General features: G+C 40.4%; 1 protein-coding gene across 2 annotated transcripts; it reads right to left on the bottom strand.

Annotated features, from left to right (window-relative positions):
* Positions 1-15,615: 15,615 nt before the first annotated feature.
* On the bottom strand, positions 15,616-93,886 carry LOC124613003 (trans-Golgi network integral membrane protein TGN38-like). Of its 2 annotated transcripts, none has more exons than XM_047141556.1 (4): positions 93,303-93,886; positions 72,237-73,292; positions 66,856-66,989; positions 15,616-16,120 (listed from the first exon to the last, which is right to left on the bottom strand). In XM_047141556.1, the coding sequence occupies exons 1-4, from the start codon at positions 93,745-93,747 to the stop codon at positions 15,980-15,982; spliced, it is 1,776 nt and encodes a 591-aa protein (XP_046997512.1). In that variant the 5' UTR covers positions 93,748-93,886; the 3' UTR covers positions 15,616-15,979. The 2 variants fall into 2 exon arrangements, with proteins under 2 accessions (XP_046997512.1, XP_046997511.1); XM_047141555.1 differs by having other exon boundaries at positions 72,150-73,292.
* Positions 93,887-144,179: the final 50,293 nt, after the last annotated feature.

Here is a 144,179-nt window from a genome sequence, read left to right on the forward strand (position 1 = left end):
AGCACCTAATTGTTTTATCATTATGAGCTTTTTCAGCCCATTTGATAATTCTCCTGTATGTGTTTTTGTAATTTTTATAGTATACCTTGAACACTTTGGATTTGCCACTGTCCAGTTTGCCAAGTCTGTGCAGCAGCCTCATCTTTTCTGATGAAGTTTTAATACCTTTTGTGACCCAAGCACTCTGTTTTTTGTAAGTGATAGTCTTTGTTTTCTCTGGGAAATGGCAATTAAAGTAATATTCAAATATCTGCAGAAAATTCTCATATTTTTCATTTGTTGTTGAGGAAGGAAATACACTTTGCCAGTCCTCTTTCTCTAAGTACAAAGTTGTTTATTTTGCTATCACTATAACTTCTACATTTAATAACTGTTTCTCCTGTTGGGAGTACATTGAGTGGTGGATTAAAATATATTGTTAGTGCACTGTGATCTGAAAAACCAACATCTATAATTTTTACAGTGCAATCAGTGTTAGTAGCAACCTGATCAAAGACAGCTGTTTAATCTCGTAGGACATATAACTTTCATATTTAAGTTGAATGACATCATTAAATTTACTAATTGGGACTTTCGAGCAGATTCTTCAAGGAAATCAATATTGAGATCACCACATATTATTATATTTTTTGAGTTGCTGTGACAAGCTATTTCTAGCAATAGTGCGAAGTTTCTGAGAAAGACTGAAATGTTACCACTAGCTGACCTATATACACACATTATATACATATTTAGGTCGGCAAGTACTACCCCAGCTATTTCAATGTCTTTGCCTAAGGAATACACTTCACAGGGATGGAAAGGTTCACAGCTAATGATATTTGTTATGTATATATAAGTTCCACCACCTTCGTAATTTTTCCTAGAGTAGTGGTGAACTAATCTGAAGTTTTGAATATACTGATAAGGTAATTCTGATTCTTTTAGCCAGTGTCCACTAACACACAGTATGTGCATGTCTGACAAAACATTAGTATCACTTATAAGAATTTCAAGTTCACTTACTTTATTTCTCAGTCCTTGTACATTGTGACAGTATATGTTAAGGTTGTCACATTATTCTATGTGAGGAAGATTTATGTCTGCTGTGTCCTCTTGCGAAAGATGTGACTTGACCATAAAAAATCTTCGTTATTAGCTGACACTTTTTGTTTTTCTTGAAGATCTTCTCAGAGATCTTGAGATCTTGCTGCTTGAAGCTGTACTCCCAGAAGAAACATGACTCTCCAATGACGAATATGATGCAGTGGGAGTATGTTGTGATCTCGTAGACTTTCCTTGTTGAGCTGCTGTTTGAATAGTGGTATCCAAATTTTGACTGTGTAATAATTCACCGCTAGTTTCTTGTGATTTTGTAGGTGAAGTTTTCCTATCTCTTTCTTCATTAATTGCAAGGGAATTTTTTGATGCAGTTGTTTCTTTTTGTTCCAACAGTACACTTTCATTAGGCATGGGTGCTTTTAGTGCGATTGGTGGTGTGGTGTTTCCATATATTTTGGACGTCTCTGTTAACGATGCGTTAGCAAGTACATGTTTTCCTCGGCGGTTTCTGTGCATTCCATGGCAAGTAAAGAAGCTTCTTTCTTCGGAGCTAATGTCTAAGAACTTGACATGTTTGAATGCTTTACAGATTTTCCGAAACTTTCTGTTTGTGAAATGTAAATACGGTAAATGTAGGGTAAATTAGAGTGTCAGTGGTGTCTGTTGCAGGATTCTAGTGCGTCATTTATTTATGAGGTATCGTATTTTGAAAAGTTTCTACATTGACCCTTGTCTGTGCCACTCAGCCTGTGTAGTTGCTAGGTACGATGATGTTATGTTTGCTTACAGTGTGCTCATGTATTTCTTGAGTGCATTGCGACTTGCTAGTCAGTCAGTGTACAACAGTCCAAACAGTAGGTCATAAGTGGATGATGGGATTACCAATGCAGAAAGAGCTGACATGCTCATAGTGTATGGAGAATGCAAGAAGCATGCAATTTGTTCTTGTATGGTGTAAGTGGCACACATCCCAACAGACATCAATCATCTTGACAGTTATTTACCAACCTCTTCAATCAATTATTTTCAAGTGGTAGTGTAACACCTAGACACTGCAACAGAAGGAAACAAGTGACTGATGTTGCGGTTGAAAAGTACTACAGCATGTCCTCATGAATTGTTTCTAAATTGTTGGATTAGATGCAGAGGGCCTGATCCTTGGCCAACCCATTCCTCGGATTTGATGCCTGTAGACTTTTTTCCGTGAGGAAAGATCCTAAGGTCATACCAACTACACTTGCTAATATACAGTTATGTATTACTGCAACCTGCTCAGATATCTCCATTGGAATAATAACACATGTGCAGCTGTCACTGGATAACAGATTGGAAGTACGTATTACGTTGCCGGTGGTCAATTTGAAGACAATGTGCGATGGTGAATTGTCTCGTTACTGGCGTAACTAGTGTATGCTCCTGTGTTGCCGTTTAGTGTGTGCTTTTTTTTTTCTTTTGATCAGTCTTCTGGCTGGTTTGATGTGCCCTGCCACGAATTTCTCTCCTGTGCCAACCTCATCGTCTCAAAGTAACACTTGCAACCCATGTCTTCAATTATTTGCTGGATGTCGTCCAATCTGTCTTCCTCTACAGTTTTTGCCCTCTAAAAGCTCCCTCTAGTACCATGGAAGTCATTCCCTGATGTCTTGACAGATGTCCTGTCCTGTCATTGTGTCCCTTCTCCTTGTCAGTGCTTTCCACATATTCCTTCCCTCTTGGATTCTGCACAGGACCTCCTCATTCCTTACCTTACCAGTCCACGTAATTTTCACCATTCGTCTGTAGCACCAAATCTCTAATGCTTCGATTCTCTTCTGTTCTGCTTTTCCCTCAGTCCATATTTCACTACCACACAATACTGTGCTCCGATCGTACATTCTTCCTAAAATTAAGGCCTTTGTTTGATACTAGTAGACTTCTCTTGACCAGGAATGCCTTTTTTGCCACTGCTAGTCTGGTTTTGATGTCTTCCTCGCTTTGTCCATCATTGGTTATTTTGCTGCCTAGGTAGTATAATTCCCGAACTTTATCTACTTAGTGACCATCAATCCTGACGATAAGTTTCTCACTGCTCTCATTTGTGCTACTTTTCATTACTTTCATCTATCTTCGATTTACTCTCCGTTGATATTCTGTACTCCCATTCAGCATATAATGTAATTCTTCTTCACTTTCACCCAGGATAGCAATGTCATCAATTAATTGTCTCATTGATGTCCTTTCACCTTGAATTTTAATCCCACTCCTGAACCTCTCTTATTTACATCATTGCCTCATCGATGTACAGATTGAACAGTAGGGGTGAAAGACTACATCCCTGTCTTATATTCTTTTTAATCCGAACACTTCATTCTTGGCTGTACCCTCTTATTATTATTATTCCCTCTTGGCTCTTGTACATATTGTATATTACCTATCTCTCCCTGCAGGTTACCCCTTCTTTTCTTAGAATTTTGAGCATCCTGCATCATTTTACATTGTTGAACGCTTTTTCCAGGTCAACAGATTCTATGAACAAGTCTCAATTTTTCTTTAGTCTTGCTTCCATTACTAACTGCAATGTCAGCATTGCCACTCTAGTGTCTTTACCATTCCTAAAGCCAAACTGATCATCGTCAAACACATCCTCAATGTTCTTTCCCATTCTCCTGTATATTATTCTTGTCAGCAACTTGGGTGCATGAACTGTTAAGATGATTATGTGATAATTCTCGCACTTTTCAGCTTTAGTAGTCTTTAGAACTGTGTGCATGATACTTTTCCAAAAGTCAGATGGTATATTGCCAGACTCCTACATTCTACACACCAATGTGAATAGTCGTTTTTGTTGCCACTTCCCCCCATTCTTTTAGGAATTCTGATGGAATGTTAGCTATCCCCTTTGCCTTATTTGATCTTAAGTCCTCCAAAGCTCTTTAAAATTCTGATTCTAATACTGGATATTCTCTCCTCTAAATCGAGTCCTGTTTCTTCTTCTATTACATCAGTCAAATCGTCCACCTCATAGAGGCCTTAAATGTACTCTTTCCACCTATCTACTCTCTCCTCTATATTTAACAGAGGAATTCCCATTGCACTCTTCACATTAACGCCCTTGCTTTTAATTTCACTGAAGATTGTTTCGATTTTCCTATGCTCTTAGTCAGTCCTTCCGACAATCATTTCTTTTTTGATTTCTTCACATTTTTCTTGCGCCTACTTCATATTAATTTCCCTGTAATTCCTATTTATTTCATTCCGCAGTGGCTTGTATTTCCGTATTCCTGAACTTTCTATAACATTCGTGTTCTTCCTTCTTTCATCAGTCAATGAAAGTATTTCTTCTGTTACACATGGTTCCTTCGCACTTACCTTCTTTGTACCTATGTTTTTCTTTCCCACTTCTGTGGTTGCCCTTTTTAAAGATGTCAATTCCTCTTCAACTGTTTTGCCTCCTGAGCTATTCCTTATTGCCGTATCTTTAGCCTTCGGAACTTCAAATGTGTCTTGTCATTCCTTAGTACTTCCATACCCCATTTGTTTGTGTACTGATTCTTCCTGACTTGTCTCTTGAACTTCAGCCTGCTATTCATCACTACTACATTATGATCCACATCTGTATCTCTCCTGGGTGCCCCTTACATATCAGTATCTGATTTCGGAATCTCCATCTGACAATGATGTAATACAACTGAAATCTTCCCATGTGACCCAGCCTTTTCACGTACACCTCCTCCTTTCGTAATTCTCGAACAGAGTATTTGTTATTACTAGCTGAAATTTATGACAGAACTCTGCTAGTCTTTCTCCTCTCTCATTCCTTGTCCCAATCTGGTATTCTCCTGTAACCATTTCTTCTACTCCTTCCCCTGCAACTGCATGACTACTAAATTTTCATCTCGCTTTACGTACTTTATTACCCTTTCAGTATCCTCACATACTTTCTCTATCTCTTGATCTTCAGCTTTTGACTTCGGTATACCTGAACTATTGTCGTCTATTCTGGTAAGTACAACCTTATCACTGAACTGTTCACAGTAACACACTCTCTGCCCTACCTTCCTATTCATAATGGATCCTACTCCCGTTCCACCATTTGCTGCTGTTGTTGATATTACCCTATACTCCTCTGACCAGAAATCCTTGTCTTCTTTCCATTTCACTTCACTGACCCCTACTGTATCTATATTGAGCCTTTGCATTTCCCTTTTCAGATTTTCTAGCTTCCCTACCACATTCAAGCTTCTGACGTTCCACGCCCCGACTCGTACGTTATCCTTTTGTTGGTTATTCAATCTTTTTCTCATGGTCACCTCCCCCTTGGCAGTCCCATCCCAGAGATCTGAATGGGGGACTATTCTGGAATCTTTTGCCAAAGGAGATCTCCAAGACACTTTTTCAATTACAGGCCACATGTCCTGTGGGTACACATTACGTGTCTTTAATGCAGTGGTCCCCATTGCCTTCTGCATCCTCATACTGTTAATCATTGCTGATTCTTCTGCCTTTCGGGGCAGTTTCCCATCCAAAGGACAAGAGAGTGCCCTGAACCTGTGTCCGCTCCTCTGGCCTCTTTGACAAGGCCGTTGGCAGACAGAGAGTTGCTCCTTATGCCGGAAGTCTTCGGCCGCCAATGTTGATTATTAATCAAAATTTAAGCGGGGGTGACTTTTGAACCCAGGACCAAGGATGTTTTGATTACTAGAAGTGTCAATGTGGGAACTTTTAAAAATACTATTACCTTTAAACGATTTGCACTACAATCCTGCAACAAACGCCACTGGCATTCTAGTTTGTTAATGTCAAGAGCCATTGTTCCATTTATAAAAGTTTGCAATTGCACAAAAAATACATTTTCGAAGTATTATTACAACTTGTTGATTGGCTAACAATACAAGCCACTGACCATCAATCTACTCTGTGAAAACCACACAACAATAGCACTTCCCATTTCCACAATATTTGCTCTGTAAATAGGAATAATAATAGTAAGTCAAACAATGGGAAATCCAGGATGGAATGTAACAATCCAGAGAAGGGAAGTTGCTATTGACCATATAGAGGAGACGCGCGAGCGCGCGCGCGCGCGCGCGCACGCGCACGCGCACGCGCACGCGCACGCGCACGCGCACGCGCACGCGCACGCGCACGCGCACGCGCACGCGCACGCGCACACGCACACGCACGCGCACACGCACACGCACACACACACACGTACGTACATCTGCAGTCTCAGAGAGCTGAAACTACACTACTACTGCTGACAAAGGCCTTAATGGCTGAAAGCTATGATTGTGTGAATCTTTTTATCGTGCCTATCGCGACTCAGCATCTCCGCTATATTGTTACAATAATAACAGTAATACAGATTAAAATATATACAGGGTGATTCAAAAATGCATGTAAATATTTCAAGGGTGTATTTGTGAGGTAAATATAAGACAAAAATGTTCTATACAATTTTTTCCATACTTGGCTTATTACAGAGTTGTGAACAAAACAGGATAATACATTCAATACAACGTAAGGTATATAATTCCCAGAGTTCACAGTTTAATTACAGTGCATTTGGACTAACAACGCAAACTGATAAATAAACGTGACGTAACAAACTGAAACAATTCCTCGCGAAAACTGTATTAATTTAGGTCCTGTTGATTGAACTACAGCAATGCGCAATAACTAAGGAAAATTGAAGCATTTTACAGACTGTACTGTACTGTACTGTATTTGCACAAATCTTAATGCAATGCATGTTCAAAATGCTGTCCCTGAACTTGCAGACAGACCCGTGCTCGTCACATCAATGATCTCTGCACATTACACAGTCCGTTCAACTCTCCACGAATAATTTCACAACCACCTTCAATTCTTTGTTGTAGCACTTCTCTGTTCGGTACTGCAGAAGAATACACCAATGTCTTTAGTCGGCCCCATAAATAAAAGTCTAAAGGGTTCAGGTCAGGTGATCTGGCTGGCCAAGCAATTGGTCCTCCGCGACCTATCCATCGATGTGGATACGCAGAATTGAGGTACGCCCTTACGTTGCGGCTGTAATGGGCGGGAGCACCATCGTGCATAAACCACATGGTGGCTCGTGTTGCAAGAGGGACATCCTGTAACAATCCAGGCAATTCTCCCTCCAAAAATTCGCAGTACGCGTGCCCATTCAGCCTTGGAGGCAGAACATGAGGTCCGAGTAAGTAATTCCCCACAATACCACACCAAATGTTTATGGAGAATTGATGTTGATATCCACGCACAATTCTCGCGCCAGGATTCTCGACAGCCCACTGGTGCATATTATGCGAATTGATTACACCCGCACGAGTAAACATGGCCTCATCTGTGAATAATATCCGCCGAATGAACATTGGATCATTCAAATGACGCTCTTGTAACCACTGGCAGAATTGCTGACGGCGAGGATAGTCTTCAGGTGTCAATTCGTGCACTTTTTGCAGGTGAAATGGATGCAACTGTTGTCTCCGAAGCAGCCGCCATACGGTAGATTGTGGAAGTCGTACAGCTGCACTAATTTGTCTCGTACTGATAGATGGATCTTCGTCTACCAGGTCCAAAACATGTTCCTCGACGTTCACTGCATGCTCAAGTGGTCGACCTGAATGTGGCCCAGGACGAATGCCATACTCCCGCATACGTCTGTCCACAGATACAAACGTCTGATGACTTGGTAACCGTCTTCCTGGAAACAGCTCACTGTACCTTCGTCTTGCTGCAAGTGCATTTCCATCTGCTGCACCATACACAAGGTGCATATCAGCATACTCACTGTTTGAGTACATCATGTGCACGAAACCTTTAGCCTTCCGACGATGAATGAACGACAGGACGTACTTTTCCGTTACCAACAACATCAGCGCCATCTTCCGTACAGTAGGAGTAAACATCACGTGCAAACAAAAACAAACACTATTCATGCAGTTTCGAATCAACTGTTGGGAGATACGTATGTGAATTACGTACCAGAATATGGCATCCTGCTGCTTGCACTGCCGTCGTTTTGATACGGACATGACTTTCGTATTTAACGATAACTCTGGAATTAAACGTTTATGGAAAAACATTTATAGAACATTTTTGTCTTATATTTACCTCACAAATACACCCTTAAAATATTTACATGCATTTTTGAATCACCCTGTATAATAAAATGCAGACACAAAGAAAATATAGGAAAAGTATACACACAAAGGTTGACATTACAAAACAATGCCATAAAGATCAGGAGAGTACAGTTTAATAGAGCAGCTACAAAAAAGAGCACACTTTGTTGTGATATAACCTTTTTTAGAAAATCACAATAGAAGGCCATTTATTATACATACCAGTATTTAACATTAAATAAATATGTTTCTCACATACATTTACTGACAGTAATTGAAGTACTTCATCAGAAATACAATTCCCATCAACCCTTAGAATAGAAAATTCGTCAGAGGCTGAAATGTTTGTTCTGTTAGACACACTGAAAATTGCACTACAGTTCTAGCTGGCTACAAGAGCCTTATTTGTTATTTTGTTGAAGTGCACTGAAGGTAATGTGCCTCATTGTGCTGATTTACCCAAGAAAACTTGATTTCATTCCAGGCCCAAACAGCCTCACAGGCGGATGTTCCACGTAAGGGGTTATACTGAGTCTGATCATTCAATGAAGAATCTGGAGCTCTCTTTCTACAACTGTACATCTCCTACTTTTCCACTAAATATAATTTCATTCCTTTACATGCACTGTGTAGCACCAGCATTCCCTGTATAATACCTCGCACCGTGTGTTCCTCCTTAATAACATGTGCACCGAAGGCCATCTTATTTTGGGTGTATGTGTCATCTTTAATGCAGACATTGAACGAAGTACCAATTTTGTCAATATAATAGTAGTGAGAGCCATTAGAATTTATCCTATATACTACTGAATTACTAAAATTGTCCTGTTTTGTGACTACTGCTGTCTTTACATATCTATTTTTTTCCCAAGTGAACGAAGTAAGAACTTTTGTATTTTTGTATTCTAACATGATAGAATCCAAGGTTTTCATGAGTTTTGAAAAAATTCTGAGAAATTGGTGAAATAATGTTGTGAATACCAATTTTTGGAGCTGTACCATGATAAATTCCAACAACTGTGATCAAGCAAATTTTTGAGATTCTTTCTTGCATGGCCTACGTGCCAAGCCAGCCTGTCCTACAGGACAAAAGCAGTTCTTTCTAGTAAAAGCTGCTGACAGAGTACATTTTCATCTGTCTACTGAATGCACTAACATTTCATGTCACCAGCTAGTGAAGAGGGTGGTGTGAGACAAGTGTTATGTGGCTGCTACAAGATGCGTCATGGGGAGCACAGGACAGTGAAGTTGTTCTCTTCGTTTCTAACTTTCAGACTGAGCAGACAACTTCATGCCATCTGCATCTGTGTCTGTTCTCTCCGACTGCCCACTGGCCAATTCAAATATGAACCACCTTTCTCTCACCTTCCTAGTCTTGTTATTTTCTTTACTCTCACACTGGCAGACACCCCCACATTCTGGCCTGAATGAGCTCTCATGCACCCTGTACTGGTGGAATATAGTCAGAAGTTAATTTTATTTCTTCTTTGTATATCCATAATTAAAACGGACAACCTGGAATGTCAGCTAGTATAATATATGTTAAAAAATGACTTAATTCCTCCAGTTGTATTACGGTGCTGGTTTTATTGGCAACTAGTTTCGATGTTGTTACATCATCATCTTCAGGCCCATACTTGTTGACAGTAACCATATGTGTCCAACACATACTACTACTGGCGAAGAGTTCTCGGGCCACCCGGCTGGAAGCATACATTCACACATACTACTACCGTTAGACAGTAGTACTAATACTACTACTGGTAGACATATACGGTTACTATCAACAAGTATGGGCCTGAAGATGATGATGTAACAACATTAAAACTAGTTGCCAATAAAACCAACACCTTAATACAGCTGGGGAATTACGTCATTTTTTAACATAATTTTATTTCTCTCTTTCAGTTCAAACCCTCTCTACCATCCCTAACACAGGCAACATCCACAGAGGTGTGATCTGAACACAACTTTACATATGCCCTAGCCCCACGGATGAAGAGACTGAAACAATGTACAATGAAATAAATAAATTATTCAGATCATTGGAGACAAACATGTAAATGGAGCCTGGAAGACGAAAAGCTACATAATATAATTTTGCACAGAGCACAATTTAGCCATTCCTTATACAAGGTGGGGCAATAAAAGTGGCCCAGAGAACAGAGTTCCAGGGTACAAAGAAACAAAGCAGAAAAAGGAAATACAGTACTAACCTGACAATACCAGATGTTGAAAGTGACCACCATATCTCTTCACGCTTTTGGCTCCTAGTCAGCATGTTGCTGAAGGCAGATTGAACTTGGACAGCTGGAATTGCTGCAATGTCATCTGAAATCATCAGTCTTGATGACTGTGAGGTTTGTTGCTATACACCTTCGACTCCAGGGCTCCCACACAAAGTAATCGTACACTGATGGATCAAGTGATTTGGGTGGCCAGTTAGGGCCACGACCAGGCTGACCTCTGCTAACAGCTCTGTCAGTTTGGAGATCATGTAAATGTGCTATAAGTTTCGGCTGGCTGTATGGGTAGTTGCTCCATCCTGTTGGAAGCAACTGTGTGTCTTTTCCTCCTCAGTTAATGCTGCCACTCATCCAGGCCACTTTTATTTGCCGCCGACGGAGAAATGAATGCAATACAGTGGAAAGCAAAAGGGGGGGGGGGGAGTATATGAAAAGCTGGTAGGTATGATACTAGAATGAGATTTTCACTCTGCAGCGGAGTGTGCGCTGATATGAAACTTCCTGGCAGATTAAAACTGAGATTGGAACGTAGGAGACGAGGTACTGGCAGAAGTAAAGCTGTGAGTACCGGGCGTGAGTCGTGCTTCGGTAGCTCAGTTGGTAGAGCACTTGCGCGCGGAAGGCAAAGGTCCCGAGTTCGAGTCTCGGTCGGGCACACAGTTTTAATCTGCCAGGAAGTTTCAGGTATGATACTGTATAAATAATTTTACACCACCCTGAAAGAAACCCGACACCTGTAATATGATACTGTACAAATAATTTGACAGCACACTGAAAGGAACACAACACCTGTAATAGACACCCCTTCAGAATTATTGAGATACTTGGGAGAACGTAACATGACAAAACTATTCCACCTAGTATGCAAGATGTGAGATGCAAGAAATATCCTCAGACTTCATGAAGCATGTGCTGACATGTGTGAATAATACTGTACTACCAGTTTAATAAGTCATAGATGCATGATACTGATTGTTTACTGAATAATTTTTAAACAAACAGATCAATACATGGAGTCACTACTAAAAATAAGAATAAACTATGTGAAGATTGAGTTACTCTGTTTCATTATTCTGGAACATATGTTCTAAACAGCATGCCAGGCACTGTTCAGTTACTGATTAAGTTCAGTTCATAAGGAGCCTGAAACATTAATTGGTTGCCAACTCCTCCTACTCCAATGACTGTTTTTATATAAAACCAACTGCACAGTTCAACACAGTAATGTGACTGCCATAAATACATATTGTGAACTGTTTACCACTGCACAATGTGTGGTTGCAATAGCCTAAGAATGAGCTTACACACTTCCATGTGTAAACATTTAAGTGCATATGAGAAATATAAAGGACCATTTCATCTGGGATCCGTGGAAGAAACATTAAGACATCCCCCCCCTCTCTCTTTCCCATAAATATGTATTACATATCCTTGTTTCATCACAGGTTCTACACTGTTGAGGAGCTATGAATCTATGAAATGAAGAGTATATATTTATATTTCAACTGCTCTTTTGACTATTGGAAAAGAGAGGCAATAGGCCAAATGATCTTATTCTTGTTGATGTAATGGGCCACAATTTTGCTTTAACGGGCAGATTACAACCTTGTGGCAAATACTTTTTTTCAATGAAGAAAAACTGATTTCATCTGTTATTAGCACATTCAACAAACCAACTGATGTTTTACTAGGCTATGACAATTAGGAACAGTGTATTTCCTTTAATACCATAGAGAAAATTATGAAATTTCATTTTCAGTTTAGCCACTCATGCTGTAGGGCCCAATGGGAGATGTTCAGCTTTTCACCTGTTGAAGTTGTTGTTGTTGTTGTGGTCTTCAGTCCTGAGACTGGTTTGATGCAGCTCTCCATGCTACTCTATCCTGTGCAAGCTTTTTCATCTCCCAGTACCTACTGCAACCTACATCCTTCTGAATCTGTTTAGTGTATTCATCTCTTGGTCTCCCTCTACGATTTTTACCCTCCACGCTGCCCTCCAATACTAAATTGGTGATCCCTTGATGCCTCAGAACATGTCCTACCAACCGATCCCTTCTTCTGGTCAAGTTGTGCCACAAACTTCTCTTCTCCCCAATCCTATTCAATACTTCCTCATTAGTTATGTGATCTACCCATCTAATCTTCAGCATTCTTCTGTAGCACCACATTTCGAAAGCTTCTATTCTCTTCTTGTCCAAACTATTTATCGTCCATGTTTCACTTCCATACATGGCTACACTCCATACGAATACTTTCAGAAATGACTTCCTGACACTTATATCAATACTGGATGTTAACAAATTTCTCTTCTTCAGAAACGCTTTCCTTGCCATTGCCAGCCTACATTTTATATCCTCTCTACTTCGACCATCATCAGTTATTTTGCTCCCCAAATAGCAAAACTCCTTTACTACTTTAAGTGCCTCATTTCCTAGTCTAATTCCCGCAGCATCACCCGACTTAATTAGACTACATTCCATTATCCTTGTTTTGCTTTTGTTGATGTTCATCTTATATCCTCCTTTCAAGACACTGTCCATTCCATTCAACTGCTCTTCCAAGTCCTTTGCTGTCTCTGACAGAATTACAATGTCATCGGCGAACCTCAAAGTTTTTATTTCTTCTCCATGAATTTTAATACCTACTCCGAATTTTTCTTTTGTTTCCTTTACTGATTGCTCAATATACAGATTGAACAACATCGGGGAGAGGCTACAACCCTGTCTTACTCCCTTCCCAACCACTGCTTCCCTTTCATGTCCCTCGACTCTTATAACTGCCATCTGGTTTCTGTACAAATTGTAAATAGCCTTTCGCTCCCTGTATTTTACCCCTGCCACCTTTAGAATTTGAAAGAGAGTATTCCAGTCAACATTGTCAAAAGCTTTCTCTAAGTCTACAAATGCTAGAAACGTAGGTTTGCCTTTCCTTAATCTTTCTTCTAAGATAAGTCGCAAGGTCAGTATTGCCTCACGTGTTCCAGTGTTTCTACGGAATCCAAACTGATCTTCCCCGAGGTTGGCTTCTACTAGTTTTTCCATTCGTCTGTAAAGAATTCGTGTTAGTATTTTGCAGCTGTGACTTATTAAGCTGATGGTTCGGTAATTTTCACATCTGTCAACACCTGCTTTCTTTGGGATTGGAATTATTATATTCTTCTTGAAGTCTGAGGGTATTTCGCCTGTTTCATACATCTTGCTCACCAGATGGTAGAGTTTTGTCAGGACTGGCTCTCCCACGGCCGTCAGTAGTTCCAATGGAATATTGTCTACTCCGGGGGCCTTGTTGCGACTCAGGTCTTTCAGTGCTCCGTCAAACTCTTCACGCAGTATCGTATCTCCCATTTCATCTTCATCTACATCCTCCTCCATTTCCATAATATTGTCCTCAAGTACATCGCCCTTGTATAGACCCTCTATATACTCCTTCCACCTTTCTGCTTTCCCTTCTTTGCTTAGAACTGGGTTTCCATCTGAGCTCTTGATATTCATACAAGTCGTTCTCTTATCTCCAAAGGTCTCTTTAATTTTCCTGTAGGCGGTATCTATCTTACCCCTAGTGAGATAGGCCTCCACATCCTTACATTTGTCCTCTAGCCATCCCTGCTTAGCCATTTTGCACTTCCTGTCGATCTCATTTTTGAGACGTTTGTATTCCTTTTTGCCTGTTTCACTTACTGCATTCTTATATTTTCTCCTTTCATCAATTAAATTCAATATTTCTTCTGTTACCCAAGGATTTCTACTAGCCCTCATCTTTTTACCTACTTGATCCTCCGCTGCCTTTACTACTTCATCCCTCAAAGCTACCCATTCTTCTTCTACTGTATTTATTTCCCCCATTCCTGTCAATTGCTCCCTTATGCTCTCCCTGAATCTCTGTACAACCTCTGGTTCTTTTAGTTTATCCAGGTCCCATCTCCATAAATTCCCACCTTTTTGCAGTTTCTTCAGTTTTAATCTACAGGTCATAACCAATAGATTGTGGTCAGAGTCCACATCTGCCCCTGGAAATGTCTTACAATTTAAAACCTGGTTCCTAAATCTCTGTCTTACCATTATATAATCTATCTGATACCTTTTAGTATCTCCAGGGTTCTTCCATGTATACAACCTTCTTTCATGATTCTTAAACCAAGTGTTAGTTATGATTATGTTGTGCTCTGTGCAAAATTCTACCAGGCGGCTTCCTCTTTCATTTCTGTCCCCCAATCCATATTCACCTACTATGTTTCCTTCTCTCCCTTTTCCTACACTCGAATTCCAGTCACCCATGACTATTAAATTTTCGTCTCCCTTCACAGTTAAGTATTCACAAATGTCACATTCAGAATGGAAAGATACAACAGATGATTAAGCAGTACAAGACTTCAAGGAGAAGTGCATTTCCTATTTCATCGGTGAACAAAACACTGAATAAAATAATTTTGATTTATTTGTGATAGAGCAAATTCAAAAACTTCTAACTGGTCCTAATAACAGTTGCAGTAAAGCCTTTTGGAATGCAAAAATACTGATGATGGATATGGAGGGAGATGAAGAGTACTGGAAATGGAGTATGTCAACAAGGAAGACAGAAGAATGAAGAAAGAAAGTAACAGAGCTTGTTATTACTTTACGAACAAAATAAATGCACAGAAAAGAACCAGATTCCATATTTCTTTTTCTTGTTGTGTATATTTTGATTTTTTAATCTGTACTAATGAAAACTACTGCAGATCACTGTAATGCATGTAATCAGCCACAGTGGACAGTTTTCCAGTTTTTGTATTTCTTCAACTGACACACAAAGCAAGAAGTTACAATGAACATGTTTATGACTGGTGCAAAATATAGTTATTTGTCTGTTCAGGAAGTTTAAATAGGAATAACCCACATTTTTAAACAAAAAACTATGTTCCACAATGATCCACTCTATAGTTTTTACAGATCTATGTTCAGTATTTACTATACAAAACCAACTTGAGTCTTTGTTGCAATTGTCATTACACTGACTCTACTTAAAAAACCAAGTTTCATGCTATTAAAGTAGACTGTGGCAATAAGAGTAAAAATAACAAATTTAGTGAAAATACTTGAGATATATCTTTACTTAGTGTCAAATGCTCTTCTTGTCTCTACAGAAAATACACTGACACACACACACACACACACACACACACACACACACACACACACACACACACACACACACACACACACTCTGACGATACAATATAATAAACATTCAGTTATTCAAATTTATTTGTTTAGCCTTGAGAGGGTGACATACACAATTTGCAACAAAATTCCATGTTTCAGTAGCTGTCAAAATATCTCTTGCCGCACTCCACCACCTTTATTACTTGGTCAGTTAAAAAACTTTCATGTAGAAAACAGTTGACACACACACACACACACACACACACACACACACACACACACACACACTGCTCAAGTCCAACAATGCCTTTAAGGATCACTTGAATATTTCCTTTTAGGATTCTAGAAGTTCCTCTTATTCATAAGATCACAGAAATGCACTGTCATCTTCGGTTGCTTGCCTGTTCTTTCACAGCAACATAATTACAAATAAAATGGGCAGGAACATTCAATATATAACTTGTGTGACTGAGGCACTCTTTGACGATGAGATAGCTTCTTCCAAGTTGCTGTCCAGTTTTCGATATCCTGACGTATTAGGTCGTCTCCTGCCACGCCTGGAACGTCCTTCCAGTGCAAGAGCCAATATCTGCAACAATGGGCACATTGCACACAGCCTTCCTTTGTACCATTATACAACATATAAAAATATCTACCTTTTAAAATACTGTTTACCATACTGTGTGAAAATGCTTCAGAAAAAGTGGTAGCACTCATTTTAGGGCACTGACAGAGTTTTACTATGGCACTAAGCTACTTGCTTGATGGAGCCCATTTATGAAAGGTAAAGACATTGTAGAGACAGTTCTGGCGTTACACTTGATAATGGAAGCAAGGCTTAGGACAAATGAAGACATAATCACATTTCGATCTAGAAAAAGGATTTGACAGTGTAAAATGGTGCAGAATGTTCAAAATTACAAGAAAATATGTATAACTTATGTGGAATGACAAGATGTACAAGCACCAAGAGGGAACAATAAAAATGGAAGACCAAGGATAAAGTACTTGGATTAAACATGGTATAAGGAAGGGGTTTAATCTTCCACCTTACGTTCTATCTATACACTGAAGAAGCAATGACAGAAATAAATGAGAGGTTCAAGAGTGGGATTACACTTCAAGGTGAAAGACTACCAATGATAAGATTTGCTGATGACATTGTTATCCTCAGTGGAAGTGAAGCAGAATCACACGATCTGCTGAATTGAATGAACAGTCTTTGAGTACAGAATATGGGTTGAGATTAAACTGGAAAAGGATGAAAGTAATGAGAAGCAGCAGAAATGAGATTAGGGGTTACTCTAACATCAATCTAATCACAAAGTAGAAAAAGTTGAGATATTCTGGACCTTTGGAATCAAAATAACACACAATCAAGAAAGAAAAGCCAACTAGTACAGGCAAAGAGGGCATCCCTTGCCAAAAGAAGTTTACTAGTGTCGAACACTGGTCTCAACATGACGAGGAAATTTCTGAGACTGTACATCTGGAACACAGCTTTGTATGGTAGTGGATCATGGATTGTGTAGTGAAAGACTGGAACAGAAAAACTGGAACAGAAAGGAAACAAAGCACTTCAGATGTTGCACTACAGAAGATGTTGAAAATGGGTGTACTGAGAAGCAAGCATTCCAGGTTAAAGTGAACCTAATGTGTGATTTTTGAAAACTGACTTTCGTAATAACAAATGCTACTTATAAATAACTTAAATACTGAAAACAATCAATTTTTGACAAAATAATTTAACTGGATAGATAAAAAATCTACTCACCAAGTGGCAGCAGAGCACACACATAAAATATAGTTGTAATTAGGCAAGCTTTCGGGGTTCCTTCTTCAGGCAGAAGGGTTGAAGGGGAAGGAAGAAGGGTGAAGGAAAAGGACTGGAGAGGTCAAGGAAAAGGGGTAGAATTTGGAAGAGTCACCCAGAACCTCAGCTCAGGGGAGACTTACTGGATGGGATGAGAAGGAAAGACTTATTATTTGGGATTGCATCGGATGAGATTTGAAAACCTGAGAGTTTAAAGGTGGAAGACAGGGTAATATGCACGGCATAGATTGCTGTTTTAACAACATGCAGGAATTAATCAGAGTTGTCTTACCTGTCTATTCTCCACCGACCTGCTCCCACTTCTGTTACATACAATTAGCTTTACACTCTTATTAACTCATGCTTGATGTTCAAGCAGTAATCTTTGCCTTGCATATTACCCTGCCTTCCACCCTTAAGCTCTCAGGTTTTCAAATCTCACCCAATGTAGTCCCCAACAATCAGTCTTTTTTTCCCCTGACCAGCAGTTTTGGGCAACTCTCTCAAAATCTAGCCCTTTTCCTAGACCTCTCCAGTCTTTTTCCCTTCACCACTCTTCCATCCCCTTCAACCCTTCTGCCTGAAGAAGGAGCCACTGGCTCCGAAAGCTTCCCTAATTACACCCATCTTTTACGTATGTGCTCTACTGCCTTTTGGTGAATACATGTTTTTATCTATCCAATTAAATTATAGCTTAAACACTGGATTTCTTCCAAATAAGATTTGTTTTTCAAAATATGTAGTATTTTTATTTCTAGAAAATTTCTTTTTGGTCAGGCTTCAACAAAATACATAACAGTAAATTTGCCATAGTAATGTTGTCTGGCCCATACTCAAATTAACTGTAACAATACTTATTTTACTGCAACAGGAAATTGGATAAGATTATTGAGAACATTATTACATTTACTGTGAATGTAAGGAAATGAATGATTATGATAATTTTAATCTTTTATAAGTATGATGTGAAAATAACATCTGTTTTAAAAAATGAGAAAAGTTTCTGTAAATTCCTAACTTAAAATGGCAGGATATTGTATTTTTATGAAAGTTAGACTAAATGTGTGGTATTTAAGAACCTACACCACAATTCTAATAAATATTTAATAATTATCTGATAATTTGCTGTAATGGGTGTTGCATATTTTTTGTACTGGGTACTAAATGATTTTGTACTGAGAATTACATAGCACCTATATGGGCTTCCGGGTTTCCAGATGAAATATTACATAACCTAAAAAAAAAATTACACTGAATTACATGAAAATGATAATTTAAATAGTTTAAATTTTAATTCGAATTTTAATAATTGAAGGAGTCTCCAATAGTAACTGTTAAGTCTTGCCAGGAAAAGTTGAAATCTGACTCAGTGAAGTGGACGCAACATTTAGAAAAACAAAAAGAATGTAACAAAGCTAGGAGACTGAAAGTGAAGGAAAAAGTGGATAAAAACAAACATCTTGAAGAAGAGAATACAAATAAGATTTGAGAAAGAGTAAGATTGCATAGGGAGAAAAAGAAAGGTGTAGTTGCAACTACAGATGCTTCTGACTCACCTACTGAGACTTATCAATGTGCTCAGTCTTTTGGAAGAGCAGTAAATAAAGCAAAAACGTATTTGCCAATCAGTCCCCATAAGAAGATAACTGCTCTTAAACAACTGGCAGGTGACATTATTGGACCTGCGATTCCTTCAGCCCCTAAGAAAATCAGGTGATCATCAACTCTAACAAATGAAGTCAAATTAGAGATTCAAGAGTTGTTCTGCAGTGACAAAATTAATTGGCTGGCACCTGGCTGATAGGATGTCAAGTCTGACAAAAATCTTTTATCTGGGGAAGATCCCACATACTGAAGAGATATATGGTCATGTATATGAGGGGAAGCATATGAAGAATTTAAAGCTTCTCATCCAGAAGTAATCACTGGCATGTCAGCATCCTTTTCTTTAGGTCCTCAACATGTTATTTCAGTGATAAAACTCCTCATTGTGTTTATGTTTGCATACACCACAGCACTTTCATTAATTTCATAGAGGCTCTTTCAAAACACATATTAGGCTTCCCAAAGACCCTTAAACAACTAATATTAGCTTTAACATCCAATTTAGATGATGACAAATGTATGATAGGGGTCTGGAATGTTCCAATATTAACCTCCACATTCAAAAATTAATATATATATATATATATATATATATATATATATATATATATATATATATAATGGAAGGAAACATTCCACGTGGGAAAAATTATATATAAAAACAAAGATGAGGTGACTTACCGAACAAAAGCGCTGGCAGGTCGATAGACACACAAACAAACACAAACATACACACAAAATTCAAGCTTTCGCAACAAACTGTTGCCTCATCAGGAAAGAGGGAAGGAGAGGGGAAGACGAAAGGAAGTGGGTTTTAAGGGAGAGGGTAAGGAGTCATTCCAATCCCGGGAGCGGAAAGACTTACCTTAGGGGGAAAAAAGGACAGGTATACACTCGCACACACGCACATATCCATCCACACATACAGACACAAGCAGACATATTTCAAAATATGTGTGGATGGATATGTGCGTGTGTGCGAGTGTATACCTGTCCTTTTTTCCCCCTAAGGTAAGTCTTTCCGCTCCCGGGATTGGAATGACTCCTTACCCTCTCCCTTAAAACCCACTTCCTTTCGTCTTCCCCTCTCCTTCCCTCTTTCCTGATGAGGCAACAGTTTGTTGCGAAAGCTTGAATTTTGTGTGTATGTTTGTGTTTGTTTGTGTGTCTATCGACCTGCCAGCGCTTTTGTTCGGTAAGTCACCTCATCTTTGTTTTTTTTATATATATATATATATATATATATATATATATATATATATATATATATATATATATATATATTATCAGCTGGCAACAATGGGATGTTGACGTTGGTGAGTGCCATAAAGCGAATGACACTGATGGAACATATGAATTAGTGAGATATTAACTTGTGGAAAAAAATACACATTTTGAAACTGAGTATGTGAAGAAAGCCCAAGCTGCATATTTTGATAGACAGAGGGAAGACTTACTTGAAGAAGAAGAAAAAAAAAAAAAAAAAAGAGCAGTATTTCAGGTTGACTTTACAGAAAATTATTCAATGATATCACAACACAAAATTTGGTCTGCTCATTGGAATAATAATCAAATTTCCATTTTCACTTCAGTGGAATATTTCTAGCTTACATTAAGAATCATGTGAAGGACATCGAAAGTTTACATAATGACAAAGAGAAAGTTCTTCAAAAAGAGTTGGCATTTACGGAAAGATGGAATCATGTGTATCCCATACCACAAATACAGGGGTAACATGACTTCAGGCTGTATAACCAGAATCATTGTTGATATCTAAAGCATTTCAGTCAGAAGTAAAGACAGTTGGTATTTGTTCCGTAAAGACAGTTGGTACTTGTTCTCTGGAAGTTGAGCAACGAAGTGCTAGTACAAGGCTTTACTACAAGCAGGTCTACTAGATTGTGAAGAAGAGTTGAGCAAAGTATAGGAGGAGGATGTGAATGCAGGACTGTTTTAGTTCAAGTTGCTGCTGAAAGTAGCAAACAGAAAATATTTACAGAATCTAAAACAATTTGTTGGTGTATGCCAAAGTGCTGTGGATAAAGAAAGTGATGCGAAAAAATGTTTGTGCAATCTTGTGAAAGTAGTAAAATTATTTAAATGAAAAGAAAGTGATGTTTCTCATGTAAAATTAACAAATATAATGGCTAAATTACTTATGACACATATTACAGTGGAAGGAGGGAGAGTTTTTATGAAGGTGGCAAAAATATTGATGTTACAGAAAAATATGTTTAATATAAATGTATTGCACTCAGACCCTTGAAAAAGGTAACTTTGATTCTTCTAGACCACTGAATTAATAATGTTAATATTAAAAAATTGACAGAGTTTAGAATGTAAATAAGTCTACAATTCATAATAATGTAGTAGTATGCGATACTCATTATAACCTGCGTAACACCTGATACATCATATATATATATATAATGGAAGGAAACATTCCACGTGGGAAAAATTATATATCTATCGACCTGCCAGCGCTTTTGTTCGGTAAGTCACCTCATCTTTGTTTTTTTATATATATATATATATATATATATATATATATATATATATATATATTTGATGATTATTGAAATTACTTACTCTGCAATAGTGGGAAAAAATCTTTTTGTTCTTTACTTGTACCTCAGAATTTTATCAAGATTGAAGTTCAAATCTCTCAGAATTTTTAGTCTTTACCCGGTTTTAGAAATCCATTTGAAGTAACACCCGTTACACTACTCTCTCACAAATCCTAAACTTATGCACTTTCCTCAACAAAAATCAATCTACTTGCTCATGCAATTCCTATCAATCATCTTATTTTAAATGTGAAAATTTTCATCTTTTATTGCTTGCAAATGTAACACCTGTTACAATGGAATGCCCGTAAAATAAGGAATGTGGAGGTTCTTTACAGAAATACTGAGTGGAGGAACTTATGGAGAACACTGCCAATAAGATGGAGCATGAGGATAGGGTATATGTGAAGACATCAGAGAACAACTTCCACAATACTATGGGGAGCTGTAGAGTGGAAAAATTGTAGTGGAAGACCGGATTTGAATGATTTGAATATGTCCAATGACTAATTGAGGACACAATGTGCAAGTACAACTCTTGAGATGAAGAATTTGATACAGGAGAAGAATTAGTTGTGGACTGCATCCAACCAGTCAGAATACTGAGTTTTATATGTATGAAAAATGTGTTTCAAATATCTAAGACAAATATATATAGTTGGCTCATGTAGCCAGTACACTGAAACAGATAAGCTACTACACACTGGCTCACCCATATTGCATCTGCTTTCAATCCCACACATAACCGTTTTCACTTGAAACCAAGCATTGGTCTGCAGAGCTCACTTCACGAATAAGGAGACAATTTATATAATAATGTTACTGTATCGCCTCTGAAGTCATTTTGGACATCAGTGAATTATCTTGTCACATCCTTTAGAGGTTGCATAGCCTTTATGTATCAAGGCAATAAGATCTAGCTTGTGACACTTTAAAAACCACAGATTATGTGTAACACAGGCCTTTACCTTATGTAGACATAAGACTACATTACAATACTTTGGAAACAATGCCTATCTGAAGTTAACTTAACAATGGAAGTGTTCTTCACATATCATCCAGCCACACTGTACATGTACTACTTTTGTTCCATTAATTCTGCAGACATACTGCTCCTATAACCACTACACACTGTACCCAGCTTCTAATACTACACAACAATTCATCACATTCTAGACTGAAAATTAATAAAAATAGTAGGAAAAAAGTCTCAGCAGTATAAAGTTTGTATGTTATTTTGTTTTTGAGGTCTTCTCAAATGGATGAGTCAGGGCATGTAAGATACAAGATGGTACCCACTGAGGAGAAAGTGTTAGTGCAGTTATGATATGTTAACTTTTTGTGCATCTTTACTCGAAAATTAAGACGGCATGGATATCACAAACCAACACCAGTCGCTAAGATAAAAAAATAATATGGGCAGTTTCTGGACAACAGTCTGTTTATAAATGCATGGAGGACAGTGTATTTACAATGAACAGGTAGCTGACGACTAAAAAATTCTGAATCCACATTCTATCCGCATGCCCTACAGGAAATTCCACTGCCTACAACTACCACGAATGCTCATCTCAAAGACCTGTCGGAGATGTATGCACGCAACATGAAAATCCTCCAGAAACTGCTGCCAATAGATCAGTCACAGGGATGTAATTCTAAGTATCAAATCTCAAAGCACATTGTTTCGGAAAAAAGAGCAACACTGTTCTTAACATTAAATAACATTTGATGGACAAAACTTTTAAACTAGCAGCTCATAACATTCATTTGATATTCAGGAACACCTGTGAGATCAACCCCACAATAATGTCTGCTGTAGACTGATGTGCAAATGATCAATGAGTCATTTTTCATCTTGAAGCAGACTATCAGAACTTTAGTTTGCCTGGACAGGCTGAATTAATTTTCATTTTCACAGCTTACATGCCCAAAGCAAACAATATACTTTCAGTTAGTTGCTGCCCCTCTCTCATCACGAGAAATGTAGGGTACTCTTGATGAAACTTTCATGGGACAGTAGATCGATACTGGTGAAACAATACCATGGTGCACATGTTCTGGAGATTGCACACTTAGGTTCCTTGTGGCAATATGTCAGTGCACACTTCACAGCAGAGTAACTTTTATACGCAATTTAATGAGCTCAAAAATTTAAAAGTGCTATGTTTGTTGTTGATGTTACATATGCAGTCTGCACGTCCATTACTTTATTAGTTTGGAATCTGAGGCATGAGAAGCGAGAGATCCTGTATCATACCACAATACAGCACTTTTACTGGAACTAAAAGTCTGCATGTTACTCTAAACCAAATTCAAATCTTTAACAATTGCCACATTTTCAAGAATGTCACCATTTTGAGGCAACTAAGGCATTTTAGTGTAACAATCTAAGCCTAAGAACTCTTCTTATGCAAAAACAAGATGTATCTAAAGCAGGGCTTAACAACTAGCCGGTTTTGAGCGCGAGTACTCGCGTCTGCTCAGGCACGTGCTCGCGAGCAGGTGCAAGGTCGGGAAGTAGGGTGGGAGGGAAGGGAGGGGAAATGCGCGCACACGTTTGAATAGGGCCGCAGCGTGCCTATTGAATTCGCTCCAACTGTGTAACGTTTTAAGTACTACGATCAGCTGTAACAGTCACTATGCTGTTTAAGAATCATGTCAAGTCACCGTTGTGTAACCCCAACCATGCTTTCGCAGTTCAACCCCCATTGGGAGGAACCGTATCTGTTTACAGAAAAAGATGGTGTTGCAAAATGTTTAGTATGTCACAAAACGCTGAATTCTTTTAGGAAATTTAATTTGCAGCGACATTATATGTCGTACCACGCGAAAGACTACGGAAGTGGAAAATGTGATGGACCAGATCGTGCACAGGAAGCTATTAAACTTAAAAGGAAGCTATCCGAAGAAGATCTGGACGACGAAGAAAAATCAACTGAGGCAGCTCTCAGTTACAAAATTGCTTTGCTTTTAGCAAAATCCCTGCGCCCCTTCACTGATGGCGATTTAATAAAAGAATGTTTGGTAGTTGCAGCGGAACATTTGTGTCCATTTTAATTTGAACAGTTTCAGATTGTGACATTATCTAACATGACCATTATGCGTCGCATACAGGACATGGCAGACGATGTCCAGAGCCAAGTTGGAAATATCTGTAAAGATTTTATGGCGTATTCTCTAGCTCTGGACGAAGGTGTTGATATCACTAGAACAGTGCAGCTTGCCATATTTATTAGAGGTGTTAATAGAGATCTTCAGGTGAGGGAGGAGCTCCTCGATGTAGTAGCCATGAAGAACACTACAACCGGAGGTGATATTTTAAGTAGGGTGTTGAAAGTGTTGAAAATATAGGATTGTCGTGAAATTCTTTAGTTTCAGTGTCTACAGACGGTGCACCAGCGATGACAGGGAAAAAAAAATCAGGTTTCGTTGCGCTGTTGAATGAGAAAATGCAAAAACTGACCGTGCCGAATGAAATAAGGGGAGTTCACTGTGTGATCCACCAGGAAAACTTATGTGCAAAGAGTATCACTCTAAAAAATGTGATGTGTGTTGTTGTTCGTACAACCAATTATATAAAGAAGTATGGGCTACAACAGGCAATTTAAAAGCTTTCTTCAGTATGTAGAAAGCCAGTATGGTAGCCTGCCTTATTACAGCGAGGTCCGCTGGCTTAGTCGTGGCGAATTATTAAATCGATTTTTTTGCCTACTACATGAGATAAATATGTTCATGGAAATAAATAACATGTGTGTTCCTGAATTGAAAGAGCCTTCATGGAAATGTGATCTCGCATTCTTAGCAGATTTAGCTAGCCATCTGAATGCTTTGAACATTTCACTACAAGGTAAAGATCTGCTAATTACTCATTTCATAGATCGAATACGAGCTTTTAAAATGAAATTGATACTTTGGGTGAGTCAGCTGTAAACAAGAAATCTAGCTCATTTTCCTAAATTATCATCCATGCAAGATGTTCCCAAAGACTGCGAACGTTATTCACATAGTTTAGTTGCCCTTAAGGAAGAATTTGATCAACGCTTTCAAGATCTGACAGCACTAGACGGTGATTTTGATCTGTTCTTCTCTCCATATTCAGCGAATATTGAAGAGATTCGTCCTGAGCTGCAACTAGAAATTATTGACCTGCAGTGTGACAGAATACAGAGACAAATTTCAGAACAAGAAAAACATTTTGGAATTCTACAGACACTTCCCTCAGGATAGATTTCCTCGTTTGCACAAACAGGCGGCTACTATAATATCAATGTTCGGTTCCACGTATGTTTGTGAACAACTGTTCTCTGCAATGAAATGTAACAAGACGCACCTGAGACACGCATTGTCTGATCGAAATTTAAACTGCACGCTGCGCCTACAATGCACAAGAACAATTACTCCGAACATAGACACAATTGTAAAGGGCAAAAAGTACAAGATAACCGAGAATCCCACACTTCAGTGATACCTTTTATTGTGTAAGAGTTCAAAAATTAATACGAATGTAGAGGCATACACTAAGCTAATAAAATTATGTGGCACGTATACATTCTCCTTTATTTGTTTCATTTGTCGCAGTAATAATTCGTGAGTGATATCCCTGCAGGTGGCCGCGGATTTACATCGACTGGCGGCAGCTGTTGTGTGCCCCACGTGACTCTCCCTACTCTCCGCTCTGGTCCGGTAGTGGGGGTAGCGTGCTCGCACTGCTCCGTGCTCGCGCCTTGCTGCTCACAGCTTGCTCCGCGAGCACGTATGTTGTGAAGCCCTGACCTGAAGGAACCACCTCCAAGTTTCATAATGGTTAACACACACTATATTATCATTGTTACCTGAGACACAACTGTGATGACAAACTACTTGAGCTGTCTCGTCAGGGTACTTTTACACGATGGTACGTGTACCCTACTGAGAGTATTCTTTCACAAAATTCCACATGTATGTACGTGTATTTAACTGAACCAGATTTAACCATGGTACTGAAACACACTTGAGACCCAATGTTGAATGTATGCAAACATTGATTAATGCTAAAAAATACTGTGACCCTAGCATTGAATCTTAAGGTGGAGAATTTGCATATCGTCATTAAAAGATATGAAATGTGATAATAAAAACAAGCTTTGAATGAACTCCTTAGTTTATTACGACAGACAGCTTTAAAATGGAAATGGAAAGTTGAGAGTGCAGCCTGTGGATGGTCTGTGTGTTCAGCACCAAACCATGTGATGCAGTTACATCTTAGTAAGTAACTGACTGCTCCTTTCTTCCTGCCAAGAAAACTTTACCCATTCTGCATCATATCTACTTGTGTTTGAAAGGCAAGCAACTCAACTGCAATACATGTGAGTTCCACACTATTGAGAGTCAATATGTTTGGTATGAAGGCAGATTTCTAACTGCGCACTTTCTCAACATAAACATTAGACAATATTATTGTTAATTTTTTGGCCTCACACTTCCCCGCAATATATTGACACACTTTTTTTTTGTGCCAGAGAGATGGATCCCATAAGGGAGCCTCATTACCAGTAGATGCTGAAGGAGATATCTTCTCTGGCCAAATGCAGAAAGTGGTTCCCAAAAAGGTACTATGAAAACCACGGGAAAGGAGGGTGGTGGGAGATCCGATTTGGGGAAGGTTTGTTTGTTTGTGTGTGTGTGTGTGTGGGGTGGGGGGGCAACAATGGTCATGATGTTAACATAATTGATCAATTTCTTCCATATCTCAGTATACGACAGAGGTCAATAGATTTTAATTCCTGGATCTTCTGTTCTTTCTTCATAACTGAGCAAACTAGTGAATGTAAAGGGTAATGTTCTGCACAACTGACACACAAAGATGGATGATATTCACATGGACTGTCTTTGTGAAGTGATTACATACAGTTGCCATATTTTGGGTCCAATGTGCAGTGGGATAACATATGCCAAAAGTGTAAACATCTGGAGCACTTCACAGGCAGTGGGACATGTTTCACATCACAACTGTACACCATGACCTTAACCTTCTCCAAGTGGACATTCTCCTCAAACTCTAATATAAAGGCACATGTATCAGTGTGATTATGCTTGGTCCCTTTTAGTACACGTCTCATAAAATATACTCTTCACCGCTGGAAATTGGTCAGGGGTTCCTTATCTGTTTGGTGCATAAAATCTTTGTGGAAGATGATTCCTTGGACCATGTTCAAAGCCTTGTGTGGTGCAATGGTCAATGTATGCCATCATCTAGGTGATAAAATGCCTGAAGAGCTGTCCACTGGACAGTAGAGGAATTAATTGCATTTTCATCAGTGACTCAACTTTCTCAAATCTCTCTTTTTTTTGGGGGGGGGGGGGGGGGGGGAGGTTTCATAGCAATAAAATTATGCCCATCAGTCTAAAGTACAGACCAGGTACTGGGTGAAGTATTTTGCTCCCAGACATCTGGTTTGACCCTCTTCCCACTGCATAACCAGGGAAGGAAATGCTCTAGGCCGTGATGGCACTGCAAAATGGCTTGATAGTAAGTGACTGCCTTTGACAGTGTATCGAAAAACAGTTTTGCCGCGCTTTAGCAATGGTGCTTGTTTACTTTTAGCCAACAGCGAAGATGAACTTGCTGAGCTACTAACAAGAATAAAGGACATTAGTGTAGCATATGGATTAGACATTAACCTCAGCAAGTCTAAATTCGAGAAGAACAGATCCAGCTCACAGGTCGATTAAATGAACTGGAAGTGGTGCATTCCATCTTCTACCTTGGGTCAACCATCTGCAACACGGGAAGTTGTGAAGATGAGATAAGAAGACTGATCACGCTAGGGCAAGTGGCTATGAAGCAGCTCACCAAGATCTGGCAGAGCAGAGCAATAACAAATAGCACAAAGATCTGGCTAGTTGAAACACTCGTGTTTTCTGTATTCTTTTGTTGTTGCAAAACATGGACACTCAAGGCTAGAGACAAACAGCACATTGATGCATTTGAGCTTTGGTGCTGGCGTAGGATGCTACGCATAAAACGGACCGAAAGAAGAACAAATGTGTCCATTATTGAACTCCTCTATAGCTCGAGACACATTTCTTTTCAAGTCACTGAAAAAATGCTCCAGTTCTTTGGCCATATTATGAGAAGAGATGGAGCAAATCTAGAGAAAATAATCTTGCAGGGAAAGATTGAGGGCATGAGACCAAGAGGAAGAGGAGTGAGCAGCTGGATGGATCAAATCAAGATGATCTCCTGTCTACCTCTTCAGCAGGCACTAAGAGAAGCTGGCAAGCGTCTGGGATGGAGACGCTTGGTTCATGGGGTCACGACACTCAGCAATGAGCACAACAACTTATTATTATTGTTTACTTCACTTTCTCAGACGTTAAGTCCGGTTAAAAATGGAGTGACGCGGATCTTGATCAAGCGTCACTTCCTTTTAACTGTACGGTATGTGTTATATTGCATTTAGGAACTTTCGGGTAATTGAACATGTATCAATAATTACGGATTTCTGTAGTTGTATATATACGTTTGGATGTAGCTGTATTGCATTGATGTACTGGTGGATATTGTGTGGTATGGCTCCTGTAGTTGATAGTATAATTGGTATGATGTCAACTTTATCCTGATGCCACATGTCTTTGACTTCGTCAGCCAGTTGGATGTATTTTTCAATTTTTTCTCCTGTTTTCTTTTGTATATTTGTTGTATTGGGTATGGATATTTCGATTAGTTGTGTTAATTTCTTCTTTTTATTGGTGAGTATGATGTCAGGTTTGTTATGTGGCGTTGTTTTATCTGTTATAATGGTTCTGTTCCAGTATAATTTGTATTTATCATTCTCCAGTACATTTTGTGGTGTATACTTGTATGTAGGAACGTGTTGTTTTAAAAGTTTATGTTGTAAGGCAAGCTGTTGATGTATTATTTTTGCGACATTGTCATGTCTTCTGGGGTATTCTGTATTTGCTAGTATTGTACATCCGCTTGTGATGTGATCTACTGTTTCTATTTGTTGTTTACAAAGTCTGCATTTATCCGTTGTGGTATTGGGATCTTTAATAATATGCTTGCTGTAATACCTGGTGTTTATTGTTTGATCCTGTATTGCAATCATGAATCCTTCTGTCTCACTGTATATATTGCCTTTTCTTAGCCATGTGTTGGATGCGTCTTGATCGATGTGTGGCTGTGTTAGATGATACGGGTGCTTGCCATGAAGTGTTTTCTTTTTCCAATTTACTTTCTTCGTATCTGTTGATGTTATGTGATCTAAAGGGTTGTAGAAGTGGTTATGAAATTGCAGTGGTGTAGCCGATGTATTTATATGAGTGATTGCCTTGTGTATTTTGCTAGTTTCTGCTCGTTCTAGAAAGAATTTTCTTAAATTGTCTACCTGTCCATAATGTAGGTTTTTATGTTGATAAATCCCCTTCCTCCTTCCTTTCTGCTTAATGTGAATCTTTCTGTTGCTGAATGTATCTGATGTATTCTATATTTGTGGCATTGTGATCGTGTAAGTGTATTGAGTGCTTCTAGGTCTGTGTTACTCCATTTCACTACTCCAAATGAGTAGGTCAATATTGGTATGGCATAAGTATTTATAGCTTTTGTCTTGTTTCTTGCTGTCAATTCTGTTTTCAGTATTTTTGTTAGTCTTTGTCTATATTTTTCTTTTAGTTCTTCTTTAATATTTGTATTATCTATTCCTATTTTTTGTCTGTATCCTAGATATTTATAGGCATCCGTTTTTTCCATCGCTTCTATGCAGTCGCTGTGGTTATCCAATATGTAATCTTCTTGTTTAGTGTGTTTTCCCTTGACTATGCTATTTTTCTTACATTTGTCTGTTCCAAAAGCCATACTTATATCATTGCTGAATCCTTCTGTTATCTTTAGTAATTGGTTGAGTTGTTGATTTGTTGCTGCCAGTAGTTTTAGATCATCCATGTATAGCAAATGTGTGATTTTGTGTGGGTATGTTCCAGTAATATTGTATCCATAATTTGTATTATTTAGCATGTTGGATAGTGGGTCCAGAGCAAGGCAGAACCAGAAAGGACTTAATGAGTCTCCTTGGTATATTCCACGCTTAATCTGTATTGGCTGTGATGTGATATTATTTGAATTTGTTTGGATATTAAGTGTGGTTTTCCAATTTTTCATTACTATGTTTAGGAACTGTATCAATTTAGGATCTACTTTGTATATTTCCAATATTTGTAGTAACCATGAGTGGGGTACACTATCAAAAGCTTTTTGGTAATCAATGTATGCGTAGTGTAGCGACCTTTGTTTAGTTTTAGCTTGATATGTCACCTCTGCATCTATTATCAGTTGCTCTTTACATCCTCGTGCTCCTTTGCAACAGCCTTTTTGTTCTTCATTTATAATTTTGTTCTGTGTTGTATGTGTCATTAATTTCTGTTTAATGACTGAAGTTAATATTTTGTATATTGTTGGTAGGCATGTTATGGGGCGATATTTAGCTGGGTTCGCTGTGTCTGCTTGATCTTTAGGTTTCAGATATGTTATTCCGTGTGTAAGTGTATAAGGTAATGTGTATGGGTCTGCAATGTAACTGTTAAATAACTTAGTTAGATGTGAATGTGTTGAGGTGAACTTCTTTAACCAGAAATTTGCTATTTTATCATTTCCAGGGGCTTTCCAATTGTGAGTAGAATTAATTGCTTGGGTGACTTCATGTTGCAAAATTATCACTTCAGGCATTTGTGGTATCATCTTGTATGTGTCTGTTTCTGCTTGTATCCATCGTGCATGCCTGTTATGTTGTACCGGGTTTGACCATATGTTGCTCCAGAAGTGTTCCATGTCTGTTATGTTTGGTGGGTTGTTTATTTTAATGTGTGTGTTATCTATTGTCTGGTAAAATTTCTTTTGGTTTGTGTTGAATGTTTGGTTTTGTTTCCTTCTATTTTCACTTTTTTTGTATCTTCTGAGTCGTTTGGCTAATGCTTGTAATTTCTGCTTCTTTTCGTCTAATTGCTCTGTCGCTTCTTGTTGTGAGATTTTACCTAACCTTTTTCAGTTTTTTTTCCGAGATTTCATTTCTTATAAATTGTGTTAGCTGTCCGATGTCTTTTCTCAGTTTTTCTATTTTGATCTGTAGCCTGTGTTGCCATGCTGGTTTTGTGGGTTTCTTCTGTGTGTTGGTTGGTTCTGATCTCTGCCTAGTGTGTATATTTAGTGTAGTGAGTGCTCCTATATAAACCAGTAGTTGTAACTCTTCCATAGTTGCGTTTTCATTTATTTTGTTGTGTATGATTGTGTTGATAGTTTTTATTGTTGTTTCGACTTGTGGGTTATTTGGTGGTCTATGCAAGAATGGTCTAATGTCTGTATTTGTGTCTTTGTATTCTATATATGTTAGCTGAAATTTTTCTTCTATATCTAACATCTGTGTCACTTCGTGTTCTATTTGTGCTTGTTCTGGTGACTGTCTTAAGATTTCGTTTTCCTCTGATTGTTTAACTGGTGCGTGTTGTTCTTTGTTTGTTTGCTCTGGGATGTTTGAGTCCATTACTGTATTTTCTTCTTCTTCTGATTGCACATTATTTTGTTCCAGTATTTGTTGTACTTGTTGTTTGATGTTTTCTAATTCTGACTGGGGTATCCTGTTATTTTTTATTATTACACGGATCTGATCAGCTAGTCGTTGTTCTGTTAAAAATTTTAATTCTGGGTATCTGGTAATAAATGTTGTGTATACTTGTGATCTGTATCCAGTTGTGTTGGTTCCTAGGTTTGTTGCTTGGTAATAACAGAACATGAGGTGTCGATTAACTTCATCTGACCATCTCATCCTCTGTCTTTGTTTTCCTTCTAGGGTGGTTGCAGGAAACATATCCTGCAAAACACCTCTATTTGGATTTAAATCATTTTCCAGTTGGCTAGCAGTGTCGTTACCATTGTGGGCGGGCATAGGGTTCAAGCGTCGTCCCCGACCATGACGGCACTTGTCCGAGGCTTCTTTAGTTCTGTCCTGAACCAACTAATCACACTAAAAGGGGGAGTTAGCCCTATTAGTGGTTTGTTCTTTTCGTCGCCTGGCAGAACATACCGGAGGCCTATTCTTTTCCCGGGCCTCCACGGGGATTATTATTGTTATTATTATTATTATTATTACTATTTCCTTCACTTTCCTAGACGTTAAGTCCGGTTAAAAATGGAGTGACGCGGACCTTGATCAAGCGTCACTTCCTTTTAACTGTACGGTATGTGTTATATTGCATTTAGGAACTTTCGGGTAATTGAACATGTATCAATAATTACGGATTTCTGTAGTTGTATATATACGTTTGGATGTAGCTGTATTGCATTGATGTACTGGTGGATATTGTGTGGTATGGCTCCTGTAGTTGATAGTATAATTGGTATGATGTCAACTTTATCCTGATGCCACATGTCTTTGACTTCGTCAGCCAGTTGGATGTATTTTTCAATTTTTTCTCCTGTTTTCTTTTGTATATTTGTTGTATTGGGTATGGATATTTCGATTAGTTGTGTTAATTTCTTCTTTTTATTGGTGAGTATGATGTCAGGTTTGTTATGTGGTGTTGTTTTATCTGTTATAATGGTTCTGTTCCAGTATAATTTGTATTCATCATTCTCCAGTACATTTTGTGGTGTATACTTGTATGTAGGAACGTGTTGTTTTAAAAGTTTATGTTGTAAAGCAAGCGTCACTTCCTTTTAACTGTATTATTATTATTATTATTATTATTATTATTATTATTAGCAATAGTATATCCTACTTCATTATTTTTTTCTTGATTTTTGTGTATTTTTATCTTTTTTACAGGTTAGCACATAATTTAGTCTACTGGTAACATTCTGATGTATATATTTAGCACCTCCTATGCATGAGCTCCAGCTACTTAACAGATTAAGGGAGGGGGAAAAAATCAAGCAGTTGGATAAATATACAATGAACATTAAAAATATGATATTTTGCTTCCAAAAACACCATTAATAATTCTTAAAAAACTGAAGCTTCTTGCTGAAGATATTGTTGGAGAGCACCAGGGAGCTTTACAAGCTGGAGGATAACTGTGGATCAAACTCTCACCACAAGACAAACCTAGGAGAAGTGCTGGGAATTGAGCCATCAGTTACAGGTGAGATTTGTAGAGTTTTCAAAGGCTTACGATTGTGTACATACATTGAGTATGGACATCACCTTGAGGGAGTTTCGCAACCCAAGAAGTTTATTAATATGGTGAAGGTGTGAAGACAAAAGCCTAAGTGAGATACAGGGGGGATCTATTGAAGGAATCCAGCATCAGAACAGGTGTGGGACAAAGTGGTGCCATTTTACGGTTGCTTCTTAATTTGATTGTGCAGAATGTAATTCGGGAAATGGAAAGTGAAGGCAAAGGGGTGAAGTTAAATGAAGGAATGCAGTTACTGAAATACATAGATGACTTTGCAGCCACAGAAGAGTCAGAAAAAGAAATGGCAGAAACTGTAGGATAATCAGTAACAAATGCCAATAACACTGGCCTGAGGATTAACTTGGAGAAGACTGAAATGGTAGAGGTATCAAGGAAAGTCCCTAATAGTGTCACATTCCAGGTTGGAATATGAATAACAGCCAGAGTGGAGAAAAGTTTAAATACTTGCGCAACTAGTTCAACAGGCATAATAACCTAAATATAGAACGTAATTAATGTATTGTCAATAGATGTAAACCTTATTTTAATCTGAAGCAGATAATGACATAAAAAATATGAAAGTTAAGACCAAATTTAATGCCTATAATGCAGAGATAGTACCAACGTTCGTATGTGGGACAGAAGCCTTGCATATCACAAAAAAGATGAGAGAATTTGTAGAGTTTTGAATAGAAAATCACGAGAAAGATCTTTGGATCAATATGTGAAGAGAACACCTGGAGACTTGGCAAGAACCAGGAACTGTAGTACCATATGAAAAAGCTGATCATCATACAGAAAATGTGGAGAATAAGCCGGACGGGGCACATTGCCAGGAGGCCGGACATTTGCCGGGCCAAGGCCACACTTATGGTAAAATCTGATGACATTTGTTGAAGACCTAGGAAGTGATGGTAGGATGACCTGCAGAGGTGCCTTCGGCAACTGTGTGTCTATGAAAACTGTATCTAAAGTGCACAACATCAGCATTTATTTGAATGCAGGTGCACGAACTTCAGGGACCAAGGCCAGTGTTATGTATATATCTAACATTTAACTATGCATCAGGGTAACTGCACACCAAGATTTCATGTACTACATCATGTGTGAAACCCATCAAAAATTATTTTGTCATACATCTAAGACACAAAATGGGTGCTCTGCACAATATGACAAGCAGGGTGAAGTCAAGACAGTATGTACACTGCTCTACTAATGTACACTGCTGTACTAAAGTTTGGAACACTATCATAAAATGTAGTCTATAATGCTACAGGTCTTACTGACCTAGGAACTCCATGCATTATCCAGTTAAAGCAAATATAGTGGACGGTATTTACTATTGGCATGCTTTGTGGCTGTTTCCCAGTCATGTAAACATACCAATGCTGCAGTGGCACACCATGAGCAGTCCAGCATCAACAGCAGCTTCATTCAGTTTGTGTTCAGTACTGCACTAACATGCCATGTAGTGGCACACAACACTTTGATAGTGTCAGGTTATACGTAGCATGATATTGTTGATCACTTACATGTCACTCAATGTGGTGTGGAGAAAGTACAGAGAGATGGGAAATGTGAACGATAGACCTCACTGTGGTTGTCCTCGTATGGCAACACCAATGCATGATTGTTTCCTGAAACTGTTGGCTTGCAGGTGCCCCCACATCAATTGCCAGAAACATTGGAAATGACTTCTCCCAGGCAACAGGGATTCATATCTTAGACCGAACTGTAAGTAGAAGATTGCATCATGGTGGTCTTCATCCCACAAGACCAATGAGAAGTTTTGCACTGAACCAATGGAACCAAAACAATCGAAGGATCTGGACTCTTGCACATCAACACCAGATCATTGCAGAATGAGTAATGTCTGAGTCCAGGATTGATTTGCGACCAGACACTAGACGTGTTAAGAGTTTGGAGAAGTGCTACATGACATGAGGAACACTGATATGTTCAGGAAGTCCATCCTTTACAACTGGAAGGGTAATGTTCTAGGTGACAATAATGATGGTACAGCAGACCCCTAATTCCAACCTATGGCAATTTGACTGGTCCCCGATATCTCCAAGAGGTCCTACAAATGATTGCAAGACTATACAGATGTGAAATCAGTGACAGCTTCATCCTAGTCGATGACAATGCAAGACTATATCGTACTCTAGCAGCGTCTAAGTATCTTCAAAGATGCAGCAACCAAATGCATTGGCCAACAAAATCCTCAGACACGAATGCAACTAAGCATGCATGGTATGCATTGCAGGTGCCCACTGCACAGTGTTTGAAGCCACCGTGCCCACTGCACAGTGTTTGAAGCCACCTGACTATCTTCAGGGCCTCACTGAAGCTGCCATTGAGGAGGAGGACCTCATACCCCAAGATAATCTTGATGGTCTCATCCAGACCATGCCTCGCAGAATGGAAGAACTCCTCTGTGTGCGGGAGAACATCATCACTACTAAAGACTGATAATCATCATCATGAGAGAGATATTTTCACTGCTTTTGCTGTTAAGATGTACACTTAGAAGAAAGCCTACTTTGTTTAGTAATTATTTTTGGTAACTAACCAAACTCGTTTTTGTGTTCAGAGGGAATTGTTGACTTTGTTAATATGGTATTGTACAAACCTCAATGGCCGTGCTATAAGAAGTCGGTTGTGAACTCTATGACATTCCAAACTTTAATTGAGGTTTGTATTACAAGAACAATAATTACATCAACAAGGCAATATTTAGGGAATTCAACACACTACAGGTAGTGAATTCTTTCTCGCAAACACGAGACGAGCACCTGTCTATCATGTTATCTACCCAAGGCCACAACATTAATCTTGAGCAGATACAAAAGCAATAGTGAACTGTCAATTTAGACACTTTTAGCATATTACCTTGCCTGCACGTACACACACCTGATGACAAAAATTAGCTTCAAGTTAAATACTTGTTCACAATCTGAAGACATGTTTACAACCATGCAACTCGTGCCTAGTCCTCGTGTGCCTGGGCTTGTCCCAAATGCATGTAGATGCATGCATGTTGGTGCATGCCTCTTTTTCAATGGTGCATATGAGTGATTTCATTCACATCCAGAGGGAGCCACGCACACTACTCCAGTAATCCAGCTGCAGCTGCAGGCTAAATGCACCTGTCTGGCAGGCCAGTAGGCAGTGTGTTTTAATTAGGGCCTGCCACTTGTGCTAACAATGTGTAACGAGCAAGCATAAATGTGTCCTCTAAGGGTAGACCAAGAACTACCTAATGTTACTTACTCTGAGGAGCAGAAAATTTGCTAGATTATTAATATTTACAATGAACAGGTTAAGAATATGCAGTCACATTTATTTCATTTATCTTGCTAAACATATAATCATTGATATGAATATAATAGGGAAACATCCCACGCGGGAAAAATATATTTAAAAACAAAGATGATGTGACTTACCACACGAAAGCGCTGGCAGGTCGATAGAAACACAAACAGACACATACATACACACAAAATTCTAGCTTTCGCAACCAATGGTTGCTTCGTCAGGAAAGAGGGAAGGAGAGGGAAAGACGAAAGGATGTGGGTTTTAAGGGAGAGGGTAAGGAGTCATTCCAATCCCGGGAGCGGACAGACTTACCTTAGGGGGGAAAAAAAGGACAGGTATACACTCGCACACACACACACACATATCCATCCGCACATACACAGGCACAAGCAGACATTTGTAAAGGCAAAGAGTTTTACAAATGTCTGCTTGTGTGTGTGTGTGTGTGTGTGTGTGTGTGTGTGTGTGTGTGTGCGCGAGCGCGCGCGCGAGTGTATACCTGTCCTTTTCCCCCCTAAGGTAAGTCTTTCCGCTCCCGGGATTGGAATGACTCCTTACCCTCTCCCTTAAAACCCACATCCTTTCGTCTTTCCCCCTCCTTCCCTCTTTCCTGACGAAGCAACCATTGGTTGCGAAAGCTAGAATTTTGTGTGTATGTATGTGTCTGTTTGTGTTTCTATCGACCTGCCAGCGCTTTCGTATGGTAAGTCACATCATCTTTGTTTTTAAATAAACATATAATCATAATGATGAAATCTAATCGTGACGAAACTTTATATTAATAAAAGAAGTTCCTCACAAAATCAACAAGCTTGTGCAGTCCTTCAATTTACATAATGAAAATATGTTCATGTTTTCATTCTGGAGCTCACAGATTGAAGCATCACAATGTGTCTGCAACGTCTCGAAATTTTGTTGTTGCTTTGATGATATAGATTTGCTGTCTAAGCTGAATGTGTTGGGAGTTGATATTTGTGAACAATGCTGTATATTGATCTACAACAGGCTGTTCCAGCTCATCAGCTCCGCTGTGAGCCGCAAAGCGCTCCCTGCTCCAGGGAACCGTGTCGCTCGCTGTGACCATTCAAGTGGACCGGCACGTGGTATGGCTGGCTGAGGCAGGCGGCAAGGCAACGCAAGGCAAGCATTTTGACGTGTCAGCTGCGTCCTACAAGATCTACGACCTCATACTCCTAGCTGCTAAGACGTGGTGACATGCTACACCAGGAAATACAATGTTCAGGAAATAAATAAGAAACAACTGTTTTACAAGAAATTGCATAGTAAATTTATTGGGCCTCTGTAGCTGGACATTTTCTTTTAATTACAAAATCGGAAATATCAGGCGTAAAAGTGTTTGCAGCATCTTTTCATTGCTGAGAAAAGCTGCTCACAACAATACGTAGATCCAAACACGCACATGATCTGAGCGTCATTATTGTGAGGCTTGGGAAATGATTTTTAGTGTAATGAACAATACCGTCGTGACAAATCCAACGTGTTGTAGTACCTCTCTTTCAACAAAGTTGAATTTTGCAAATCAATAATCTCCAATTGAAGTGACGATGACAAGTCATCGGGGGAAACTGAAGAAGGAGTGCTGAACACCTTAAGTTCCATTGCCAAACTAGTGAGGCCTCGGAATCGTGTTTCAAATGACGTGATGAGCTGCTTTAACTTTGCTTGGTAATCACTGAAAGTAGTACCTTCAGGTAGTTTTAAAGAAGCAAGACGATTGAAGAACATTAAATGTCCATTACTCATCTGCCTCTCAAATAAACGTAACTTTTCCATGAACGCTTTGATCTGGTCGTGCATGTCAATGATTAGCTGCCCTTTGCCCTGCAATGACAGATTTAAATTATTCAGATGCATAGTTATGTCAGCTAGGAACGCCAGGTCCGATATCCATTTTATATCTTTCAGACAATGAATTTCTTCCCCTTTCATTTCAAGAAAAAGGGATATTTCCTCGTGAATGGCAAAGAAAACATCAAGAACTTTTCTCCGACTCAGCCAATGAACTGTACTGTGGTAAGGTTTATACCCATACTCCGTTTCCATATCTTTCAGAAGTCCTTTGAACTGGCGATGATTCATACCGTGACGCCACACAAAATTCACACACTTTCCGACATCTTTCATTATGCCATCTAGCTCTACTGTTTCAGCACACATTGCCTCTTGGTGAATAAAACAATGAAGAGTCAAAATGTATTTCCCGAATTCGTCCCTGAGTTTATTTTTCAAACGAGAAGCAAAACCTTGGTGACGTCCGATCATTTGTGGGTCACCGTCTGCCGCTACAGAATGGAGCTTATCCCACAGCAAATTCATATCGTCCACTGATTCACAAACAGCTTCAAAAATGTCACATCCTGTTGCAGTGTAATCGAGTGGTACCACATCCAAGAGTTCTTCAGTTACTTGAGGCACTGCAGTCTGGAACCGAGCGACCGCTACGGTCGCAGGTTCGAATCCTGCCTCGGGCATGGATGTGTGTGATGTCCTTAGGTTAGTTAGGTTTAATTAGTTCTAAGTTCTAGGCGACTGATGACCTCCGAAGTTACGTCGCATAGTGCTCAGAGCCATTTGAACCAAGCCATTTTTTCAGTTACTTGTAGCTCCATGTCGACACCACGCACAAAGACTGGAAGCTGAGCACAGTCCGATATGTCGGTGCTTTTGTCAAGCCGTAGCGAAAATGAAACAAAGCTCTCCGCCTTTTTCCTGACCTGTCTCTCTAAATCCGCTGCCATGTCCAGGACTCGACGAGATATTGTTTGCTTCGACAGGCAAACCCCTTCAATTGTCTGCATCTTCATTGGAAACAAACATTCTGCAACTGCTACCATGCACGATTTTACGAGTGTTCCCACCGAAAACGGCTTGCGACTAGTCGCAATGATGTGAGCAACCCCGTAGCTTGCTCAAATAGCAGATCCAATAGTGTTTTCTCCGCTCTCATTCACCTGAAAATTATAAACGCATTACAGAACACGAACTATGTTGCATGTTTTGATACCCTCCGTATTACGAAACCATTTTTAAATTTACGTCTCCTGGTATGTCGTTCTTAGGCCTGGCTACCAGTTCTCTGCGTGCAACGCCTTCTACCTGATCGTAGTGCGCTGCGTGAAGACGCGTATAATGTCGTTGTATATGGTACCTCTTCGCAGAATTAAATACTTTATGACATACAAGACACTGCGGACGACCATCCCTCTCAATGAACAGAAAGGTATCCTCCAATAGAGGTACAGGGCTCCCACGGCTAGTCATAGCTGTCATTGAACACGGATTATTGCGTCAGTTGCGGCTGCATGCAGCCGGGGGGCAGTGAGTTCACTTTCCCCCTCCACGCGGGCTCCGAGCTGCCGCAGTGAGCGCTCCAGTTCCATGGAGCTCGGTTGAAACAGCTTGATCTACAACATACAGAGACTGGCTGGCAGCTAGAGAAGAAATACCAGATATCAGATTTCACGTTTCTGATGTTGTTGTTGTGGTCTTCAGTCCTGAGACTGGTTTGATGCAGCTCTCCATGCTACTCTATCCTGTGCAAGCTTCTTCATCTCCCAGTACCTACGGCAACCTACATCCTTCTGAATCTGTTTAGAGTATTCATCTCTTCGTCTCCCTCTACGATTTTTACCCTCCACGCTGCCCTCAAATGCTAAACTGGTGATCCCTTGCCTCAGACCATGTCCTACCAAGCGATCCCTTCCTCTAGTCAAGTTGTGCCACAAACTCCTCTTCTCCCCAATCCTATTCAGTACCACCTCATTAGTTATGTGATCTACCCATCTAATCTTCACATTTCGAAAGCTTCTATTCTCTTCTTGTCCAAACTAGTTATCGTCCATGTTTCACTTCCATACAGGGCTACGCTCCACACAAATACTTTCAGAAACGACTTCTTGACACTTAAATCAATACTCGATGTTAACAAATTTCTCTTCTTCATAAACGCTTTCCTTGCCATTGCCAGTCTACATTTTATATCCTCTCTACATCGACCATCATCAGTTATTTTGCTCCCCAAATAGCAAAACTCCTTTACTACTTTAAGTGTCTCATTTCCTATTCTAATTCCCTCAGCATCACCTGACTTAATTCGACTACATTCCATTATCCTCGTTTTGCTTTTGTTGATGTTCGCCTTATACCCTCCTTTCATGACACTGTCCATTCCGTTCAACTGCTCTTCCAAGTCCTTTGCTGTCTCTGACAGAATTACTATGTCATCGGCGAACCTCAACATTTTTATTTCTCCTCCATGGATTTTAATACCTACTCCGAATTTTTCTTTTGTTTCCTTCACTGCTTGCTCAATATACAGATTGAATAACATTGGGGATAGGCTACAACCCTGTCTCACTCCCTTCCCAACCACTGCTTCCCTTTCATGCCCCTCGACTCTTGTATCTGCCATCTGGTTTCTGTACAAATTGTAAATAGTCTTTTGCTCCCTGTATTTTACCCCTGCCACCTTCAGAATTTGAAAGAGGGTATTCCAGTCAACATTGTCAAAAGCTTTCTCTAAGTCTACAAATGCTAGAAATGTAGGTTTGCCTTTCCTTAATCTAGCTTCTAAGATAAGTCGTAGGGTCAGTATTGCCTCACGTGTTCCAATATTTCTACGGAATCCAAACTGATCTTCCCCGAGGTCAGCTTCTACCAGTTTTTCCATTCGCCTGTAAAGAATACGCGTTAGTATTTTGCATCTGTGACTTATTAAACTGATTGTTCGGTATTTTTCACATCTGTCAGCACCTGCTTTCTTTGGGATCGGAATTATTATATTCTTCTTGTAGTCTGAGGGTATTTCGCCTGTCTCTTACATCTTGCTCACCAGATGGTAGAGTTTTGTCAGGACTGGCTCTCCCAAGGCCGTCAGTAGTTCTAATGGAATGTTGTCTACTCCAGGGGCCTTGTTTCAACTCAGGTCTTTCAGTGCTCTGTCAAACTCTTCACACAGTATCGTATCTCCCATTTCATCTTCATCTACATCCTCTTCCATTTCCATAATATTGTCCTCAAGTACTCCATTTGCAAATTGTAAAGTACTATATGGGTGTGTATTTCTGCTAGAAATTTTAGTGTTTTTTAATAACTCTCGCTGATGCAAGCTGTTTATGAATCAAAATGACTTGTGAAGAGACCAGAATGTCTTTAACAGAATCTCTCTTTTTAAACACGTGATCATCTGAGGCACATACAAAGGCTTTTTATTTTGCTCTTATTGCAGTGGTTTATTCCAGGTTGTTTTTATTTGTGAGGAACTGTAGACAGTTATTCACCTGCACTATGTCTTTATGCTCCATGGAATTAGCCGTGTCTTTATAATCCACGGAATTAACCAGCCAAAAAAACTAAATGCAAGATAATAAAGGATGTCCATCATTAAAGTTCCAGTTTCAAAATGCTGTAAAAAGAGAACCACTGCCAGGATGACATGAATTTGAATGGCATATTATTGACACAGGAAAACCATCAAGGTGGGGTGGGGGGGGGGGGGGGGCATGACTAACAGATGGTGCTGTAAGCATCAGAATATGCACACTAACAGATGGGCAGCATATGGCTGTTCTTTAGCTTGCGTCTTAGATGCCCAACATGACTGTCTCTATGAAGGATCACATGCTGCTGGTAAAGGTCTTTTACAAGAACGGTGACTGTGTGCCAGTAGCTCTGCAGAAGTTCAGGACACTCAAGGGTATGAAAGAAGGCACTCGTATTGTGTCTGCTAAGGGTCAGGAGAAAATGATTAAAAAATTTGAAAAGACAGGTACTTTTAAAATGCAATGTGCCAGAGGGAGGAAGGCAGTTGATCCGATATCTGTTGAAGATGCGGTCACAGCACTGCCAGAGGGGTTGAGCGGTGGTATCCAAACATGCAGTGCAAGGGGAATTGCCCAAATGTTCAACATGTCTGCGAGCACAGTGCACAAAATCCTATGGAACATCCTGGATTCCTATCCGTACAAAATCACCCATGTTCAGAAGTTGCTTCCTGCTGACCTACCTGCAAGACAAACATTTGCTCTAGAATTCCTGTTCACATGGAAGTGGACATTGAATAGTCATGGAATATTCTGTGGACTGACAAAGCCCATTTCCATTTCCAACTGCAGAATATGAGAAACAGAAAAAATACATGCACGCTAACTGGTACCACTTCATTCTGCAAAGGTGACACTGCAGTGCAGGTTGGTGGCATTTTTACTGTAAGGCCGTATTTTTTCGAGTATAGTAGCCCAGTGCGTCCTGTTACCTGTACAATTACTGGTAAATTTTATGGGAGTCTTTTGCACACCAACAACATTCCAACCATTTGACAGCATGGATTTGTGGGTAGGATTATTTTTATACAAGATGGCACATCTCAGCACATTGTACAGTCAGTGAAGTGGCTGCTGTGGAGGCATTTCGGAAATGTTAGAATCATCTTATCCGACCATTATTTCCCTTCATCCTACAATCCAGATCACCTGATCTTAATCCATGTGACTTCTGGTTGTGGGGTTATCTGAAAGATGCTGTGTTCGGTGTTCCAATTACGAATGCAGCTGAAGTGAAGGCATGCATCATGCAGAAAATTCTGAATGTGACCTCCGATACAATCCAATCTGTTGTGAAACATGCTGTTTATCGATTACAACTTATGGCAGGACACGATGGACAGCATATGCAAAATCTTGCACCAGCATCACAACAATTAGGAACTGACAGAATTTTGCTTTTTTATGTGGCCTTTGGCTTCAGGACAATAAAAAACGATTTTACCCACCTGATGTGGTACACAGCATTGTCATGATGGATGTGCTTACTTAACTAATGGTGCCACAACTGTTGACTACCAAACCTGTGCAGTCACGCACACTGAACAGCATGGATGGTGTAACGCACAAATCAAATCATAGCCGTTGTATTGTGAATCATTTGTCAATTGTAGCTGACCCCATTTACAGTAAGACACTTACAGCGCCACCTATTGGTAAAATTTCTGTTTCTCATCAACATCCACCCAACAAAATGCTTTTAAAATTTGATGTCATTCTGAGCAGTGATTCTCTTTTTACAGTGTTTTGAAACTGGAACTTTCATTATGGACAACCTGTACTGTTTAAATGCTTGCATGCAAAAAAAAAAAAAAAAAAAAAAAAAAAAAAAAAAAAAAAAAAAAAAAAAAAAAAAAACCATCTTTTAATCATGAGACACAGCGAAACAAGCACCAAATAGAGATAATTGTGGAAGGGCTCATGAATGTTGCATGTGTCTCTCCGTCTGGGATATGGAGACACTTTCACACGGTAGCCTGTGCACATGATTCGGAAGCATGCATGACTTTGCACTAGTGCATGCATCTCCTTGCCCCTTTGTGCAATGGCCACATGCAAACAGTGCACATGGAAAGTTGCACAGCTGGAAAAGCACCTTCAGAGATATAAAAAGTGGCCAGTCATTAACTACAGTAAGAGTAGTTAATTAGCTCAAAGTCAGAATATGTCAGAAAATATGCACAGATATCAAACAAATTCAGAGATGCACTGCTAAGACCATAACAGATAAGTATAGCTCATATGAAAGTATAAGGGAGATGTATGGGGAGCTTAAAATCCTTTAGCTTTAGACAGAATCCTGTTTGGTGAATTTAAGGTGCTGGTTTTTAGAGGAGACCATGCAGCAGTTCTGCAGCCACCGTTATATATAACATTAATTCTGAAAGTAGAGACTGTGTTTTTCCTACAGAAATTTTTATGTTATATAATTAAATGAAACTTTTCTATGCAGTCACCGTTCATATCATTTTAGCTGCTTTTCTGTGTACTCAGTTGCCACAAAGTCGTTGAAACACAGACTGAGGGCTTCTTAAAGACCACCATCACTTCCCAGTAGGAGCTAAGCCTGGACTGCATGGCAGATGTTGAAACATTTCCCACTGAGACTGATAAACCAATTCCTGTGTCACTCGCATTGCATGTGGACATGCATCTTGAAGGAGGATGACTCTACTGGTTAACATTACTCATCACTTGTTTATAAGGGTGCGGCGAAGTGATTTAAGTATCTGACAGTAGGCTGCTGCATTTATGGTCTCAACTTTAAGCATGTAGGCGATAAGCAGGACACCCTTATGATCCCAAAACACTTTAGCCAAAATCTTTCTGGTGCTCAAAATTTGTTTTCCTTTGACTGTTTTTGTTGAGGAGTGTGAATAATGCCATTCCATTGACTAGAGCTTTATTTCTGTTGTGAAGTATGTCAGACAAGTCCAATAACTGGTGACAATATAATTAAAAAATCCATTGCCATACTTTTCATAGTGACTGAAAAATGTCAATGTAGCTGCCATTTGTTTAGTTTTGTGTTCATTTGACAAAATTTGAGGAACCCACACATTTTTATAGCCCATATATGCACTAACAATCTCGTACAACACACTTCTTGAAATGTCTGGAAAGGATGAGTGCATTCCACTAAATGTGAAACATCTATGTTCTTGGATTTTTGTTTCAATCCTTCCTTTGACTCCGTCAGTCACCATTGAGGGCCAGCCTGAGCAGCCTTCATTGTGAACATTCTTCTGTCCACCATTCAACGTTACACACGACTTCTGAACTGAAGCTTTGTTCATCACATTACTGTAAACCAAAGTTATCTGTCTAAAATCTTTGATAGTTAAGATTTTTTGTGAAGTTAAAGCAGATACCACTGCGCACCTCAAACTTGGCAGGGTTGTCAATTTGTCACACATTTTAAAGTTCCACAGCTAAGCAGTAAGCAATCATATTGGATCATAGCTGCTACCAAACTGAAGGAGATGAGTACCAAGATGTTTGGCAGTGATGATGGGAGGATGTAGTCACATGTCAAAACAAAACATTCTTTACTTTCTGAATGACCCTCATGTATATACATCTCTCAAGAGGTTTATAAGAATAAGCTAAGTCTTCTGAACGATTTGGTACGACCTGCCAGGATTTTCTCTCTTGTGCCTTCCCTTTCATCTCACTTTTGCACAGTAACTTCATACATTCCAATATCTGCGTTCCATTTATTGTCTGCCCTTTATGGTTCTCTTCAGTACTATGAATGTTATTCCCTGAAATGTTGTCACATGTCCTATCATTTTCCCTTTTTCTTCCTGTTAGCATTTACCAAGCATTCCTTGTCAATTCTACAGCAAACTATCTCACCTCTTATTTCACAAACGCAGCTAATTTCAAGCACCTTTCTTCAACACAATATCTCCAATTATTTGAAGATTCACTGTAATGCAGTGCTAGTTTGTTTCTATCCTCATTTTAGCCATAATGGGTTTTTTGCTCAGCTATATATACAAAAGTTTTTCACCTCTCTAACGCAATAAGACAGAAAATTACTAATATTGGCAGGAAGTACACACTGCCAAGCTCTTGTACAGTGGCCTGCAGAGAGAGGGGGAGGGGGAGGGGGAGCGGGAGGGGGAGAGGGAGGGGGAGAGGGAGAGAGAAACCAATAAGGTTGTTTTCAAAAAGTATTTCCCTCATGCCAATTTTGAAAGTAATTCTTCAAGTTTCTTTTTTACGATTTTCGGTGTGCAATGGTACACACACAATTTCACAAAGCATACAGTCATACAGCAGTCTAGAGCAATGGACACTGGTGGGAGAAACTGTAATAACATGGCATTTTTTCAACCATTTTGACAACTTTTGTTTTAAATTTATTACAATTTCTGTGTCATTAGTTACAATTTAAAATTGAAGTAACTGCTTTTTTTTTGTTTTTTAAGCTTCAAAATAAGCAGGGTGTTCTACCAACGTATCAGGACTCTCACAGTTGGGGAAAAGTTTGAGAATCTCTGGTCTGGTGACTGACAGAGTCAAAGCAAGAACTGAAACAAAAATCCAAGAACATAGACGTTTCACATTTAGTGGAATGCACTCATCCTTTCCAGACATTTCAGAAGTGTGTTGTACGAGATTGTTAGCGCATACATGGGCTATAAAAACGTTCACATGATGCACAAAAAATTAAAACTGAAGCCTTGATAGGAATTTAAACATACTCATAAATATTACATTTATCTTGAATGAAGTTTTTAAAGCACATAATCTAACGTACTTCAGGAGATTTCAAGTGTGTGATAAACTGAGTCTAAAATAAACAAATAACCCATTTCTTAACCAGAAGATCTATTTTTAACAGACAATCTCAAGATGTAGCCATTACAAAAGGAGATTCTACACTTGCTTCATCAAAACCATGGGGATAAACATAAGCAAATCAACTGGCTTCTCTACATCTACACCCATACTCCGCAAGCCACCTGACGGTGTGCGGTGGAGGGTACTTTGAGTACCTCTATCGGTTCTCCCTTCTATTCCAGTCTCTTATCATTCGTGGAAAGAAAGATTGTTGGGATGCCTCTGTGTGGGCTCTAATCTCTCTGATTTTATCCTCATGGTCTCTTCGCGAGATATATGTAGGAGGGAGCAATATAATGCTTGACTCCTTGGTGAAGGTATGTTCTCGAAACTTCGACAAAGCCCATACCGAGCTACTGAGCATCTGTCTTGCAGAGTCTTCCACTGGAGTTTATCTATCATCTCCGTAACGCTTTCGCAATTACTAAATGATCCTATAACAAAGCGCGCTGCTCTCCATTGGCTCTTCTCTATCTCTTCTATCAACCCTGTCTGGTACATATCCCACACTGGTGAGCAGTATTCAAGTAGTGGGCGAACAAGTGTACTGTAACCTACTTCCTTTGTTTTAGGATTGCATTTCCTTAGGATTCTTCCAATGAATCTCAGTCTGGCATCTGCTTTACTGACGATCAACTTTATACGGCTATTCGATTTTAAATCACTCCTAATGCCTACTCCCAGATAATTTATGGAATTAACTGCTTCCAGTTGCTGACCTGCTATATTGTAGCTAAATGATAAAGGATCATTCTTTCTATGAATTCGCAGCACATTATACTCGTCTACATTGAGATTCAATTGCTGTTCCCTGCACCATGCGTCAATTCGTTGCAGATCCTCCTGCATTTCAATACAATTTTCCATTGCTACAACCTCTCGATATACTACAGCATCATCCGCAAAAAGCCTCAGTGAACTTCCGATGTTATCCACAAGGTCATTTATGTATACTGTGAATAGCAACGGTCCTACGACACTCCCCTGCAGCACACCTGAAATCACTCTTACTTCGGAAGACTTCTCTCCATTGAGAATGACATGCTGCATTCTGTTATCCAGGAACTCTTCAATCCAATCACACATTTGGTCTGATAGTCCATATGCTCTTACATTGTTCATTAAATGACTGTGGAGGACTGTATCGAACACATTGTGGAAGTCAAGAAACACAGCATCTACTTGGGAACCCGTGTCTATGGCCCTCTGAGTCTCGTGGATGAATATCGCGAGCTGGGTTTCAAACCATCATCTTTTTTGAAGCCCATGATGATTCCTACAGAGTAGAATTCTAATCTCCAGAAAAGTCATTATACTCTAACATAATATGTGTTCCAAAATTCTACAACTGATCGACGTTAGAGATATAGGTCTGTAGTTCTGCACATCTGTTCCACATCCCTTCTTGAAAAGGGGATGACCAGTGCCCTACGCTCTTCCAGATACCTGCGGTACACCGCTGCAAGAAGGGGGGAAAGTTCCTCTGTGTAAAATCAAACTGGTATCCGATCAGGTCCAGCGGCCTTTCCTCTTTTGAGCGATTTTAATTGTTTTTCTACCCCTCTGTCATCTATTTTGATATCTACCATTTTGTCATCTGTGCGACAATCTAGAGAAGGAACTACAGTGCAGTCTTCCTCTGTGAAACAGCTTTGGAGAAAGACATTTAGTATTACGGCCTTTAGTCTGTCATCCTCTGTTTCAGTACCATTTTGGTCACAGAGTGTCTGGACATTTTGTTTTGATCCACCTTCCGCTTTGACATAAGACCAAAATTTCTTAGGATTTTCTGCCTAGTCACTACATAGAACTTTACTTTCGAATTCATTGAACGCCTCTCGCATAGCCCTCCTCACACTACATTTCGCTTCGCCTAATTTTTGTTTGTCTGCAAGGCTTTGGCTATGTTTATGTTTGCTTTGAAGTTCCCTTTGTTTCTGCAGCAGTTTTCTAACTCTGTTGTTGTAACACGGTGGCTCTTTCCATCTCTTACGATCTTACTTGGCACATACTCATCTAAAGCATATTGCACGATGGTTTTGAACTTTGTCCACTGATCCTCAACACTATCTGTACTTGAGACAAAACTTGTCTGTTGAGCCGTCAAGTACTCTGAAATCTGCTAGTTGTCACTTTTACTAAGCAGAAAAATCTTCCTACCTTTTTTAATATTTCTATTTACGGCTGAAACCATTGATGCAGTTACCGCTTTATGATCGCTGATTCCCTGTTCTGCATTAACTGTTTCAAATAGTTCGGGTCTGTTTGTCACCAGAAGGTCTAATATGTTATCGCCAGGAGTCGGTTCTCTGTTTAACTGCTCAAGGCAGTTTTCAGATAATGCACAATTTCACTGGATATTTTGTCGCTGCGACCCGTTATAAATGTTTGAGTCTCCCAGTCTATATCCGGCAAATTAAAATCTCTACCCGGAATTATAACATGGTCGGGAAATCTACTCTAAATATTTCCCAAATTTTCCTTCAGGTGCTCTGCCACAACAGCTGCTGAGCCAGGGGGCCTATAGAGACATCCAATTACCATGTTTGAGCCTGCTTTAACCATGACCTTCACCAAAATTATTTCACATTTCGGATCTCTGTCAATTTCCTTCGATACTATTGCACTTTTTATCGCTATAAACACGCTTCCCCCCTCACTGTCCAGCCTGTCTCCGCGGTATACATTCCAATCTGAGTTTAGAATTTCATTACTGTTTACATCTGGTTTCAGTCAACTTTCTGTTCCTAGTACTATGTGGGCATTGTGACCGTTTATTAATGAGAGTAGTTCTGGGATCTTTCTATAGACACTCCTGCAATTTACTATTACCACATTAAGATCGTTATTCCCTGTTGCGTTTTGCCTACTACTACCTTGTCGCGTCTCAGGAGGCGTCTTGTCAGGGCTAGGGAGGAAATTCTCTAACCTAAAAAACCCACATGTGTACTCCACACGTACTCCGCTACCCTTGTAGCCGCTTCCTGCGTGTAGTGCATGCCTGACCTATTCAGGGGGACCCTACATTTCTCCACCTGATAGAAGAGGTCTAGAAATTTGCACCCCAGATCTCCGCAGAATCGTCTGAGCCTCTGGTGGAAGCCTTCCACTTGGCTCCAAACCAGGGGACCGCGATCGGTCCTGAGAACGATACTACAAACAGTTAGCTCAGATACCACCCTGCGAGCGAGGCTTTCCGCCTTCACCAACTCCGCCAACCGCCTGTATGAACTGAGGATGACCTCTGAACCCAGGAGTCATTGGTGCCGACATGAACAACATAGAAGTTGCTGGACAGGAGGGGAGATTGCTACAGAAATCATCACTCACCAGTGTTAAATGAGCTCCATGCATCAAGCTGCTCTATTCAAACTCCTGATTTGTACCTTGCAATTCTCTGAATGATATTCATTGGCTGCACTATGCCATTTTTGGCTCACGTATACTTATTTCAATTTGCCACACACAGTATAACTGTTGCTTACATTTGGAGATGAATGGTGAGAACTATAAACAAAACCTTCTCAGTTCAAGGCCTACAACTCCAAATGGTGGCAAAAAGTAACAGATCACAGATCAAAACCAATGATTTTTTGCATATTTTGCACAAAAATATTTCTTAACCCCTTGGTGCACATGTTCACTGCAGTGGGCAGCTGCTAATATTGCTTCTTTGGCATATTCAATCAGTCCTGAGGCTTCAATTGCAGGCAGTCCATTACAATGGACCCTTCCTACAGGTGCTGTGTCCTGTGTGCTCAAGACTGATTGAAATCACCAAAGAAGTGACAAATACCAGATGTCCACTGCAGTGGACATGTGCACCACAGGATTAAGCATTTTCTTGTGACTCCTTTCCATCACAAATCAAATGACAGAAAATCCAGGATGGAATGTAACAATATCATGGAGAGGAAAGTTGCTACGCACCATAGAGCAGAGATGCTGAGTCGACTCAGCATCTGCACTATATCCTGAGTAACAGCTTTCATTTTCATAGTATTGTTACAAATCAAATGAGAAGGACAAGAAAATAGAATAATTAAGAACCCTATGGAAAAGCAGTCCATACATCAAAAAAGCTCAAACAAACTTACTCTTCGAATAGCATATTGCCCCGGTGAATGGTGATAGCTGAACAGAATTATTTAAAAACTAATACAGTACTCATTCAGTTGATGGAAACAAATTTATATATCTAATCAACAGGGGAAAGAAATACAGTAGAAGAAGAATGGGTAGCTTTGAAAGATGAGATAGTGAAGGCAGAAGAGGATCAAGTAGGTAAAAAGAAGAGGGCTAGTAGAAATCTTTGTGTAACAGAAGAGATACTGAATTTAAATGATGAAAGGAGAAAATATAAAAATGCAGTAAATCAAGCAGATGGAAAGGAATACAAAGGTCTCAAAAATGAGATCGACAGGAAGTGCAAAATGGCTAAGCAGGGATGGCTAGAGGACAAATGTAAGGATGTAGAGGCATGTATCGCCAAGGGTAAGATAGATACTGCCTACAGGAAAATTAGAGAGACCTTTGGAGAAAAGGAACTGCCTGTGAATATCAATAGCTCAGATGGAAAACCCGTCCTAAGCAAAGAAGGGAAAGCAGAAAGGTGGAAGGATAATGCAGAGGGTCTAAACAAGGGCGATGTACTTGAGGGCTCTATTATGGAAATGGAAGAGGACATACAGGGCTATTACAAATGATTGAAGCGATTTCATAAATTCACTGTAGCTCCATTCATTGACATATGGTCACGACACACTACAGATATGTAGAAAAACTCATAAAGTTTTGTTCGGCTGAAGCCGCACTTCAGGTTTCTACCGCCAGAGCGCTCGAGAGCACAGTGAGATAAAATGGCAACAGCAGCCGAGAAAGCGTATGTCGTGTTTGAAATGCACTCACATCAGTCAGTCATAACAGTGCAACGACACTTCAGGACGAAATTCAACAAAGATCCACCAACTGCCAACTCCATTTGGCGATGGTACGCGCAGTTTAAAGTTTCTGGATGCCTCTGTAAGAGGAAATCAACGGGTCGGCCTGCAGTGAGTGAAGAAACGGTTGAACGCGTGCGGGCAAGTTTCACGCGTAGCCCACGGAAGTCGACGAATTAAGCAAGCAGAGAGCTAAACGTACCACAGCCGACGGTTTGGAAAATCTTACGGAAAAGTCTAAAGCAGAAGCCTTACCGTTTACAATTGCTACAAGCCCTGACACCCGATGACAAAGTCAAACGCTTTGAATTTTCGGCGCGGTTGCAACAGCTCATGGAAGAGGATGCGTTCAGAGCGAAACTTGTTTTCAGTGATGAAGCAACATTTTTTCTTAATGGTGAAGTGAACAGACACAATGTGCGAATCTGGGCGGTAGAGAATCCTCACGCATTCGTGCAGCAAATTCGCAATTCACCAAAAGTTAACGTGTTTTGTGCAATCTCATGGTTTAAAGTTTATGGCCCCTTTTTCTTCTGCGAAAAAAACGTTACAGGACACGTGTATCTGGACATGCTGGAAAATTGGCTCATGCCACAACTGGAGACCGACAGCACTGACATCATCTTTCAACAAGATGGTGCTCCACCGCACTTCCATCATGATGTTCGGCATTTCTTAAACAGGAGATTGGAAAACCGATGGATCGGTCGTGGTGGAGATCATGATCAGCAATTCATGTCATGGCCTCCACGCTCTCCCGACTTAACCCCATGCGATTTCTTTCTGTGGGGTATTGTGAAAGATTCAGTGTTTAAACCTCCTCTACCAAGAAACGTGCCAGAACTGCGAGCTCGCATTAACGATGCTTTCGAACTCCTTGATGGGGACATGCTGCGCCGAGTGTGGGGGGAACTCGATTATCGGCTTGATGTCTGCCGAATCACTAAAGGGGCACATATCGAACATTTGTGAATGCCTAAAAAAACTTTTTGAGTTTTTGTATGTGTGTGCAAAGCATTGTGAAAATATCTCAAATAATAAAGTTATTTTAGAGCTGCGAAATCGCTTCAATCATTTGTAATAACCCTGTAGATAAAGATGAAATGGGAGATATGATACCGCGCGAAGAATTTGAAAAAGCACTGAGAATTGTAAGTCGAAACAAGGCCCCGAGACTAGACAACATTCCATTAGAACTGCTGATGGCCTTGGGAGAGCCAGTCCTGACAAAACTCTTCCATCTGTTGATGTAAGAGACAGGTAAAATACTCGCAGACTTCAAGAAGAATATAATAATTCTAGTCCCAAAGAAAGCAGGTGTTGACAGATGTGAAAATTACAGAACTATCAGTTGCAAAATTACTAACACAATTTCTTTATAGACGAATGGAAAAACTGGTAGAAGCCAACCTCGGGGTAGATCACTTTGGATTCAGTAGAAATGTTGGAACATGAGAGGCAATACTGACCCTACGACTATCTTAGAACACAGGTTCAGGAAAGGCGAACCTATGTTTCTAGCATTTGTAAACAAAGAGAAAGCTTTTGACAATGTTGACTGGATACTCTCTTTCAGATTCTGAAGGTGCAGGGGTAAAATACAGGGAGCGAAAGGCTATTTACAATTTGTACAGAAATCAGATGGCAGTTATAAGAGTCGAGGGGCATGAAAGGGAAGCAGTGGGTGAGAAGGGAGTGAGACAGGCTTGTAGCCTATCCCCAGTGTTATTCAATCAGGAATTAAAATCCATGGAGAAGAAATAAAAACTATGAGGTTTGCCGACAACCTTGTAATACTGTCAAGAGGCAGCAAAGGACCTGGAAGAGCAGCTGAACAAAATGGACAGTGTCTTTGAAAGAGGATATAAGATGAACATCAACAAAAGTGAAACGTGGATAACGGAATGTAGCTGACTTAAATCAGGCGACACTGAGGGTATTAGATTAGGAAATGAGACACTTAAAGTAGTAAATGAGTTTTGTTATTTGGGCAGCAAAATGACTGATGATCGTTAGAGTAGAGAGGATATAAAATGTAGACTGGCTATGGAAAGGAAAGCGTTTCTGGTGAAGAGTGTAGATTTAAGTGTCAGGAAGTCTTTTCTGAAAGTATTTGTATGGAGTGTAGCTGTGTATGGAAGTGAAACATGGACAATAAATAGTTTAGACAAGAAGAGAATAGAAGCGTTCAAAACATGGTGCTACAGAAGAATGCTCAAGATTAGATGGGTAACTAGTGAGGGGGTACTGAATAGAATTGGGGAGAAGAGGAATTTGTGTCACAGCTTGACAAGAAGGAGGGACCAGTTGGTGGGACACGTTCTGAGGCATCAAGGGCTCACCAATTTGGTACTAGAGGGAAGCATGGAGGGTAAAAATCGTAGAGGGAGACCACAAGATGAATACACTAAGCAGATTCAGAAGGATGTAAGTTGCAGTAGTTATTCAGAGATGAAGAGGCTTGCACAGGATAGAGTAGCGGGGACAGGTGCATCAAACCAATCTCCGGACTGAAGACCACAACAACAACACGTGGGTTCTGGGGACAATCACAGAAGGTTTGCAGTTAATAACATTCAAGCAGCTCATACACTTTGAGAAAGTCACAAGAGAGTGAAACGAAGTATACCAGTGGTACAGTAATAACCACAGTTGCACAATAAGAGTACCACGAGAAACAATCATTTTCTTACAGTAGGTGTTACTCAGCTTATGAGTTCCAATAATGCCTCAAAAATCACTTGATAATGAGGAGCACCACACCAAGCCCACCCACGTAAGTTGGGAACTTCAACACTTCAATCTTCACACGACAAGAACTCTAACACTGTGGAAACACGACCTGTCCTTTGATACACAGATGATATATTTCCCGAATGAAATTTTCACTCTATACCACAGTGTGCTCAGATATCAAACTTCCTGGCAGGTTAAAACTGGGTGCCAGTCCAGAACTTGAACCCAAGACCTTTGCCTACCACAGGTAAGTGTTCTGCCAACTGAGCTACCTGAGTTTTATTTTTAAAGGGACCAAATTGCGTGGTCATCAGTCCCTTGTTCCATCGAACCAACTCCATGGGATAAAACACAAAACAAACAGTACACACCACAGGAATTCAAGAGGGGAAAAAAAAAGCTGAACACACTGGAGGCAACAGAAGACAAGAAAAGCACAGACACACAAGAAACAGACAGAAGAGCTTAAAACAGTAGAGCAGATGTCCTGGTCTGGCTGATCACGGGGATAAAAAACGATGAGCCAACCAGGTTTGGGTAGACCAATCTCCAGAAGCGACTTACGAGTGGCCTGTTTGGTCAGCCTGTCAACGAGCTCATTTTCCGGAATTCTGACATGCCCCGGGGTCCATACAAAGACCACTGAATGACCAGACCATTTGAGAGCATAAACAGACTCCTCAATAGTTGCTACCAGAGGGTGGCGTGGGTAGCACTGATCAATGGCCTGTAAACTACTCAACAAATCGCTGCAGACCAGGTAGGACACACCAGGGCAGGAACGAATATGGACAAGGGCACGAGAGATGGCCACCAGCTCGGCAGTGAAGACACTGCAGCCATCTGGCAAGAAGCACTGTTCGCTATGCGCCAAGTGAGCATAGGCAAAGCCTATGTGACTATCAACCTGCAAGCTGTCGATATAGATGACTTCAGAACCTCGGGACGCGTCAAGAATTGATAGGAAGTGACTGCGGAGTACCTCAGGAGGAACGGAGTCCTTATGGAAACACGATAGGCCCAGCCATAGTTTCGGTCGAGGCATACGCCACAGAAGTGAATGTTTATGGACCCGCATGGGCGCTGTAAAGGAAAGGACTCAAGTTCATTCAATGTGGAACGGACACGTACAGCGATCTTTATCCCTGACTGAGGTCGCCATTCCGGGAGATGAACCACTGTGTTCGGGAATAAAAGACAGTAATTCGGATGCCCGCGGCGCCTGATGTGCAATGGAGGGACTCTAGCCTCCACTAGTAGACTTTCCACAAGACTCGTTCGAAAAGTGCCCGTCGCTAGATGAACCCCGCAGTGGTGCACAGGATCAAGCAACTTCAATGTTGAGGGCACTGACGAGCCATACACGACACTCCCATAGTCAAGTTGTGACTGAACGAGGGCTTTGTAGAGCTGCAGCAACGTAGAGCGATCTACCCCCCAAGTGGTGTTGCTCAGGCAGCGGAGGACTTTGAGATGCCGCCAGGACTTTCGCTTAAGCTGACGAATGTGGGGGAACCGTGTTATCCGGGTGTCGAAAACCAATCCCAAAAAGCGATACGTTTTGACTACCCGTAGTGGATGGCCAACAAGAAAAAGTGCAGGAACAGGATGGACTGTCTGTCACCAACAGAAGTGCAAAACGCAGGTCTTGTCGGCAGAGGAGTGAAACCCATGGGCGAGAGCCCATGACTGCGCAGTCCGAATGGCTCTCTGTAGGCAGCGTTCAGCAACACCAATAGTTGAGGAACTGAAGTAAATGCAGAAATTGTCAGCATATAAGGAGGGAGACACTGACAGCCCGACAGCAGCTGCTAGGCCATTTATGGTGACTAAAAACAATGGAACACTGAATACAGAGCCCTGCGGGACCTCATTCTCTTGGATAAGGGAGGAGCTAAAAGAGCCCCCGACTTGAACACGGAAGGTATGGAGGGAGAGAAAATTCCGTATAGAAATGAGGAGTGAGCCACGGACGCCCCACTCATGCAGTGGGGCAAGGATGTGGCGTCACCAGATTGTGTCATAGGCTCTCCGTAAGTCAAAGAAGACGGTGACCAGATGCTGGCACCTGGAAAAAGCTGTTCAGATGACAGACTTGAGGCACACCAAATTATCTGTTGCCGAGTGGCCTCGGCAGATACCACCCTGGGATGGAGCCAGAAGGCCCCGAGACTCCGGGAGCCAACACAACCTCCGGCTCACCATTTGTTCGACTAATTTGCAGAGAACGTCGGTCAGGCTAATGGGGCGGTAGCTGTCCAACACTTCAGGGTTCTCCCCAGGTTTCAACACTGGGACAATGATGCTGTCCTGCCAGTGGGATAGGAACATTCCCTCACCCCAGATGCAATTGAAGATAGACAGAATCTGACGCAGTGAGGCCACTGACAGATGTTTAAGAAACTGAGAGTGAATTCGGTCAGGGCCAGGATCTGTGTCAGGGCAATGGGCAAGGGCACCTAGGAATTCCCACTCAGTAAAAGGAGCAATGTACAGCTCAAGGTGGCATGATGTAAAAGACAAATGCTGTTGTTCTGCCCGGTTGATAGTTTGCAGATGCAGAACTCCGAGCAAAATGCTCGGCAATTTCACCCGAGTTGGTGCACACTACCCCATTTACTGAAATCCCAGGCACCCCCAGCGGTGTCGGGTAACCATAAAGGCGGTGAATCGGAGTCCGCATCTGCAAGACAGGGGTATGAGAACTAATGGAGGAAACGTAACTTTCCCAGCATTCTTGCTTCCGTCTTCGTATCAGGAGGGGGGCATGGGCACAGAGCCACTTAAAAAGAATGAGACACTCCAATGATGGATGCCGCTTATGTCATTGGAGGGCCTGCCTATGCTCTTTGATGTCCTCAGCGATGTCTGGCGACCACCAAGGCACAGTTTTACGCTGAGGGCACCCGGAAGAAAGAGGAACTGCGCATTCTGCAGCCGATAGGACCAACACAGTGATCCGCACGACCACCACATTAATAGCGCCATGTGTGGGAGTGTCAACAGAGACAGCAGACGTGGAAGCCAGCCAATTGGCCCTATTAAGGGCCCATCGCGGCAGACGTCCAGAAGTGTGACACTTGGCTAGTGACAGGAAGATCAGAAAGAGGTCACTGCCACAAAAGTCATCATGAACCCTCCAGTGGACAGATGGTGAAAGTCCTGGGCTGCAAAGCAATAGGTCAATGGACGAATAAGTGCCGTGAACCACCCTGGAGTGTGGGGGGTCTCCTGTATTTAAGAGGTAGAGGTCGAGCGGAGAGAGAAGATTCTCGACATCCCTACCCTGGCCAGTAATCAAGGTGCCATCCCACAAAAGGGGTTATGGGTGTTGAAGTCCCCCAAAAGCAGGAATAGTAGGGGGAGTTGGGAGATCAGAGCAGCCAATTCGTTAAGAGATACTTCACCATCCAAGGTCGTCCTTATCCTCACAGCAACAGCCTCTAAAGCTGTATGAAGAGGCACTGACTCAGAATATACAGAGGTAAGGACATACAGACATACGCCACCTGACGCTCTGTTACAGTCAGTCCACTTTTTATAAACACCCCGATCATGAAGGGCAGGGGTCTGCATTGCTGGGGACCAGGTGTCTTTGAGGGCAATACAGAGAGCAGGTGTTGAGCTTAAAATCTGTCTTAGTCCAGCCAAGTGATGGAAAAAACCGCCACTGGCTAACTTCCACTTGGGCACTGTGAGGGGCCTAGGAGGGTAGAGCCCCAAGGGAACCCGTACATGGGAGAGGGGGTGAAGGAGGAGGGCACTCCTTCAGCTCAGATGTGGAGACCGGCGACCCCGCTGGTCAGGAGGGCACTGCTCCCGAAGATGGAGTTGCAGGATCAAGAGATAGGTGGAGCCCCCGCCCTTCAGGGGGCAGATGTGGTCTTGTGGCCCAAAGGGCCAGCCACAGGAGGCATCACTGAGGAATGTGAAACGTGTGCGGTTGCTACAGCGTATGAAGCTACCATGCAGACTGGGTTTAACCGCTTGAACTTTTTCTTAGCCTCTGTGTAGGTCATTCGGTCCACAGTCTTGTATTCCATTATTTTTCTTTCCTTCTGGAAAACACTCCAGCAAGCAAGGGAAATGCAGCCCCCCACAGCTGACACAGATGGGAGGGGGGAGTGCATGGAGCATCAGGATGAGAAGGACGTCCACAATTTAGGCATATAAGGCTGGAATTACAGTTGGAAGACACATGACCAAACTTCCAGCACTTGAAGCACTGCACAGGGGGAGGGATGTATGGCTGGACACTGCACTGGTACGCCATCACCTTGACCTTTTCAGGTAAAGTGTCACTCTCGAAGGTTGAGATGAAGGCACTGGCGGCAATTTATTGTCCTTCGGACCCTTGCATATGCACCAGACGAAGTGAACACGTCGTCACTCCAGGTTGGCACGCAACTCGTCATCGGACTGCAGAAGGAGGTGTTTGTGAAAGAAAAGACCCTAGACCATGTTAAGACTCTTATGGGGCATTATGGAGACAGGAACATCACCCAAGTGGTCGCAAGTGAGGAGCAACCTTGACTGGGTAGAGGATGCTGTCTGTATTAGGACAGACCCAGAATGCGTCTTGGAAAAACCGTCCACCTCCCCAAACCTGTCTTCTAAATGGTCAACAAAGAACTAAGGCTTCATGTTGGCGAAAGATTCCCCATCAGATCATATGCAAACTAAAAATCGGGGCAAATATGGCTCGTGCCTTTCTTTAGCCTGACTTTCCTCCCACAGTGTGGCCAGGGAGGGGAACGAGTTCGGATCATATTTCCTGGCATTGAACTGATGCTTTCCACACATTGAGACTGCTGGTTGAGGACCAGCAACAGATGACAGACTCTGCTTCATTTCAGGTCATCTGCCCTGATGCTACCCACTCAGACCAGGGGCTCTCCCCACAGGCGTCACCCAGGCACAGAAAAAAACGACATGGCAGGATGGCCTTTGCCCCAGGTAGATGGGCATCTACCCCTCAGCATACGTGGGGAGTTAGCAGCTCAGGCATCAGCAGTGCGATCCCTGTGTAGTCAGGGGGCTACCACCAAGAGGGTACATGATGACCCCACCACAACGGGTGGCTACCTTGCTGGATTTTGGGTGTCGAATATCCATTTGTATCATGAGTGCGAAGATGGAAGCATACAATGGAGGGAAAGTATGCTACCCGAAACACACTGCGGCCAAAGTGGCCAGAAGCCTGGTGCAAGTCCCGACTCCATGACGATAGCGAGTGCGCCAGATCTTTTAGGGCTTGATGCATTTACGATGCACCATGTAAGGCGTCCTTCCCCAAATGGTATGCACTATACGAAAATTTTTAAAAGTGGAGGTCAAACCCTTTAGGGGACCATCACATTAAGGCCAAAACGTTTGAGAATCCTTTTAGCCACCTCTTATGACAGGCAGGAATACCTCGGGCCTATTCTTACCCCCTGACCTGCAGGGGGGCCACAACAAGTCTCATAGCTTGACTTCCACCAATATTTCTTCTGAAACCAGGACCTTTCCCTGTCATCAGCAAGTGCTCTACCAGCTGCTCAGCTGTTACGTCAGTAGAACAACTGCCTGCAAAAGGCAAAGGTCCCAGGTTCTAGTTCCCACCCAACATACAGTTTTAATTTGCCAGGGAGTTCCAGATGATATGTTAAAATGTGTAATATCTAAAATAACTGCAGCTCCCTTGAAAATTCAACATTAAATCAGCTACTAAATTGGGACAGAACTTTGAAATCAGCCACATCTATCTCTAAAAGACAACCTTTTGCACAGACCTCACAAGGTCACACTGCTTGCAGGTGACTGTCAAATAGATCAAGAATTATGAGGCCGCCAAGGATAATGAATTATGAGCTTACCACACCAGTAGGAGTCACCTCTGAAGTGTAAGGCAGCATACCGTACTCAGCACAGAGGTTGTGAATAGGAAGAGTCCAAAGGGACCATATGGCCAGCCACATTCCTGAATAGTTCACCATGTCAAACATTTTTAAGTAGATGGGTCTTGCAAATCCATACACCATCATCCATAACCATGTAACGACTATGTAAAACTGGAGCAGACTTCTCTCTTCCCTTGAACTATGTCACCAACGAATTTGAAAATACTTAATGCTATTAGAACAACAACTTCTCAGTATGTAAGATTAACCTTTTAAGTGGGCATGATGGATATATCCGTCCACGCTCTGCTATTGCACAGTGTGTTCAACGGATATATCCGTCCACTGTGTTCTGTGGCTAGTAGCTAGTGGGAATGACGAGTTATTGGCCTGCGTTGACACTGTTGTATTAGTTGAGCTTTGTCCACTAGATGGCAGCTCTTGTCACGCAACACAGCGTGTTCTAGGCTAGTTATAACATTGTCCACCCGAGCACACATCGAGAAAATGCATCCTGTGAAGCAGCTGCAAAATCGTGCCTTTTTCATCTGTGTATACCACAGCATTAGTGAGTGATCTTTTGCAATGGCGAAAAGAAGTCGTTTATCAGATTCGGAGATTGAGAAGATGCTTTTAGAAAGTGACAATAATTTCAGTGACAGTTCTGAAAGTTTTCCAGATACAGATATTGAGGCTAGTGAAAGTGACTTCAATTCAGAAACATCTGACGACGAGACACTACTGCAGCAGACGGTACCTAGTGAATTTGTGCGTGCTAATTCAGTTCGTATTCAATATTTGTTCAGTGGTAATAGTGGTACAGTTGTGCCTCTAAAACAAAACAATGAGATGAGTTGTTTTATGTGTTTTGTGGATGATGCTTCGTGCACAATGATAGCTGAACAGACGAACTTATATGCAGAACAGTTCATAGCTTCTCATCCCAATTTAGCAGCATGCTCCAGGGTTCACAGTTGGCAGAACACTACACATGACAAGGTAAAAACACTTATTGGAATGCTTGTACTTCAAGGAATTCTTCACAAATCAGACCACAAAATGTACTTTTCAAAGAGGGAATCAGTTGACACACATTTCTTCAGGAAGGTGATGAGTAAAAAGCGGTTTCATCTTCTATTGAAATTCCTCCACTTTGCTGACAATACCTCATATGATCCACTAGGCACTATCAACAGAAAACTATTCAAAATTCACCCCATTATGGAGCATCTGCTGCGTAAATTCAGATCAATGTACATGCCAGAAAGGAACATCACCGTTGATGAATCGTTGATGCTCTGGAAAGGACGGCTTGGATGGAAGCAATATATTCCATCAAAGCGTAGCAGATTTGGCATCAAATTGTATGAACTCTGTGAAAGCAGTTCCGGGTACGTATGGGACTTTATTGTCTACACTGGAAAGGACACTAATTATGGTAGCCACTATCCAGACGAAAAAGTAACCTCTCGAATTGTTTTGGAGCTTGCACACGATCTACTCGGGAAAGGCCACTGTAGTTATCTTGACAACTGGTACACCAGTACAGATTTGGTGGACAAACTAACCAGCAATAACACCGATGTTGTCGGCACAATGCAGCAAGACAGGAAGGGGTTCCCTGACTTCGTAAAAAAGGAAAAAATTGAAGAAAGGGGAGTATATAACAGGGTACAAAGGCAAGCAGATGGTAATGAAATGGAAAGACAAAAGAGACGTTGTTATGGTCAGCACCTTCCATGATGATACATTTGTAAATGTAAACTCGACGAAGGGAATCGTTCAAAAGCCACAAGTTGTCATTGACTACAACAAGTATATGGGGGGCATGGATAGGTGCGATTCTCAGTTACAAAGCTACCAGATGGCCAGAAGCAGGCTGAAAAAATACTATCAGAAGCTTTTCTGCCACTTGTTGGACATTGCATGCTACAATGCATACAGTTGACCATATCTTCACCACATCAAGGGACATCAGTAGGACGCCCACCTCGAACACCAAAAGCAACACACCTTACAGCCAGGCATTTTCCCGACCTTCTGCCACCCACAACGAAGAAAAGACCAAAAGTTTCCTTGTGTACAGCACCTTGTTTTAAAGTGTTTCACACTGAAAACGATATGTAATATTGTGAAAATACAGTTTTGTTAACTTCTGCAATATTTTTTATTCATTTCCACCCAATATCAATTTAAATTCAACAATTAAAACGCGAAGGAAAACGTGAGAACAGTGCACAGCACCACCGCGAACGGGCGCGCTGGCGTATATTACCCACTGTAGAAGAGGCGCACGTGCACAAACTACCCACTTAACAGGTTAAAATCGACTGTGAGACTGAGAAATCTCTTACGTTCTTCCAAGTTAAGAACAGTAGCTCTCATTCTCAGTTCAGGAAAGTTAAAAATGGAACACTAATGGTGCAAAGGACACAAACAGAATTCCCAGCTGGGTAAAATCTCTCTTTTCAGTCCATTCTGCCAGCCTACTAACTGGTAGACTATTTTTTGCTTATTGGCTGTAGGGGAACACAAAACAGAGAAGTCATTCAAAACTAGGCATGACTTTACAGGACTACTTACTTTCAACATTACACTATTTAATAACTACAGCAAAAACACTAAAACACTACCTCAAGGTGGTAACTGGAGAGGATTCTGCCACTTCAATATTTAAAATAACATGGAGAAAGGAAGGACTGTATAAAGACAGGAAGAGGACCTCAGAAGCCACATTCATTGAACTGTATGAGGGTACTGTATCTCTAAGTAGTAACATGGGCTTCCTTGGTGTCAAGAAATATACTTTTATGTAATGCCTGAGCAGGAAAGCCTGTCGTACAGCCACTTTCAGAAGGGCCTGGTCATCAAAGGTGTAGTGATATCTCCTGAACCCACACTGGCAGTGACTAATGACCTGGTTGGATACCAAGATCCAGACAAGGCAACTTAACCATTTTTTCCCATTTATCTACTAAGAGCAACATAATGATTACCTGAGCCTGTATGGTCCTTCCTGGTCTTTAAGAACGGGGTTAAAATACACTTCTCTATGAGTTGGAAAATTGTCCTAATCAACAAATTCAGTTAAAAATAAGGATAAGTATGTCTTTGCATCTCCCTATGATGTTCCACAATATGCTGTAATGTATATATTCATGACTGGATAATGCCACAGACAGTGTACTATCCAGCTCACATATGTAGAAGGCACAGGTATTTGCTTCTTCACTGGTGGAGCTAAATTTCTAGTGGGCACTCTTAATGGCCACTATTTGGAGTAAAAAATGTGTATACTGACTGGCAATGGCAGCAATTTTAATGAAATTCTCTGCCATTGTCTGGATTATATTTTCCTGCGGGCCCATCTGGAGACATCCATTTATTGTGTTTATGCGTAAGTTCTAAGTGTTTTGAACTTTCCCCACTGCATGCAAATGTAGCATAATGGTGGAATGATCACAGTTAATCATGTTTGCCAGTTCTCGAGTACTCTGGCACAGATCACTGTGGATTAATGAATTTTAACCATCTTCATTGAAACACAAACGTCTTCCTGAACATGGAGAGTCACTAATGTCAAAAATATCCTCCTTAAAATGAGAAAGCCATTTTCTTGCTGTGCTCTATCCAGTGACATTATCCCCAGACATCGTGCAAACGTTTTGGCTGCCTCTGTTGTTGTCACCCCTCTCCTAAACTCAAACAGAAGAATATGTCATAAATGTTCTGACTTCTCTGTTTGGCACTCCATTTCTAGCATCCACAGCTCATCACTTGACACTCCATTATCTAGCATCCTCAGCGCCACTCACTATCTCCGAATGACAAAATGACAATATGTAAACCGAAATAGCAGCAGTGAACTACAAATAAAAATAGATAATTGATGAGTAACCCATAGCAACTGGAATACCAACATGCAAAACAAAAATGCTATGAACTTATGCACCAAACTAATAGCACTGAAATGGTGACTGGACACCTTTCCCCTTGACCTGAAATGGTGGTGGTTAGTGTTTAACGTCCCGTCGACAACGAGGTCATTAGAGACGGAGTGTAAGCTCGGGTTAGGGAAGGATTGGGAAGGAAATCGGCCGTGCCCTTTCAAAGGAACCATCTCGGCACTCGCCTGAAACGATTTAGGGAAATCACGGAAAACCTAATCAGGATGGCCGGAGGCGGGTGACCTGAAATCCTTTTGATGAAAACACACATCAGAGTGTACTTGCATGGACACAGTAACTGCTTGTAGTCTGGTGGTGAGGTGAACATACTTTGAGTGGTAGGCACAGCTTAAAAATAGCTACTCTTCCTTCAACTTTCCTCCTACTAAAGTTTTCCTTCCCGTGGAGGCTGTAACCACCAAGTACAGGGACATCAATAACTTTAAAAATTGTGTGCAATGACACATACTCTCGTTGTTTTTTCCTGTGATAAATATCTTAGTTCCTCCACAGTAACAGCTCACAGTGCCCTGCTGGAGAATCCCAGCTGCACTAAAGCTGTGCCCAACCGAAGCAGGCAAAGTTTGCTGAGGTGCACATCGTTTGACATGGCAAGAGGCCACAAGTGACTTATCGAATACCATTGACACGGTAAATGTTACCACCTTTCAACAAAAAGATCATCCACCATACTTCAATGACAAGTTTTGACCAAACATCATTCACATCTTTCCGTTACATGTTTCACTGACGGTGGTCACACAAATGTGCATAGAATGAGATACTCCCCATCAGCCACAGGCCCACGTTATGCTGTTGGTCTCCTCCACTGTCTCATGATATCTCCATACTCACTTGCGGTCTGTGACAACTTTCTGCTGTAGTGCTTGTTAAAATGTGTGTGCTTTATTTATTTAAGATATGTGCATAGACAGTAGATCAAGAGGTCCAGCGCTGCCAAACATGAATTCAGCAGTCAGTTTTACTAATGACAAGATCGTTATTTAGTATCATTTGGAGGAATGCTAACATTGTGGTTAGCATTACAACAAACAAGAACAGGAATTTAGTCAAGCATAACCAAAAAACAAAGATAGCAGTCTACATGCAAAGGGCCTAATACAAAAGGAACTGAGGTTCCTTTTCATTAGCTATTATTGTTTTATCCTGAATGATTCAGTGATTCCGCAAAAGATATCAATTTCATGGACATGGCCAGCCAGGACCAGTCAGTTTTGTGTCATCTGTTTTCAGCAGTACTTTGGAGGTGCAGAACACTAAATAATGACATGCAGATGTATGTGCTATATCTGGTTCCTTAAAGTGATCTTACAAATTGGGAGTATAACTTCTTCCTTCACAGCAGGAACCACAAGAAGCTACATCGAAACTTATATGGCCACTACTTTACAACAGACAGTGACACTGTCCACTCCATTCCTGTACGAATTATATATGGCTTTCAAGAATAGACATAGCCAAACGGCTGACTATCACAGCAAATCATGAACCATTGCTCCCACTGATGCAGCTCCTCTTTATTACTAAGTTCCTCTCACACTGTCATGCTCATGCTGCAGCTCATCATAATAAAATGAAACCTGTCAGAAAATGTGCATGAATAGTGCCATTTTTCAATAAAACTTTCTTGGTCCAGTACACAGTTTTAATCTACCGGAAAGTTTAATATCACAACAGTTTCTTCACAGAACTACAGAGTATCCAACTTAATTTCAGTACAGTTCATTTATGAGTATGAGGAAAAATTGACAAAGAAAATGTGCGAATAAGATGAGTAATGTGGTTGGGTGGAGTGGGTGGAAGAGAGGAGCAAAGGGAATGGGGAAGGGGCAGGAGAGGTGTAAAGAATGGTGATAGAAGGGCTGAGGAGAAGATGGGAGGAGGGGAGGGAGGAGGGGAGGGGAGGGGAGGCAAGAAGGAATGGAAAAGCAGCATTCCACTGTTGTTAAAGGTCATAAGAAATGGGCAACTGCACTAATGGTAAGAACTGACAACTTGTGACCAATAAAATTTATGGAAACAAAATGTAGAAAGTCGTAATGTTTTAACCACTGATGACTTCATTTAACACATAGAGAGAAATTATATAAATCAGTTACAATGTCACTTGCAGCACTGTTCAAGCAACAAGCAGATGTTTCATACTAAAACTTACCTTCTGTTTATTGTGGAACAATAAGTACCCTATGATACAGAAAACCATTGTTGTCATGAAGTAAGCAAAGAAATGGGAATCATCATCATATTTCCCACGAATCACTGCTGTTCCAGCACCCATATTATTTTTATCTGGAAAAAAAGGAGGAATTTATTTTTGAAATTGGTATTTACCTTTTTTAAGATTGCAGATAAAGCACAAAAGTCTGGTAAATGATCTTCAAACTTTAAGAAACTGCAACATTTTCTTCATTTGAATGCAATGGAATATTACCCTATTCTACAGATGTATTACTTAAAATATAAGAATATCTGACTACACAGTAATAAATAATATGAATTAACCTGGGCTGCAAAATCATTTGGAAAATTTAGTTTCTTATATTCTTTTAGTTGCAATTAAAACATAAAATGTCACTTCAGTCATCAACCGTATTACAGAAACCCAATGAAGAAATTTATATTTATGCTTTCAATTTGGAAGATTATTTTGCTTCACACATTTGCCTACCCATTGTCTCCTTTGTCTTTTCACAAAGTGCAGCTACTTACAGTTATTGCCATGGTTTATTTACACAATGCTCTTTTTACCTAAGCTCTCACCTTCCAACTCCTAACTTCTTCAAACTTTTGCCAGGACACTGCCACTGCTGAAGCTTCCAGTCACAGCACACTATCACCTTCATATAAATTCACTCTCCTATATACTTTCAGTAAATGTACAGAGCCATCTAATTTAGCGCCATTAGAAGTACTTATATCTACAGAATGAACATTTTTTTAAAATCAGAAACAATGTTAACCTACTCACTCTACTAACTAATGGAGCACAGGAAGATACCTTAAGTGTAAGTTAAAACCGGTATAGCCAATAAATAAAAATTGTGTGAGTATTGCCTGATACAGACTTTACAGTCTGATGGCATATGATCACCAAACTACTTATGTTGATCCCTAGATTTAGGCAGGTAGTTTTGTTAGCAACAAAAATGGATGTGCTGCTCATCAACCCACACTGTAGACAGTGTGGTAAGATAGTTTCTATTTCTGCTACCCTGTCAACTGGAATACTTAACAAAACACACAAAGAATTACAGATTACTAAATGAAAATTTTTACTGAAGACTTATGAGCTCCTGTGGCATCCAGCCAGAATATGAACTGGTCAAATTGATCTGAGATTCTGAGATTTTGGACTCGGGCCTGGACTGAGACTGCTGTGGGCGTAACTCTGTCAAGGCTTAGCACAATTCGAAAAAAAAAATTTTGAGTTTAATGACCCTTGGATGATGAGGTCATTGGAGACAGAGTTCAAGTTTGCATTGGGAAAGAATGTGGAAGGAAGTCAGCTCCGCTCTTTCAAAGAATAGTCTCAACATTAGCCTTACACTATTGAAGGGAATTACGGAAAACCTAAATTTGGTTCACTGGATGACGAATTGAACTGCTGCCCACCCAAGTCTGAGTCCAGTATCTTAATGAGTACACCAACTCACTTGGTGCTCAGCAAAAATCAGATGTTTGGTCAAGTTCTTCATACTAAGACAGGCTAGAGTGTCATTCGTAAGGTTGTTGCCACATGCAAGAGCTTGAAGGCATGTTAATCAAAAACCTAAACTGAACGCAGTAATTCTCGCCACACATTCTCACTATAGAGAAGTTTCATGGACACATACTGGTAACTATTTACTTAATGTCTGTTAATACCAACATTTTGGAGGGCAATGAAAGCCATCCTTTCAAGCCAGACATGAAAGGAGAATACACTACAAATCCAAACAATACTAACACTGCCATTCTTAATGTTGGGTTTAAAGTTGGTGGCTCTGTACGAAATTCCTCCTAATCACTGAGAGGGCCACAAAGAGGGGCAAGATGACATTTAAGGTGATGAATTTACCTGACACGCATGATCTCAGTCCTAAAATAGAAAATCCTTTAAGTTGGCTATGTGTGTAATGTACAGAAACTGCACTTGGTTGGATCTGTGACACCTTCTACACTAGTGTGCCATATGTAAAACAATGTAGTGTAAGGTTGCACACTCCAGTTACTGAACATAAGCCACATGCACTACATATAGAAATGAACTAAACACGCTCAGATTAGCTATTAGAGATGAAAATGTGTGTATAAGAAATGTTGACAAAAGAAATAAGGTGACAGAGGAAATATGCGAATGATGATGTCATATGAAGGGACGGCGGTGCATCGACAGTGAGGAAATGAAAAGCTTGCAAACAGCATATAAGCACTGTGAGATCAATGAAGTGTTGTGTGGTGTCAGTTAACAAGAACACACCCAATTGTAAAACAATGATGGAAACTCCTGGATGGGATAATAATCAGCTATATGTAATTGTAAGTTATCTCACAAATCACGAGTCACAAACAAAGCATCACGGGCAACTACAATACAACATTTGAGTAGCCAACAGCTCGCCATTATGCGACCCTTATCTACCTTCACACATAGGAGTAATGCATTGAATATGCCATACGCTTTGACCATTAACTGTTCACCTGTAAGCCTCAGCACTGCTTCACCATCAGAATAATTCCTAAAACACATTGCTGAAGTGCACTGGGAAGGGAGTACCCAAGGGACCCCTTCCTAGAGAGAGAAGCCGAAGAAGACTTACGCTTCTCTGGCTTAGAAATGGGGACTGATGTCACCAATGGTTTGGGGGGGGGGGGGGGGGGTTGCAGCTCCCAAGGTGGGTGGTGCGGGAGCAACAGGGAGGGAAGTGTGACCCCCCCCCCCCCCACCACCACCATCAAGGGGGCAGGAGCCGTTTCACAGCTCTGAGAGCTGACTGCAATTGGTTCAACGGTTGGGGCTGCAACAGTAGTGACAGTAGTGGCGTAAGATGTTGTCATGCGCACGGGATGGAGAGCCTTTCAAATTTCCTTTTGGCCTCAGTGTGTAGGTCAGTCGGTCCAGGGTCTTTTATTCCATTATTTTCCTTTCCTTCTGTAGAACCTTGCAGTCCGGCAAGCAAGGGGTATGGTGCTCTCCACAGTTAACGCAGATGGGAGATGGGGCACATGGAGTATTGGGATGGGATGGATGACCACAATCTTGACATATGACACTGGAAGCACAGCGGGAAGACATATGGCCGAACTTCCAACACTTAAAGCACTGCATCGGGGGAGGGATATATGGCTTGACATCACAGTGGTAGACCATCACCTTCACATTCTCGGGTAATGTGTAACCCTTGAAGGCCAAGATGAAGGCACCGGTGGCAACCTGATTATCCCTCGGACCCCGGTGGACGCGCTGCACAAATTGGACTTCTCGTTGCTCTAAGTTGGCGCGCATCTCGTCATCGGACTGTAACACACGACCCCTGTGGAAGATAATGACCTGGACCATATTTAAGCTTTTATGGGGCGTGATAATAACAGAAACATCCCCCAGCTTCTTACAAGTGAGTAATGCCCGTGACTGGGCAAAGGATGCTGTTTTTATCAAGACTGACCCATACCACATTTTTGACAAGCCCTCTGCCTCCCCAAACTTGTCCTCTAAATGCTCTACAAAGAACTGAGGCTTCATGGACACAAAGGATTACCCATCAGCTCTCGTACATACTAACTACCAGGGCGAATAAGTTTTGCTGTCATTCTTAGCCTTTCGTTCCTCCCAAAGTGTGGCCAGGGAGAGGAACAATTAGGGGTCATACATATTTGCATTAAATTGAACCCTTGAACACTTAAAGAGACTGCTGGCAGCTGGCCACCAGCAAGAGATGATGTACCATGCTTCATTGCGGGTCATCCGCTTGATGCCACCCACTCCAACCAAGGGCCCTCGCCACGGGCGCCACAGCAACGGCCACCTGGCAGGATGGCCATTGCCAGGAGTCCCAATGCCCCAGGGAGAGAGGCATCTACTCCTTGGCATATGTGGGAAGTTAATGGCACAGGCACCAGCAGAGCAATCCCTGTGTTGTGAACAACCAACAGGGTACATGGTGGCCCCACCACAACGGACTGGCTACCGTGCTGGATATCAAGCGCAAAGAAGTCCATGGTCATCGCCAGTGCAGATGGTGGAAACTGCACCCAAGAATGTATCCTCGCCCAAGAGATGGAGAATGAGCGGGGCTGTAATGCGATGATGAGAAAGTGGGCTAAAGATCTCAATGCACAATGGATACGATGCACCAAGGACAGTGCCCTTCCCCAATTGGCTCACTCTTCGGAAAAATTTGGAAATATGGAGGTCAAACCCTACAGGTAACCATCACATAACGGCCGAAATGTGTGAGATTCCTTTTAGTCACCCCTTACGACAGGCAGGAATACCGCGGGCCTATTCTTACCCCCGAACCCGCAGGGGGGACTCGAAGTAAACCGACTTCTGGCTCCACTGGCACAGAGGTTCACAATGCAGCTGAGACAATCGTCGCTCAGAACTCTCAAGATACACAAGATATGGCCCAGCAGACTTCTCAACACAGCTGTGATGTGCACACAGGCATGCTTAGTGAGCCACAGACACCAGCAGAAGCCAGCACATTCACACTATAATGATGGTGAGATTTACGGGCAGCACTGGCAGTATAAGTCATGATGAATTTAATGACAAAAGTAGCACAACAACTTTACTTATATTCCAAGAATAAATGCAATCACTGCTATTAAGCTGCTGATTTGGGTCAGTTAAAATTTAATATGTTTAGAGAACTGAATTTACTATTATGCTTCCCTTCCTGAACTTCACAAACCGCAAGTCACTTCAATTTCATCTTGTTCAGAGATTATTATTATTATTATTGCACCTGGAGCAACTTTTGCTGAATTACTTGACAATGTTTTTAATGAATTCAACTTGTGGCAATAACCTCAGGAATTTATTGTATCCTAGAATCTCATTTCATTTCATAGCTATTCATGCCTGTGTATCATTAAGGAAACTATTTGATTACTCCCACCCACAGTTCCATTGCTGTGGCAAAAATAAAAAAAAAAGCATTTATTAGCTGTTGCATACACTTTAACTAGCATGGTTCAGCATGAGGGAGATATCAAGACAGATAACCGACTAGCACCATTTCTCACTTTCTTTACTAACAAGGAGGTTATCACAAAATGATGCTTTAATGTGAATGCAGGTAATTAACTATGCTGTTATCTGGATGGGACACGTTCCCTTTGTTTTCACAAGGAAAATATTTTTATGAAACAGAACTGTGTATACTTTATATACTTTATCTACTTTTTTATATACTTTATCTACAACAATATCATGCAAATTCTACAATGGAGAAAGAAACTTACCTACATCAAAGGCATCAGAATCAGGTGTACCATAATCTAAAGCTGTTCCTCCACCACTAGGGTACCCTGTGTTGTCATTTGACTCACCATCTTCTGGATTGTGCGTGTCTTGTTCTTGTACACCAGCTCCTGTATTCTCTGTGAACTGCATTTCCTCGCTGACTGCCTTCTGTGTACCATCTCTGCCCGACTGTTGTGCAGTTTGAGAATTTTCATTTTTATATGCTTTTCCATTATTCTGACTGGTTGTTTGCTCATCAATATTGCTCTTTGGCACTATTTCAGTTATGCTACTAATTTGTATCTCTGCCTCGTCCTGTGGGGGACTTTCTGTTCCTTTATTCTCAGCTTGTGACTTTTTGCCATCAACAACACCTTTGTCTTCCTCGACATTTGGCACCTGGGAAATACTTTCCCCTTTCTGATGGCCTGTATCTACTTTCTTGGATGTTAATCTATTTTCAATGGTACTGATCTTTTCTTGTAAGTTAGGCCCTGTTGCAGTAACCTGGTCATTTTTATCACCAGAACTCTCGGGCAATGCAACTGAAGAATGATCTGGTTTCTTTTCCCCAGATAGTGCGTCCGGCTTTCCCTGGTTTTCATTTTCAGTTACTAACTCACTAGTTTTATTTGAGTCGTCCTTCGAGTTTTCAGCTTTCTTCAATGCATCACTGACAATATTCATGTTTGTAGTGGTAAGATTATTCCCCTCCTGTGTTCCACTTGAAGATTCATCCTTCGCTCTACCTGCAACTGGCATCTTTTGTCCACTAGGCACCTTTGGCTTCTCATTAACTGAGCCAGGTCCTGTTATGTTTTCCTGTTGTGTCAGTCCAGCCCGTTTACCTACATCAACTGCTGGCGTCAAATTTATTCCCTGAGACGTTTGTTCCTGGTGGTTACTTTCTGTCATTTGTACTGGAGGTTCTTTAGATGCCTGTGCCTTTTCTTCATCAGTTACAACACCTTTACCACTGGCTTTCGGTTTCTGTTCATCAGGAATTCTATTGGAAACCTGTCCCACAACATTTCTTGACTGCTCAGAGACTCCATCATCACCGTTATCTGCTTTTTGACCAGCTAGTGTAGTTGAAGGAGTTTGAACACCACTTCCAATACGATTTCCTTTGGAATGAAGACCTGTAAAAATTAAAATAAATACAGATAATGATAAAAATTTAAAAAAATCATTGTAGAAGGTCTTCAAAAGCAAATTTCTATCTTCACCATAACACTGAACATGATGATGACAGCAAAAACACATCGTAAGCATAATTTATCACATCCACCAATAAGCAAAACATTAAAGTTACAACATTGCCCCCATCTCGGCATTCACAGGACATGGAAAAAGCACTTCCATAACCATAACTTTCAGCACCTCATCAAAACAAATAGGTCTGTCACCACAATATTTTACAGAAAATCAAATTATCAATTAGATGATGACCATCTATAAATAAGCAGTACTCATCCAGAGATTATCTTGTTTGCACACCGATGTGAATAAAACAGTAGAGCCTAGAGGCTCTGTCTTCTACCTTCTGTACATATAACCAATTATGAGTCCTTTACACTATGTCAAGTTCATGCACAGGCTCTGTTAAGGCAAAAATATATGGTGTGAACAAACATAGATCTGTTCATGTAACAATTGAGCACTCAGCTGCAGTAATTTAGAGAAACACTAAGTACTTTATTAGGATGGATGGCCTCAGATTCTATGTCTAAACTTATCATTTATGACAACGAAAATAATCAATTATTGACAAAATGATTTAATTGGACAGATAAAAAAATCCCTTCTGCTTGAAGGAGTTACTGGCTCTGAAAGCTTGCCAATTACAATAGTCTTTTATGTGTATGTGTTCTGCCGCCACTTAATGAATAGTTTTTTTTATCTATCCAATTAAATAACTTATCATTTACAAGTATTATTTCACCACTCCAAGATAATCTACGTCAGTATGAACGATACCATCAAACACCAGCAAAATACAACTGTGCTTATTAAAATAAATTTCTTTGATGTTTGCCCAACAAGGACTACACACACGTCTGTATTGCGCTTTACATTCTTGCATCCTTTCCTTTCGAATCTTCCATCCTCCAAGCTACAAATTATGCGTTCTCCTCATATGTAAGATAAAAACTTCAAAAAACTTCAATGTAAATGGAATAAACATGAAGCTCTGTTATCAAGGGCAGGGACTCAATTCAAATTTGGCAAGAAACTTAATTTTGTAAGACTAAAAATCGTTTCTACAATAACAGGCCTTTTAGCTGAAAGCGGCGAGTTAGTGGTTAAAGTCTTAAATGTTGTCTTCAGGCAACTGTCAACAGTGGGAATACGTTTCAGGAACCTCATAACACTTGGCTCCATTAGAAAAATTTATTAATTTGCGACTGGTTTCGGTCAACAACCGTAATCTGGCACAAAAAATTGGCTAATGCAAGGAACACTTCAATCACGCTGAACCATAAAATCACTGCAGCATTCAAATTCATGAATAATAATAATAATAATAATAATAATAATACAGAATAACATTAACTTTCCCAATCAGCAACCTTTGTCATGCACACAACAGGAAACTGGACATGTTGTTCTATATTATTACTGAAGTTGAGAATTAATATAATTTTTATGGTTCAAAATGATTCGCAAGTGTCTTGCATTAGCCAATTTTTCATGCCAGATGATGGTTATTGACAGAAATGAGTAGCAAATGAAGAAATTTTTCTAATGCAACCAAGTGTTACGAGTTTCCTGTAAAATAATAACAGCAGGGCTATTCCACGTGACAGAATGGAACATTTGCATTACATTTTAACACATTTCAAATTCCAAAATAAAATTTCTATTTAAGCAATTTAACACACTCTCTGTGGCCATAAAATGGTATAGACAGAAATATAATTTTAATAAAGTCAAATTATTGAAATGTTCTTTAGTGCTGTGTAAATAAGTAAAAATTTGTGTGACAAAATGGGACTCTCACAGAATGTAAACATACTGTAGTAAGATACTGGCATAAGAACTCCATGATACTACAGCCAACTGGATTCCAAATTTTTTATGCTTCATAAGTCAAGAGGCCATCTGCACTAAAAATCATCTATTCCCATCTGTTATTTCAATATTAAAATTATTTCTTCTGGCAACAGAATGGGTCAAACACTGTGACAGAATGGGAGTAGTACCACAGGATTTCAGATTAATCTGTTTTATTTTGAAAGTTTCCAAATGAACGAGTACACTTTTCTTTTTAGCTGAAAGTACACCAGCCTATGAAATATTGGTGTCCAAGCCACAGAATGAAAACCTATGTTGATGCTTAATATCAGGCGTATGAAGTCTAAAGAATGTTATACCTTTGTGACCATGCTATATTATCAGCTGGAAGTGTAAATTTAGAAAAAATAGATGGCTGCTCGCAACAAAGAAGGTGATGAGTCACAAGCAGGGGCAAATAAAGGAGACTGCTGAAATAGTTAACCTTTCCAACAAAGTCCTTCTTCAGAAATAGGAGGACTCATACATTTACACAAGCACAACTCGCACATACATGGCCACTGCCTCCAAGTGCTAGGATCCAACTCAGCAGTTGCTGAAACAACAGGGACAAAAAAATGATCAATTGAAAATAGCGCTAACATAATCTAGCACCAGAGATCAGATTTGCCATCTTATCTGTTAGAGAGACCACAAAAATCATAAGGTAATTAAAAAGTACAATTGGAGTCACGAATGATAGAAGTCAAATTTAATCTTCTTCTGCACAGCTACATCACACATTCTCTGACAGCCAATGAGTGTTCAGTAATGTTTTAATTGCTCTGTTGTGAATGCTGTAGCTTCTGCAAGCATTAAGCATGACTTTAGTCTGTTGTTTAGCAAATTTCTGTTCCATTTGTTGCGAGATGTCATCACTGATGGCGGTGCTAAGTGACAAATCCTGCATAGGCAACCGAGAGACAAATTGCAGGATATGTGATTTCTTCAAGCGCATGCATGTACTGCAACTGTCACTTGGAATCAGCAGCCATGCAGTCCCCATTCGTGTCTTGATGTGCGCGAACCACCATCGTTCATGGATCGAACTATAGTAACTCTTCTGGCTATGATGGTATCTCAGCCAAAATAGAGAGCTCTTGTGCTTACTTGGTAGTACCATCACTGAGTTACCTCTACAACCGAAGTACGCATCGGTAACACAAATATACACATATTTGGAGGCAAAACAATAGATCTCTAATTGTAGACTGCTCCTTGTGTTCTAAAAATTTTTGAGATAGTTTTTTATGACAGAATGCTGAATCATTCTGAAAATAACTTCTAAAGAACAGCTTAGTTTGGGTTCCACAGAGCCTTCTCTACTGAGAATGCAATACATGATCTTAAAAACTCTATTCTCCTATAACCAGACACAAATGGTCACAGGGCCAACTGGCCTCAACACCTGGTGGCAGTGACCGTGTGTGTGTGTGTGTGTGTGTGTGTGTGTGTGTGTGTGTGTGTGGTTTTTTTCCCCCTCCCTAATTCAGAAAATTGACTATCTGTAAACATTTCAGCAGTCCCTTTCATTGTGCTTGCAGTGACTCAATGCATGCTCTAAAAGTGGTGAGTAGCAATCTATTCCTTCAGTTTTGATGTTATTCCATCTTGGACTTTCCACTGTTTAGGTGTGAATTTGGTGGGTTAACTATAGCATTCTTTACCACTTCAACTCATAAGCAAACCTATGCTAAACTTCAGATTATGCTACATATCATTCTGTTTCCACCCCCAAAACTTCCAAATCTAATATAGGTGCAAAACAAGTATTGTCAATATCTCTTTCTGTTTACGTAGATATTGACCTCAAAAATAGCATCACCATTAAATCATGGGATGAAGTTGGCATCCAGTATCTGTAGGTTCAGCTGATTCAATCTACTGTCTGCAACGTTCTTTCTTGAGACTGTTACCTCTTGTTCATCAATGTCTACTGTTAGAATTCTGCCTATGAAGAGTATAATTGACTTTTTGGTTGCAAATTATCAGCAACTTTGGAACATACACACAAATTTTTCTTTTTCACACTCATCTAACTTCGTTATTTTAGTGTGTGCTCAGCAATCACTGTTGCTGTTTTTCCTGAAACAAAGTTAAAATCAAAAGAATTTCTGGTGTGGAGTACTCTTCATAAATTATCATGTAAAGTGATAGCACTTCCATACAGTGTGCAGAGTGTGTGTCAGGTACTGCATGGATATCATGAATAGCTCCATCAAATAAAGACTTGTGCTGCTGAACTTTATCTTTAGGACACAATGTCACCACAACTGATTTTCTCTCTTTTTAGCAATCTCAATCCCATGAAAGGACACTGCATTTGAAACCCGATATTTTCCACCAAAATCTGCTTATTATAACAACACCGATTTCACTGCCACCTCCTTCAAAACCATCTTTTCAACGAACTTACTAGCATGCTATATTAGGCCAATACTATATAGAACGTCATCACTGTAACCATGCTGGGGCCAGTCATAACTGAAGAAATGTTAAGAAAAACTTCTTGTTGTTTTTGTTGTTGTCATTGTCGTTTAATTGGCCCAAAGACTGGTGTGATGCTGCTCTCCGTGGTAGACTGCCCCACGCAAGACTCTTCATCTCTGCGTAACTAATGCAGCCAACATCCATTTCAACTTGCTTCCTATGTTCACATCTTGTCTCCCTATACAGTTTTTACCCCTCTGCACACTTCTTTTCACTACCAAACAAACAATTTCTTGATGCTTCAGGATGTGTCCTATCAACTGACCTTTTCTTTTAATCAAGGTGCGATATAAATTTCAGTTCTTTCCAATTTCATTCAGTAGCTCCTCGTTTGTTATTCAATCTACCCATCTAATTTTCAGTATTCTTCTATAGAACTTTTCAAAAGTTTCTATTTTCTTCATGTCCATGTTTCACTCCCATACCAGGCTACATTCCTGACACATACTTTCATAAAATATTTCCTAACATTTAAATTGATATTACATGTCGACAAATTGCTCTTTCAGAATAGTTTTCTTGCTACTGTCAGTCTGCATTTTATATCTTCTCTAATTTGCCCAAGATAAGTTACTTCACTGCACAAATAGCAAATCTCATCTATCACTTTCAGTTTATTTCCTAATCTAACTCCCACAGCATCACCTGGTTTAGTTTATTTCCTAATCTAACTCACACAGCATCACCTGGTTTAATTTAATTTCATTGAATTACCTTTATTTTATTTTTGTTGATGTTCATCTTATAGTCCCTTTTCAGGAGACTATCCATTCCATTAAATCATTTTTTTCAAATCCTTTGCCGTCTTTGGCAGATAACAATGTCAATGTCAAACTTTAAAAGCTTCTATTTTTTTCTCAATGAACTGCAATTACCTTTCCAAATTTTGCATTGGTTTCCTTTAATGCTTGTGGAATGCACAAACTGAGTAGCATTGTGGATAGGCTACAGCCCAGTTTCACTCCCTAATCAATTATGGCTTCCTTTTCATTTCCTCCGACTTTTTATAACTGCAGTCTGCTTTCTTTACAAACTGTAAATAACCTTTCGCTCCCTGGATTTTTAACCCTACTACCTTCACAGTTTTAAAGAGTGTAGTCCAGATAACATTGTCAAAGGCTTTCTCTAAATCTACAAATGCTATAAACCAAAGTTTGTCTTTCTTCAACCTACCTTTTACAATAAGTCGTAGGATCAGCATTGCCTTGCATGTTCCTACATTTTGCCAGAGCCTGAACTGATATTCCCAGAGGTGAGCTTTTACTAGTTTTTCCATTCCTCTGTGCATAATTTGTATTTAAAAACTGTTGGTTCGATAATATTCACATGTGTCAGCACCTGCCTTGTTTGGTGTTGCAGATTTTAAATTCTGAGGGTCTTTTGCCAGTCTCGTGTACTTTGCACACCAGGTGTAATAGTTTTCTCATAGCTGGCTCTCCCATCAATATTAATAGTACTGACGGATTGCCATCTACTCCAAGAGCCTTTATCGACTTAGATAATTTAATTCCCATCTCACCTTTATTTACTTCCGGTAAGTTTATTTTTCCTGTAGATTCTCTCTTGTAGAGTCTATTCCCTCCTTGTTTCAGCTTTTCCTTCTTTCCTTAGTACTGGCCTGCCATTTGAGCTCTTCATATTCAAACAGTTACTTCTCTTTTCTTCTGGATCTCTTTAATCTTCCTACAGGCAGTATCTATCTTTCCCTTAGTTATACATACTGTACAGCCTTACATCTGTGCTCTAATTTTTCTTCCTTCACTATTTTACACTTTCTCTAATCTCATTTTTTAGACTTCTGTATTCCCTTTCGCCTACTTCATTTGCTGTATTTTTATATTTCCTACTTTCATCAGTTAAATTCAGCACCTCTTGTGTTATACAGGGAATATTGCTAGACCTTGCCTTTTTTACCTATGCAATCTGCTGCCTTACATGTATTAAGTTGACGAAAGTCATGGGACAGCAATATGCACATATATGGATGGCAGCAGTGTTGCGTACAATGATATAAAAGGTTCGTACATTAGTGGGCTGACATTTGTACTCAGGTGAAAAGGTTTCCAACATGATTGTAGGAGCACAATGGGAATTAACTGACACTGAATGCAGCATGGTAGCTGGAGCATTCAATTTCAGAGAGTTCAACACTCAGAGATACAAATTGTCAAGAGTGTGCCAAGAACACCAAATTGCCTCTCACTAAAGACAATGTAGTGGCCAACTGACTTCACTTAACAACTGAGAGCAGCACAGTTTGCTTAGATTTTTCAGTGCTAACAGACATGCAACATTGTGTGAAATAACCACAGAAGTCAATATATGATGTACAAAGGAAGTATTTGCTAGGACAGTGGCGTGAAAGTGAGTGTTAACGATTCTGGCAGCCGACGACCCAAGCAAGTGCCTTTGCTAACAGTACGACATTGCCTACAGCACCTCTTCTGGACTCGTGACAATATTGGTTGGACACTGACGACTGCAAAAAATTTTCCTGGTCAGATTAATCCCTATTTCAGTTGGTAAGAGCTGATGGTATGGTTCGAGTGTGGTACAGACCCACAAAGCCATAGATCCATGTTATCCACAAGGTACAGTGCAAGATGGTGATGACTCCATAATAGTGTGGGTTAAGGTTACATGGAATGGACTGGGTCCTCTGGTGCAACTGAACCTATCACTGACTGGAAATGGTTATGTTCAGCTATTTGGAGACCATTTGCAGCCATTCACATACTTTATGTTCTCAAACAACGACGGAATTTTTATGGATGTTGATGCTCCATGTCACCAGGCCACAATCGTTTGCGACTGGTTTGAAGAACATTCAGAACAATTTGAGCAAATGAGTTGGCCTCCCAGATCGCACATTTGTGATATGTAATCTATACGTCAGTTCATGCTCAAAATCCTGCAGTGGGCTCCCAATGACTTGTTGGGTGTCCAAGCAATGCCAAGTTGCTGCACTGTGCAGGGAAAAAGGAGGACTAACAGGATATTAGGATGTATCCCATGTCTTCTGTCTCCTCAGCATATTTCATCTCTCAGAACTACCCCTTCACCTTCTATTCTATTTCTTTTCCCTGGTCCAGTCCAATGTAGCCTGTTGCCCATTCTGAAACTCAACAAGCTTGGCTCTTTCAATTTATCCAGGTCCCATCTCCTCCATTTCCTATATTTTTGCATTTTCTTCAGTTTCAATATGCAGTTCATAACCAATAAATTCTGGTCAGAGTCCACATCTGCTCAGATGGGAATGTCATACAGTTTAAAATCTCGATTCAAAATCTCCATCTCACCATTATGTAATCAACCTGAAACCTTCCACAACCAATAAATATCTCGCATTGCTTGGACATAGTTTAATACTTTGATTTTCTCTCTCTAATAAAATTTTATTTACATTTATTAAAATAACTGCTTTAAGTTGATCAAAACTCAGGAATATTAATCAGTTAAAAGTGTCTTCAAACTAGTCTTTAAAGCTCCAACAATTTATAAAAAGAATTGGAAGGTTAACGTTCCAAATTGTTGATTATTTGCATATGATACAATTTTACCTAGTATTTATTTCTTGTAAAACATACAAGGTCTGTTAAAAAAATTCCAGAACACTCGTAATTTCACGCCAATGGTGTGTTGGAGCAAAATGCAGTTGGCCTCCTTGCACACACCTGTGTTTAATGTGTAACTGCCAGAAGTTTCATTGTTGCATGTCCATTAGTTATTGTGCAGTGCTCTGTAAGTAGAATGTTGAGTCACACGGTTTGCGAATTTCAAGTTGGCAGTTAGAGGAGCAACGAGTCTGCATTAAATTTTGCGTGCAACTGAAGAAAATCTTTACAGAGACACAACAAAGTGATGGGTGCTTAAATTACACTTGGTATTACGAATGGTTCACATGGTTTAAAAATGGCTGGATGGAAATTAAAGATGACCATCGTTCAGGGTGGCCTTCGACATCTGCCAACAATGCTCATATCAGGAACGTCAACGAAATTATGCGTGCCAATCGAAGACTAGCTGTTCGAGAGAGTACAGAAGAATGTAACATTTCAGTTGGATCATGATCGCGAAATCTGGATACAACACCTTGGAATGCACCATAAAGCTGGGAAGTTCGCCCCGCAGCTCATGAGTCAAGCGGAGGCAGATCTTCAACTCACAATCTGTGAAGCGCTTACGAATCACCCAAATGAGAATGAGATGTTCCTTAAGAGAATCATAACTGGAGATGAGACATGGCTCTACAGTTATAACATTGAGACCAAGGTTCAATCTTCACCATAGGTAGGTTGGTTGGTTTCAAAGGGGGGGAGAAAGGGACGAAACTGCGAGGTCATTGGTCCCTTGTTCCCAGTAGAACAATTACCCAAGGGAAAGAAGAAAACACAGAAGACTTACGGCACAATAACAGGAGAAAGGAAGAACCAGAAGAACAACAGAAGGACAACAATGGGCAAAACAGGACAAGAAAACCACAGAGAGACACAAGAAACAGGGAGAAGGGACTAAAAACAAGAAAGCAGATTAATGGCTGGCTGACCATGAGAATAAAAATGGAGAAGCCAGCCACTCTGCAACACATTAAAACCTCCACCCTAAAAGCCCTAGGGTGGAAGACACAGAGGGACAAAGGACATGCGCTAAAACTCAGATCAAATGATAAAACCCACCCTCACTAATAAAACGTAAATCTAAAGTTGCTGTTGAGGCACTGTCGCCAACACCAAAGGTAGGGTGCTGGGAAAGTTAAAAAAGTCCACCGCAGAGCGGCTAAAAGAGAGCAATCCAGCAAGAGGTGAACGACCGTCTTCTGGGAGCCACAGCGACACTGAGATGGGTCCTCACGATGGAGGAGGTAACCATGTGTGAGCCACATATGGCCAATGCAGAGCTGACAAAGGACAACTGATTCCCTGCGAAAAGCCTGCAGGGAAAACTTCCTCACATTCACTGTCTCCTTAATGACATGCAGTTTGTTGTGCATACTGTTATGCCACTCTGTCTCCCAAAGCCAAAAAACCTTGTGGCGAAAGACAGAACGCTGGTCAGTTTCAGCAATGCCCATCTCCAAGAGAGGTTTCCATGCAGCCTGTTTGGCCAGGCTGTCAGAAAGTTCGTTGCCTGGGATTCCGGCGTGTTCTGGGGTCCACAGAAACACCACTGAACGACTGGACTGTTCCGGGGCAGAGATGGACTACTGGATGTTCACTACCAAAGGGTGGCGAGGGTAGCACTGGTCGAAAGCTTCTAAGCTGCTCAGGGAGTCACAGAAGAAATGACTACCCAGAATAGGAACGGATGTACTGAAGTGCACGAGATATGACTACAAGCTCTGCAGTGAATACACTGCAGCCAGCAGGCAAGGAATCCTGTTCAATATGGCCTCTGTGGACATAGGCAAAGGCAACATTACTATCAGCCACTGAGCCGGCAGTGTAAACAACATCAGAGCCCCGCAACATGTCAAGAATTGAGAGGAAGTGACAGTGGAGAGCAGCGGGGCTAACGGAGTCCTTAGGGCCATGCAAAAGGTCCAGATGAAGGTTCGGCCAAGGTGTACAGCATGGAGGTGTCCATGAATGGAAACCAAGTAGACGTGGTAAAGGGAAGGACTCCAGTTCAGAGAGAAGAGATTGAAAGCGAACCACAATCGTGAGCCAAGAACTGCTGCAAGTGGGAAAAGGGGAAGGTAATTCGGATGCTCAGGAGAACTACAAATGTGTGCAACATAACTGGCGAGCAGCTGTGCACATCAGATCTGCAATGGAGGGACTCTGGCCTCTACCAGGACACTGGTCACCAGACTCATTCTAAAAGCTCCCGTCACTAGTCAAATGCCACACTGGTGCACTGGGTCTAGTAAACACAATGCTGAGGGCACTGCCGAACTGTAAACCAGACTCCCATAGTCAAGGCGGGATTGAACAAGGGCTCTGTAGAGCTGCAGCAGCATATAGTGATCTGCGCCACAGTTGGTGTTGCTCAGTCAGTGGTGAGCATTGAGGTGCTGCCAGCACTAACACTTAGGCTGACAAATATGAGGTATCCAAGTCAATCAGGCATCGAAAACCAGTCCTAAGAATCGACATGTCTCCACTACAGTGAGTGAATCGTCATTAAGATAAAGTTCAGGTTCTGGATGAACGGAATGGTGCTCTCCCGCCACTGCGATAGAAAGACGCCATTGCACCAGATCCAGTTGAACATGACGAGGAGATATCACTTGTAGTCAGATGAGAGGTGTTTAATCATCTGACTGTGGATCCGATCTGGCCCAGGAGCTATATCGGGGCAATGTGCAAGCGTACTGAGGAGCTCCCACTCTGTAAATGGGGCGTTATTGGGCTTACTGTGGCGTGTAGTGAATGAGAGGACTTTCCTTTCCATCCACTGTTTGAGGGTGTGAAAAGCTGGGGGGTAGTTCTCTGACACAGAGGCTCGAGCATGGTGCTCAGTGAAGTGCTCGGCAATCGCATTTGCATTGGTAGAGAGCACACAATCGATGTTAACACCAGGGCCACCTATTGGGGTCTGGTACCCAGAAAGACGTCTAAGCTTCGTCCAGACTTGGGAAGGTGACGTAGGGCACCCAAGGGTCGACACGTACTTCTCCCAACACTCGTGCTCCTGTCGCTTTATAAGCAGGCAAATGTGGTCACAGAGTCACTTAAAGGCTATTAGGTGCTCTAAGGATGGGTGCTGCTTATTTTGCTGTATAGCTCACTGATGCTCTGTAATTGCCTCAGCGACTTATGGCGACCACCAAGGGACTGTCTTATGCCGGGGGCACCCTAGAGAATGAGGGATCACGTTTTCTGCCGCAGAAATTACTGTTTTAGTGACCTGTTCAATCACAACATCAATGGTACCACTTGGGGGAGATTCAGCGGTGACAGCAGAGTTGAAGGCCACCCAGTCTGCCTTGTTTAAAGCCCGTCTCGGTAGGCATCATGGGCATGACGCCAGGGCAGTGACAGGAAGATGGGGAAACGGTCACAGGTCGTCATGTGCTCTCCAGTGGATGGATGGGAGAAGTCCTGGGCTTCAAATTGATAAATCAATGGCTGAATAACTACCATCAGCTACACTGAAATGTGTGCTGGCCCCAGTATTTAAGAAGCAGAGGTCAAGTAGGGACAGTAAATTTTCGACATCTCTGCCACGGCCAGTAAGCATGGTGCTACCCCACAAGGGCTTATGGGCATTAAAATCTCCCAAAAGTGGGAAAAGTTTAGGGAGTTCATCAGTCAGTACAGCCAATACATTCCGGGGAACTGTACCATCTTGAGGGTGATATATGTTGCAGGCAGTTGCTTCCTGTGTCGTCCGTATCCTGACAGCCACAGCTTCAAGAGTTTGAAGGGCCACAGGTTCACTACATAGCGAGTTCAGGACATAAACGCAAACTCCACCAGACACACTATTACATTTGCTATGGTTCTTGTAATATCCCCTGTAGCCTCGAAGGGCAGGGGTCCGCATTGCCAGGAACCAGGTTTCCTGGAGGGCAGTGCAGAAAGCAGGTGTAAAGCTTAACAGCTGCCGTAGCTCAGCCAGGTGGTGGAAAAAACCACCGCAATTCCTCAGGACGATGGTGCGACTGTGAGACTGGGAAAGCATGAAACACTCAATGAGGCAGTCTACGCCTCAGGGTCACCTGCTGCCACTGACTTATTTCCTGAACAGACCATATCCATAGTGTCTGAGGGTCTGGCAAGATCTAGGTCCTCAGAAGATAGCAGAATCTTCACCTACTCAGGTGCAGAGCTTGTAAACAGCAGTGGTGTGGGTGCCAGCGCAATTCCTTGGGTCTTGGGGGTCTTCTTTCTGGATTTCTCTCGCTGATCCTTGGGTTCTTCTGGCTGGGAGGGCTTCACTGATTCAGTCTCTGGGACAGGATGATTGTGAAGTCCTACAACCAGCTGCATTTGGGCACCCTCGAAGGCCAAGATGAAGGCGCCGGTGGCAACCTGATTATCCCCTGGACCCCGATGGACACGCTGGACGAAATGAACTCCTCATCGTTCTAAGTTGGTGTGCAGCTCATCCTCAGACGGCAAAAGAAGGTACCTGTGGAATATAATACCCTGGACCATATTTAGGCTCTTATGAGGCGTGATAGTAACGGTAACATTCCTGAGCTTGTCACAAGCGAGTAATGCCCACGACTGGGCAGAGGATGCCGTTTTTATCAAGACTGACCCTGACCGCATTTTGGACAAGCCTTCCATCCCCCCAAACTTGTCCTCTAAATAACCTACAAAAAAATGAGGCTTCATTAAGACAAAGAAGTCTCCATCAGCTCTCATACATATGAGGTACCAGGGCAAATAAGGTTCGCTGCCATCCTTAACCTGGCGTTCCACCCAAGGTGTGGCCAGGGAGGGGAACGATTCAGGATCATACTTCCTTGCATTATACTGAGACTTGGAATGCTTAGGACTGCTGGCATTTGATCACCAGCAAGTGATTGCATGGTACGCTTCATTGCGCCACCCACCTTGATGCCACCCACTCCAACCAGGGCCCTCCCGACAGGCGTCAACCAGCCGCAGCAAAGGCCACCTGGCAGGATCGCCATTGCCAGGAGTCCCATTGCCCCCGGGGCGACAGGCATCTACTCCTTGGCATACGTGGAGAGTTAATGGCACAGGCATCAGCAAAGCGATCCCTGTGTAGTCAGGGGGCTACAACCAACAGGGTACATGGTGGTCCCACTACAACGGACTGGCTACCTTGATGGATATGAGGTGCAAAGAATTTCATGGTCATAATCGGCGCAGAAAACGACAGTGCATTGTTTGTGGTGGAAAACCCACCCAGGAAGATGTCCTCGCTCAAGAGATGGACAAGATAAAAGAAAAATCTAAGACAGCACTACCCATAATCCAGCAAGAGGCATACCAAGACCGCTTCCTGAAGTGGAAACAGCACTGGTAGTGATGTATAAATTGTGGAAGAGAATATTTCAAAGGACACCATGTACTGTAAATAAAAGGTAAGTGAAAAATTTTGTGGATAATGTTCCGGAATTTTTTGAACAGATCTCCTATTTGCATTAAAAACATCATTTGTACAATTTTTAGTAATGGAAACTAACATATGTTTTACTGTGATGAAATGGGACAGTAAAACCTCCATTTTTTGATTCCTTTAAGAAGTATGTTTGTATTAGAGCAGAACAATTAAATTTCACATTTGTAATAGAGTTACTAAAGAATATGTGTTGTTGTTGTCTTCAATACGATTATATTAGATTCAGTTTCTGTTCCATAGATCCAAAAAATGAGATGATTCTTGTGGGTGTGGAACAGGTCAGACAATATAAAACAATTGAATATAATACTTACTGCCCTGATCATTTGTCATGATATTGTCAAAACAGGTGAATACAATGTGGTTAACTGTAACAGCTAATATTTACAGAATTAACACACTGTCAGAATGAAACACTGTTATGCACTATTAATAAATTTATCATACACAAATACCTAATCTTGACTGTTGTAACCAAGTGCTGTAAAAACTGAAATCTAACAGATATTTTTGCTTAAGCTGGCTTAACAATCTCTGTTAAGATATTCATCTGTGGAGTACAAGTTGCCTATAAAAAAATCTTTCAGACTTTGTTCAAACCATGCTTTATCTGAAACCAGGTTCTAATGATTGCTGGCAATTTACTGAAAATGTGTGTTCCTGAATATTGGACCCCTTTTTTGCCAAGGTAAGTGATTTTAGGTCTTTATGAACAGGGTCTCCCACTCAAACCTCCCTGATTTCAAGGACCCAGGAGAATAAAACCATAGTAGATACAACACTGAAAAATGCACCACATTGTAGAACATCTCAAAGAATTTATATTCTCGCACGAGAAGTGCCAAGTATCGTCGCCACAGTGCAGTATGGTTGCATGAAGTGAAAATGGCGACTCCACAGCAGCGCGCACAAGCAGTAGTGTGGTTCGCAGACACAAAATCACTGATTACTGTGCAAAGAAATTATCGCTGTGTGTATGAATGTGATCCATCAGATGTGAAAACAATTAAGGAATGGTATACGAAGTTTCTGGCAACAAGAAGTGTTCTGAAACATTCTGGCGGTGCACGTTACGGAGTTTCAGAACAGACAGTGGAGGACATCAGACAAACATTTATCAGAAGTCCACATAAGTCAATTCATCAGCCATCTAGGCAAATTGATGTACCTCACTCAACATTGCATCGTGTAGTTCACCAGCGTCTTCATATGTGCAAATTCTGCAACATCTGATGCTGTACGACAAACCACGTCGACAACAATTTGCTGCGGATATGCTGCAGCATATTGATATGGATGCCAGCTTCCTTAAAAGAGGTTTATTTTCAGATGAGGCAACCTTTCACCTATCAGGATGGGTTAATAGGCATAGCCTAATGTTCGGATTTGGGGTTCACAAAATCCGCATGTTGTCATTGAACATATTCGTGATAGCCCTAAACTAAACATCTGGTGCGGGTTAATGCACTGCAGGATTGTTGGACCGTTCTTCTTTGCGGAACAAACAGTGAATGGGTCAGTGTATCTGGACATGTCGGAGCAGTTTGTGTACCCTCAGATACAAGACTTGCAACCCAACATCATTTTTCAACAAGATGGAGCTCCACCGCATTGGTCAACGGCTATTCGCAAGTTCCTGGATAGGAAATTTCCCAATCATTGGATCGGACATGGAGGACCTATTGTCTGGCCACCACGTTCATCCAACATTACGCCGCTTGATTTCTTCATGTGGGGATACATGAAGGACCGCATGTATGCGACCAAAGTGGACAATATTCCTACGCTGCGACATCGTATCACTGATGAGATTGCAATAATAACAAAGGAAATGTTACAAAGAACTTGGCAAGAAACTGAATATAGACTAGATGTTCTTCAAGCTACAAATGGTCCACAGGTAGAGGTGTAGTGAAGATAAATAAATAAATTCTTTACGGTGCTCTACAATGTGGTGCATTTTTCATTGTTGTTTCTACTGTGGGTTTTTTTCCCCCTGGGTCTTTGAAATCAGGAAGGTTTGTCTGGGACACCCTGTAGATTGTTCTTATTCCTAGTATTGATAATCTGTATTGAGCTATTGGTTGGAAATAGAGACTTATTACTTGCAGCAAATTTCATTAAGGAGTAAATATACTGAGAAGCAGTGGTTAGAATACAAAGTTCCTCGAACATGTTTCTACATTATGTTCTTGAATTTAAACCACAAATGGTTCTTATCACACACTTTCGCACCCAAAACTTTTGCACGGTTTGATGAGTTGCCCCAGAATATGATCCCATCTGACCCAAAGACTGGTTCTCTACCCCATACAAGCCTCTGTATCTTCAAATAATTATTGCAATATATATATCCTTCTGAACTGCTCACTGTATTCATCTCTTTGTCTCCATCCACAATTTTTAACCCCACTTCCCTCAAATACAAACACAGTAATCACCTCAGAATGTGTCTTATCAACGACCTCTTCTTCTAGTCCAGTTGTACCACAAATTTCTTCTCTCCACAATTCTATTCAGTACCTCCTCATTAGTTACATAACATACCCATCTAATCTTCATCATTCTTCTGTAGCACCATATTTAAAAGGTCTCTCTTCTCTTTTTGTCTAAACTGTTTATAGTTCATGTTTCACTCCATGTATGGTTACAGTCCTTACCAATACTTTCAAAAAGAACTTCCTACACTTAAATCTATATTTGATGGCAAATTTCCTTTCTTCCGAAACTCTGTTCCTGTCACTGCTAGTCATGTTTTATATCCTCTCTACTTCGGTAATGTCCTTTGTTGTCTGACAGAATTACAATTTCATCAGCAAATCTCAATGTTTTTATTTTCCCCCTCCTCCCTACTCCAAATTATTATTTTTTCCCCTCCTTTACTGCTTGCTCAATGTATAGATTGTATAACAACAGGAATAGGCTACAGCCCTGTCTCAGTCCCTTCTCAACCAATAGTTCCCTTGCACGCCTCTCGAATTTCAGAACTGCCATCTGGCTTCTGTAGAAGCTGTAGACAGCTTTCCTGTCCCTAAATTTTACTCCTGCTACCTTCAGAATCTCTAAGAGAGTGGTCAACAGAAGCATCCGATCCCATGCATTTGCTTTGACCCGTGACGTAAGGGTGTTGTCGTGTGTGACATCATGGTGGCGCGGAGTTCGGTGGCGTGTTTGTAGATGTCGTCATGTTGTGCTCTCTGGTGGTATGTTCAGGGTTTTCGTTTGTGTGGTGTAGTGGGCTCAGTTTGCTTTTGCTCATTATCAAGAATTGCTCGAGTGTCAGCTGTGTTTGTAGTGGAATTCATTTCAGTGAGTTATCGATTTTGTGTGAAGGTTAATTTGGTGTTGTTCGCTGTACGTTGTGTGGTAATTTTTGTAAAATTAATCGGTTGTTTTTGTTCAGGAATGGACATGACAGATAAAATTAACACTGCGCAGGTCAAAGGAAGTGTCCGATTCCATATGATATTGTGTTTAGTGGTATATGGGGAGTTTTGTGATGTTGGTTTTTTTCGTCATTTTGTGTGGTTTTGTATGGGGGTGGGTGTCTAAATTTATTTATATGTAGTTTGCACCCACCCAACACACCCCATTTTCCGCACTTGTCCTGTTAGTGTCATTAGGCTATTTGTGGAAAGTGTGTGTGTTTGTTTTTCGATGTATTTTCGTCCTCATAATGTGTACGTAACGACTTTATATGTGCCATATTGGAATCGTGGTTTATGGTTGTTTCCGTCATAGTGTATTTGTGACATCATGGGTTAAAGCAGACGGGCACGATCGGAAACTTCCGTATTTCCCTAAATCTACAAATGCTATAAAAGTAGATTTGCCTTTCCTTAACTTATCTTCTACGGAACAGAGAATTTATTGTAACACAGGCCTATCGTAGAAAACTTGTCCTCTGAAATGGTTGTTCAAGAGCATGTTTTATTTATTAGCAGATACCAAGGGTAAAATTCACGGTTACAAAGGAATTGCAGTATTCTTGCGTGAATATTATATAATGTACGTAATTTTGGACTCTACAGCAAAAAATTTACTAGTAAACAGATTAGAAATCATATGAGTTTTGTTTCACTCTTTGTGTACTGGGCCAGCAGGATTTGTAACAACATTTTGAGTAAGACTTAAAAGGTAACTGACCCGTGGGTATGAACTAGCTGGTCCTGCTATCAGTTGTGGAGACCACTGTGGTTTTGGTAACTGAGAAAGAAGTGGTATAGGCTTCTTTTTAAAAAAAAAAAGAAGGGGGAGGGGGGGTGATGTCTGACTGATCCAAAGTTTACACCTTATAGTTAATTTGGCTTTCACTGATGGTAATGTTTTGTGAAGACTAAAAAACAAAGTGACAGTGTGGTTTGTTTCATAAGTTGAATTTTAAGTCTCCCCAAAACTGAATGGCTGTCGGCTTCCAATTCTGAGAATAGCAAAGATATTCCATGCACTAATAGGCATAGAACCCTGTGGTATTTGAACAAACTGATGAGCTGACTGATGTATCAACAACCATCTTCAGCTGTTGGATTTGGTAAAATGAAGATGGAACACTGACACTACGTATTACACGCTGATCTGAAGTTTCAAGTGATTGATGAGAAAACAGCAGTAATGTGAAACTCAGCTCTCTCTCCGTTTGTTCAAGGAGAGTCGGAAGGCGGTAGTAGCACCCATATTGATGCTGTGTTCTATATTTTTTAGAATATGTTTAATTTAATACAAATCCACATTATTTACTAGACAATAAAGTAAAATTTAATGTAATGTAAGACAAGTTTTGTGATTACATTTATGATTTTCTAGGTTATTTTTAACAAACTCAAAGAAATAAGCATTGAGATATGAAATCGTCTTCATCCATAGAACCACCCGAAGGAAGTGTTACAATAACTGTAGCCTAATGTTAACCACATATGGTTAAAAAATAACCTATTCAACACTTTTCGCTATAGAAAAGTAAAACTGCAAGGAAACTCAGAAAACCCACATCTGATAATGGACAAGTCACTGATGAGTATTTTGACACCCATCATGTTGGCTACACAAATTGTGAAAACTCAATGTTTAACTGTCTTTAATATAGAGAAAACAGTAAAATATATCCAGTTACACATCCGGAGTGATATTAGGGGGAACTCTAGCAAAATTAGTTGTAAAAAAAGTAGAGGGCAGGCACAGTGGTTAAAGAACTCTTCAGGAAATGTAAGGTACACAAAGCCCCACTTAAATTTTTTAGTAAGGCTTATCTGGAAGGATGCATTCCCAAGTATGATTAATACTGAATATAGTCAAGATTCAAGGAAGACCTGTGCACTATGTCATGTGTGTTTAGCCGGTGCAACACTTTCATTGAGATTCCCATCCAAATCCACTGTTATTTTTGCATCCCCAAGATGCTTCTGGTTAAAATTATGTAAAAATAAGATTCCACAAAATGTCAAGCAAGGCACCACTTCTTATAATATCACAAAATGATCATGACTCAAATAAGCGAATTCTGGCCTAAATCTATGGTCATCAACAATTTCCTCATTGACACTATTTAAAAACAAAATATTAGTATGCGGGGGGGGGGGGGGGGGGGCAGGCACACAGAAATGATAGTGGTACATGCCGTTCCCCATGCCATCACACCATAAGAAGGCTTCTGAAGTACAAATGTAAATCTATAATGATGCTTTCCAATCCTTCCGTAAAATTCAACCAAATAATTCACAGGACAGTCGAGTCTTTTCGGTTATATCTGTGAAAACCACTGTCTCTGTTTTATAATTAATGACTGAAATTTTCTGCTACTCCTCCATGCATTAGAATATTGCCCACATATCTATTAATAACAGCAGTATTGACATGTTAAAGATACCAGTACTTTAATGCAATTGGTGTATGGGCGCATCAATGATCTGAAATGTCAAATTTTATTTTTATTAAGAGATCTACTTTAAACATGTCTGAACAAGTAAGTTGCCTGGGCAACTGAAGATGCAAATTATGCATTCTTATGCTATTATTTCACTAGAATTTCACACACCTGTCTTGAAACATGTAGGAACATTTTTATGCATTTATCCGATTGATTAGTTTTGTTGATTTACACTCTGCTATGGCTGATTCTTTGGTTCTCTTTTAAGAATGAGAGAATTTTTTTGCACTGTTGGCTGCACGACTGCAGCTTCCTAATTCTGTATCCTACTTATTAATTTTAGTAATTTCTTGGAACTTCTGGTTGTAATCGTCAGCATTTGTGTACTATGAGGCTCTAGTTACATTTAGTTCCTTCAACCAGTGCCCATAATAAAATAACATGTAACGAAAGTAGTTCGAATCATTCCACCCATAGGAACGTACTAATTATCACAGGTTCCCTCCCTTCTGGTCCCCCATATGGTCGGTAACTTGTCATCCGGGAATTATTGTTAACTAACAAAGAAACAACAATACCAAATTGGGTCCTTACGTCAACATATATATTTTCTCTGAATTACGAGAACGAAAACAACATAAGATTGTGGTGGTCTGTAGGATCATCCAGATACTATCAATTCTGTATGTATTGTACTTACCTAACGCTAATAAAATTCTGCAGATAGGATTAACATGCTCCATAATATCCAGACAAGCTCGTTCACATGTGTTCTTATCGCGAAATTGCTGATTGTATATTACTACACTATTATTCATATTTCCCAGCGGGGAATTCAACATCATTTCTTGAAAATGTTCACAAACATCTGTATCGGATTGCTTTTGGACTTCTTCAAAGACTTCACTTTCCGTTACCCCGCCAGGAAACTGCTGAGAAAACACTTTCAGACCGAAACATAATAGGGTGTCTTGCTCCAAAAAACTGTTTTTTGTTATGTCAGCACACACTTCCTGGCATTTTTTAAATATGTTCTCAACATTATTTAAACCATCAGGACGCTGACGGGGTTGGGGTATACCAAAAATACAAGTACACGCACAAAACATTAAAAGGTGTACGGAATACAAAAACAAAGTCTTCATTGCTGATACTAACTTCAAACGAGATACCAATACAAACTTCCCACTCTACCCTCACTTAGCTAAACACTGCAGACAGTACAGAACACCACTTATCACGCCAATAACAAATACAACTGTTCTTCAGTACGCCAACATTTGAAAACAAGTAGACATTACTTTCTTGAAATTACCCAGCAGCAATGACCTCGACAGAGATTGTGAACAACGGAAATTTATTTAGTAAATTTATTACCGTACAGTTAATCGCAGAACAACATGTAATTTTATCTCTAGTGCTTTTAAAACGCTACTCCTGAAATTTTCAAGAACGTGAATGAAGTCCAGTCTGGTCGATGGTGCCACACCTGCTTTCTGCACATGGTCGGTAACTAGTCATCAGGGAATCATTGTTTACTAACAAAGAAACAACAATACCAAATAGGGTCCTTACGTTAATAAACATTTTATGTGTAATTATGTAGTAAGCAAATCAATGGGGAAAACGTTAAAAGGTTGCTGCACTCTTCCTAGGACCCAGAACTGTAAAATCTTAGTATGATTCACAACTTGAAACCAGCAATGGATGATAACATTTGCCGTAGCTACTTTTGTCAACATTTCAACCTTAGCAAGAGAAATCTTTTTGTGGTTTCCACGCTACTTTTCATATACTTTCAGTCAAACAGGAATGAGCGTGATATGGAAGTGTCTTGATTATGATATGCCCTTACACCATAGGCAGTTCGCGGATCTGCTAGCGAGTGTCTTTTTTTCTACATGTTCTATTAACACCACTTCATTCATGCTATGTTCGAATTTCGCTGAAGGAACATTTCTCTCTATGAAAAAAAAATCAGTTTTCTCTGCATTGTTGGAGTTTTATGCTGAGGTATGGCAACTTGTCCATTGCTCCTTGCTACTGTCGGATTCTAAGCAATATTATGAAGCAGAAAGTCAGAAAAATATTCTCATTTACTTTTACTATTGTTGAAATATAATGAATATTTCGATGCAGAAAAACAGAAAACCATTTCCTAAAACACAGTGTTCCGTTCCTCGCAATAGTGACCTTGCTTTTTGGAACAAAACAGCAACAAACAGTATGGAATTAAGTCACAAGCCAAGTCAGTTTGGATGACGGTTATCCTCCAACCCTTCCTCATCTGCCCTTTTGTTGTGTAATCCATCGAGCCTTTTGTCAATGCATGACATACATTTACACACTTTTGTCTAGCCACTGGCTTTCGACTACAGCTTCAGTTAATCTAACGAGCTGGGTTTAGGGAGTACAAACAAATTTAAGTCATTTTTATGTGGTTCGCAACATGAGAAAAGGCTGAACTTTATAGCAGATCACAACACTGTATTACCATTGAAACACTACATAAATGCTCTGAAATGAAATACGTTTATGAAAAGTATATCTTTTATGTAAATGTTCTCTGAGGGTGACAGCAGGAAATTCCATTGATACCGTCAGAAATTTTATTTCAGTGGGTAGACTGTCAAAGCCTTACAGCTGTATGTTTTACCACTTTCCGTACCTAAGTTAAATATTTATTAAAGGATGTCAATAATGCAGATCATTCTTCTTTATTGTACTTATGAGTACCACTGTTACTCTCTAACTGAAGTGAACTTTTGAAAACGGAATACGTAAGTGAATAAATGTACTGTGAGGCTATGGTTAATATTCCAAGCTGCTTAAAGAGAAACTGGTTTAATGTACATTTGTAAAACTCTCACATACTTCTAATTATTTGCTTTTTTTCGATGAATAATTTTTACCTATGTGAGGTGTTAATCCTGAAAATTATCACGTAAGACATCAGTGAATGAAAATATGCAAAATAACTTACAGACTTCCATATTCAGGAAGTTAGCTATTACTCTTATGGTAAAAATAGAAAACCCAAATCCTTTAGCAGATCTACACTGGTGTCCAAAATTAAAGCAACAAACCGTTATTTCTCTGTCCTGTGCCTAATTCACTATATAATCATACAAATTGTCAACCACATGTCAGTACGATCTTGTCCTGAATGGAAGATGGTATTCCGGTCAACGGAGAACCACGCCAATCATGACGTCATGGTACCTATGAAACGAGGTAGTGTTTGCTGGTAAGTCCCACATCCACAATCTCAGCGTACACGGTCGCAGACTGTGCAGGATGGCACAAAGAAGATGTCTACCAGACTCTCTGCAGTGGAGGGCCATAGAAAGAACGGAAGCAGGACAGTTGCAAATTATGTGGCCTGATGGCTTAGTGTGAATAGTTATGTTGTTTCTCGGATGCGGCGACAATTTATAGAGACCAAAACTGTATTCTGAAGACCAGGGCAGGGTCGACAATGTGTTACTTCAGATGAGAGGCTCCTCATTTGGCCGTAAGGGCACAACTGTACCACCTCAGTACTGCACGGCAACTGACATGTGGGCTCGCAGCATCCGCTGGGCGTGTTGCATCGAGGCAAACAGTGTGCAAAAGGCTTCGGCAGAGTGGCCTTTATTGTCGGAGACCCACTACATGTCTACCTCTGACGCATCTTCACAGAAGGGAACGTCTAGAGTGGAGTTCTGAGCATGCCACCTGAGTGGTCAAACAGTGGGTCAATGTTGTTTTCAGAGATGAGCCCCGATTTAGTCTGGAGACTGATTCTCGAGGGATTTGCATCTGAAGGAAACGTCTAACATGATTTGGAGACCCAAACATTGTGGAAAGAGAGGATCCTTAATGGTGTGGGCAGGGATTATGTTTATCACTTGAACCCTTCTTCATGAAATTGTATGGGTGAATCGGCAATGTTTACCTGCTATCAGGTATCATGACGAGATTTTGGGACCTCATTTGCGGCTGTTTCGATGTGCTGTGGGCCAAACTTCCTATACATGGATGTAACGCTCGGCCTTATAGAGCATGGGTGGTTGGTATTTTCTTGAAAACAGAAGATATTGCATTCATGGCATGTCCTGCTCACTCTCCTGTTTCAGTTCCATAGAGCATGTCTGGGATACACATGGGAGATGTGTATCAGCATCCACCAGTCACTTTTCAAGAGTGCAGGCAGCTCCACAGAAAGAATGGGCGTTATTGCCTCAATGTGAGACTGATGACATCATTCACCGGATGCACCATCGTTGTCAGGCCTGTGTTGCTGCTAGAGGGGGTCACACCCCATATAGAGCACCTTAACCAGCTGTCAGAATGTATGCACAAATCTGTTCAGTTGGAAACAACGAAGAAAGTTTTTTTGTCTGCTATTATGCATGTTGCAGTTGTTTATGTTCTGAATTCTTTGCAATGTTCCTACTTTAATATCACCTGTTTCTACAGTTCTGTGGCAAAATAAAAGCAACCTTGTAAAATTTCCGTTTGTTGCTTAAGTTTTGGACACCAGTGTATTATATGTTTCTCCTGTTTAAGCTTTCATCAATAACCACACCTAATAAATTCGTGTTCTGTTTATTGTTCCTTGTTGTTATACTAGGTTAAAAAGTCGTGGAACGTTCGTAAACTGTGATTCTTAAATATTTAAAGATAACCCAATCGTGAAAAACGAATAATGACTTTCTCAAAACATTTTTTTTCTGTTGATGGTTCTTAACTCATGTTCACAACGTTGCTTTTATCTCCTGCAAACAAGATTAACTTAAAATGACACATCATTAACATAACACAAGAGTAGTAGTGTACCAGTGTTCGAATCCTGTGGGAATCCTATTATAGTTTCTCTCTATACAGATAATGGGGTGTCCCTCTTTGCATGACTTGAACAGCCTATGGAAAAACTATACACCACAGACAACCATAATCAAACCTGAGGAAGTGCACATGAAGCATTAAACTATCTGAGTTACAATTTACACACACATTATGGGCCCTCAAGGTACATTAAGGAGGTGTTACCTCTGGGGATTGTGACTACATCAGCTTCAACTTTATGGCAGAAATAATTGCATTACCCATGACCTATGAGGTAGGGTGCTATTTAGACTCGAAAAGGAATTGATAAACGCACTTGGCACATTACTGAGCAATTATTGAAGTCCAGGATTTACTATAATAAGAATCCACTCAGAAAATACGAAATAATTGAAATAAGTAAAATGAAATTTATTAATAAAATATTATGAAAAATCAAACATTACCATGACATTCCTAGAGATTATATGAGGCCTGATATTTACATCTTACTCAGTCTCATCTCAAATGAAACAGCTGAGCGAGGTACACATATCAGTCTGCACCATGCTGAAATCAGACCCTGATAGATAAAAAACTTTGCATCTGAAAATTTCCTGCCATCCTATGAAAAAAAGTGTGTCAACAACTAGGCATCAGCACATGTGGCAACATACACTGATGATGTCACCGGATAACATCATGGGTTTTCACCCGTCCCCTGCTTCTCCCCTCTGACCTCTCACACCCCTTCCCTTTCCACTTCCCTCCCCTCCATCAGTCTGGGAATTGGTAGGAAAAGTTGTCTGTGCTGAGCTATTGGTGTGATGGGATCTCTTTATTTCATCAATTTTTTTCTTTGGGGGGGGGGGGGGGGAGGAATGTGCAGTTGTTACCCCATTGGAAGAATTTTGCAATGCCACACGAAATTAGCGGGCAAAACTCAGTCACTCATCAGCCTCATTGGTGTGCACGATGTGTTCAATTGACATGATGTTGGTGCCAGACAAAGAGGACTTTAATAACAACATTACCTGTGAGCATGCAGCTGAGGTCTGTGTCCATAGCTTCCTACATGAGGATTGGAAAGAAATGATAATGGAAGATTTTTAAAGCCACATTTGCATGCTGAGCTTTTATTAGCGGAAAGCGTAATTACAAGTAATTAAATAAATAAATAATTTGAGCCATAGAGATAGACCAAGGCTGTATAAATATTGTATGCAGGCGCTGGAAACATTTTAAGATTTTTTATAATCAGATTATTGGCAGAATAAGAGGCACCTTTTGTTTTCTAGGTCTTGTCCAGATCGGACGTATTTTGGCACACCGCCATTGACACTACATTATTTTATTAATACATTCACGAGTTGCAACAAAATGGTACTCCTAATTGCATAATGCAAGTCTCTATGTAAGTGTCGTAAATTAATTGTGCTTCATTTCAGAATATACTGTTATTACTAACTTATGTATGTTTTATTTTGTATCTTTAATTATTCTAAGATTGTTGGGTAACTTGGAACGGCAAAAGCTTCCATACTTCTAAGCAAAAAGTCGTCCAGCTCAATCCACCGTCGTCTTCGGGTGCTGTCTTGTTATGAAGTCCCATTTTAGTGAAAACACAGAGAGAAGAAACACAGTTAAAATACATGAACGGACCTTTAACCAAAAAAAAGCCATGCTCAAGCGCCGAGAGTTTGTATGATATTTAATATTCATTACTATACTTCACCGAATTGTCTCGACACAGGAACAAACGAACTAAAATTAAACTGACGATTTCGTGTCTGGACACATTGTTATATATACTATTCTGTCTTCCTTTTGTTACATGTTTATTGGTACTACAAACTGGATACGTGACCCTATTATTGGAGTACATTGAAGTAAGACCAATTGTATGTCGACACCTGAAATTATGCTGCAATTGTGGATACAAGGTAAGGCATCAGCAATCTTGTCCAAGTGGTTTGTATTATTGTAGCTTGCTTGGTAGATTTATCACAGTTTTCTGTCTCCATAGCAGTGATTTTTAAACTACATCACGGTATCCAAAATTATTTTCATTATTCATACAATGCAACAATACAGTTTTATCAGTTCACAATATGGTCGACGTTAGTTCTGTGCGACGTAATATGGCTTGCAGCCATTAGTGTTCAAAATTCCATCATTACTTATGACAATTATTTTCTTGTTCAGACATTATAGCACAGCGAGGTTAATTTTTTACATTTATTCTGACTATGTACACGAGTCAACATTTTTCTTGTGTCATACATTACGTGTGGCATGGTATTGACAAGAAAATAATTAGCAAAGATGGAGAACCAGAGATTGCAAACACAGATGCAATCAGACTCTGAAATGCTATCAAATAATGAAAGTGACGTTAAGGCTATTGACTATTCTGTTGACACAAACTTAGAAAATAGACTGTTTACCAGTAATATGCCTAAATCTAGTTCCAAACCTATTTTGGTGTCTGACACCATGTAGTAATAGTAATAGTATTAGTTGTAGTAGTAGTTTTATTCATCCATAGATGTCTTTTTACAAGGATATAGGACATGTCAAAATTATTTACAAGTTTAGGACCATTTAAAATAAACTAATTTGTATACAAATACACTTACAGACTTCTAGTTAGGGACAATCATTAGACATACACCTGGTATACAATACTAATTTTACAAATAACTTATTACATAATGTAATGCCACACTGTTCACTGATATCTCACTGCCAGTCACTGCACACACTATACACACATTGTTTTGTAACACTTCACTCACTGTGCAGACACACACACACACACACACACACACACACACACACACACACACACACACACACTAATGATCTCTGGGCCATTTTCTGTACCAATTTGCTATCCTGAAAAACTGAATCAGCATCTCTCTGTTATGAGTGAGTTGTTGAGCTCAGAAAGAGGAAGAGGTGTTAGTACTGTGCTATGCATAGCTTGGGGGTAAGTTTTTCTAGAAAAGGAAAAAAGAACGAAAGAAACATGGTGTGAAGATGTTATGCGGAATGTTGGATGTTTTATAATCATTATTATTATTTATTTGTGTAACCTTTTGAATCAAACCCCTACTCTGTTTTGTCTAAGTAATTCTTCAATGTATAAAACGTATTGCATAACAGGTACCTTTTAGCTGTCTTTTTAAATAAATGTATTTTTGCAAATTCTTTAATCTATTTTGGTAATATATTGTACAGTTTTATTCCTTGGTAGAAAATTCTGTTTTGAGTTTTATGTTTGTTTTTTCTTGGTAAATGTAAGTTGAGTCTAGCTCTTGTTCCATGGTCATGGACAGAGCTGTTTGTGTAGTATTTACCAATGTTATTTTTGATGTGTACAACTGACTGGTAAATGTATTCATACAGAGCAGTTAAAATCCCCAGTGTTTTGAACAGATCTTTACAATAAGCTTGACTACTATATTTGGTTATTGTTCTTATGGCTCTTTTATGGAGTTTGGAAATTGTGTTCATATTTTGTGCATTTGTTCCCCAAAAAAGAATGCCATAGCTAAGAACTGAGTGTACTTATGAATAGTATGCTACTAAAAGGCATTGCATGTTACACACTGATGATAGGACTCTTAAGCGCATAAAATGCTGACGACATTCTGTTTGTAAGTACCTTTGTGTGTTCACACCACTTAAACTGGGAATCAATATTTATTCCTAGAAATTTTGCATTGGTACACAGTCTGTAGAGGTACCACCTACATTTAATTTGACATTGTCATTTTCACTCTTCAAACTGAAATTCATGGCATTAGTTTTATTTATGATCATTGTCACTTTATTGCTTATTGACCAATTCTAAACTTCCTTCATTTGCTTTCTCTGCAAGGAGTTCTCTTGTTTTCTCAGTGACTATAAAATACATGTACTATTGGTCCTAATATGCTACCTTGTGGAACGCCTATGTTAATGTATTTTGGTTCTGATAAGTGTTTTAATAAATGTTTAGATCTATTTGAAGTATGTGTTATCTCTACTCTTTGTACCCTATCTGCTAGGTATGATCGAAACCAGTCATTAGCTACCCCTCTTATTCCTGGTGCTTCTAACATATTTAATAGAATCTTGTGATCCAAAAATATGCCTGTGACACACTCATATTTGTCAAGAACATCAAATACAACTTTTGTAAATTCTACTGCAGCTGACTCCGTATTTTTGCCACTTCGGAAACCAATCTGTGATTCGCTTAAAAGATTGTATTTATTCAGGTATTTCATTAATCTTTCATAACTGCTTCAATTAATTTTGAGAATGGTGACAGCAGGGAAATGGGCTTGTAATTTTCTATGTCTTTTGCATTACCTTTCTTAAGCAAAGGTACAACTCTTACCTGTTTTAGCTGCTCTGGAAAGGTCCCTGATGTGAAGGATTCATTTACTATATTTGTTAAGGGGCCTTATATAATCTCAATGCGTTGGTTCAGTACACACATTGGTATTTCATCTAAGCCTACTGACATTTTATTTCTTAGTTTTCGAACAGTTTTATTGACTTCATTCTCAGTGGTTGGAAGTAACATTATTGTATTTAGTGCAACATTATTTACAGGTGTTATATTTGTTTCGGGAAATTTTTGCTTTAACTTCTCTGTAATACTTGAAAAATGCTCGTTTATATAGTTTGCAAAAGTCCTGTGGATCATTTATTACTTTATTCCCCTCCCTTAGCAGTATATTATTCTGTGTTTGTTTGTCTCTCCCCCTTTCCTTCTTATAATGTCCCAGGCTACTTTGCTTTTATTTTCTGTGTTGTATATTATTTTGTCATTAAATGACAATTTTGCAGCAATCAGCACCTTCCTATAGATCTTTTTGTATCTATTAGTTGGTTAATTGCTTTTGTTACTTGCTTATTTGTAGTTATGCACTTGGTCTTATTGCTGATGTGGGATGTCGTGCCTAATCGTACTCTATTTCTTCAAAAAGAATTCAACATTTCAAGGTTCTGCATTGTGTTTATGTGGGATACATTACTGAAGACTTTGGAAGTCCCAAGAAAACAGACTTGTGAATTTAGATGTTGCTGGGTGCCGTATGTTAAAAAATACAAATAAAATCTATTATTTCGACTCATTTGGTGACCTACAGCTTCCAGAAGAATTACAATACTTCATTTGCATAAGAGATGTGTTCTACAATTTTCAACACTATCACGACTTTGACACATACCTGTGTGGTCATCTGTGCATCATGTTCCCCCTGACGTTAATGAAGAATGGTATATAAGGAGGTGCATTAAGCATCCATTTACCAGTTGAGGTTCAGACGCAACGTCATATACACTCTTATTTTAAAAGAATGATCATCAGTACTACATGCAAGTTACTTTGCACCAATTGTTTTGTACACTGGGGACTAGAGTGTCGTGCTGATTGGGCTGAAGACATACAACAGAATCCCAAATATCACAAAGGCTACCAATAAACTGCATCTGGAAATGAATGGTAAAAAAGAAATTCTAAAAACAGAACCCAGCGTATACAATACTGACCATCTGAAACAGTCAGTAAAAGTGATTGAGCTATAAGCAAACATCAATTCACTTAAATCGGAAATAAGAAAGACAAATGCAACGACTGACTTTAACCACAAAGGTTCTTTAGGACGACTACTGGGTTTCATAATGGGACAGGTTGTGAAGAATGATTCTACTAAATTTTATGTGTATGATCAGACTGTGTATATATTCCCCATTGGTAAAATCTGTGTTCATTGCAACTTTGTAAGAAACTTCTATCTCAAAGATAGACTGAGTCACACAATTTCCAGATTCTTCCCCTCAGTTGGATCAGGATATAAGACTGTAGAGACTCCCACCAATGTTGTATACCTTCCAGTGACAATTCAGACACTGGACTATCTGGAGCAACGTATGGTGGACCAGAATAATAAACTTGTTGAGTTTCATGGTAAGGAAATCGTTGTACCACTACATCTAAGTCAGGGTGGGCGTAAGGCATAAAACCAGTGCACAAAACTTACAGCAATTCACAGCAGAACCCCAATGTGATAACACATGTAAACTTCAAATTTCTTAAATCAGTAGATATGAAACCCTGCAATGGCATCACTCAATATAACTGTCTCAGTAGAATTTGATGAATGAATTATGAGGTGCGGCTAGAAAAAGACCGGACTGATGCTGGAAAAAACATTTATTTACAATTATTTACAATTTCATGTTATCTCCTTCAATGTACTCTCCTCCTCGGTCTCTACACCGCTCCATACGAATTTTCCACTGTTCATAGCAATGCTGCAGATCATTTTCGGTAAGTCCATACATTACTTCCGTCGCTCTTTCTTTTACTGCTTCAACAGTCTCAAATCTAGTTCCTTTCAAAGCTGACTTGACTTTAGGGAAAAGAAAAAAGTCACAGGGGGCCAAATCAGGTGAGTAGGGTGGATGATCTAAGATGGGAATGTTGTGTTTTGCCAAAAACGTCTTCACTGACAACGCACTGTGAGCTGAGGCATTGTGTTGGTGAAGGATCCATGACTTTTTTCTCCACAAATCGTTCCATTTTCTCCGTACTCGCTCACGTAGGGTAGCCAGGACGCTAATGTAGTAATGCTGATTCACTGTTTGTCCCTCTGGTACCCAATCAATGTGCACAATCCCTTTGATGTCAAAAAAAAAAAAATCATCATTGCCTTGAATTTCGATTTTGACATTCGTGCTTTTTTTTATCGTGGAGAGCCAGGAGTTTTCCAATGCATCGATTGGCGTTTAGTTTCGGGATCGTAAGTAAAAAACCACGATTCATCGCAAGTAATAACATTTTGTAAGAAGGTGGGATCACTTTCAATGTTTTCCAGGATGCCAGAACAAATCATTCTTCGGCGTTCCTTCTGTTCAATTGTGAGACACTTTGGAACCATTTTTGAACACACTTTGTTCATGTTGAAACTTTCATGAAGAATCTGCCTAACACTTTCCTTGTCAACTCCTGTTAACTCAGACACTGCTCTGATTGTTAAACGGCGATCTTGTCGAACAAGTTTACCGATTTTTTCAATGTTTGCATCAGTTTTTGCTGACAATGGTCTGCCAGTGCGAGTGTCATCACTGGTGTCTTCGCGGCCATCTTTAAATCGTTTAAACCACTCAAACACTTGTGTTCGCGATAAACAATCATCGTCGTACACTTGTTGTAACATTACAAACGTTTCACTTGCAGATTTTCCTAGTTTGAAACAAAATTTGATGTTAACACGCTGTTCTTTCTGTACACTCAACATTTTCCGACGCACAGACAAAACGTCAACTACTTAGAACAGACGCCACGGGCAGACTGAGTGCAGGAGGTATATGAAACTCGAGCAGTAGGCGGAGCGAGAGTCACGTGACAGGCCACGCGACTTTCAGCCTTATTGCATTCGTTTTATTGTTTCACCAGTACTAGTCCGTTTTTTTTCTAGCCACACCTCGTATATGCTAGGAATACTTCTCACAGAAGCCTTATGTTTCAGCCATATTTAACAAGCTCAATGAAATTAGGATTGTTTTCCAGTATGAAGACACTTAAACCCCCCGCCCTCCCCCGCACCACACACAAGAGATTCATATATCTGAATGGAATATTTAAAAGAAAGGATGGTGCTCCCACAGTGAAATCGAAGCTTACATGTAATGCTTTAACACTCCTGTTTCAGGAGGCGCTGTATGAACTTAACAGCATTGAGACTGTCTGTTCCTGTAGTGTAGGCATAAGATCAACTCTTAAAACATATGTCTATGCTTCAGCCTCGGATTTGAAAGGTTCAGAAATTGCAGGATGGTTCGTAGACGAGCCAGTGGGTAGAACAGTGGAAGAGTACAAACGATTTACTGCATGTGTACCTCTAAAACTGTTTGTGGGGTATTTTGAGGATATGCAGCGAATTATTATGAATGCTAAACATGAACTTATTCTGGTACGGCATGTGAGAGATAACCTCTGTTCGACTGAAGTAACCTAGATTCATCATATTTGCATTTCACACTGACAGAAGTGGGAATACAGCAAATGATCCCACAGCATTTGACATATACAAGGTAACTAAAGCCAGAATCTATTAGAATTCTGAATTCTATCTATATGACAATTTATTGGTACAGTGGGATGAAAATGTGTACAGTCTAGCATTTGACATGTATTCAAGATTTCGCACTTCTTACTTTGAAGGTGCTGAAGACAAAGGATATCTACTCAGACTATGGAAATTCAAGAAGATGGCACCAGTCATCATAAGACTGCTCAAAACAGAACGACATAATTAAATCACGACCAGTAGATGTATGAACTTAATTTGAATCTTCAGCATATTTCCCAAAATGCACTGCAGCATATGCTCTAGTTCTACATGACCAGTGTTTTTGCAGCTAGCTGTATAAAAGAACAGGTGTTGTGTCATATCCAGAGCATTTCACAATGACATCTCAAAGTGTGAACATCATTGCAGACATTCAATGCATCTATGATGATGAGTGCAGACAGTTCATATTTAAAGATACTGCATTCATAGCGTTCGCAAAAGATGCCAGTGTAATAGAGACAATCTCAGCAACTATTTTATAGAGGAAGGCTCTCAGGATGTGATGTGTGCTAAAACATGGAGGAGTACAATGTGTTTAACACGTTTCTTCCATGAAATTCGATGGGAAAATCCTGGTATACCCTAGAAGATACGGTGGCATTGCCTCAATTATTTGACCATCTGGATACTATCTTCTGTGTCAAAGGCAAGGAGAAGATCTCATGGATGCATGGAATCTACACGTATGCAGCTATTCAAAACCTGGAATTCTGTGGGTGCCCTGCACTCCATCAGCTCAAGAAGACATACGGATATAAACAAAATAGTGGTGTGTCTGCTTCCTGAAATGCAAAATTACTTTTAACTTGGACAAAAAATAAATGTATTTTTCTCACATTGTGTACTTTTAGCGATTTTACCTGCTCTCACTTTGATACGTGTATAGCTGTATAGTGTGCAGCTTTGTCCAGTTTGTCCAGGTACTGTCTGTAGTTTTCTTCACGCACATGTGATACAGTTTTAGATATGTTTGCTATATGTCTTTGGAACTGGATATGATGATGTGCCACCTGCTCTCATAACCCAAAATGTGTAGCAAAATGAATTCATTTATTCAATTCACTTAGACAAAAATGCATACAAATGGTAGATAGGTTTCGGTTCTTGAATTTTTAAAACATTTTGCATCTCTTTTAGTTCTAGATATGAAAGATGATAGATACAATTTGGTTCTTAAGAAGTTTTCATATAACATTCTTTTATCACTCCAGAAATACTTTTTTACAATTACTATTACTATGAACCATGGACCTTGCCGTTGGTGGGGAGGCTTGCGTGCCTCAACGAAAGAGATAGCCGTACCGTAGGTGCAACCACAACAGAGGGGTATCTGTTGAGAGGCCAGACAAACGTGTGGTTCCTGAAGAGGGGCAGCAGCCTTTTCAGTAGTTGCAGGGGCAACAGTCTGGATGATTGTCTGATCTGGCCCTGTAACACTAACCAAAACGGCCTTGCTGTTTTGGTACTGCGAACGGCTGAAAGCAATGGGAAACTACAGCCGTAATTTTTCCCAAGGGCATGCAGCTTTACTGTATGATTAAATGATGATGGTGTCCTCTTGGGTAAAATATTCCAGAGGTAAAATAGTCCCCCATTCGGATCTCCGGGCGGGGACTACTCAAGAGGATGTCATTATCAGGAGAAAGAAAACTGGCGTTCTATGGATCGGAGCGTGGAATGTCAGATCCCTTAATCGGGCAGCTAGGTTAGAAAATTTAAAAAGGGAAATGGATAGGTTAAAGTTAGATATAGTGGGAATTAGTGAAGTTCGGTTGCAGGAGGAACAAGACTTTTGGTCAGGTGATTACAGGGTTATAAATACAAAATCAAATAGGGGTCATGCAGGAGTAGGTTTAATAAGGAATTAAAAAATAGGAATGTATAGTGTTTGAGACATAGATCATAAAATCTGCTGTGTTTATTTCAAATAAACTCAAGTGCAATTAATGATAGGTTCACTTGTGTGTGTACTGCTGTCAAAGTAATATTTCTGCATTGATAGATTTTTAGCAGTACACTATAGAAGTACTGAGAAAGGTTTACATTATGAAGTCAGTGCAAAAGGGTAGGTTATAGCTTCATTTGAAGTGATTGATAGGATTTCTTTGGGTTATTTCAATATTTTGTGTATTTATTGTGTGTGTGACATTTTGGGGAACTAGATTTCTTTGTATATTTGTGTCCAGATAGTGATAGCAGATTTCTGCAAACATGGTTAAGACACGCAAAAAAAACTAGCACAGAGCGAGAACATGTCTGGGTATGATACAGATGACAATGTACAGGAATTTCCAGTGACTAATCAATCCTAAATTTCATGCTCTCAAATTTTTAGATAGGAAGGTGAGCAGCATGAGGCCGATAATGTATCTGGCAATGCTGATGAACAGGCTCAGATGAGCAAAGAAGTTTACTCATCTGCTAGGATAGGTAAAGGAGATGCAACAGCATCAAAAGCTGATGTTGTGCAACACCAGTACCAACAGCTGATTTCTTGACTGCACTTATTGCATCCTGGGACTTGATGCAGTTTGGGAAATGAAGGAGAGAATTGACCTCTCCCAGGCCACAAGCACTTTGTACTATCGTAACCGGAAAATTGACCTGGCACTGATTAGGACTCTGGACACATATATAAATTACTGCTGGAAAATCTGAGTAATTTTCAATGATCCATATACATTGTGTACCATTGACTGTACCATTAATCAAAGCAATAATGAACAGGAATCCGATTGGGAGCTGGAAGCTGTCACTATTAAATAAAGAATCGAAGAAAAAGTAGCCAAATCATCTTACTTAAGCCAGCCACAACAAGCTGACTTAAGACAACTGTTAAATCGATTTGCGAAAGTATTTTCAGAAAAACCAGGCAATATTAAGGGATATGAATTCGACATGCAGGTGAAGCCCCATCAAACATTCTGTTGTGCTACCTACTCTATACTGTGGACTAAAAGGCCAACCATAGGAAAAGAGATGCTGCATTGGCAGATAGTCGAACCTTCAATGCCGCCGTATAGTAGTCCATTGTTAGCGGTTATGAGGGCAGACAGCAGTGTTCGATTAGTGTTGGACACATGGGACACTAATAACATAATAATACCCATTCGGATCAGGCCCGAAAATATAGAAGAACAAATATAGAAATTCCAAGGCGTCAAGTATTTGACAAGCCTGTATCTAAAAGTTCTTACTGGCAGGTTCCCTTGATGCAAGCTTCAAGGAAATATACCACGTTTATATTCGCTGGAAGAAGCTACCAGTTCCGAGTTTTACCGTTTGGGGTGAATGTCAGTGTGGGCAAGTTCATTATGGCACTGGACGCAGTATTAGGGCCCGACCTTTTAGAAAAGGTAATGGTATGTGTGGATGATATCCTTATAGTATCAGAAACCTGGTCTGAACATATGGAAATTTTGTACCGTGTGTTAACAAGACATGCAGCAGTAGGAGTTACTGCCAACTTTGCAAAATCTAAATTTGGTCTTGAGGAAATAAAATTTTTAGGACACATTATTGCTCCTGTGAGAATTTTACACACTCCCAATAAATTGAATGCATTAGAGGAGATGCCATACCCTAATACCAAAAAGCAACTAAAGATATTTCTAGGAATGGCCTTCTTTTTTAGGCGATTTCTACCAGCTCATTTAGTAAATAGTGAGGACTTATTAAGTCTACTCAGGAAAAATCGGCTTAGGATTTTTACTGATGAATGCAAGAGAGCATTTGATCAAATCAAGGAAGCACTAGTAAATGCAGAGATATTGCACCATCCTGACATGTCACAAGATTTTCATCTTGCAACGGACTCCTCTTTTTGTGGGTTGGGATGTTGTCTGTTTGAAGTGGATAACAAAGGCCAACAAACAAATTAAAATAATAGGATTTGCAAGCCATGTGCTAAATTCCTGTGAGCAGTCATATTCCACAACAGAACTTGAAGCACTTACAGTGATCTGAGTACTGAACAAATTTCGTCATTACGTCTACAGAAAAGGGGCAATAATATTTTGCCATAACCAGGCTATTAGTTATGTGTTAAAGTGCCATTTACTGCACAAACGTCTGACCAGGTGGATTTTGGATTTGCAAGATTACAACTTCCAAATCAGTCACATAAAGCGAACAGACAATGTGGTTCCAGAATCATTGTCTATATTGCCTAGAGGATTACCCGAGTTTGCAGGCTTATTAGAATGGTCTATGCCCTATGGAGTTTAAAATCTTGTTGCTTAAGGATCTCACCAGACGTAACAAATATGTATGTATATGTTGCAAGATGGTTCTAATGGCTCTGACCACTGTGGGACTCAACTGCTGTGGTCATTAGTCCCCTAGAACTTAGAACTACTTAAACCTAACTAACCTAAGGACATCACACACACCCATGCCCGAGGCAGGATTCGAACCTGCGACCGTAGCAGCAGCGCGGCTCCGGACTGGAGCGCCTAGAACCGCACAGCCACCGCGGCCAGCTATATGTTGCAAGATCACAAATATGCAGCGTGCTGATCCGTTATGGTATGGGATAATTGACTCACTAAATACCAATCCAAATGGAGAATTTAGCAAATTATATAAGATCCAAAATGACATTTTGTATCACAGAATGAAAGAAGCTTCGGAACACTGGTGTGTTTGCATACCGATACAGTCAGTTAACAATCGGATATGGTACACTCATGATTGCTGGGGACATTTCGATGGCAAGAAATGTGCCGATCTGTTAATTAGATGTTATTTTCCAACTTGCACCAGAAGGTCAAAACACTGGCGAGGCTTTGCCTCATTTACCAAAAAACAAAACCATGTCCTCGTAGTACAAGGAATGAACTACACGCCGTAGTTCCGACAGCACCATCGCAGATTGTCACTGTTGATATAACCAGACCCTTGCTGATAGTAAGAGGTGGGGTAAAATATGTGGTAGCCGTGTTTGATATTTTCTCCAAACATCTGAAATTGTACCCCACAAGAACCTCCACTACAAAAACTATAGTCCGGAAAACTGTGTCAGACTGTATACCAGGCGTTGGGAAGCCAATGACCACGCTGACAAACAATGCCAGCTATTTCAAAAGTCAGGACTAGAAACTGTTTCTACGGGAACACGCCGTTAAACACGTTTTAGTATCATTTTTTAATCCAAGCGCGAATCTCATTTAACACTGTTTTCGCGATTTAAACCGATTTGTCTGGAGATATGCAGAAAACCAACAAACGAAGTGGGTTGAGTTGGTGTCATATTTTGAGAGAATTCATGACAATGGGCCTCATGAATCTACAGGGTGCACGCCCTGTGAAATCACGACGACATATGTACCTGACAATGAGTGGCTGAAACCTCTGTCACGTATTCCAAGCGTCATAACTAGAGAACAAAAGTTACAACAAGCCCTGCTTGCACTGCAGCATCATGCAGCAATTAGAAAGGCTAAATATGATAGGGGTTGAACAGACACTACACTTACAACAGAGGAGACTTGGTGCTGCCAAAGAACCATCCCAAGTCTTCGAATATTAAAAGGATTAACAAAAAGTGGCAACCCATATACTCAGGGCCACACAGAATCATGGATGTACCTCATGATGGGTATTACCTTCTGGCACAACCAGGGACAGGGAAAGTAAGAGGATTATATCCTCATAAGGATCTAAAGCCACTCATACCCATGGGTGCGCAAGCAGATGCTTGAATGAACAGAAAACTCATCTGGGTAATGTACAGAGATTAAGTATAAGGTGTAAATACAGCACTAGTTAAGATTAATTTCATGTATGTTAATTATGGGTGAATGCTTGTTATATACCGGTATATGTGGTAGTTTTTAAGTATGTGTGAGTAAGTTTCTTGTGAAAGAGGGTCAAGCATTTAAATGTGTGCATGTAAACAAAGTAATAGTAAATGAATCCGTTTAGTGGCACCTTGCACACACTTGGAAAAAAGGCATTGTGCATGGTTGCTGGAAACACATACTAGCCATGGATGATTAACAGAATGTGTGAAATCTAACGATTTATCCTTTAAGGAGTATAATAATCAATGGTATGAAGATGATTAATGTCTGCATAGATTCCAGCTTGGAAGTGGTTGCAGCCACACTTGGAGAAACAAGGCAACTGCAAGCGCAACAATAATAAAATAATTAAATGGTTGTAAACGCCATCTAGGCGCTCAGTTCGGAACCGCGCGACTGCTACAGTCGCAGGTTCGAATCCTGCCTCGGGCATGGATGTGTGTGATGTCCTTAGGTTACTTAGGTTTAAGTAGTTCTAAGCTCCAGGGGACTGATGACCACAGATGTTAAGTCCCATAGTTCTCAGAGCCATTTGAACCATTTTTTTTGTAAATACCATACGTAAAAACGTTCTGAACTCATGGGTCCAGGAAGACCAGTTGGTCGAAACTTTAAATAAGAGGTGCTGGCTAGATCAGTCACTTTATGCAAAGTGAAAAGCCATATCTAGAAGTAACTCTGATTTACCTAATGTATGAAATATTACTATGTCATTTTAAAGCCATATTTCTTACATTGTCTAAGTAATATGTGCTAATATGTTCCAAATTATAAATGAAACTATCTGGACGCTTACATAGTGCAATACAGATAAGGTGAATCACTAATTGGAATGTGATTTTAAATGTGAACATTGGAGTGTGTGATAACGCAGTGAGTGTTGACTGTATTTAGCAGTGTATAACAGTTGTTCAAGTACAGCGAGTTAATGGAAATAAAATCAGCAGCATACATGGTGGTGCCTTCTGCAATGTATATAACTTAATATGCAAATAGTTCTGACATTCATAGTGTGAAGAAATGTTTATGTGGACAAGGTAAACTTCATATGAACGGAATATCCCAAGTGGACTGTGAAAAGGATGCTATGGGTAGTGCACAGCGAACTGCGGATTCCGGGGCCGACAAACGAAAGCTAGAAGCGACGTAATGCCAGCATAGCGACGTGAAGAGGTGTCACAGCAATGTACTCACATGGACGGTTGCCACAGTGACAGTGTGTAGTGCAGAGCACTGAACACTTAACAAAAAGCAATTATTAAGTTGAAATAGTGAAATGTGTGAGTTCGAGCCACAGACGTATTTAAGGAACTTGGTCTCATACATTCGTAGATTACATCAATGCAGACAAAAACAGTATACACGAATGACTGAGGAGTGCTTGAAAAATTAATAACATTTCTTTCAGCACCATTGATATGTGTATTTGTCCTGCTTTGCTGATGAACTGATGATCGGTCGAATATTTTCATGTTGTGCGCAAGGCGAGCGGCCGGCCGACGATCCTGACTGCCCAGCTGATGCGTGGCGCCCGGCGACTGACCGTCAGCTGTCTGCTCGGACGTCACGGCGCCCGCCAACGAACTGTCGCTACTTGCAGCAGGCTGCCGTACACGCTTCTGTCATCGTGCAGCAACGATTCGCTGACATCTCAACCACAACACCATCATCGACGACTCTTACTTCGCTGAAACTTGGAAATGTATCTATTGTTTACGACGAAATAATAATTACTATGTACAATGTAAACTTGTAACAAATAAAATGTCCAAAGGACACGGAAATCTAAAAACTGACTTCATATGTAAAACCAAATGTATATCACAAATAATTGTGTAAACTATGCGATTGTGTGCCAAGACAGTTATGTATATTGATTGCACTGACAAATGTTTCTTCATGAAGATGAACTTTTAATGTTTCAAAAAATGGTTCAAATGGCTCTGAGCACTATGGGACTCAACTGCTGAGGTCATTAGTCCCCTAGAACTTAGAACTAGTTAAACCGAACTAACCTAAGGACATCACAAACATCCATGCCCGAGGCAGGATTCGAACCTGCGACCGTAGCTGTCTTGCGGTTCCAGAGTGCAGCGCCTTTAACCGCACGGCCACTTCGGCCGGCTTTAATGTTTCAAATGAAATGTACTGTGTACGTAATATCAATTACTATCTATTTCTTGTTTGATGTATATGTGCATGTTACACAAAATGTGTGCCAAGACAGTTACAACTAATGCAGGCACAGACAAATATTTTTTCGCAAAGATGAACCTTGTTATTCTAAGACAAATGTACTGTGTACGTAATTTCAATTACTATCTGTATCTTGTTGTGATGTATACGTTTCTTTGTTGATTAATTTAATTGCTATACTATCAGCATAAAAGTAACTAAGACTACAAGAAGCTTGGATGTCAACAATCCAAAGGCTCTGGATGGGGTTTTTGACCCGTGCTTCCTTATGTCTGTAATCCAAATGGGGGAGCATAAGCAAATTCGTATTGGGTCTGTAGGATTCCAGATTGTTCACATTCTTGATAAAAAGTAGCGTTAGACCTAGCAAATGTACTAACCTGTAATAATAAGGAGAGGTCGAAATATGTCTATAACACATGAGCTGTATATGACACATATAATTGTGACTTGAATCCAAATGTACACTTGACAGCAAAAAAAGTGGGTCACTGCCAAATACAACCAACATAACGTAGCTGTGTTGCAGGTCCTCTAAACACCAAGACCTCATGGGGTACAGTCATTTGACTACACACAATGGGTACCGCAAGAGACTACTAAGAGACCAAGGGTTTTTATGGCAGTCAGTCTAAGCGTCAACTAATATCGTCATACAAAACATATTAGAAAACACGTTCTTAGCGATGAGACACCCCATAACACTCATAAACAAACCTTAATTACAACAAGTGACATTCCAAAAGTTCTGGGAAAACGGATTATTTTACATATATCGTACAGTAATCCTTAGTAAAAATTAAATACTTGAGACAATATATGGAGTTACAAAGCTGTATGGCAATTGGAAAAAAGTTTTTCGCTCTCTAAAATGTTTTCCATCCACGTGCTGAAGGTCGCTCAACGGTTAGTGGAACTGGAAACTGGGTATTGGACGAACCAGTAGAAAAACGCGATTAACGGCAACAAGCACTCTAAGGAAATCTCAACAGTAACAGCAAATCACCAGTAATATCGTTGTTCTCGTAACACATCAACAGCTATGTGTACACAAATTTGAACTTTAAATGACATAACCAACGTCGTCGTTCTGGACCTGGATTCAAACCCAGCACCTATAGCCATTGCAAACTAAGCTAAGCTTTGTTTGTGCCTCATTGAGACCGGATCACTAGGCATAAAGAGACGTGAAGTATAGACGTTTGCACCAGTATCAGTTATCAATTCAGATCCTGAAAATAAATGACGAAAATGTTTGTACTGAACTGGGAATCCTGTCATAACAGTTACCATCTTGGGAACTACCCCAAACGATGTTTAATATGGTGTCATTCACAAGGAACAAGGTATGCTCATGTTTAAAATTGAAATGCCATCATATAAATCTTGTGACAGGGATGCAAACCCAGCACCTAATCGGATTGTTAACGAAGTACAGTCATGCTCAAAAGTATCCGAACGGCCTGGATTGCATTTCGCCTGATTCCCATGCAACCCACATAACGCAGCTGTCTAGCAGGTCCTCTAATCGCTCCCTGATACAGTCGTTTGACTATTGAAAATGGTTCCAACAAGTCACCACTAGAAAACACTGCTCTGTATCGCAATAACTCAGGATGTAAAGTAATACCACGATACTAAAAATATCGGGGAACACCTCATCACAGATAAGACTGTCCTTAAGGCTTGTAAGCTCGCATTTATTGCAATAACTGACATACCTGAAATGTTAGCACTCTCATTATTACGTCAGATAGGTAATGCACGTAGTAAGTTCGTCGTATTCATGATTTCCTCTTCGAAGTAACACAAAATGTCATTAAAAATTTACGTTATTCACGAGCAGCTAGTTGAGAATATGTATGATCTTCAAATGACACGACGAACCGACTCGTGCTGCATATGGATTCAAACCCACGTCATGCAAATTAAGATTTAGTGACTGACGGAAATTAACAGTCATTCCTGACTAGGCATAAAGAGAGTGATATATCTCGATTTTAGACAGTATCAGTTAACAAATATCAACTTTAAATTACGTAACGTAAACATTTTTAACGGTCGTGAATTCCTACCCAGCATCAATTGTTCCTGTTAACGAACTACGAGAGATGTTAAATACTGCTTCTTCACAAGTAACTTACTTGAAATGCAGTGAGGTAAAGCTTTGTGTTTGACAGGGATTCGAACCCAGAACCTAATCGGATTGATATCGAAGCACAATCTGCTTTGATAAATAGGATTTTCTCGACAGTAGCTAGATGTATCAACTGAAATGACGAGACGAAACATTAATTTTTCCTTCCCAGGACTCAAACCCGGCACGTATCGCTGTTATATTCTAGAGAAAAGGAATGTTAATTATGGGTTTGTTACACCATCAGCGACATGTGAGCATATTTGAACTAGAAATAATATGACAAACAGTCCAGTGCTGACTAGGAATCGAACGCCACACATATCGTTGTTGACTACACACAAAGAGACGTCAATCAACGAATTTTTCTCCACCAGCAGCTCGGAATAACATCCTTGAACTTACAGTGATCTCGCAAATAGTTCTGCGTCTCACTGGGAGCCAAAAACGTCAGATATCGTTAGCGTTGACAACAAATGAAAATGCATTAAAAATAAAAATTATTATCCACCAGCAGATAGGTGTTCTCATACTAGAGCATGATAATACATAGTGAAAAGTTTAGTGCTGGACCAGTATTCCAACCCATTCATGCACAATATGTGGAGATGTTGAAGAATCTGCAGTTTTGAACAAACAACAAGTTGTAGTCGAGCTGTGTTGTCACGAAGGGATCAAATTCCGTTAAGAGCGGTCTGAGTTGCATTCCCAGTTCAGAACCAATTTTATCGACATACAGAAGCTCAAATAAAAGACGGAATAAGTGTCCTGTGAACATACACAGGGTTTGTTTCGTCACTAGAAATAAATAACTAGTATAAGAAAGGTTACTTGTGATAGAGTTTCTACATGTCGCCACTCCTTACTTTATTGTGGTTCCACCTAACGTCGCCTTGGTAGAGAAGGAATATCATGTTTAATGTGATTTTCAGACCACAATGCCATTATACCTTATTCACTTGGCGTAGCCAGGAGAGGATAGAAACTGCCTCTCCCTATCAAAAAATATCGGCAGAAGCTGGAATCGAACCGAGACCATCATCATATAGAAACTATCATTTTTGTGTGTGTGTGTGTGTGTGTGTGTAGATCCGGCCATATGCACCATCTCACAGCACTGTGCAATGCGTAAGTTCTGCAGGAACTGTTGTTGAGTTCCAGAGGCGCTGCAGCTGTGTGTTAGCTAGTAGAGTAACGGTAAACGTCGCGCGCTGTTGATAAGACGTCGCGAGTTTGGGTACATTCACTGCTACATTTTTTAAAACGCCATACTGCTGTCTGCTGAAGATATCGATCTAATGGAACTTTGAACATAATTCCCTTCACTTCACAACCCAAAATAGTCGCATGTGGAAAAAGGGCTAACTTCTGCGACATATTGTTCTTTTCAGGATTAATAGATGGCCAGGCTGCAGATGCATCTCGAAACTTTTATATTACGTATGGGGAGAGCGCATCTTGCCAAAATACGTCAGGAAAGTATTTTCAGCCGGCCGCGGTGGTCTAGTGGTTCTAGGCGCTCAGTCCGGAACCGCGAGACTGCTACGGTCGCAGGTTCGAATCCTGACTCGGGCATGGATGTGTGTGGTGTCCTTAGGTTAGTTAGGTTTAAGTAGTTCTAAGTTCTAGGGGACTGATGACCACAGATGTTAAGTCCCATAGTGCTCAGAGCCATTTCAACCATTTTTGAAAGTATTTTCTGCATTAGCTGTCGTGTGACAGTGGCATTTTATTCTTCTTCAAATCTTGTTTGACAGCTTTAATTCAGAACAAGTTTTCTACATGCATGTAATCAATAAACTGCATATGCATTGTCAGACTGTTATAGATAACATCAGAGAATTCGCATATATCGTTGATGATTAATTTCTCTCTCATGTTTAGTATTGTTTTAGCAACACTAAAAGAAACCTTACGAAAACTGTGCACTGTATTGTAAGAAATGAAATAAAACTACCCACGATAACCTTACGACGATAGTCTGTTTTAACAAAACTGAGTATCTGTACACAAGCGTGCCTCTATCTGCACGAATTAGTAAAACACTTTTCACTTAGATTTCGATTGGGTTTGTGTTTAAATGGTATGCTGTGTCATACTCAACAGGTATGCAAACGTGGCATTCCTAGAAACCCAAAATTTGCTTGTCAGCAGCGGAAAGAGGCGTTACCTGTTGTGCAGCATTATAAGTTTTTCACCATTGCACTATGAGCTGAAAGTATTTTCTTACAATTTGCTTATCGATGTTAGATCTGATTGCTTGCAGCTCTTACACAGAAGGGATAAAAACGTTACATTCAGCAAGGCTGGAACCGCGAACCGTAACAATCGCGTTTCCACAGGTCAGCATCTCAACACAGAGCTAGCGTATATACATGGTTTGCGCCTTCCTCTTACGAGGTCAGTAGTGGCTAGAACTCGTAAACCGCTATTTACAGGACGAGATTAGTTGCGATTGCCACGTTCAATGACTTTGCTGGGCTGAAAACCGTAAATTTACAATCTTCTGTTACACCTCAAGCGATAACAACTCAGGTTATTCAATGGAAATGACACGAGAAATCAAGTGATTTTTGAGGCTTAATTCCGTGCACACCAGAAAGTAACTCGTCGATCACTGAGTTGACAAACATACCTTGCGTTGTTACCAAATCTCAGTTACATTACCAGCAGGAAGAAGACGAACCGACGTGATCCTACAGCGGGCTGGGAAGTGACCACAGCTGGCGCCTCAAAGACGCGGCTGCTACGGCCTGGAATAAGCAATGCGTCTGATTCGCATTTCTGTAACTAGGTTTAGGGACTGGAGCTTAGTTGCTAATAATACTCAGAACTGACTGCTACTAAGCATCATAAATCAGTAACTCTCATAGTTGTTTTTATATTTCTTTCGTAACTGTACTCAAAACTAAGAAACTCATTCACGGACGTTTTCGTGCCTCGCCGATAGTCGAGCACAACAAACAAATAAAAATGAAAAGAGAATGTGTGTGTGTGTGTGTGTGTGTGTGTGTGTGTGAGAGAGAGAGAGGGTGAAAAATTGAATACTGGTATGTAAAGAAATCTTTAATTAAAATGACTCGTTCCACATCATTACGAAATGTCGTATTCGTATTAATCTAATCTAATCTAATCATATCATATTGCTGACTATCCATGAAGAGTCATGAAGTACCGAAATTTTCGCCTATATCAGTAACTAAATCTAAACTTGAAAATAAATGACGACAGTTTTGTAATAAACCAGGACTCCTATCAAGACCCTTTCATCCCTGTTAACTAACCATGAAAGATGTCTGATATACCTCAATTCAGAAGTAACGAAGTGTGTATGAATTTAAAGATGAAGCGCATGATGTGAAGTTCTGTGACGGAGATACGAACCCAAGACGTAATCGGATTGTTAACCAAGTAAAATCAAATGTTACGTATCGGTTTTTCTTGCCAGCTGCTAGGTGTTTGAATCTAAAATGACACAAATTTTTGTGCCTGAGCGACAATCGAACCGCACTCCTATCGTTCTTCTTTGTTGTCCACGAATATTGCTTAAGTATCAATTGCTTACTCACCAACAGTAAGATGTGTGCGTGCTTGTCCAGAAATTGTTGGCAACATGAACAGACATTAAAAATGCACGTTAATTTTCACTAGCAGGCCGGTGTGCACGTGTTAGGGCTTGAAATGAAATTATGAATATTTTTGTACTGGATCAGGATTCGGTCCCACATATTTACCTTTGGAGGAGACCTAGAGAAGACTGCAGTCTTGGGAAAAGGAATGAAATGATTGAACTATACTGTTCCGAGAGATTCAGATCCTCGAAAGAGGAGATACGAATTCGATTCACAGTCCAGTACCAAATTTTTCAACGTCTCTAGTTCAATCAAGTACAAGTAAAATAAGAGCCCTATTCCTTTAGACGGCTATCAGTTCATCAAATAAAATAAAATTTTCTAATGTAAGTAAGTTTACTGGTGACAGTATTTCTGTTTACCCTATGTCATTTTCCAACGAAAACCGGCTCTGCCCAGTTTGGAATGAAGGAACGTGATGTTTAAAGCGGATTCTGGATTATAACAGCTTCCTCTTGAGGTTACCAGAGGTAAAGTAAATCTGTTTGTGCCTCTTAAAAGTAAATGCCGAAGACCACTGTGGCCACATTTCCCAGCCTCAGGAGTGTGGTGTAATGGATGATGTGCTTAGCTTACTAAACTAGTCACGGTGGAAAAAAACGCGAGTCTATTAAATGGTTAAGTAGAAGCAAGCCTCTGACGTGGAGATTATGCTGTTCTCATGTCAGCAGGATGTAAAGACTCTTCTAGGCGTCATAGCTTCGAATTGAAGCCATTTTGAAATTTTCACAAATTCAGGAAATTTCTTAGTTCCAGAAAATCCACTGTAAAGTTTGAAGTTACCGGATAATTCGATTATCACCGTCATTATTACTATCATTTTCTTCATACCGCTGCTGGAACACATGTGCTTGAAGATCATTTAAGTCCTTTTAGTCATTATAGAAGTAGTTGCCCAAGAACAAGTTCTTTCCCTGTCTACGGAATCCTTTTCATGTTAATATCAAACTTCGGCAATTACTCGTAGATCACATTAAAACTAAAGTAATTGATGAAGACGTTTCTTGATAACGAAAACGCGCTGCCTTTCTTAATTTACTTGCGCCTAGAAATGGCTGTCGAATACTGCCAAACCAAAAGCCAAGGGATCTTACTGCCTTCCAATATACGTCGCTGTCGGTTCTTCCATATGATTTGGTCGACGTGACCTGTTTTAAGTTGTGTATGACACAGAATGTTTTAGAAAATCAATTGTTTTCCTTTGCAATAAACAGAGAGGTTTTCATTCTAAGCTATCCAAGTCCAAACCTTTCGCAATATTAGCTCAAATTTAATATTCGCTTCCATAATGTAAGGAAAGTATTTCACAGTTGCAAAACCCGCATCCGACTCACTTTCCTTACACTTAGTCGCTGGCCATAAATTCTAGCTCAAAGTGACGCCAGTTTAAGTAACCTAATGCAGTGAAGACTGTTTGCCAGTGCTCTTTCTCACCGGGAAATATGCAAATCACTCATTGGGCTCCACAAGTACAGTGTAACAGTAATTTCTGTGTGTATGCAATGCATACGGATTGTAGAATTTAGTGGTGTTCTCTCTTCCACTTCTGTGTACAATATACCTGACCTAAATGGGCCCTTTATCATTACAGGCCCTGGGCGGTGCAACATCATATTCACAACAGTAATGTGCTTATACTGACAACCTCATTGTACGTTTTACCCGATTTTGTAATCATTTAAGTAAAACAGCACGACCTTCGAGTGGGAGACATTTCGTCCCCCTTTTCCTTCTGTGAAATTTGTCAGTAAGCTTTTTGCCTTCGAACCAGCGAAATGCGGCAGAGTACGGCTGGTAAACGATTTACGAACCACGATTTAGTGCCGTTAATACGATTTCTTTAAACATTGGCGTAGCTGAAGGAATTTAGTTTTTTCTTAAATCGTCTTATGCAGTAACGTTCACAGATATCTCAAATAGGAAAAGTTCTTTATCCAGGTACGAAGGTTGTAAAACAAACTTCCCACAGTTTGTGTCAGGTTGATCTTTTCGTCTGATAGCACTGCGTAAGTATTTTGTGTAAGAGGTATTAAAGTAGTGTTCCTGTAGCTGTGGCAATCATTGGTAGAAAACGAGTTTCACACCAATGGGTAAAGTACTGATAAATATTCAAAATGATTATCAACCTAAGTCTGCGTTCATCCACAAAAAGAGGCGTATTTGTAATATTGAAGCTAGACTAGGTATCCTTGTCTTCCTTGAGTGGGCATTGGAAGGCGTTTACACACACGTATACGAGGGTAATCCCAAAGGTAACATCTCCTAAGGGACACGCAAGTGCCAACGCAGGCACAAACGAGAGATCCTTAATTTTAATGGCAAGCAGAAACCACAGTGTTGGCTGCATGGTGGTAAGCTGATAAAGAGCAAGATTATGGATACGAAGGTCTCAGGTTCGATGCCTCACCAATCCCACGATTTTTATGTGCCGTTTTACACATATTTCCCCTGGGGCAGTGTTTGTTGATGTGAAAAATGCCGAGTTGCACTGTGGTCCGAAAGCCACGTAAAACTGTAGGTTCCCCTATTAACTGGCTAGGTAAGTCAACTCAAAGGTCGGATGAAAGCAACAGCATACCATCTCCAAGTCCGTGCCTATCAAAGCACTGTGGTGTTCAAACCACTCTTGCGACTGATGACTGCTTTAATTTCTATGGGTTCCAAAACTAATGATCTTCGGGTTATTAACATTTTTGTGTTTTCATGCTGTAGCTTTGGTACCAGTATACGTAAGTAACCGGCCGAGCACTGTCACCGTTCGAGTTGTGAAGGTGGTAGACGACGATGCTGTCGACCCCTGTTACAATTTTGGTCATGGCTATGCTTCAGTCGAAAACCTCTATGGGCCTTTCTGCGTATTTGAAGATATACTTTTATACACTTGGTACGCTCCCAAATTGATATCTGATAGAGCTGTATTTAGCAACATGAATCAGATATGTTTTCCGTGCAATATATCGGACAACACGTCAGTGCAGCGAGATTTCGTTTATGTGTTGCGCACGGAGCAAGAAATATTTGTGTTTTGCATGCTTCTATGGTAGGTTTCACCTCACTGAATGCGAGCAAGCTCACGAATAGACTGTCAATAACTGGAATTACGCAACAACACACTTAAAAGTTGTATTTTTGCATTATGTATGTCGATGAAAATAACTGTAAACAGGTTATATGCCTACTTGCTTATTATCGCGCTTCTCGATGCTTTCCTCAAAAAATTAAAATACAAATAAAGAGAGAGAGAGACAGAGAGAGAGAGAGAAAACAGAAATGTATTTCAAATATCAGCTCAGTGATGTAAAGCAAGGATAGTTGATAGGTAATATCTCGTTGTACTAGCGATATGTATGGCTACAGGATTCTTTGTTTTCTCTCTGCAAACAACTAGAACAGAATTCAGTAACAAAATGGTAAGAACACCTACTCAGTGCGCCAATTAAACACTCAGCCATTCTTGGTTATTTTGTTAATCGCCTGTAATGCGGTAAACATCCTTGATTATTGATTTGTAATTACTACCATTGTTATTGTTACTCGTCGCCCCACAACAGCTTTCCTATCACTCATTGCCGCCGATGCACGTAACGAATGGATCAGGATGAATGGAATGTGGGATGTTTCGACACGGAGAATATACACATTTATTTCGGCATCTTGTGTCAGGGTAATATGAAAATCTCAATAAGAAAAGACGACAATAACACCCAACTATTTCTGTCCACTTAACACCATGACGACAGACAAATTGGCGTCTCACTGTATTTTGATTATAATTCGTTAGCCTTTTTGCGACCTCATTTTAATAACTCGTGGGAGCAGGCATAATATTTTGCATTTTGAACACCGAACAATAACACACAAAGATAGTTGATAGAAGGATACAAAGAAAAAATCAGACTCATGGGTGTGGATCCAGTTCATCATAAGAAGACTAAACAAGAGGGAAACGTTACGAAAGCAACGAATACGCTGGTTAGTATACATTATTTGTATAGATCTGAAGATGAAAAAGCGCAGATCTGCACAGTGCCCCCATCTGCACTTTAGTTTCTGCCTTAATGGGTATAATTTTTAGTTTCTTCTCTTCTGAATTATCAAATGAATTGATTATTACGTGGTAGATAATAATTAGGTAACTGTGTTTCTTACAGCTTCCAATCGCTCCAACATTTTTCTACATTCTCGTGAAATTCATGAAATTCTACTTGTATGATCGCAAGACTGCACATACACGCAAACGATTTCGAGGTGCAAAGTGTTTGTTATCTTACTTTTCGTGACAGGTTGATTTCAAAAGACTTTTTATTGTACTGCAATAATCTTTTGTTTGATACAGCTGGTTGGAGAAAACGTTGTATATTAACCAAACCCCGCGTCTCCTCTCCGTATCCTCCTATGACACGAGCACAGGATTATCCTTCTATAACGCTACAGAGCTGTTCCTAAGACAGCTGAGAATTGGCAACATCGTCACAAACATTTGGCAACACTGTGACAGTGCAATCACTTCTGCGTATGGTACTGAACTGACTCGCTAAATTCACTTGATATTGCCTTTCCATTTGAATGACTCGTGGTATATAATCCTCACGTAAACCAAGACACTGAGACAGAAATTTCAGTTTTTTGGCTAAAGAAATGCTATTCTTCACATAAGTGACAACTTTTAATATCTTTCACGATGCGTTATGAGGTTTGAGCGACCAATATCATGACGAGAGTGGCGTGCTGGCAGTAGTGTGTCCGTAGCCCCGTGGTACCGCCCGTGTCTCGTGTTCCAACGGTTAAGAAAATCGTCAGTTCTAACCGTGGTAGGGGCAGCGCGTGCGAGCTGTTTTTGTATATTATTCCCAGAAAAAATCCTGTAACAAAATCAGAAGAAAACCTTTACACATCAAATCCTCTTGGCAGCTCGACTCAGTAAGTTGTTTTAATGGTCGTACGTCTCGGCTTTCTGACTGCCAAGCTGCTATACAATACAAGCGTCTCTGAAGAAATTCGAATCGTCCGTCAACGAAACGAAATTCAATAATGTTGTTCACTTAAGACTCCCATGCCAGGGTGATAAGTATGAAGGAAATAAATTGATTAGCAAATCGCAAGAAAATACTTTCAGCTCAAAGTGCAATGGTGAAAAACTTATAATGCTGCACAACAGGTAACGCCTCTTTCCGCCGCTGATAAGCAAATTTTGGGTTTCTAGGAATACGTAACTTTATTTATGAAATGCCACATTAGCATACCCGTTGAGTATGACACAGCATACCATTTAAACACAGACCCAATCGATATCTAAGTGAGTAGTATTTTACTTATTCGTGCAGATAGAGGCACACTTGTGTACAGATACTCAGTTTTGTTAAAACAGACTTACTTTCGTCATAAGGTTATCGTGGGTAGTTTTATTTCATTTCTTACAATACAATGCACAGTTTTGTAAGGTTTCTTTTAGTGTTGTTAAAACAATACTAAACATGAGAGAGAAATTAATCATCAACGATATATGCGAATTCTCTGATGTTATCTATAACAGTCTGACAATGCATATGCAGTTTATTGATTACATGCATGTAGAAAACTTGTTCTGAATTAAAGCTGTCAAACAAGGTTTGAAGAAGAATAAAATGCCAGTACCACACGACAGCTAATGTAGAAAATACTTTTCTGACTATTTCGGCACGATACACTATCCCTATACATAATACAAAAGCTTCGAGGTGCATCTACTACCTGGCCGTCTATTAAACCTGAAAAGAACAAAATGACGCAGAAGTTAGCCTTTTTTCCACATGCGACTATTTTGGGTTGAGAAGTGAAGAGATTTATGTTCAAAGTTCCATTAAATTGATAACTTCAGCAGACAGCAGAATTGCGATTTAAAAATATATAGTAGCGAATGTAATAGAACACGCAACGTCTTATCAATAGCACTACTAGCTGTGACGTAGCTACAGCACCTCTGGAAGCGAACAACAGTTCATCCAGAACTTCGGCATTCCACAGTGCTGTGAGATAATGCATATGGCCGGATATAGACTTCTGAGGGGCATACAGTTACAGCATTTCTTTTGCTTTTGTCGATGGTTTCAACAAACAGATAGCGCAATAGAGTAGCTCAAATGGAAAGGAACACTTCCTATTTAAATTTCTGCATCCTACACTGTTGGCAGTTCTGTGTAGGTAGCAGTTACGTTATTTATTTTCGATGATTACAAAATACAGTCGAATGTATGCACTGGGTAGTCAAGGCAGCTGGTTCATGACGATTCGGTCAACCAAGTAAATGAACGTACTGAACATCCTGCAAACCACTACAGGGAGCCTGTGTGTCAGAATTCTCATCTTGTGTGCCGCAATGGTGTTAAGATAGTGAAATGAGTTGTAGAGAAGAGGGTTTGGTGGTCTGTTGGACTGATGATAGTTTCATATGATGTTGGTCTCGGTTCCATTCAAACTTCTGCCGATACTTTTTGATAGGGAGAGGCAGATTCTATTCTCTTCTGGCTACGCCAAGTGAATAAGGTATAATGGCATTGTGGTCTGATAATCACATTAAACATGATATTCCTTCTCTACCAAGTAGACGTTAGGTGGAACCACAATAAAGTAAGGAGTGGCGATATGTAGAAACTCTATCACAAGTAACATTTCTTATACTAGTTACTTATTTCTAGTGACGAAACAAACCCTGTGTATGTTCACAGGACACTTATTCCGTCTTTTATTTGAGCTTCTGTATGTCGATAAAATTGGTTCTGAACTGGGAATGCAACTCAGACCGCTCTTAACGCGGAATTTGATCCCTTCGTGACAACACGGCTCGACTACAACTTGTTGTTTGTTCAAAACTGCAGATTCCTCAACATCTCCACATATTGCGCATGAATGGGTTGGAATACTGGTCCAGCACTAAACTTTTCACTATGTATTATTAAGCTCTAGCATGAGAACACCTATCTGCTGGTGGATAATAATTTTTATTTTTAATGCATTTTCATTCGTTGTCAACACTAGCGATATATGACTTTTTTGACTCCCAGTGAGACACACAACTATTTGCGAGATCACTAAAAGTTCAAGGATGTTATTCCGAGCTGCTGGTGGAGAAAAATTCGGTAAGTGTCGTCTCTTTTTGTGTCGTCAACAACGATATATTTGGAGTTCGATTCTCAGTCAGCACTGAACACTTCGTCATATTATTTGTAGTTCAAACATGCTCACATGTCGCTGCTGGTGTAGCAAACCCATACTTAACGTTCCTTTTCTCTGGAATATAATATCGATACGTGCCGGGTTGGAGTCCTGGGAAGGAAAAATTAATGTTTCGTCTCGTCATTTCATTTAATACATCTAGCTACTGCCGAGAAAATCTGATATGTCAAAGTAGATTGTGCTTCGATAACAATCCGATTAGGTTCTGGGTTCGAATCCCTGTCCAACACAAAGCTTTACCTCACTGCATTTCAAGTAAGTTACTTGTGAAGTAGCAATATTTCACATCTCTCGTAGTCCGTTAACAGGGACAATAGACGCTGGGTAAAAATTCGCGTCCGTTAAAAATATTACGTTATGTGATTTAAAGTTGATATTTGCTAACTGATACTGTTAAAAAATGAGGTATATCACTCTCTTTATGCCTAGTCAGGAATGACTCAATTTCCGTCAGCCACGAAATCTTAGCCTGCATGATTGGTTCAAATGGCTCTGAGCACTATGGGACTCAACACCTGAGGTCATTAGTCCCCTAGAACCTAGAACTACTTAAACCTAACTCCCTATGGACATCACACACATCCATGCCCGGGGCAGGATTCGAACCTGCGACCGTAGCAATCACGCGGTTCCCGACTGAAGTGCCTAGAACCGCACGGCCACCGCGGCCTACCCTGCATGACCTGGGTTTAAATCCATATCCAGAACGAGGCGGTTCGTCGTGTCATTTGAAGTTCATACATATTCTGAACTAGCTACTCGTGAATAACGCAAATTTTTAATGACATTTTGTGTTAAATAACAAGCATGGTATGTTACTTTGACGAGGAAATCATGAATACGACGAACTTACTACGTGCATTACCTGTCTGACGTAATAATGAGTGTACTAACATTTCAGGTATGTCATTTATTGCAATAAATGTGAGCTTACAAGCCTTAAGGACAGTCTTATCTGTGATGAGGTGTTCCCTGATATTTGTAGTATCGTGGTATTACTTTACATCTTGAGTTATTGCGATACAGAGCAGTGTTTTCTGGTGGTGACTTGTTGGAAGCATTTTCAATAGTCAAACGACTATACCAAGGAGCGATTAGAGGACCTGCTATACAGCTGCGTTATGTAGGTCGCATGGGAATCAGGTGAAATGCAATTCAGGTCGTTCGGATACTTTTGAGCAGGACTGTACATAAAATCAGAAGTTAAACATCAAATGTTTTCACCAATAGCGAAATGCTGGAACCTTAATTGACGATAGAATTGTTTATGCCTCACTGGGATTCGAGCCCAGCATCTAGCATCGTCGTTTTCTAGCCAGGAACAGACGATAAATAGCTATTGTTGGTTCACCAGTAGCAAGATGGGCTCATGTTTAGCTAGACATCAGGCGACGAAAAGTTCTGTGCTGAATGGAATTCAAACCCCGCACACGTGGTCATGAAGAAACTTTAACTATCAAATTCTTTTCCAATAATAGCTAGGAATGGCATATTTCTCTTTCAATGATGTGATGGAAAATACTCTGCTGGCCAGAAGTTGAATCTACAACATGTTGTCGTTGGTGATCACAACGAACACAACGTCAAACCCAAATCCGTTTTCATCTATAGGATGAAGAGGAATGTTTGAACTTGAAAAGATGTAAGGAAGCTTTTGATCTTGTAATGTTATGATAAAAAGCTCATCATGTGGCTGTGAGTTGAAACGAACACGTTACAGCTGACAACGCACGAAGAGACGTTGAAAATGCAACTATTTTTCACCAGTAGTTCGGAGTGCATATTCTAGGGCTTGAAATGAAATGATGAATATTTTGTGCTGATCAGGATTCGAAACCAGATAGGTGCCTTTCGAGGACGTCTAGAAGAGTTTGCAATCTTCGGGAACGCAGTGAAATCGAATTCTAATCCCAGTCCAGCACCACAATGTTCAACGTCTCACTTTCAAATAAAGTAAGGGCCTTGTGAACTTACATGGCCATTGGTTCATTAAATAAAATACGTTTTCTAGTTTAGACGGCTTGCTGGTGACAGTATCTGCCTTACGGGGTTTCTCCATCTGTCACCGCTCAAGCGAATGCCCAGTCGGCAGCGAAGGGATGTTATCTTTACTGCGGATATTGAACTACGGAGCTTGCTGGCGTTCTGCACTTGGTGTTGATAGGGGTGAAGGAGAGCTACTTGTGTGTGTTAAAAATCTACTCCTGACGTGAAATGTGAATCTACACGTTTTACACATCAATACAAGATTAATCCACCAGACCACAGAACCCCCTGCCAAACACATAGTTATGAATTGCAGAGTATTCACTTAGATGTAGATGCAGATGTCAAGGGACGCGTAACAGGAATGAGGGCGGGATCTGGGAATGGATAGAAGTGCAGAAGTGCAAAATATAAGCGTGAAATGCTTGCAAAGTATTGCTTACTTAGATGTGTGCCACAGTTCGTTTTATCTTAGGACCGAGAGATAAGGAGAGACTGTTCTCAGAACGAAGAATGGGTTATAGGGAAGGGGAGATTAAAGAATACGGTTTCATAGGTGGTGAGAGGAATGATAGAGAGTAAAGACAGTAGCAATTAAAAGAGAAAATGTAGCGTCATTGGAAACCGCTAGATTTGTTTACAGAGTTTTGGGGGAGTGTAATAGGAAGGCACTTGCGGCGATAGTGTCAGAGAGAGAGAGTGTGAGAGAGAGTAGAAGAGATATTAACAACGAGTAAACATAGATGTTCAAATGTGTGTGAAATCTTATGGAACTTAACTGCTAAGGCCATCAGTCCCTAATCTTACACACTACTTAACCTAAATTATCCTAAGGACAAACATACACACCCATGCCCGAGGGAGGTCTCGAACCTCCCCCGGGACCAGCCTCACAGTCCATGACTGCAGCGCCCTAGACCTCTCGGCTAATCCTGCGCGCGAGTAAACATAATATGAAATCGTTGGCGTATTGTGTGGAGGACGGAGGGTGTATTCATGGATGGAGGGGAAGAGAGAGACGTATTTGAAATAACAAAAACTACTGTGATAGAGTCCATCTATGCTGGTTAGTTTGGAAGTATGTGGACAGGGTATAAATGAAATCAAAATAGAATACTTAACAAAATGTATATTCAAAAGAAACCCACATGAATTAAAAGGGCAACTCAAAGGAAAGCTAACCCATATTGTATCTTTTCTGTTGCCACGCGATCTTCCACTAGCTCCCAATGAGGAAAAATGACAAAAAAGAAGACATAACAAAACATTTTAAGAACTCTAATATTTTATCCAGAATTCTTCATTATTTTGTACTTCTATCACGCGTCTTGGCATAGAACGTATAAGCCGTCGGACGTAACAGCCTGAAGAAGTAACTTCCTCCCAGGCTTCCAGGACTCAGTCCCAAAGAGCGTCCGCAGTAGTGGGTTGGTTTCGTGGCCAGTTCTCTGTTAATGTTCTGGCGACCTCAGCCTGCATGTTTTCCATGGAGTTCATATCAGCCGCCCGCGGCGGCCAGTCCATGACGTTGACGCCAATCGTGGAGAGCCGCTGCTGAACAAATGCAGACTTGTGAATGGGAGAATGGTCCTCGTCCAATGTGACGTCCCTTTCTGCGTACAGCATTCGCACTGACGGAAGCATCACGTTTTTCAATGTGTGGGCATACTACGCGCTGTCCAGAGTTCCTTCTATCCTGTGAAGAATTCCCGCCCCTCTCGCAGAATTCCAACCCTAGCAGGTAATAGGTAGCTGGCCACTTCTTCTCGTCGCGGTTACATATTTGCGTCGATGGCGAGTCCCTTGCGGCCTGTAAACGATTCGTGGACCGTCGTTATTGGTGGAAAACACCTTCTCATCAATGAAAATGACGTTGTCCCACGACACCCTCAGATGGAGCTCCGCAAATGCTAGCCGGTATAAAACGTTGTCTTCGGTGAGCTCTTGTTTCACGGCGGATCATCGTGCATGCAGTCCAGCGTCCCTCAGCCTTCGGCGAATCGTGTCACTGGAGCCGGGAAAGTTGGTCTCCCACCGCAACTGCTTCGCGTTCAGAAAGGGATTTTCTCTGCTCCTAGACACTAGGTCCCTGTCTTCCTGCTGTGAGACCACTCTCTTCCTGCCTGAGCCAGGAGCCCTGTTGGTGGTGCCTCTTTCGAGGCAGATCCTCCACCATCTCGTTGCAGTGGTATGTGGTACGCCATACCGTCTACCAGCTTCTCTGATGGAACATAATTCTTCCTCAATGAGAGCGACAACTCTACCTCGGCCGGCCGGAGTGGCCGAGCGGTTCTAGGCGCTTCAGTCTGGAATCGCGTGACCGCTACGCTCGCAGGTTCGAATCCTGCCTCGGGCTTGGATGTGTGTGTGTGATGTTCTTAGGTTAGTTATGTTTAAGTAGTTCTAAGTTCTAGGGGACTGATGACCTCAGATGTTAAGTCCCATCATAGTGCTCAGAGCCATTTGAACCATTTTTTGACTCTGCCTCGAAGAGACCTCTCGCAGTGAGCCATTACGGCAGACAGCCTGACACGTATTTTTTTTTTATTTTTTTTACTTTATTGTTATTTTAAAACCTGTACAACTCAGGTAGGCTGGCAGCGGCACACTACGCCGCTCTTCAGCCACAGCGTTTTACAAGAGCATAAAACATGGTGAATGACAATGAACAAAGTGACGGGCAAAAGAGAGAGGTCACAGAGACATAAAAAACACGGAGTCGTTCACATGTGACGATAACAACACTGAAAACACGTTGGCACGGCGCACAAAACACTGATGAGTCCGACGGCACAAGTGAACGTAGGAGTGGGACGGCGGACACCAAAAACACTATACGACGTCACACACACGAGACACAGAAGGCGACGATCTCCGGCGCGCGAATGTTCACTATACGTGTGCGAGTCCGGGGACCTGCCAAGAGAGGAGGAGGAGGAAGGGGCCTGACATGTATTTCTGCTTGCCGCTCTTATACTGATTCCAGAAGAGGAGGTAAACATATTTATGTCAAACGGAGCGGCAGAGGCAGAGGCATGCGGCACAGCCGTGCTGGCTCGTCCCGGGCTGTTGGCCCACCAACGCCAACGCCAGCTCGCTCACTTGCGTCTCGCCTCGGCCAGCCTGGCTGGCCCGTAGCTCGCGAGCCGCGGCTAGTACAGACCCGGGCCGCATGGCCACGATCACCCCTTGAAGGATCAAAAGTTACACCTAACCTACCCAAGTCTGTAGTACAAATTAACGCAGCTACAGCTATTATGCTATAACATGTGCAGGCACACCTACAGTTGACGATTTATTCAAATATTTGACGAACAATATTTTCAGAAATACATTCATTTTAAACATAGCTACCACAAAATATTTCACCTAGCTAGCAATAGCATGACGCAGGAGACTATACTTTCTTGTAAGCGCTGTGCATTAGATGTAGCCTTAAGAAAACCTATATTCAACCACGACAACTAAGCGGAATGTATAAGTAAACAGGTTTGGCGACAGCTTCTCCAAATAATAGTATATGCTTAGTATATAATACACGTTTTGTGCAGTTATAACATGTACTCAGTGTCTCTGAAACAATACGTGCTGCACGACGGAAATTACGAGTACATTCTGCTGAGGCACTTCATTTACATCTCAATGATACACATTGCTCTTTACGGCAGTTAATCCACTTGTAAATTAACATCTCGATATCGCAGATATTAGGCAACACGTTACTAGGGATGAGTAAGGCCTTAAGGTTTGCAACTAAACATGCTACTCCTAGCTACTACTGAATATGAAGTTGATTATTAACGTGTCTTCATAACCATGTGTGCGGCGTTCGACTCTCAGTCAGCATAGACGTTTTCGTCACCTTATTTCTAGTTAAACGTGTGCACATCTCACTGATGGTTGACCAACATTGGACATTTCTCCTCTGTTCCTGGTTAGACAACGACGGCGGTAGGCGCCGGGTTCGAATCCCGGTCAGGCAATACAACTTCAGTCGTCATTTAAGGTTCCAACCCCACTACTGGTGACAAACTGTGATATCTACATTCTGATTTTACGTACTTATTCAACAATCCGATTAGGTGCTGGGTTCGCATCCCTGTGCCCAGCATTATATGATGGCATTTCAATTTTAAACATGTGCATCCTTTATTCCTTGACAATGCAACGCTATACAACGTCTTTCGAGGTTAATTACCAAGAAGGTAATCGTCATGTTAGGGTTCCTGCTTTCGTACAAACATTATCGTCATTTACGTTCAAGTTGAGAATTGATAACTGATACTGGTGCAAACGTCAATATTTGACGTCTCTTTCTGCCTAGTGATCGAGTCTCGATAAGGCACAAAGCTTTGCCTGTTTAACAATGGCTTTACGTTCTGGGTTTGCATATCGATCCAGAACGACGACGTTGGTCATTTCATTTAAAGTACAACTTCATGTACAAGTAACTGTTGATGACTAATGTGAAGGATATTACTTCGCTGTTAATTTTGGGATTTCCGTAGAGTCGTTGCCGCCGTTAATCACGTTTTCTTTTAACTGCTTAGTATTACATAAATTTGATGCGAAACCACTCACCGTTGAACGTTGAACGACGTTCAGCATGTGTTGGGTAAACCTTTTAGACAGCAAAGAACTTGTTTCCAATTGCCATACAACTTTATAAATCCTTATACTGTCTCAAATATTTAATTGTGTCTAAGGATTACTGAACGATTTATGTGACAAAACTAGTTGTCCCATAACATTTGAAATGTCACTTATTGTAATTAACTTTAGTTTAGAAACGTTAAGGACTGTCTGATGTCTTCTATACTATCGTGGTGTTACTTTACATCTGGACGGACTGTCAGAAGGACTGGTGTTCTCTAGTAGTCTCTAGCGGTACCCATTGTGTATCTTACAACGACTGTACTGTGGAGGGTTGCGACTATGTGCAACACAGATATGCTATGTTGGTTGCATACATTCAGGTGCAGCCTACACGTTGGAATTCAGGGGTGACCCACTTTTTTTACTGTTGAGTGTACCTATCATACTCATGTGAACATGAATACTTAACTAATGTTGTGATATGGTAGTGAAACTGTACATAAAAAGGTAAACAATGTTAAGCACACCCTCACTAGGGGGCCCATGTGACGGAACGTCACATAAATTGACATTTCGAGAAAAATTGAAAATGTTTTTTGTTTGTTAAAAATAGTGACATGTGAACTATAAATTATCGAAAGACTGTGTCTGTGTGTGCGATGAATATCAAATATTAAAACGCGTAGTTTATCATCTGTAAAGCTCACAAACAGTAATGTGTTTAACAAATAGCCTTTTGTTTATAGTATCTGTGTAATGTAGATGAAGAAGAGCAGAGAATTTTTTTTTTTTGTTAGACTTTTTTATCCTAGCTTGTTTCATCTAGCGGAAGGCTGACATTGTATCACAATCTGATATTTAATGTAAGTCTGTCTGTAAGTTGTCAGAATATATGTTATAACGATATGTTTACGTAATGTGTATACATAAACATACAGTTATAAATGTCCCCGTTCGTAGCCGCTAATTATAACAATATGTTTACTTTTGTGCTGTAACATATAGCTATAATCAGCGGTGGAAACATATTTGCCAACGCTGACCGTGTGCGGCTGTTTCTTGTTGGATCGTCTGATCAGTCGGAAGTTGCATTGCGGAAGAGAGTAAATGCCTATTCAAAATATAATTATTTTTGGATAGCTCAACATGAATTTCCTAAGGGACCGTAGTTTATCATGCATTTACCAGTAGAATATGGCGCGGAGAAAATATTTCGCCGCATGCAACTTCCGTCCGAACTCGACGAAAGAATTCGTCTGTGAACTCTCTACATGGAAGAAACATAAAGAAAATTAAATAACTTCATGAAGGAGTGAGACATAGATTCTATATTAAATAAATAGTCCATACACCAGTTCCATATAAGTCTGAATTTATGGCAATTAATAGACGAACTTACACTGCAATGAAGGATTTAACATGGATGCCGTTTTGACTGGCACTTCTCGTAATGAAAACAATTCCTTCGACGTTTTCACATACACGTCGCACAATAAATCTACTGCTAGGCACTTTTAGTATTACACATTTACTTCACACTAGAACAATATTATTTTTAACGATAATAATACGGCGGCAAGACATGCGCGTCCGACACAAGTTACAGGAGACAAGAGAAGAATGAGTAACTGTTCATCGAGAATATCTCGCACATCAAAAAAAAAAATGTGTAAAAAAGTGTTCTTCTTCTGTCCGTTTTTCGCGCCGCGGTTTTCAAAGTCAATAACTCACAGCATCTCTGACGGCGCTTCGACAATAAACAAGTTACGTCACAGGTCGCTCACCTTTTACATTCTCGCAACATTATTTGCTAACTGTAGCTGTTGCCGAGCGACTGCTCGATTAATGAATGATTTAAAATGATAAGGCAATCACATAATGTTACATTGCCTTCCATGGGAATCTTGGAAATCAAGGAGATTACCAAGATTCACATGTCGTCGTTAACATTATGGGATTGAGTACTTTACAGATTTACATTGATCAAACACAGTATTCCTGTCATTTGATTATTAGGATTACACAAATATGGTGATCTCTCATTCATAGACAAAGTCAGTTCTTAAGGTAAAGATACACAAAAAAATTTAAAAACTAAGACAGTAAATCTACGAAGTTTACAATGGACATTATACATTTACTCATTACAGTCCTTTTTTTTACAGAGTTCATACCGACCATCTTTGTGGCCTCAAGTTATTGTCCAGAGCTCATAGGCTCTTTGCTCCTGAAAGAAAACACATAGGATTCATCTTTTTATACACACATAATTCTCACACAATTCTCACACATGGAATTTCTCACACGTGTCCATTTTTATACACATATACTTCTCACACATGGAATTTCTCACACGTGTCCATATTCCATTGCTCACTAGTTGTTATAATTTTTACGCTTTCATTGTTTGTGTATTGACAGGAAAGTTAAAATTTGATTCTTCTCCAGGTGAAGCTTATGCCTTGAGAAGTTGGATCGCTACTTTGCGGTCTCCGAGTAGAAAACTTTTCATCAGCTCTGGCGGGCGAGTCTCACTCGCACGTTACGTACACACGTTACATGTAACAAAAAATATAAATACCCATTAGTCTAAGAACTAAGCTTAAATCTAATTTTAGGACTTGGGATTCACAGGAATTTGACTTTGTCACTATTCGCGTGTGGTTTGGCTGTTCGCATTTCATCCACGGGATATAACATTAGCATAGTATGTGATATGTTGTGAACTCGTATAAGAGTCTTTTATTTTGGGAGCGGCTTTCATGGAAAGTCCGTTTCGTCGAACTGCAGCGGGAGTGCTGTGCAACTACATCACTTTAAATTTAACGCGTTTGTTGCGTCGATGGACGTTGACACAGGCTGATTGTTAGAGCTGAATCGCAACTCGAGGCGCTCACCAGCCTCCACGCGGTACTTCAGCTTTTCCGCGCACGGTTCAGTGAACACGTTGCGTCGATGGTGTTGTGGTTTGCTGAGCTGGTGCGGAGGGACGAGAATTACCAGGGACAGAGACTCCATTGAAACCATCCCTGTCTCCACATTTTCCAGCCGATTTTGAAGATTTTAAGGTAGGCTAGCGCTCGCACTTTGCAAAGCAGCTAACACGCTTGGTTTCCGATGCACTGCACGTAATCACATCACCGCCTTCGGTTACACAACCGGACTATCATTGTCCGTCAGCCTATCTGCACGTTTAACACTTTTTATCTTCATCGTGTCTGTGGCAGACTTCCACACCATTTTAAGCCTTCACTTATACAGTACTATGTACACAATTTTTTTACAGTTTATAATCAAATAGTTTGTCTCACTTTGAAGCTTGCTAATTGAGAGCTTCGATTATCATGTCCATTTCAATTTCTGTTACTTTGTTGGTAACTATCTTTAACATTTCGCTTTACATTGTTCATCATCTTTCTCTAAGACTAATTATGCTTTTAGTTCACAGTCACAATACATTAGTTTCTCCGATCTGTTAGCAATTATTATTATATTAATTCATTTCAACCGTTCTTTCTATTTATTAGATTCATTAAAGTTATCACTGTCATTTCAACAAAAATTCTCTTTTTACTAGGTGTGAGGATCAATCAGTCAATTTGATCGCCCTCTCACATGAGAACAGAACACCATTCAAGAAAATATTCAAATTCCTTATCGCGATCTCGGTTTCCGTCTCGGATTGACTTTAAAAGGAAAAATAAAGACATTTCAAAACTAGCTTTTCCCGATTTCGTTCACGCGTTTCCTTTTGAAAATCGTATGCCAAACCAGCCTTCCACGTCAACCGCATTTCTCAATCTGCGACATCAAGTCTACGGGACGGGTTTAGGCGGGTTAGGGTATTTAAACAAATTCAGAAGAAAGACATAGGTATAATAATACATAGAAGAAGAAATCTAGCAAACAACTCCTTGTTCCTTATGACTTAGAAATTAATTTCCCTTTGCACCGTACGTCTGCGTACGCGCTCCAAAAAAGAACTAGTTGCGTTGTTTTGCCGGCTGTTTCATTGCCATTTTATTCTCGCCTTGACACCTGCTTGCGCTACACTGCATTGACCTCTATATATGACCTTAAGTCATCATTGCTTTGTCCTTGCCACTTACGCTCTTATACTTGGTATTTATTTCACTTATGGCTTTGAATGTATCTGTCCTGCGTATTGCAATTACAATTAATGCTACTTTGTTTATCTAGCTTAAGGATAGCGCTTTCGTGGTCATGTTGGTACTTACAAGTAACTCACATGCTTCGTAAACATTACGTTATTTTAATGCAGAGATGAACCTGTTCCAGATTTCTATGTACATTGGAACTTAATCTAGTCATAGCAGACTTAGAAACTAGTTACTTGTTTTCCTTTTTAGTGGGATCAGGAACCAATAATTGTCAAGTGACCCTTGTCCTTGACGAAAATAAATTTCGTTTCTGGATCATTGCTCCTTGAACTTAAAAAAAAAAATTCTTACATACTATGTTTTATTTTCACTTCTTTAGCATTTCATATCGCAGAAGCCGGCTTGTTAGGCACATCCTTCGCTTTATATTTCATTTTTCTCTCTTAAATATTATCTCCTTAAAACTAAATCTTAAAACTAGAGTTCTTGGAGTTGATCACTTTCTTTGTTAAACTAGAATTTTTTTTCATTTATCAGGTTGTCTGTACTTAAATTATGGCTCAAGATAACATATTTTAAATTGTCTGCTGTATAGCAAGATAGACTCACTGTCGTGTAATATATTCTAAGCATTTTTTTTAACGAAGTCAAATCAGTTGTCACTTAGTCACTAGCGGCTAACCTTCTCTTGTCATTATAAAGCTTTCCTTTTGACTTATTCTGTAGCATGACATTTTTTAAGGTCAGAATGATGGTATAACCCTTTTATTTTTCCATTTGCGGGATTAGAAATCAGATAACAACTTGTATGCGGTATACGAAGGATCTCGTAAGGTCCCTCAAAAAGACTTTGCCATTTTCGATTTTTGTGTAAGAGCAACGATGGTTTAAAGTGTGTTTTTAGCAAGACCTTTTCGCCTGCTTTATAAGTTAATTCCTTATTAATATGTTTGTCATACGCCTTCTTGCGTAAATTGGCTTGGGTGGTCAACGTTGTTAGAGCTTGTCTTATTCTGGCGTCTAAACTAGCACTTGTGTTGTTACACTTACGAATTGAATTGACCCATTCATTTTTCTCTTGGTCAGAAGACATCAACTCACTCGGAGTGAAACCAGTAGACAGGTGTGGTAGATTATTCACAATTTCCTCGAAAGGTGACACAAAGTCAACCCAGCGAGTCTGTTGATTTGGTATATAAGTACGAATAAAACGATTAAACTCCTTGAACACCCGCTCAGTCGGGTTCGACTGCGGTCTAAACTTGGAGATAAGGATTTGCCTAATTTGATGACTAGCAAGGAAAAGTCTCCATCTTTTGCAGACAAAGTTAGACCCATTGTCTGAGAGAATTGATTCAGGTTTTCCGAATCTAGGAAAGTAGTCACGTTCTAAACGATTGATGATTAGTTGAGTATTTGCAGATCTCATAGCGTACAATCTCAAATGTTTGGTAAATAGATCATGACAGCTACAAGGTACCTTAGTCCTCCACGACCTCGTGGGAGGGGTCCTGCCAAATCTATGCCTAGGGTTTGTCTAGGTTTCTCTGTGATAATAGGATTCAAAGGCAGTATATTCGAAAGATTAAAAGGTTTTGCCTTTTGACAAATGATACAGTGTTTCAAGAGCTTGTGAATTCTGCTATGAAGGTTAGGGATGTAGCAGTACTTTGCTATTTTACGCTTACACTTTTCTGGACCAAAGTGTCCCCACGAAATATGTGTATACCAGAGTAAGTGTTCTACATATTCCTGCGGAATGCATACTAGACAATTTTCTGATGACAGTGATGTTCGATGGAAAAGAACTTGATTATGCAATTTGTAATTTTTGCACATGCGATGGGTAGGATTAGTTTCGAGGATCTGTTTCACTCCTCTCCATTTTGGATCAGTTTCCTGCAACTGGACAATCTGGTCACAAAGATCAAGAAAATATTTCCGATGTATTGGATCCTTCATCAATAGAATTCTGTAATTTGACATTTGTTCCAAAAGTTCAGTACTGTCCGAAGATCCTTCAGGCATGCGAGATAGAGCATCCGCAATAATGTTATCTTTGCCTTTTATGTAGATTATTTCGAAGTCATATTCCTGTAAGAAAAGACACCACCTCGTTAAGCGAGGATATAGGAGTTTACACGTTAGAAGAAAACTAAGAGCCTGATGATCAGAATAGACTTTGATTTTCTTGCCATTGATGTAGTAGTTGAATCTCTTGAAGGCCCAATCTACTGCAAGAGCTTCCAACTCAGTAACAGAATAGGATCGTTCAGTTTCTGTAAGAACCCTACTAGCAAGACTAATTACTCTGATGTCTGGTTTTCCATTGGTTTCATGGATCTGGAAGAGACATGCGCCTAATCCCTGAAAACTTGCGTCAGATGACACACAAAATTCCTTATCCATATCTGGATGATAAAGAATGTTGCTATTTAACAAAACTTCTTTGATATCGAGGAATGCCTTTTGACAGTCGTCAGTCCAATTCCACTGAGTATTTTTCTTTAACAATTTCAATAAATCAGGGTTGTTCATTACTTGCTTTGGTAAAAATCTTCTGAAGAATGAAGCGAGTCCAAGATAACCTTTAAGTTGTCGTTTTGAAGATGGGATAGGAAAATTTTTAATTGCACTTAGCTTAGCCGGATCAGGACGGATTCCGTCAGATGAAATGACGTGTCCTAAGAATTTGATTTCGGCTCGGCCAAAGTGTGACTTTTGCAAGTTGGCAGTGACTCCGTATTCCAGGAATCGCTGAAACACTTTCTGTATTAGTTCAACGTGGCCTTCCCAGGTTTTAGTGGCAATTAAAAGATCATCAACGTAGAGAGTGACTTCATCAATAAGATCTGGACCAAGAACATGATCTAAGGCAGAGATGAATACTCCAGAACTAACATTCAATCCAAAAGGTATGACCTGAAATTGATAGGATCTGCCGGCGAAGATAAATGCCGTATATTTTCGTGAGTTAGGATTTAGTCTCACTTGCCAAAATGACATTTTCAAATCTATGCTTCTCAATTATTTAATCCATAAAATCTCTGGAGGTGTTCTTCAATCGCTTCAGGTCTCGTTCGTACTGGCACAACAATTTTATTTACGTTTCGTGCGTCAAGTACGAGTCGTACGGTGTTATCCTGTTTCAAAATCGTCAACAACGGGCTACTATATGGTGAATTAGAATACTCTATGACTTTCCAGTTCAACATTTTCTTAATTTCATTACGAACTGCTTCCCTTCTTGCATACGGTATGGGATATGTCGTGCGACAGAAAGTTTGGTGCGGCACCACTTCCATAGTATATTCATAGTCTTTTATAATACCGGGTCGTTTTGAAAACACGTTGATATAGTGTGATAACAAATTGAATAATTCCTGTCGCTGAGGTTCGGATAACTCTGTTGATTCTGTAGTCTTATTGGTTATTTCCTGCTGAGAGGGTAAGTCACTGACTGTTATTGTATCATTAAATGTATCACAGTTACCATAAAACAAATTGAAATGATTACGACAAGGAGGTTTTCTGCCTATCCTTTGTAATCTAATGCTATTACAAGTGCCAAAGTTTTTTACTCTTTCTTTCACTAACTCCAGTGCAACTTCTGTTTGCTGTACTAACAGTGTGCAAATGCCTATATAAAGATCTATTCGGGCTCTATATCGTCGTAGAAAATCCATTCCCAAGAGACATGGCACTGCCAAATTCTTGACAACGAGGAAAATACATTTTATGGGTATTGATTGAATCTCCAGTGGTACCCAAGCTTGTATACTGACCTTTTGTGTCTGGGAGCCGATGGCTCCTGTTATTGAACATCCTTGGACGGGTAATGTTGGAATTTTAATTAATGTACTAATTTGCTTATAGAAACATAAGGACATAGCATTAATATTTGCACCTGTATCTAGGATTACAGTCGTCAAAATTCCGGCTATAGGAAGTTTTGTCATAGCTTGCACTTGGTCATCTATCGGTTCATCACCGTCAGTCGTCTCTTTCTCTTGTAATAATTCTTGTCTCATGTCAATCCTGTCATTGTATCTCAGTACAAGTACGTCATGGTTAGTCTCTCCGTCGAAGTGGTAGCCCCCATTCTGTCTCACAGCATCACTTAGGGAGCTTTCAGATGCTGAACTTAGTTTTCCTGCTTGTGTGGTTTTGATTGGTCTTCATCATTAGAAAGTTCGACCAATCTGACATTGTGAGAACACTGAGGAACAAAATTACTGTTATGCACAAACCTCGTGTCAGAATGTTGCTGCGTTTGTTCTGGTGTCCAGTACGTGTTTCTGTCTTCCGCGTTTGCGAAAAATACAGGGGGATTGTAATGCCTTCGCGGGGTCTGATGATTTTTATTACTATTATGATTTCCGGAATTGTTACTGTAAAATCCACCTTCACACTGCGGTTTGCAGTTAAACTGTGTGTTTCTGTACATTCCCTGCGCTTGAATTTTACTAGGCGCGGAATTGTATAGGTATGAGTGGGCGTTATCAGCTGTTTGTTGCTGCCCGTAAACTGAGTGTTGGCTGCTCGAGTACGGTGCATTCCATTGCGATCCGCTCTGCTGTTGCCAACCTTTTTGACTGAAACCGTTTCCAAACTTCTGCTTGTACGATTGATTGTCGTACTGGTTAGCAGTCGTGTTATACACGGGATTGAATCGGTTGTGTTGATTATGTCTATTCCTTTTGTGCGGATACCCACTACCTTTATTTCCGTTTTGCTAATCGTTACTATTTTTTGAATCGTTCCCTGGCTTTTCATAGCCGTTACTGTCGTAATGTTGTGGCCAAGAATTGTGCGGAGTATTCCGCGGTTTGTTAGCTCTCATGTCCTCATAGATCAGGTCTAGGGAATCTAATATCGACAGAAAGGTATCTGGATCATCATCTGGTATGGCTATCAGCTTTTCACGAATCGAAATGGGTAATTTAGACTTGAGAATCATAATTACATCTTTACTATTGATAGGGTTATCCCAATACCTAACTTTTCCAAGATATTTTTCGAAGTACTTTCTCAGGCTGCTATTCCTGGGGTCAAATTGTTCTGCATTATAGACTTCTTTACGAAGGCGCTTCTGAACACCTTCGCTCCAAAATTTGCTGAGGAAACAGTGCTCAAACTCCTCATATGTTCGACACTTATCAACCATTTCTGTTCCCCATATTGCCGATTCGCCACCTATATATCCGGTAACAAATTGGATACGCTGTCTATCAGTCCACGAATTTGGAAAAATGCCGGAGAATCCACGAAGAAAAACAATTGGGTGGATATTTCGTTTGCCGGCCGCGGTGGTCTAGCGGTTCTGGCGCTGCAGTCCGGAACCGCGGGACTGCTACGGTCGCAGGTTCGAATCCTGCCTCGGGCATGGGTGTGTGTGATGTCCTTAGGTTAGTTAGGTTTAAGTAGTTCTAAGTTCTCGGGGACTTATGACCTAAGATGTTGAGTCCCATAGTGCTCAGAGCCATTTGAACCACTTTTGATATTTCGTTTTTCCGGGTTAAAGGTTTGAAAAACTCGATGCTTTATCATGCTTTCTTCCTTCATCATTTTTACTACTGAGTCAGATTCTTGGTTTCGGTGACTAACTGGAATATGTGGTGGTGAAGTGTGTTCATTAGATACAACAGGTATTCGGAATTGACGAAATAATTCATCTTCTTCCTCTGAGGCTAAAGAGTGAGGAAAATTCGGTCTCTGTATTTGGGAACTACTACTCACTTGTGCCTTCAGGTTATTTAGCTGTTCCGTTACCTCTTGCTTCCAATTTGGTAATTCTTGCTGAAGGGTACGCCTAATGCTACCGAGTTCAGACATTACGGTATCTCCGGAGCTTCCAGGAGCTGACAAGATACCAATAGTGGTTGCTTTCACAGTCTCTACTAGGTCTTTGTTAATTTTATCTTCGACAAATTTGTCCTTTCCAGCAATCCAGTTCTCATACTTTTCTCTAAATTCTCTCTCATGACTATCTAGCCTCTCCTTTACTTTCGTTTCCGTTTCCAGAGTCAAGTTTGACATTCCCTCGGTTAATTTTTCTACCTGCGTAGTTACTCTGTCTAATCTGTGATTAACCGTGGTTACGGTGGAATCAAGATTCTTGGTTGCCTTTCGGATGTCAGCTGTCTCGCTTTGCATGGTAGCTAAAGTGTCATTCAGTTCGATAATTATTCCACTTCGCATTTGAGAAACAGCATCCTTAACTTGCTTTGCTACTTTTTTGACTACGTTTTCTCCAACAGTTTTTATTTCTTCCCTTACTGTAGACAGTTTATCTTCAAGCGAGGCTAACATTTGGCGATTTCCGTCCTGCATCATTTGACTCTGTAGCTGTTTGAATACATCGTCTGTCACTACCCCTGAATTGCTTTCACCTGCCTCCCTTGTAACCGGTATATGGCTACGACTACTAGTGGCAGAAACTATGCTGGCATTGTCTAGTTCAGTACCAGTAACATTATGGTGTGAGGCATCAAAGTCCGTAAGATTTCCCACTTCACTTTCTACAATTGTTTCGATTGGTGTCTCAGCCCTACTAATTATTGTGCGGGACCGTAAGCGACGCGACACTTCACTCGTTTCATTCTGTTCATTTGAATCTAGTGATGACATTTTATCGTCTGCCATAGCTCACTTATTTACAAACAGTAAATCAATGAAGTTCGTTTGAGCTACGGCCGTCAGCTGTCGACAGAGATGTAATTTATCGGTTGCGAGTCGGTTGTCACTGCTACGTCCAAGTTCTGAATGTCGGGAGTTGCACGTCACGAGAACAAGAGACTATTCTGGACCTTAAAGAAAGTATGGCTGCACACTGGTCAAAATAAATGAAAACTAAGGCTGGTCAGCTCCGTGAACAGGCAGCGGACATTTAAAAACAATTGATATGCAATACACAACAATGTAATTTAAACAATACTTGAAGAAA

The sequence above is a fragment of the Schistocerca americana genome, chromosome 4 (assembly GCF_021461395.2).
Source record: "Schistocerca americana isolate TAMUIC-IGC-003095 chromosome 4, iqSchAmer2.1, whole genome shotgun sequence".
NCBI classification, from domain to species: domain Eukaryota; kingdom Metazoa; phylum Arthropoda; class Insecta; order Orthoptera; family Acrididae; genus Schistocerca; species Schistocerca americana.

What these genes read in the sequence shown, in the direction of transcription:
- LOC124613003 (XM_047141555.1), bottom strand. Translation starts at nt 93,747, where the DNA reads ATGAAGACTTTGTTTTTGTATTCCGTACACCTTTTAATGTTTTGTGCG. An exon ending in CAGAATTTTATTAGCGTTAG is followed by an intron (nt 73,293 to 93,302) that starts GTAAGTACAATA and finishes TAATTTTTACAG; the next exon opens with GTCTTCATTCCAAAGGAAAT. An exon ending in TGTTCCACAATAAACAGAAG is followed by an intron (nt 16,121 to 66,855) that starts GTAAGTTTTAGT and finishes CCATTGTTGCAG; the next exon opens with ATATTGGCTCTTGCACTGGA.